General features: G+C 42.8%; 1 protein-coding gene across 2 annotated transcripts; it reads right to left on the reverse strand.

The window, feature by feature from the left end:
* Positions 1-18,496: 18,496 nt before the first annotated feature.
* Positions 18,497-120,277, reverse strand: ZNF608 (zinc finger protein 608; the record flags this gene model as incomplete). Of its 2 annotated transcripts, none has more annotated exons than XM_084252871.1 (8): positions 18,497-18,582; positions 20,412-20,565; positions 21,829-22,001; positions 22,577-22,994; positions 24,517-26,971; positions 27,483-27,570; positions 73,278-73,533; positions 120,236-120,277. In XM_084252871.1, the coding sequence occupies 8 exons, from the start codon at positions 120,275-120,277 to the stop codon at positions 18,497-18,499; spliced, it is 3,672 nt and encodes a 1,223-aa protein (XP_084108997.1). The 2 variants fall into 2 exon arrangements, with proteins under 2 accessions (XP_084108997.1, XP_084108996.1); XM_084252870.1 differs by lacking the exon at positions 120,236-120,277 and adding an exon at positions 115,710-116,615.
* Between the last annotated feature and the right edge of the window lie 8,818 nt (positions 120,278-129,095).

The raw sequence follows: 129,095 nt of genomic DNA on the forward strand, positions 1-129,095 counted from the left end.
TTATGTTTCTGAACTACAAATATTTCTAAACTAAAAGATAGTTTTTTAGAAATATCTGCCTCTTCATCCCACAACCAAGTACAACAATTTTAGGTTTACTTTTGTTTATTTCTATTTTTTCCCAAGCAATTCTTTCTGTGAATGTCTCCCCTATGTTATTTGTTATCCTTGTTGTGGGCGAATAAACCCTGAAGGGGCACCAGGGCGGCCACAGAGCCCAGCCAGCATATGCCTACATCACTTAGAATGAGAGGATTCACTACGAAATGAAAGACTAAGATGGGTGTTGCTCTGACATGACTATTTTAAGAGCTCAGATTGGGCTACTAGTTTCAGAGAAGAAACAGAAGCCTGACTGGGTAGCACAGAGATACCATATTGAAGCAAATGTCTCTCAGGCAGCAAAGGAAAGAATCTGGAGCTACAATGCATAGGATTTCATCTTGCCCTAGACCTCAGTCTTCACCAAATATACTATTAATACATGATCCAGGAAATTCAATCAATCATGTAGAACACAGCACAATGTTGTAATAAAAAAATAGAAACAGAAACAATACTATAGCAATTTTTTTAAAACCACTCAGAAAACTATTGCCATGAAGCAGATAAAAAAAATTTTATCACAAGTTTCACTGTGATTTTATATAATAATGATAAAAATATCTCTACAAAGGAAAACTGCAAAATGAAAATATGAAAATGGAAAGCAAAGCCCAAATATGGAGGCAAGGGTAAAAGACATGCTGACAGAATGGAGGAAAGAAATTGCTTTCAAAAACCCAAATTAGGGCCTCCCCGGTGGCGCAGCAGTTGAGCGCTGGGCTGAGAAGTTGCCCTCAGCCTCTGCAGCACCGGTTCGATCCCCGGCCACAGGGCGAGGGTCCCACATAGCACACAGACCTCTCCTGCCACCCGCGGCTCCCCTCAGCAGTGTACTTCGTCAGTCTGCCTGCTCTGCTCCCCGTGCTGGCTCTGGTGAATTCTCTCACCCTCCCAAGCTTCTGACTGTACCCAGTGCTTGCATAAATAAATAAATAAATCTTTTTAAAAAAAAGATAAATTTTATCTAATAGTTACAAACGCCAAAGGCTATATAACAGGTATATAATTGAAATTGCCAAGAAGGAAAGATAGAGTATCTTCAAATGATGAGTAATAAAACTTTCCCAAAGTAAATGAAGACAGTATCTAGCTATTCAAAAGGCAAGTCACTTGTCATGGAAAGTCAGCCACAACCACCACCACTGAGCACAACCTAATACAGAGAATGATCAAGAAACAACCGTTTGGATAGCTAGCAGAGAAGATCAAATTATTTCCTATAGTATTGTTTCTGTTAAAGTATGGAAAAGGTGTTTTATAGCATGTTTAACAATAATTTAAAAACAGTGAAGGCAGGAGGCAGAAAATAGGTGAGAAAGAATGTTAGTTGATATAGACAAACAGGTTGTGGAAGTAAAAACATAATTAGCACTACAAAGGTGACAGTAAAAAAGACAGTACATGGAGAAAGAAGAAAATATAAGCTAATTTTATCATTGTTAATAGCAAGAGAGACAGAATCAGGGTTATTCTGTATAAAGGAAACCTCTGTACGGAATAGCCATTTTGTGAGGTAATTACATCTTTATATAAACAAAAGAGTTATATGAAATAGTCATAGAAAGCAAAATCTTTATACAAAAATACAAACCTCCCCTGAAGTTTTAAGATGTAAAATTAAGCAAAAAGAAAACATAATATGTCAGACAGAAATAAACCCATCTTTCATAGCTACAAATAAGAATAGGCAAAATGTAACTGAAAAAAATTTCAGATTGACTTTCATAGAGAAACTAATCTTGATTCCACACATAGAAACCACATCTAAAACAAATGATTCAGAAATCTTGAAAGGACAGGCCAATTCTAAGTAAATGCAAAATTTTACAAATGCCCATTTGCCTCCATTGACACAGAAATACCCGTATGAGTACAGGAAGTGGAAATAGAATTGTTTTTACTTTAATCACAAGCCTAAATGGGTTGATAGTTCCTGGTCCCTAAATGCTAAGTCAGAAAAAAGACAAATGCCCTTTGGTTACTCCAGGCACTTGCTGATCCCAACACCTCACTGAACTCAGTTCTTGCGAAACCTCTATGCCACTTCCTGCTCTGTGTCTCTAAGGGTTGTTAACTACCTTTATCAAAATGGCAGCCATCATGTGCACGAGTTCGCTGCTCACTCCAACATGCCCATCATAAATAGTATCTAAAAACGATGAAGCTATTGTTTTTAAAATGAGATAAAGCCTGTTAAAAGAATTATATACACATTCATTCACAACTGCCATGCTGTATTTTTAACCCTTAGATACTAAGTACCAAAAGAGGGTACTTAACCAATTATTAATATAGACATTTATTTGTTTGCTACTCCATTTGAACACTTTCCTCATTAAGCTTTTAAGAGTATGCATATGATGTGGTGCTAAAATAAGATATTACCCACAAATAGCCAAGAACAAACTTTGTGTAATAAATTTCCAAGCACTTAACGTCACTGTAAAAGATTCTATAACTAGCTAATAAACATTTTCCCTTAATCTAATACGTATAGTAAAGAATTAAATAGACATGAATTAAGAGACAGTGAAGAGAGAGCAACAGAAACAGAGATAAGGTAGAAACAGACAGATATCATGCCCCGTAGTCTTGGTAAGAGAAACGCGTTTTTACAGTGATTCCTGGGCCTCCCCGGTGGCGCAGCGGTTGACCGCTGGGTTTCGAAGCTGCCCACAGCCTCTGCGGCGCCGGTTCGATCCCCGGCTGCTCCCCGGCCACCAGAGGAGGGTCCCACATGGCGCGCAGACCTCTCCTGCCACCCGCTGCTCCCCTCAGCGGTGTACTTCGGTCCTTCTGCCTGCTCTGCTCCCCACTCTGGCTCGGTGAATTCTCTCACCCTCCCGCGCTTCTGACTGTACCCAGTGCATGTATTAAAAAAAAAAAAAAAGGCAATGCATAAAGTGATTCCTGTCCATCATTTGGGGGAAAAAAAGGGGCGGGGAAGGAGTTGCAATTATGTAAATTACAAATAAACACCCCTTCCTCCTCCAGGTCACTTCTCCCCAGTGCCCATTTACTGTAGGTAAATATGGTTAAAAATTGGAGAGGCTTGTTTTCCAGGTTGTTTTTTTTTACCTAACCACAAACATACTGGACACGCACACACAACACATGCACACATTTATATATAAATATGTACTTGCTTGAAATGACATTAAATGATACTCCTATACCCCAATATAATATCCATCAAATTCACTTGCTGACAGTATCTTGTGGCCGCCTTGTCATGTGAACACACAGACAGTTCGGACACCCCTTTCCGGGCAGCCCAGGGAGGCCCTGTCATGGCTAGCTCAGATTGATGGACGTCCACATAGTTTTCAGTTGTTGGAAATGATGCAGCGAACATTTTTGTACAGTGTTTCTGTGCAATTGAGTGAGAATGGCTGTGGGCTAAATTCTTAAAAAGGAAATTACTATGTGCGTTTCTATTTGTGACAAACTGCAGAATTTGCCTCTAACATATTTCTCACTAACAATGTGGGAACTTTGAAACATCGTTTCGCCAACATTTCACATGTGTTGTACTAATAGGTGAAGAGGATCCGCTAGCCTTCTAATTCACCATACGACCATCATTTCAAATTTCTCTGAATCGTTGTGTTCCTTTTCTGGTATCTAGTTGTTATATCCTTTGTCCATCTTCTTTATGAGACTGCTGGCTCAATGCTTTTTAAAAACAGTATCAGCACAAAAATTGGCCTTTTGCCTGAGGTGTACTTTGCAAATATTTCCCCAGTTTCTTGTCTGTATTTTGACTTTATTTATGCTCCCATTCTGCAAATGCAACTTTAAAATTTTAGCATAACCAAATTATTATTGATCCTTTCCTTCACAGTTTCTCAATTTGATGTTATGTACAGAGGTTTCACCGCCACTCCAAGAATATAAATAAACTAGCCATTTTTTTTTTCTAGTACTATGATACTTTCACAAAATAATTTGATTCCTCAGGAATTTGTTTTGTACTCAGGAGTTATGTTGGGTTCCAGGCTCTTTTGTATTTTTTTCCATATGGCTAACCAGTGTATATTCATGGCAATAACATACCACATTTGCAAGTCAAGCAATGTTTCATTACAAATAAAGATAAGATTACTTGTGCTAATTTTATGTTTCAGGCATATTAATAGTACATTGCAGCCATTTTTAGGCTTTTTAAAAAAAGATTTATTTATTCATGCATACAAGAACTGGGGTACAGGCCTGATGTGCAGGAGGTGAGAGGATTCACCAGAGACAGAGCGGGGAACAGAACAAGCAGACTGACTAAAATGCACTGCTGAGGGGAGCAGCGGGTGAGACAGGAGAGGTCTGCTGTGCCACGTGGGTATCTCACTGGCCACTGGGATTGAACCCGTGCTGCAGGGGCTGCAGACAGCTTCACAGCACTGTGCCCAACCGCCTGCACCACCAGGGAGGCCCTGTTTTTAGGTTTCATGCTATATCTTTCAGAGAAACATTCTGTAATTTTAATTTTAACATGCAGTTGTGACTTTTGTGTTAGAGGAACAAGAGAAAGAAATACCCCCAAATTCTTTTTAACAAGAGAGATTCTTTAAAAAGTGTAGGCAAGCAGCCCTCTCCTGTCTCGCCCACTGCTCCCCTCAGCAGTGTATTTCGTCAGTCTGCCTGTTCTGTTCCCCACTCTGTCTCTGGTGAATCCTCTCACCCTACCGCGCACTTGGCCTGTACCCTGGTTCTCGTATAAATAAAATAAATCTTAAAAAAAAAAAGTGTAGCCAATTATATTCCATAAAAACATTTAAGCCGTAGGGCTTAAATGGGATATATATGAGTTGAAATCACTATAAACTTTTGCTTTATGAATAAACACTACATTTTGATTGAAGCAGTAAATGTTAGTATTATGCCCCAGCTAAGCAAGATCACAGAAATGGTGTAACTGAGGTGTAAATATTGCATCATCCAAGCGCTATTCAAAAGGGCAGGAGGAAATATTTAAAGAATAAATGGAGTAGGACATCTTAAGGAGGTGAATCAAGTTTATTACAAAGATTAAAAGATGACAGACAGTTGTGCCTCCCAATTTGAGGGGTACTACGTATGACCTCTTGCCTTACAAACTTCCCCCATTAAACCTCTGCCCAGTGCGGGCTTTATCTGTTCTCCCGCTGACCCCTGTCCACTCTGTACCCTGCCCCTCCCTGGGGTGGTTGGCTCATGCTGCATGTACTTGTCACCTCAAGATAGGTGGTAGTCAAACAAGTGAAATTAAGACCTATTAACTCCCCAAACCTCCATCCTCATCACCTTTGACCACACTTTCTAGAAGGAATGCTGGCACCCTGCTCCTATCATTGTTTGACCCGCCTGCCTTTCTTAAAAATCTTCCAAGCAGGTGATGAAGTTTCAGGCGCATGCAAGCAGACAGCTCTTTCATTCCCTTCAGACTAAACACAAAGTCCTTACAAAAGCTTACAAGACCCTAATAATATGCCACCTCCCCCCGCCCAAACACACACATCCATCTCCTGGACGTCATGCAATGTGCATTCGCTGCCTTGAGAATATTCAATCTTGCTGGAGCAGACAAGGAAACAAATGAGATTGATGCAAATCATTAGATGTGTTAAGCACAGATAATTAAATTATTTACCTGGGAGATAGGTTCGACATCAAGCAAGTAGAGCATGTGTGCGTGAACTTGGACAGGAAGGAAAGGAAGAAGCAAGCAAATACTACATATTCATGATACACTACATACACATGAGACACGTGAAGCACTGAATATTCATTGTACCCTAAATATCCACACAAAGCACTCCATTTCCACGAGGCCGGCTTCAGCCACCGTTTGGTGACACCGTGGAAAGCCCCATCTGGCCCAGCAAACACAGCCCCTAGCTGCTCATCACCGTCCTGGCCAGGCTCTCCAATACAGCCTGCTGTGCCGACTCAGGCGTCTACCATCTTCTTCCTCCTCATCTCCCGGTCCCTGCAACCCCACCCGAACATTGTGCCATCAAGTCAGGCGGTGGGGGGGCCTTGCCATTTGTTTGCACAGAAGCCCGACTGTGTCCATCCACCCTATTCGCCATTCCTCTCTGCTTGCTTCTAAGTTTATCTTTAGTTCAAATGCTTCAATACATGGTGTGATTTGTGCATCTTAACTCTGTGAACTTTCCATCTTGACTACGGGCCACTTGCCTGACTGCAGGTAGGGGTGACCATTGTGAGGCTCTGTCCACAGATATTCTGCTCCTCTGTTGTGCTCCAGTGACCTTCTCCTTGCTCTCCCCTAAAGAGCCCAAGCACATTCTTACCTCGGGGCCTTTGCACTTGCTCTCCCCTCTCTCTGACACCACTCCTCCAGACACCTACATGACTTGCTTGTTTCCTTCATTTTCCAATGATGCTCTAATTCTCTGGCCAACAGGGTGTCCTGATTTAATTCAGTTCTGAGAGCACCCAAAGTCAGTGCAGACCCCAAAGCTTACAGGTTCAGGTCCACAGGGAATCATCCTCCTGTCCCCACTTCAGATGCCCCCCACAAATTGGGGTCCCCAGGACAGCTGCACTTCTGTCTAAGCAACTACCAATATGAGCATTCCCACAACACCCCTCAGGTTCGGAAATTTGCTAGAATTTAGGAAAGTGTTATATTCGGAATTAGTTTTATTCTAAGGATGTAACTCAGGAACAGCCTAATGGGAGCGATGCAGAGGACAAAGGATGAGGGGAGAAGGTGGTCAAGAGTGTCCAGGCCCTCTCCAGGCCACCCAGCACACCGATACTTCCCAACCAGAAAGTCCCCAAGGTTCATCCCAAAGATTTGCTATTAAAATTTCATGATATAGTCATGATTTATTAGATCATTAGCCATTGGTGACTGAACTCAAGTCCTACCTTCTCCCAACCTTCTAATCACATGATTGGTTCCACTGTCTCCATCCTACAGCTATCTAGAGTCCTGCCAAAAGTCACCTCATTCCCATAAATGTAGATATGGTCAAAAGGGGCTCATAATGAATAACAAATATCATTCTATGATGTAATAAATTCCAAGGATTTTAGCCTCTCTGTGTCAGGACTTAGGACAAAGGCCTCATGTAAGTATTTATACCACAGGAAAAGAAATTTCCTTCTCCACTAAGTTCTGTACACCTCTGAGCCCCACTTTATTTCTCTCTCTATTGCTGACCAGCACCGCACAAGTTAAATGTTTGTCGTGTCCCTGTGTATGGTCATACCCTCTCTGTAGAACATAAGCTCCTTGAGGACAGGGTTTGATGTCTTTTCTCTACTGTTCTAGCTCCAGCATCTAAAAGAGCTTTTTACCTAAAGCAGGCAGTTGACCATGTATTTGTCAAAGGAGTGGCTGTCATGTGAGGATGCAGTAGAGCTGGGCCCTCTTTTGCACGCTTCTGGGAAGGCAGGCCCTGGGTTCTGCATGATTCTGCCCCACCTCTCCCAAGTCTGAGCAGCCACACTCGGTGTGCACAGGGACAGCAATCCACCGTACCTGGCACAGGACTTTGAAATGGGAACTGAAAGGCTGAGTCATTTAAATGACCGTGGAAAATGGGCCAGAGAGAGCTCCCCAGCAATCCCAAGCCACATTCAATAACAGGATCAGGGAGCCAAGGAGAGGTGGAAACAGAAAGCTTGTCAACAGGAGCTGGAGAGGGGGGACTTGCACCAAGAGAAGCAGGGGTAAGAGATTATGTGACACTCAGGAGATTTAGGGGTTTACCAGACACCGTCACTGTGGCCTGCCAATTCCCTTCCACTCCTTGGATATTATGAAATGGACTCATAAGCTTTCAATAAACCCTCTTTGTAACTAAGTTCGTTTGAATGGGCTTCTGTTCCTGGCCATAAAGTTTCCTTGCACACAGGGCTCGATGGTGGTGCTATAGGGCTGGCCAAGGAAGCCAAACCTAGCAGCCAGCTTAGTAATCTCTTCCCACCCCCATCCCCACCTCTGCTCCCGCGGCAAGGTGAGTTCATTGTAAACTGCAGCTCCTCCTTAACCCCAGGGCCCACGTGGGCCCTCCGTGGGCTTCTCTCCTGGCAATGTGGAGCTAGAAGTGTGATGCCAGAGAGCACTGCCAGCCCAGGCAGGCCATTTGTTTACAGAACCAGAGGGCCAGTGTGCAGAGAGAGGAGAAAGAGGCAGAAGAGACAGAGCAAAGAGAAGCAGCTGTGACGAGGCGAGTGTGTGTGCGTGTCCGTGGGGAAGGCACGTAGGGCAGTGGAGAGGCGCGAGAGGCTGCCCAGACCTCAGAGCCAGCCCCCTGGGAACTTGTACACATCCCCACTCTTGCTCCCATGAGACCCCTTTGGCCTCCATTAAAGCTGCCAATTTTACTTAATTTTGAACAGACTTCTGCTTTCTACAACGTAAAGTCCTCGACGAAGGGATGGTGATAGTGAATGGACAGGAGCAGGAGTACACAGGTGAACCCCACTAAGCACCTAAGCCTCAGAGCCCCACAGAGCAGCTACATCTAGCAGGAGGCGGTGAGACCTGCTCAGCCTTCCGGGAGAACAGCGCAGTGTGGTTTGGTATAAACTCACCCACGCAGATGAGGAGCAGGACACTCCCTGAGCCAACTTTGGGGAGGAAGGCTGCTTGGCCCCATGTGTGGCACAGGCCCGCAGAACCCCTCAGCCACGAGAGTCAGTCGCAGGGATGTTCCTGGGCTTCCCCGATGACATCTGGTTCCAGAAGCTGCAGGGCCAGCTTGAGGACTCTCCAGAGGGAAACAATCTGTAGGCTGGCCGGCAGACGCGGGGCTTTCGGGGCCGTGTGGCACGGCCTCTGACTCTGCTGCTCACGCACAAGGGTGACGGCACCTGGCAGAACCCAGGCGAGGAGCGGAAATGCGTCACCTATGCTTTCCAACTCGGGCACATCTGCCAGCCCACCCCTCTGGGGCCCAGCTCCCAATGCCAACCCGGCCCCAGGGCCTCACGGAGCTGCCTGCTGGGGCCTCTCATGACTCATTTGCTTCCACCCCTGCCTAGAGGCAGCCCCGACCCACACACAGTCTGGTCATCAAAGTGGTGCCGTGAAATCCATCTTTTATTTTCTGTGTCCGTGTATCTTATCGCTGAGGCGTGGGGGCAGGCGCTGGGAGGTGCAGACACACAGGCCCAGGAGGGTTTCTGAGGCTGAACTTGGCTGCTCGGTTTATGAGCTTTGGTCGCAGAATCGCCAGAGCAGCACAGCCTTCACATCAGCGCCTGCCCGTCGACAAAAGGTCTGCAGACTTGGCTGGCTCATGCCTAAGAGACTTCGGACCAGTCCAAGAGCGCAGGGCTGGCCCGCCCTGTCTGGAAGGGCTGTGAGCGAGCACAGGGCCAGGCCCTCCTGGAAACACCGGGCCCTTACTTAGTAGGCACTGGGGAAATGATTTCTAGACAAATTCCGTCTCCTACCTTGAGCACTCACTTCCGAGATCACTTTTTTGGAAGGGAGTTCATCCCACTGGAAGCGGTTCCAGTCCCTAGGCCTGTGAGATTGGGCTTGAGCGCCCCTACAGCCCCCTGCCTCCCCACCAAGCCAGGGCCCGCCACAGGGCACCACGGAGTCTTCACCCTCCACTGACAAGCATGTTAGTCCTGCACTAGCTGGCACCCGGGGAAGGCTGACGGAGGGGCAGAGATGGAGGCCGTTCCTCTATCTTCTTCCCTGGCTAAGGCCCCACCCTCTGAGAGAGGAACTGAGGGCAAAGGCAAAAGACAACTCTGTCCCACCCACACGGAACTGCTCAGGAGTCACCACCTACTCTTCTTATGCCGAGACTGCAGAGAACATCTCCCTCAATTTAAAACCCTTAAAAGCTGTAAGTCGATGACCTCAAGGCTCCCTCTCCAAGGCCTCCTGCTGAAAGGCCACCGCCTAGAAGCTGGGATTGTCTGTCTTCTCCTCACCAGCCAACCACCACCTAAATAATTTCTGGAAATAATTCTTTCTGGGATGCCAGGAGAAGGGGTGGAGGGGTGGACGTCTTCCATGGAGGGTGGTGGGGAGACGGAACCACCTGGCCTTTCTAGCCACCGTTTAATATCGCCCAGGATGCCTGCTGCCCTTACGAAGAAGAATTTTTTAATCAGTTAGCATATCCTGGCCCCAGCACATGCCATCTGGAACAAAATCCTCTCTCTCAAAGGCCATAAAAATGTAAGTCATTTGTTTTGGGAGGGTTTCTACCATATTAAAAAAAAAAAAGGAGCAATTCTAAGACAAAGTTACAGAAATTACAGTCTGAATGCTTATGTTTTGAAAATAATGGTTTGCAAAGCCCCGCCTCCCTACTTCCTGAGAGCACACACCATGCAGGGAAAAACGCTTCTGGGAAATGAGCTTAAGGTTGTGGTTGGAATGTCATTCTTTCCTAATCTGTTCAGTTGTCCTCTGGGAGAATAAGCAGAACATCATTTGGAGATAATTAGAAGCCCAATTTTGAAATGCTTTTTAGAATATAGGAAAGACCTTGCGTTGGCCGCCAAGATAGTCTCTTCTAGAGCCAGAGAATCAATTTTCGCCATTAGCCCCTGACACTCAAGCATCAGTTGCCACCAAGCCCAACTCTTGTATTCCGAGTTTCTAGTTATCAAATACGTGTCGTGAAGTATTAAAGGTGGCAAAGGCCACCAAGACAACCAGTAAAAAGGGTAAAACTTCCAGCAACTTCAACAGGAATGTGATGAGAAACTTCCTGCTGACTGGGTGCTGGGTCTGGAAGGTGGGGTACAAGAAATTGATGCCCGGCTTCAGGAGAGGCTGCACTGGGGTTTGTCTAGAAGAAAACTACCTACTGATTACATTTCCCTCCTTTGCCCCTCTCAAAGTGCTGAACACTGGGGGTGCAAAGGAAAGTAGCCAGGTCTTGTTACTTACTTAGGAAATTTCATGATCCTTTTTCTGAAGCAGAATTACTCCCTCAAAGAGAGCCATTTCCTAGTCCCCATAACCTGGAAATATGTTAGATCACATGGCAAAGGGAAATTAAGATTGCAGATGAAATTAAGATTGTTAACTGGCTGACAGGGAGAAGAGACTATCCTGGATTGTTTGGGTGAACCCAGTTTCATCACGAATCCTTAGAAGACAAGAGGCAGGACAGTAAAAGGGACTGTGGTAAATTCAAAGAAAACTCCTCCGTACATCAGTAGGAAGACAAGTGAATAAGTAACAATTCTGGCTCACTAACTCTTCTGAGTAAAGGACTGTGTTGCTTTAAACCACTGAAGGTAAATACATTCCAAATTTCCCTAATGCCATGTTAACGCTCCTGGCTTGAAAATGCAGGGAAGGGGAAACCGATACCCTTGGAAGACACAAGGTCATAATTCCACTCCTCAAGGACTCCATTTCGTAGAGGAATGCCAAACAGGCATCACTCTGCAGGTCAACTCAGCTATTCTCAGTAGTGTCTGCAGAGATGGGCTGCGAAGGCTGTGAGGTCTCTCCACGCCTAGTTGGAGAGATCTGCAAGAACAGCTGTTTCTGTTCTGCACTCAGGTGATGAGCTTTGCTCCACCTGCTCCTAAGTGGCCTTGCATGTGGAGAAGAGGACAAGAGGCGGCCCAGGGCCTGGTCAGTCCCAGCAGACCGTAAAGCTAAACTCAGCACCGGCAGACGCCTGTGGGCACAGTCACCGTCATACTCTTGAGGGCCCGGAGATCTTTATTTTCTTCCTATCTCCAAAATTAACATGTTTCCTTTCATTTTATTTTCAAATGTATAAGAGGAAAAAAAAGTCAGTGAAATGTAGAGCACATTTAAGAAGCACTCGAAGTTATTCCTGTATATGAATGGGAAGGAAATCTGAGGTCACTCCCGGCAGTGAGGAACTTTAAAGCCTTCCAACTTGAAAACCTTCATTCTGGGGGATAAATAGTACGTATTTTAGAAATACTGCAGAGACTTTAAACAACATATAAAGAACATATGTTGCTAGTTGACGTGCTAGGAGTTGAATCCAGCCTTCAGGCATGGTTTATATATTTAATTCATTTTCGATCTATAAAGACTCTTAATTAGGATGGTAAACGATGGATCATCTAATTCTCTTTAAAAAGCTGGAAGAACTACTCCAGCTTTTCCCCTGATGTCATGGTGTCACCAAGAGCCACTGATGGCTTTTATAAATTCTTAAGCAGCTACAAACAAGAGAACTCAGCAGTCTATGTCTGGGGCGGGGCAAGGGACGAGGTCTAAATGACCTGTCACAACTTGGGGGTGCTGGTGGTTACAACTTGCTACTCGGTGTCTAGTGGGTGGGAGTCAGTTAAAACATCTCACAGGGCACAGAACAGCCTCCAAAGGCACCCAAGAATGTCTAGTTCAAAATGTCCCTAGCGCTGACATGAGACACCCCTGCTTTAGAGAGTGATTTCTGTTAGAAAAATAAAAAAGAATCCATGACAGAGGTACTGCTGCTAACAGTGGGCTTCATGTGTCGTCTCTCCTAAAGTCAACCGAAAGTAAACGACATTTATGACTCAGGATTGTGCAGGGAGCAGGGAATGTATGACTGTGGCTAGTGACAAAATGATAATAAATGGCTTCGCCTGTCTTGTCTCTTTTTCAGAGTCAGAGAGGGAATGAAATGACCAGTAATGATCATCTAGACTGCTGTTTTATCCTGTATCAATCAGAGCTATTCATTCTGGTTACTCACAGACCCTTGGGCTGAAACCACACTGAAATCAGTGTCACGGCCAGCACGGATATGTAAGGCCAGTCTTTCTACTCAGAAAGTGTTAATGACTGGCTGAACATCAATGGCAAGTTTCCATGAAAAAGCCATCTGAGATCCTAATCTAGGAACAAATAGTTCTATATGGAGCCTACTGCCTTGTTTTTAATATTCTGTATTCAATGGGACCGCAGCTGTAAACAACTCTTCACTCTTCATTTTCTCCAGGAAGTTAATTTGCACTGTGTCAGCACTGCAGGCTTTTTGCATATGTTCAGGACAAGCTGATATGAGCAGGCCTGGAATGAATAATGTTTAGTAAAATCAATAAACCCTATTATTAGTCACTAAGGGGACTGATTTTATGTCTATAAAAGTAAAACAATTAGAGCCGTATTAATGGCAGATTCATCATAGTAATATAATGGAGCCAAGTATGCTTGTCTTTTGGGAATCTTTAATTTACCATTCAGTACCGACTATGTACTCAGCTAGAGAAATGGCACACGTAACATAAACAAGCTCTGGCCTTTGGCAATTCGTACTGTCATCAGCAAAGACAACACTGTAAGAGTAAGGAGGAAGCACCAGAACTTCATTTAGTGAGAAATGGAAACCAGTCATGAATAATGTGCCAGTAAAAACCGAGGGGGAGAAACTATACAAGTCACATTGTGCGTTTGGTCACCCATCTCTCTATCAGCAATCCTGCTTGTGACACTGACAGAGTTAACCTGGTCTGCTGCAGCCCTTCATACCCTACCTATTTAGACACCTGACTAGAAGTGATGAAAAATCTGGTATGCAATAAGCATACGCCCAGCATTTAGCAGCAGAAAGACAAGAGTGGCTTTGTATGCCTTTAAAAATACTCTGTACAAGCAGGAAAACTATCAGGATTCCAGAGTATCACTTAGCCACCAAGAGAAACATGAGAATTCAGGTGAAGATTAAGCTGATCCCAGTCAGGGCCCTGTGTTTCAACAAATGAAGTGTTGGGTCAGTTCCAGAACTGCAGCAGCATGTAGGCAACCAGTAGACATACTTGAAAACACATTCTGAACAGAGCAAATATATACGATTAACTCGTAAAAGCCAAATTACATCAGGTACTGAAGGATGCATGGAGACGTGTTGTAAGAACTGGAAAAATTTTGACTCACACAACAACATAACCTGATTAAAAAAAGGCCAGAGGATCTGAACAGACATTTGTCCAAGGAGGACATACAGATGGCCAGCAGATCCATGTTCATCGTCACTAATGATCAGTGAAATGCAAACCACATCACAACCAGGTATCAGCTCACACCAGTTAGAAAAAGTCAAGAAATCCCCACTGTTGGTGAGGCTGTAGAGAAAAGGGGCTTTCTGAACATTGTTGGTGGAAATGTAAATTGGTACAGCCACTATGAAAAACGGTACGAAGATTCGTCAAATAATGAAGAATTTTTTGAAATTCTACATGCTCATGTAGATGGAACAATAGATAATGGAGATGTGGTGTATATATGTGTATATATGAGAGACTGAATCTTACTGATAAAAAAGAATAAATATTGCAAATTGTGACAACATGGATAGACCTAGAGATTATGCTAAATGAAATAAATCAGATGGAGAAAGACAACACTATATGACTTCACTCATATGTGGACGATACAGAAGCAAAGTAAATGAACAAAAAAAAAAAAAAACCCACTTAGATACAGAAAATAGATTGAAAGGTGGGTGAAAAGGGTAAAGGGAGTCAACTGCATGACGGTAAATGGAAATTAAGACTTTCGGTGGTGATATTTTTAAGTGTTTACAATACTGTACATAGAAATCCCATGTAATTGCAACAAAATTGTACTTAAAAAATAACTGAAAAAAATTGGATAAGAAAACATTTTTAAAAACATGTGAAATATTTTCCTAGGTATAAGACACCAACATGCAATGTTACTAGAAATGACGACCTGGATGAAATTCAAAAGAAAAACTGAATTGGGACAAAAATATTCTACTGAGGGGCTTTCCTGGTGGCGCAGGGGTTAAAGACAGCTCTGTCAAGCAATCACCATCCACTGCAGCACGAGTTGGATCCCCAGACAGCCAGGAAGCTAACCACATGGCGCAGCAGACCTCTCCTGACTCGCCAGGTGCTCCCCTCAGCAGTGTATTTCATCAGTCTGCCTGTTCTGTTCCACACTCTGTCTCTGGTGAATCGTCTCACCGACCCCCCCCCTAATCTCTGGCCTGTACCCCAGTTCTTGTATGCATAAATATATAAATCTTAAAAAGTATATATAGCCAACTGAGCTCTTTAAAGACCATGTACTAAATTTGCAAGGCCCACTGCCAATGCTACACCTTAAGATGTTTCTGCAAAAGTGGAGGAATCATTTTTTTTTCTTTTGCAAAAACCTATTCATTGGTGAAGTAAAGGCTTCTGAGTAGGACACAGCAAATGACACTACGACAAAAACTGTCAACTTAGAGGGCTTTTTAGTGAACTGAGTGGTGGAACTGGCGTCTGCCGTCTTGTTTGGCCTGTTCCCTGCAAGCGGAGCGTGCCGGCCGGCGGCATAAAGGGAAGACGCCATGACCACGAACTTAGAGGGAAAACATTCCATATACTTCCCAGAGCCCCCCCCCCCCCCAAAACCTTCCAAATCATTATCAACTAACTCGAGGATGCTGCGAAACACACACCTGGAGGAAGCAGGTCCTGGGACGGAGTCCGCGGGCGCGCCGGCAGCTCGGGCGATGCGGCTTCTTTGCGGCTCTGCAAAGCCGACGCGCAGACGCTGGTCTCGCCTTGTGGCTTTTGCCGTAAAAGCGAAAAAAACCCTTTTTGGATGTGCGCAAACTGGCGCTTACCTATGTCTGTCTTCCAGTTAAATGGAGTAACGCAGAGGCTTGAAAAGAGGGGGTTATGTGTATGTTAAAATCATAAAAACGGGCAGCTGGAATGAATCAGTAAGACCAACCAGTCCAAACAGCACAAGCGGCCTCCTCCAGCGGGCCTCCACCCGGGCCTCCACCTGGGCTCGCCCTCAGCATCTCGCTAAGAACGAGGCTTCCCCGCCCCCTCCCACTCCCGCCAGGGCTCCGCCCACACAGTGCACCTGGACGCTTCCTCCCCTCCTGAGTACACTTACATCTCTGCATCTGTTGACCGTTACAATGTCCCAGGCTTTATTTTTTTCCCCAAACTGTCGGTGTTTGTTTTTATTTATTTTTTTAAAAAAAATTATTTATTTATGCATACAAGAGCCAGAGGTGTGGAGGGTGGGGTGAGAGGATTCACCAGAGACAGAGTGGGGAGCAGAACAGGCAGGTGGACCAAAGTACACCGCTGAGGGGAGCAGCGGGCGAGTCAGGAGAGGTCTGCTGCGCCATGGGGGTTGCTCCCTGGCCGGCCAAGGATCGAACTCGTGCTGCAGAGGCTGTGGATAGCTTCATAGTGTGTTGCTTAACCCCTTGCGCCACCAGGGAGGCCCGGTATTTATTTTTATTGCCATTTATTTATGTTGTACTTATTTACCACGTATCATACTATTTATCTAGTGTGCTCAGAGTATTACTTACATATTTTATTATGTTTACCCCACTTACTAGAAAATGCAAACTATTTTTCACAAACAGGCATTTCGGTCTGTTTTGCTCACTGCCATATCTCTGCACCTTACAATACAGGCACTATTAATACAATAGTAGTTTGAAGACAGGGAGGAATGGAGGAAGGAAGTGAGGAAGGAAATAATTTTGTACATTTGGCAAAGAACACACTACGACTTAATGACAAGCCACATCAATGGCTAGCTGATCAACTTTTTACACATTTTCATACATTTAAGTACTGTCCCTATGTCATGAAACTGACGTCTCTGGGGTATCATTCCGTATCATAGAAACTTGTATCTACCAAATATTACATTGCACGTCCGAGGTAACTTATCTAGTAAATACGCCTCTACTCACTACCTTAAATATGCTATCTGGTTGTGATACCAGTATATCCTATAAGAAAAGTTAGTATCTGTATACGCTCTCTCTTAGGCACGGGACATTCGTAACATTAAGAAATCTTTCTTTGAAAATTAAAATTGCTATCATCAGCTAGAAATAACATGAGACAGACAAGAAGCCATTATAAAAAAAAAAACCTTTTTAATTCTGATTGCCAAATTATTTAAGGCAGGTATAAAAAAGGAAAGCATTCAATATACATTTTACATAAAATAAACTAGATTACAGCATAAAACAAGTAACCAGGCAATGGCGTTAAAGTCTCTCTTCTAAAACTGGGTAATTGTAAACATTAAAAAAAAAAAAGAAAGAAAGAAAGAAAGAAAAGAAAAGGACTGCGGGACTATTCAAGTAATAGAACAATCACAGATGTCTCTGGTATGCAGGCTATTGGGTTATTTGCCATTCAAGATTATCAAAAAATGACACTTCATTATTCACAGATGCTCATTATTTCCCCGTTTTAATCTTTACATTATATACAACACAGTTTTTGTGGTACTGGCAACCCCATGCCTTCGAAAAGTAATTTTTCCACAATACACAAGTACAAACAGTGACTACAGGAACATTTTACACTGATGCGTCTTTAACAGGAGCCACCAAATAGACATCTAATTGTACCAAAGTGTCATCATCACAGTTAGCCTTTCTGAGGGGCTTTTGGGAAATATATGAAGGATATGCAAGGTTCAGGCACACTGATACATAACATTATTTATTTACAATTTAAAAGGAAAAGGAAAAGAAAGTAAGCAGCCTTTTGTGGCTAACACTTTTCAACATGACAAATACGTTTCTTATTTCCTTTACTGAGTGGTTTGCGACTTGGCAGCAGACCCTGTGTGTGCGAGCCTGGTTACTGATACAAAAAGTAAAGAATATATATATATGTATATATACATATATGTATACGTATATATATATAAAACAGAAGTTTAATTACAGCAACATTTGTTACTCTGTGATAAAATCTGTAATTTACAAAAATGAAATGACTGGTTTTTGCCTGCCATTAAGGCATTTCAAATTAACACCATGGAACTGATGTCTGTATAAAGCGCTTCCCCATGTGATCCAGTCACATGACAACGTACACTTCCAATCTTGTTATTCTCTGCAAAAGAAAAGAAAACCTTAGCCCAGGGTTCTAGCCACATCTGGCCGTGAAAACATGAAAACCATTCGCGTGATGAGCTTATTTTAATTCAATTCAACTCCTGGAATTCAATTCCACAGAAAGTGAACAAACACAAAGGTAATGATAAATGTGGTGAAAAATAAATTACGTAAGGGATAATTAAATACATCAAAGGACAAACATTACCTTTAGTGCCATGAAAGTAAGTTTCTCCATTTGCAAGTTTATTTTTTAAACATAATAAAGAAAGGGAGTCATGGTGAGTCCATTAATTTAACAAAGCTGAAAGGACATCCTAGGGAACTTTCAACTGTTTCAAAAATGGATCAGTTCATGACTAATCTATGTTACAGCTAAGGAGTGAGGTTCACAGAAAAGAAGTTGCATGTGAAGCACTGTGGCGTAATAGGCACATTCAATAAAACATAAAACGCTGAGGAGCTAAGTTTTTGGTCTAACAAGTCTAATCTTGCTTCACCCCGCATATGAAGCTCTCTCTCTCTCTCTCTCTCTCTCTATGCAGAAAACTAATTCAAAATGCAGAAGCTACTTACCTTCTTTGTGCAGGAAACATTCCTGATGCAGATGCCTGGGCAGCCACCTGCTGAGAGGCAACTAGGGCAGCAGAGGTCAGGCCTAATGGGGGAGAAAGGCAAGGCTTCCGTGACATTTAGAAAGATAAGAGTAGACACAGCCAGTGGTGAAGGGCTGCAGAGCCAGGAGCAGCAATCTGTTGTTTCCCAAACACTCACACGAACTGTTTCGTGCGGCAAGGAGACAGTACAAACCACTTGGACTGAGCAACAGCTACCTCTTTACCGAGTAGCTGCGGTCATCTTACTAGGTATTCAAAGAGAGTATATCATTCCATCTCTCCGTTCTGCTCTGCGTGGTACCAAGTGGTTTGCATGCATTCCTGAGTTGGAAGCCCAGGAGAAATAATAGGTCCCAGGTAGCAACAGCAATCAAGTCACAGGGAATTACAGAGGTGACATGCTATTTGCTTGGAATACAATACTTTCATAACTTTTATCACTTCAACGTTTTCCCCTGAGACAGAACACAGTGTAGCCTAAAAAACACATGGAACTTTCGAATCAAACTTAGAAAGAGCCTTAAATTTTACCCTACAAGGGAAAGGTAGCAGTGAGAGAAAGGAATAGCTCTAAATGAGATGGAGTCGCCTCATAAGTTATTTTTAATTCTATAGGAATCCTGGAAATAAGAGAGGAAACAAATGCAAGCATAGGGAAGATTGATCTTTCCTCCTATGTCCCTTATTGCTGTCTTTCAATACACTAGTTGACACCAGGTTACATGACTAAACCAAGGATGCTTCCCTCTTCACATTAGTACGGCTCCCCCACTTTGGGAAGTACCCAAACACAGTGTCTTACATTTAGAGTAGGAAATAACTTGGCAAGCACTATGGACCAACCTGTGTCCCTGTAACATTACTATGTGACAGCCCCAACTCCCAATGTGAGTATATTAAGAGACAAAGCCTGTAAGGAAGTAATTAAGGTTAAATGAGGTCATATGGGTAAGGCCTGCATCCAATAGGATTAGCGTCTTCCTAAGGAGAGCAGGTTCTCTTCTCCCCATGGCCCCTGGCCCGGCCCTGGGCACACCAAGAAGAGGACATGTGAGGACACAGCAAGATGGTGGCCCACATGTGGAGCAGAGCGTTCTCACCAGAAACTGACCAGTCTGGCACCCTCACCTCAGACTCCCAGCCTCCCAGACTGTCAGAAATAAATTTCTGTTGTTGACAGCCATACAGTCTGGGACTTTGCTAGGGCTCCCCTAGCTGACAAAGACAGCAAGTTCCTAGCAAGGGGATCTGTAAAGTGACAAGAGTTGGGACAAACGGCACATGTCCCACGAAAATGCCACAAATCGAAGGCTCCCTCGTGTCAACTCTCTAACTCTTTAAAAATGTTCCCGCGTGTTTAGTGACAGAGTAAGAGCAGTGAAAAGCTAGGAAGAGCCCCTGAAAAGTCTCGAAGCACATCATGTTAGCCCGTTATTCCCATCCCATCCCTGGGAAAGAAACAAATCAAAAGGCCCGTGGAAATCAGGATGAGGATTTTCACCGCAGCTTTCCACCATCCCTCCATTTCCCCCCGTGTCCCTGAGGGAGCTATCAGATGATCTGATTGTTATATTCAGCGGCCCAGACAGGGGCCACCACCCTCTGTCTGTGAGATAGCAGTGAGCCACCGATAACATCAACCAGTGACAATTATAAAGCGGTAGCCACTTCACGTCTCTATAGAATACAAAAATGCAGGGAAAAAAGCCTTAGTTGTGTCACTAGGAAAGACGAGACAGAAGGTGTTACAGACCCTCTGCAGAGTTAACGTGAACTCCAAACTCAACTCTTGTTAAGACCCGGGAGGCTATTTTGGCCACCACTTTCCAAAGCAGAATGAACAAAAGCGGAGTGAGGAGGAGCTGCTGACCTTGGAAAGGGTCATATTGACCAGGGATGAGCGGGTAGCCCATGCCAACGTGGGTGTGGTGGTGCGTATGCAGGTGCCGCTGGCCGAAGGGGGAGTGACGGTCTCTTTCCCTTTCCGCTTCCCGCTCCCGCTCAGCTGTAGCCTTCTCCACAGGCTGCAACAGAAAAGAGAGAACTCCCTTCATCCTCGGAAAACCAGCTCTCACGAGTTCTGGACCACCGGTGTCTCTTAACAGAAGGTGTTAGGTACTTTAAATTCTTTACTAATTAACGATAATTTCAAGAGGCAAGCAACAGCTTCAGTTCACACGAAGTCCACACGAGAGAACTCTCCACCCAAAGGAAACTGAGAGGCATCGAGGTTTTCCTCAACTGGCTGCAACAGGAGAACTTTTCTCCATAGCCTGTACTGGCAGGTTTAGACTCTTTCCAGAAGCTGTACTCTGGAAAATAACTTTTACAAATAGATCGAGGGAAAAAATTTTTTTTCTAGTTACCATTTTATTTACACTCTGTGGGGAGGGCCTTTCTATCTCATAATTTCAAGCAAATCTTTACCTGAAAACACACCCTAATATTATACGGAAACATCAAATACAGGCCCTCGTTGCCCTGACTCTGGAAGCACTGCAGAGTCGCTGAAGAGCTGAACACTCATAGAGAAGCTCTCTTCTCCCAAATCATAATTTGGCTAAGGAGCACGTATTCTCTTGTTCACATGATCAAGGATCTGAAGTTTTCCTTTTTTTTTTTTAACTTGGGGGAAAAAAAAAAACACCTTTGTACCACAGAGTTCTCACAGGAAAAGACAACGAAATCACCTGTTCTACTTTCTGTATAGGGTGTCTGGTGGACTCATTCACATCACAGAGCCTACATTTTAATGTATTCCAGGTTTTTCAGCAAGCACTGCCACATTCTCTTGCGTCTCTCCTCACTGCCGCCTCCAAGACAATCAGTTGCCCCCTTTTCGGGTGGAGGAGCCATCCTTGTGTTGTTTCAGGAGTTATAAGGACAGAACAACGACTCAAGGCCAATGCGGCCATCCCTCCTCGACCAAGGGACTCACGCTGGCACAGGAGAACATACTACCTCTTGCATCAAAAATACCTCGCATCAAATTGGTTCCTGTGAGTTTAAATGTCCACTCAGCAAGCATCCGCCCTAGGCAGGCAAGGAGTGCCGGACTCAGCAACAGAAAAGCTTGCTTGCACCATACATGCTTTAACAACTTCCCCCCTGACATGTGAAAGCATCTTAAGTTTTCAATTTTCCATTATTTATGCATTCGGATAAAATAGCATCCTGAAATCACAGCTGGGTTCCAAAACCATTTCTCCATCAAGAGTGTTCTGCAGCTTATCCCCTTTTCTCCCCCAAAACATGGTACTTTTAAGCAACAACAAAAGGAGGCTTACAGCAGGAGACTTGCTTCGGTATTGGTTGGCATGCTGCTGGAGCAAATCCAGTGCTTTAGATTCAGTGGTTGTTTTCGTGTTGATGCTAGGGCTGGTATTGACTTTCTCTGCCTCTTCTCTCCCTGACATCTTCCCATAAACAGGATAATGAAATCCGGGAGAGAGATAGGCCCCTGTAGATAAACAACAAATGCCACATCAAGTTATAGGCTACATCTTAAAAAAAAAAAAAATCATATGGATTACATGAATTTGGGATTAGAGTCAGAGATCTTAAAATAGGGGATTACATTAAGAATGGGCTACATCATCATTCAACCATATTTAGGTTCTCTCATTTTCTTCTCCCAGTTAATTCATCCTGATGAACAGAGGTTATAAACAGAATTGAGCTTACAGCCATTTCATACATTTATGTGTCTGCTTAAGTGAAAGGAATAGTAACTGTTATGATTATGACAGTAAGTGCTTAGAATATTTTCATCGGCAATAAAGTATCTGTCAGTCTAACAGCTACAATAAGAACATCAGTGACTATGGAGACTACAGCTGAGGACCCTTGACATTCCACCCCCGAAAAAATCCCTTATATGAAATCAGTTTCATCTCGGAGACTTTCAGCAGCTGGGAAACAAGCCAAACAAATGACACCCCTGAAGCATCTAATCAAATCTAACCTAAATTTTTAATAGCTAATATTTCCACACAGCCTCTCCCCTCCAAAACAGTGAGAACCCACAACACGTACCAGGGTAACTGTGCATTAGGACAGGAGAGACAGCCCGGTATGCAGGGTGGCTGGGGTCATACATCTGTGGGTAAGGATAAGCATGCAAGTACTGTATGTAGGACTGATGCTGACTCATGGGCGAGGACACAGCCACTCTCGTCCCCCGAGAGTCCTTCCAGTTCACAGGAGTCTTGCGATCATCGTTTTTCAGCTTGTTCTCCTCCATGGACTGAGAATCGGGGCGCTTAGCCTCTTTGGGCTCCTCTTTAATGCTTGTTAGTGACACAGGGAGGCTGGGCACACCACTCTCTTTATTGGGAGTTTTCCTGGGACTATCCTCTTTTAATTTCTTTTCTCTATCAAGTTCTTCTGCCTTTTGCTGATCCAGGTATTTGGGCTGATATACATAATGATGCCATGTCCTTGCATCTGGATCCTGATTTAAGAAAAAAGATTTTTAAAATTTCAATTTTTAAGAAAAACCCATGAATCGATGTGACACCGTGTTACTTTGAATACCAAATTAACACTTGCTAATGTGCTAAGAGCTGCATCTCCTTCTCTTACAAAGTAATAACGTCTGAGGAAGACATTATTGTCAGTCCCTTTTCAAGAAGACAAAACTAAAGCTTTTGTCTTCACGTAACATCAAGGTCACACTTGTCCACTGCAGGACTGGACTTCAAACTTTGGTCTACTGGGATTCAGGGCTGGGCCTCTGAAGTCATTTCTCAACATTAAATAACATCCTCAGACATATTTCATCTCACCCTCATTTCTGTTTTAGTATCACACACAGGTAAAAAGCAATTTCTAGAATTCCAACTCAACGATAATAAATTTAAGTATTAAATCAATTAACATCATTTGGGGGAAAAGAGTCTGCTTCCTAATACATTTTCCTCATCAACTGCTGCTGAGGTTGAATTGATTGACTCGTGTCTCATTACGCTAAAATCGTTATTAAGACAAAACTTCAAATTAACAGCACACACTGTAGCTTTTCTAGTAAGAAAACAAAGGCATCTGCAATAAACCCTCCCATTCTGTATCGTTTTAATGGGACCCTGTGAAGCCACAGCCTGATTCCAGGGGTCGGGGAGTAACCTCCCTAAATGACCTTTGGGGCCTCCGTCCTGTTCGTAACATAAGCCACTGGACGCTTAGGTGCTGAGTCAAAATTCAGAAATGGGTATGAAGAAAGGATTCTATCGTGATGACTCATCAGCGCCATCAGCACAGTAGGAGGATGAGGTGGACGGTGTCAGGAATACCCGGATGAACACTCTAAGGGCTGAAGTGAGTCAGGATGTCTCAACGGTGACAGCGCCGGCACTCATGTGGTTTCATGGTGACCGACTTTCTATGCTGGCACACGTAACCTCAGGCTGGCTGACCGCGGGGCTCGACTGTTTGAGGCCCATCCTCCCAGAACAGCTTTTAACGTAGAGGGCAAAACAAATCTCGTGGTCTGGCTCAGAGACTGTGAGAAAGACATCTGAGATGACTGGGGAATGTGAAGGTAGGGGCCCAGTTTTATCATTCCTAAGAGATGGCAGCTGAAATCTGGGAACATAAAAGAACAAACACTGTAGAGCTCAGACTCAGAATCTCAGCGCTAGGGGGAAACTCGGCGGCCACGTGATCCAATGCCCTCACTTTGGACTCTCAGAAAAGCAGGAACCAGAGCTAGCTCATGACCAGGAACGGGGAGTCTGCGAAACGGGTGTCCATGGTTCGGTTTTACGCTACGACATGACAGGGGAAATTATTACACATTTTTAGAGGGACGCCATCACTCCTGAGAGAATCTTTTAAAATATTTCCCAAGAGGAGAGGAATCAACCCTAATGCACCCTGGGTTTCCTGCCTGCGGAGAAGTCTAACCAGCTCAAGCCCAGACATGTACAGGTCTCAGACTGCTCTGTCCCTGCGGGGGCCACGCTCCACAATCTTACTTGTTTAAATCTCGAGGTTGGGTCTACACCTGTCTGCTTCATAGAGTCCATGACAGATTTCATTTCTACAGCCTCTTTAATAAGCTGGTGGTTTTCCATCTGCTTAGCTTTGAAGCTGTCGGCCTGAAGCTGTTGCTGGTGATTGGAGAGAAGCTGCGATTTACCTGTCTCCTCAGTTTTATTAGGCACTGACGGCCCTAGTTTAGAATGGTTTTTGTTAGGCTCCGGAGTAGAGGGAGCTTTTGAGATTGTGGCCGATGGCACGTTTTTCTGTTTACTGTCATCCTTGCCCAGCTCTTTCAAGGGGAGCTCATTTTTCCTGTCACAGTCTGCTCTCCCAGCCTGGGCCATTTTCTGCTCTGCCAGCCTCTGGTCTTCGTAGTACTTCTCGTACTGCTGCCTGTAGGCAGGGCTAGTGGCCATCAGCGACTTCTGGTCCATGTAGAGCCCGTAGGCATACTGGCCGTAGTACAGCGACTGGGCCAGCGCGGGGTGTCTCTGCGTGATCACCGACTGGTGCTGCGGCTGCAAGGGGGCCGAGTTGTGCTCCACTTTTTTGGCCTCTAACTGCTCGGCCTTGTCTTTCTTTTCCGTGTCGTCTTCGGACTCCTTCTTGATCTTCATCCCCTGCGCGCTGCCCCCGTTCCCAGCCACAGGGGCACCGACCTGGCCGGGGTGCATGTAACTTGGAGAATAGTAAGGCTCGTAGCCGTGGTAATAGGGCGAGTGGGCCTCTTTCATCTGTGATGATTGTGCTGTTGTCAGAGAATGCCCTTTCACGACGCCGTCCTTCCCAGACAAGACATCTGAGGGCGAACTGGCCTTCGACCGCATGCCCTCCGACCTGCTGTCAGACCCGCCATCGTCGGCAGCGTCCGAGATGTCCGAGTAGGCAGGGCTGCTGGTCTTGCCCGCAGAGCCCTCGGCCCCGTTCTGGGTCAGCACGTGCAGGGGCGCCATGGGCGCCTGCCCGTTCACCAGAGGGCTGCACTCCATCCTCGAGGCGCTGCCGATGGACGGGCTGGGCGCGTTGTCCGTGAACGTGTACACCTTATCGGCCTCGGCTTTGATACTGGCCATGCGGCTCTCCTGGGACTCCGACAGCCCGTTGGCCAGCCCTTCGTTCTTGTTCAGATGATCCTTTAAAAAATGCCCCGACAAATCTTTGCCGGCCCCCTTGGCCTCCTCCAGTTTCCCCAGCTTGGCGTCCATCTTCGGGCTGCCTGTCTCCTTCCCCTCTTTGTCCTTCAGCTTTCGCTTCTCCTTTTTCTTCTTGTCTTTGAGCGACACGAGAGCTGGGTTCACGGTGATGGGCTCCCCCATAATCGTGGGCTTTGGTTGAATGGGTTTTAACGGAGGGCTCTTTGGTGTGGCCTGGACCACGGTCGTGGTGAGGGAGGGCAGCCCGGGGATGGTGCCCGTGGTGGTGCTGGTGAAGGCGGCCGTGGGGATGGCGATCAGCTGCGGGGGCGTGGGGGCGGGGGCCGGCGCGATGGGCCGCGCGGTTTTCAGCTTGGACAGGTTTTTGTCCATTTTGCAGTTGTTGGCCTTCTTGCCCTTTTCTTTCTCGCCCAGGCTTTTCTTGTCGATTAATCCTTCTGCCTCCAGTTTGGGCATTTCGGCAGCCAAACTGCCGTCCGCCGCCGAGCAGCCGTCTAGCGTGGCCGTCATGTTGGAGATGACCGGGAGGTTGCTCAGCTCACTGGCCAGGCCCTTCTTTTTGCCGGAATTCTTGCCGGCTTTGGAACCGATCGCGGAACCGGGGCCGTTGCTGATCAGCTCTCGCTTTCCTTTGGGGGTCCCGGGAGGGTTTGCGGGGCCGGGCGAGGCCGGGGTCTTCACCGGGTCATAGGTTGAAACACTTGTGCTTGGCTCGCCGCAGTCAAGCGCCACGTTGCTCAGCGCCTCCTCGCAGTCTGAGATCTTGTCCTCGCTGTCGGGCTCGAACTCCAGCTTGTTTTCTGGGTCCAGGTGTGCGTGAGCCTGGTGGTAGCGCAGGCCGTTAATGTGCTTGTACTTTTTGTTGCAGTTCGGGTGGGGACAATCGATTAACACCGGAGAAGAGCAGCCTTGGTCCAAAAAAGGAGTCTCTGGTTTCCCTTGCGGGGTGGTGGGAGTGCTTCTAGAATTTGTGCGGACGCGCTTCCCGGGCTTATTGTCCTCAGAGCTGGAGTTGAGGTCCAGCTCCATGGGAGGCTTGTTTTTCCTTTTGTTGGTGGAAGAGGGGCTGGCTTTAATGTCCTCGGCGGCACAATTTGGGGGTGTCCTTCGCCCACTGGCGTTGAGGCTGCCCCTCCTCCCTTTTCCATTGGCTCCCCCTCTGTTCTTGTTCTGCAGCCCTCTGGATTCTGTGAAGCTGGCCTCCGAGCCGGGGGCCGCCGCGGTTGACCTTGCTCGCTTTCCTCTGCCCCGGCCCCCTCGCATCTCCAGGTCGCTGGTGGGTGACTCACAGAACCTAGGAAAGCAAGCGACACACATCAAAATGAGGAGCCCCAGAAGGGCCCGGTGGAATCACAAGGCACACCACGCAGCCGAGAGCAGTCAACACCCAGCAGCTTGAGGACTGGGGGCCAGATCAGTAAAGAAGCCTGTTCTACTGGCAACGGCCACACCTGCAAAGGGAACAGGCTACCCAAGGCTGACGTTTTTCCTAAGAAAACAGCTCAGATAGCTGGGCTTCAGATTCCCTTCAAATTCCCATTTGAGAAAAGAAGAAAACAAAGGAGACAAAGGGTAGTGAGAAGAGATTTCCTGATAGAAAAGAAACCCAGCATCTGCATTTTGCTGTGTTCAATCCTGAATTGCTCATTTCTCTTCTGCCTGGTTTCAATTACAAGCAGACTTTTATGTATTATTAATCTCTCGGTGCAGTTTCCTTGCCAAGAGCGGGGGGGCGGGGGTGAGGACAGAGCAAGAAGAGAAAGAGGAGAGAAAACAGAGACTGAAATGAAAGGCCCCATGCATACCTGGGAGGGGCCCAGTCGTGCTTGGTGCAGTCCAGTAGGGTCCCCACGTAAGTTTTGTTCCTCCACGTGACATTGACCACTAGGACACCTGCGAAAAGCGGGGAATGCAATTGGTTAGCACCGATTACACTATTTCCAGTTCATTTATTGTTATTATTATTATTTTTACCAGCAAAGTTCTATTCTCATGTGCTTTCAAAAGCTGTGGTTTACGTTCTTCCTCTTTTTGGTTTCAGTGACCTCAAGTGAAAACCCACAGGAAACTCTGTGTGAGAGAGTGTGTGTGAGTGTGTGAGTGTGTGTGCCCATGAGCATGCATGTGTGGTACAAAAGGGTAAGACTGCGTGAGAGTGTAATCAAGATACTGCTGACAGAAGGAAATGGTTTTTGCCATGTCCTGCTGTAAAACAGCAACACTCACCTCTTAATTTTTCTATTATTACACATAATTGCTTTCGTTTGGCAAGCAGCCAACATAAACTAAGCGCCCGTTACCAGTGCTTAAACCAGAAGGTGACTGAAAGGAGTCGGCTTTGTTTCTAATTCAACAGTATAATAGAATCGTATTTTTTATTTAGGGAAAAAATGATTTGGGGGCACAAAAATACATGTAGTGAGGAAAGCAGGGTCCTAGAGCCCAGATAGCAGACAATCAGCTAATCCCCCCCCCCCCCCCTGCGTTTCTACGACAAGAATCAGCCTTGGTACCATATCTGTTTCACTATTTGGTCTTGTTTCATGTTAAGGACTCCTAAAATAGCCCTCTCAAGAAAATAAATGTGCACAATAGGTTTGCTCTTGGGGTTATCTTTAGAATCAACTTTAGTAAGCATTTGCCACAGAGGATTAGAAAAAAAATCTCAAAACCAACACACTTGTTTCCTGCAAGTCATTCTGCTTTTCCCAACTGCTTTGCAGACAGACAATTTAATTTAACACAGCATCTGTGAATTACTAAACTTAAGTGCACTTAGTATACTGAATGTCACCGTGAAACAAAATATAACATCCTCTTATTTCTCCAGAGGACAACTGCCGTGTGTGTGTGTGTGTGTGTGTGTGTATAAATTTTTAAATTACTCCTTTAAAGCCCATATTAAATAGGCCTAGATTTTGAGGTTACAGAAATTACAAATGAAATATTTAAGTGTACCTTTGTTTTCTTCTCTGTGCTTACTCCCTCCCCTCCCCCAAACCCCCCAATTCTTCCTCGAAACAGCAAGGGACATTACCCAATGTCTATTTCTAGCTGGTCTGCTCACTTGCTCACTGCCATTTTGACTGTTAGGGAAAACTTGTTTTGAACTCCTTTATGGCAAGGGACGGCTCACCAGGCAAGACATCTCCTAGAGAATATTCTAGTGGCAGGTAAAATATATTTGAATGGTTGGAACTGCAGTCGTGGGGGAGGAAAATTTTCTTTCAGAAGTCTCATAAAGAGATTTAAACATTTTCCCCCACATGGTCTAGTGACCATTACTCAGGTGCCATCTGAACTTACTCACTGTCGCAGCCGTGGAGGGGAGGGGCCTAGCAGGGAGCAAAGCAAAAGCATTTCCTCAAATCACTAGTGATTCATCTGTAATTCCCTCAGAATTTTTTTTTAAGCCAGTGAGCATAAAAATTCATAAGAGATGAGAACCAATGATAATCAGGCGTTTGGTGAAAATTTGCACAAGGCAGAACAACTGGTGAAAAGGATTCTTCCCCAGCACATGCCTTCAGGAAAAGGGAAAAGAGGTGAAGGGGAAGGCTGAGCTGGGTTTCTCATCAACTCCTCTCTGGGGCACCGTGGATGGTGTCAAAGACCTTTGCAGCTGCTTAAAATTCCTGAGCGTGTCGGCTGTATTTACAGCGCAGACATCTATCCGCACTGCCTGGAGGTGGCTGGCATTTCAGCTCTAGATGCAATGGACGGAGTCGCCGCGTTGCCGAGCGCCCCGATGTAGCGCCAATGTATAATTAAAATTGCTTGAAAGGAAACATGAAAGAAACAACAAACCCTCCATTCTTGCAGTAATAAAATTAAAAACAGGAAAAGTCTGCGCAGACACTTAACATTTGTCTGCAGTGAAAGCCTTTTGTTATTGCTCTTCCCCCAGGGGCTCGCGCGGCTGGCGCACGCCGGCTGCTGATTGGCCGGCGCCTGCGGGGACGCTCGCGCCTGATTGGCTGGGCCGAGGGCGGCCCCGGAGCCGCGAGGCGCGGCCGGGGATAAAGGGCTGCGCGGGGCGCGGGGCTGCGTCCCGGCGGCTGCGAGGCGGGGCCGGCAGCCGCCCGGTTCTCCCTGCGGGAAGGCTGCCCGCCCTGCACGGTTCGGCTCCGTACATCAACGCGGGCCTGTCCACATGGTGCAAGGCTGCATTCAGCTCTCGCCCGCCGCGAGCCACGCTGCACCGCGCGGCTCCACGTAGCACGCCAGCTGCTCAGACCCAAAATTGGGGTCTCGAATGGGGGCAGGGTGCGCCCCCCCCCAGGTGTGCCCCACCCTCCCCAGGAGGCCCCAGACAAGCAACTTAGCATTGGTTACTGGTCACCAAGGCTCAACTCAGGTTGCACCTTTCACACTGTAAAACTATTCACATTGCCTGGTGCTATTTCTAGAAGGCAGACAAGCAGACCTCTTATCTCAGTGAGAGTGATATTTATCATTATTATTAGCACTCAGTGGGAATAAAATCCTGTGAAGAAAAGTACATTTTCAACTTGAAAGCGCCTCAATAAGTCAGTCTTATTTTTCCAGAAGCCCACGCATTTCAAACGCTCAAAATAAAAGCTCTACTCCCGGGGAGATTTTGAACGGTCTCCATCAAGCAGTGCTAATTAAATACGTGTGCTTGTGTCTATTTTTCTTTATGTACAAGCCGCTTCACAATGCCGCAGAGTATTTCTATCTGCCTAGAATTCACTATCTGCCTGGAATATACACAAGCACATGTTTACACAGCCAAGCCTGCCGCTCTACATTGCAAAGAAGGCTTAGAGGAATGCGACTCATATAAACTACAAAGTATATTGTTTCTTTGAAAGGAAGTCTGTGTTTAGACAACATCCTATTGTGAGGGGCCAAGTGGAGGGAGGTGTGTTAGTCTGAAAACGGTGAATGGTTTATCATTCTGCGGAAGACATCTTGAACAATTTGTAACCCATAGTCATACAAGAGAGGCTGGTTTTCAAAGGCATTTAAGTGACCAAAATGAAAACCAATCTTTTACACGTACAAATGTGAATTTCATAAATCTGGACCTAGTTACGTTTCTCACATTAGGTGGAAATAAATCTACATTTGCCCCACCTCGAAGATTTGCAGTTTCTTTTTCCAAAGTTTAACCTATGAGCTAAGCACCGAGCATACGCTATACAAATCCTTTTCCTCTTCATGTTCTCAACCATCCCATTGCTTTGTGATCCTCTCTCTCTACCCATGGCCTGACCATGGTTTTCCTCCGAGAGCTGATGCCTGCCTGTAACATTTCACATTTGAAAAATATCAGAAGAGTATCACCAATGAAGTAAGAACACAGCAGAAGACTGCAAGAGATGGTCTGGCATGTACTCAGCGGGCAGAGTTTTCGTATTTGTGTTAAGGCTTTGTTTTAAATACTGACATACCATCAATCTAAGATACCACCCCCAAAAGGTATATTACGTATGGGACGTTTAATAATACATGGACTGCATTCTAGAACTTGTGCCCCTATGTCTACAAGACACAGGAGCCCTGATCTCATAAGAGTCTTTCAGTCATGGTGTTCTATTATTTCTTGTAGCAACTTAACAATTAAGTGGCCCCAGAGAGACCAGCAGGCCCAGTAGGCATTTATCATGCTTCTATAGGTTATACACAGAGAATCGATTCGGTGCTATGGAATCAACCACATTTTGACTGAGACTTGGTTCAAATTCTGTACTTCAATAGTCTGCAAACTAGTAGTGAAAGCAACACAGGCAAAACCTGTAACCCAGAACTGTAAGTAGAGCTTGAGTATTATTATTTCTACTTAGAGTAGACTCCTTATTCCACTGTATCAGCCTGGACCCTCAATGTATGACTTTCATTGCAGTCCCTGCACCACCAACACCACAAATTTTGCCTCAGAGATATACACAAGCACAGAGATAGCTTCAGGTGACCAGTTCCCTGGATCAGTACCCCTAACCCTCATCTCATCTTGCAACAGGGTGGTCCCAAGGAAAGGGGGAGGTTCCCTGCCCCACCCAAGGGAGGGTGGAGCTGAGCAGGGAGAAGAAAAGCAACAGAAGAGACTGAGGAAGGAAGCAGGATGGAGCCGGGAGACCTAGAGGAGGCGCATGGAGCCTAGGGACACGTGAAGAAACTGCGCTTGTCTTTTGGTCGTGGACGGGGTGACACAGATGTGGGTGAGACCCATGGGGAGGTGACAATGGCAGCTTTTATCTTGATGTTGATTTTGCTCTTTTCCTTCTGGGCTTGTCTGATTGTTTCTGACCCTTTGCTGTGGGTCCCCACTGGAAGGTGCTTTAGACTCATGGCAGGCTTTGGGGCCTTGCTCTGGGCCAATCCCATTTGGATGGACTTTTACCCACGAGGGGACGGGTAACTTTGGGTGCTTCATTTAGAAACTAGACTCTTTGCCTTTCCTGTATTGTTTCCTAGTTTTATTAAAGTTCCTTCCCATTAAAGTCTCATATGTTTTGTGTTGATGCGGCGGATGGCAGAACCCATTTAGAATAGGCAGGTTTGCAGGGTCGGGGCTGCCCCTCTCCCTGTCCTATAACAATCTCTCTGCTCCAGTGATGGGGCCCTAAAAAGCAAAAGCAACCCAACAGGGATGAAGGTGGGAACGTGAATTAACAAGACAAAAGGGAAATCAGAGTAGAAGCCTAGAGGTCACAGGGGGGCTGAGGGGAGGGGACTATGGTGGACCAAAGCCCCAAGGACGCTTGAGTGCTGTGACAGGAGGAAGTCAGGCGGTGGGGCAAGCGCCTTGCACCTGTGTGTGTGTCTCCCTCTTTCTTCCTGCTTCTTTACCGAGAGCCACCTTCACACCCCAGGTTGCCCAATGTTTTCTGGCCACCTTATTAAAGAGTTGTTCCTGGTGCTGCAGTAAAATGTCCTTGCATACTTTGGTTCTGGTTCTGCCTTCTGATCCCCTGTTGCTTTGCCCTGCAGGCAAGGACAATGACCAGGCTGACATTCTCCTGGTCTCCAGTTCACTCACTTCCTCCCCCTCGAGCCTAAACAAGTTTCTTCAACCCATTCTTTGTGTCACTTCTCTAATTCCCCTGAAAGAATCTCTACAGATTCTTTCTTAACTGTCCAAATTCCCAAGGACAGTTAAGATTCCTAATGGTTTAGGACCAAACGGGGATGTCACGAGTGATCTAGGAATCCTCCCCAGTCACATGCCACGCACGCCACCCCCACACAGCCACTGCCCCGGGGGGCCCAGTGCACATTCCTCCTACCAGTGGAAACATACCAGAGACCATCCTTTCTTTTCCTTCCATAGTCCACAGCTAGACACTCCCCAAGCCTCCCTGCCAATAAGATGTGGCCCAGGGCCTGAGTTCGGTGAAAGGAAAGTGAGTGAACTGATGTGTGCCACTTTCAGGCCTGGCCTGGAAGATCCCCGAGTGCCTCCCCCTTCTGACTGGCAGCCATGGAGACGACAAGAGGCACCTGGAAGGCCACAAATAAAAGATGGCAGTGCTGTTCATCCGGGATCTGACAAGGAGTGAACAGGAATGCAGAACTCTATCGGGCAAGCAACAAAGAATGGCTTACTGTGACTGAATACTGTGGAGATCATTTGTGTTACCCCAATACACGGCCCCTTTAACCTTTTACTCCACACGTGTATATGGTGACCAGACTACAGCCCCGGAGAACAGGAGCTGCGGCTACACTACTGCACCTATGGGCATACTGCCCGTAGGTTCATCCTACACCGAGAAACTACTAGAAGGTGACTAGAAGAGAATCACGATTTGAATCTTACCCCATTGACTTCACTATTATCATACTTTTTCAATAAGCATCATCTCCCCCTAGCTTGTAGTTGATAGAAATTCTCTGTGGAGAGATTTTGCTCTGAAGATGTTATAAATATGGTTTATGAATTACTGTTTCTGGTATTCGTGAAGATGTTTCCTCAAGAACTGGGCAAATGTCTGATTTCCCAGGAGATCGGCATAACTCTGTTTGTATTACAGTTTAAAGGCTGTTCCAGAGCCTTTAAAGTGCCTCATTGCTGGGACAGAAGTCTCTGCCAAGCATTGCAAATGCTGAATTTGGAATCAGGCATCGTTTTTTTTTTTTTAAACTCATATTCAGACTACCACATCTGGATGGACTTGGTGTGCTCTCATGCAGAAAAGAGAAACCTCACTCTAATGGCACTGAAATGTAACCCATTTATGCCACAACCCCCTTTTTTTAAGTTTACACATTTCTTTCCTTTTAAATGTTTTCCAGTAGAAACATTAGTGACAATAAAAATGCCACCATATGCTGGTTTCATGAGTAGGGGATCAAGTTCATATATTATAGGTGTCCTATTACCCTATATTTTTATACAATGTGACTGCTGTACAAGGTATGAGGTATCAACAGTCCTTTGTACCTAGCTCTCCCTGAAATACATGGTGGTTGCTATTTTGTTGTATCGGTACTGCCCCTTTTTTTGAAAAGCTGAGGCTTGAATATGTTTATTCATCATTCTGGGTTCTGAGTTTCTAACTTTGAGGTAGACCTTTTTTTTCAAAGGATAAAGTTGTGTTTATAATTAGTTGGGGAAATTTTGTATTTACAACTCAGGTTGCCAATAAAATACCTGCCAGACAAAAAGCCGAGGGACTTTCCTATGACCTATGCCAAGTATACAGGGGGCAGCAGGACAAGAAAAGTGTTTTCACGTGATCAGAAAATGCAGTATTCTTTTTTTTTAAGAGCCCTACTGCTGGGCTGAATGTTTGAAGAGTCACTTTAACCACATCCTGTAATCAAACCATCTGGAACACAGTTCTGCGATTAGTCACCCCGAACACTGGGCTTTATCTGAACAAATAGTGTACGGCCATGGCGCTCGGGAGACAGGGCATCTGAACAAAGGGAAGTGTAATGAAACACTTTATGCCCTAGTGTGCCCCCACCCGAGTCATAAACCCCAGAGACACAATGCTCTGGTGTTAATGTACTACTTTATGAAAGCACAGTGAGCTCAAAGATTAAAGGACTGAAGGGCAAAAAATTGCTGGTTTGGATACATCTTCTCTGTTGGTGGCTGGACTGTGTGTTGGCACCGTGCTCTCTACATTAATTATAACCTCTCGGATGACAGTTCAGCGTTCCCATTAGGGTTTGGTGTTATTTTCAGGACACTGGGAACAAGGTTCATCTATGGGAGGAGAGTCAGGATTCTTTATTTGCCAGAGGTTAATCTGAACACAGAGACCTTTCTTTTTGGTTCATCGAAACCCTCTCCATAAATAACGGGGGGGGGGGGGGGGGGGAGGCGAGGAGAGGCCCTAATCCAAATAAATATGCTAAACCAAAACCAAAAAGCTAAAAAAAAAAAAAAAAAAGCTGCTGTTCTCATCTCCATTTTAAAGGATGGCTTGCTTTCTTATTTGACAGTGCTTATCTCTTTCAAAAGTACATTTCATCATTGGTATACAGTCTATGAAAATCTTTTTTAAAAATCTAAAAGAATCCCCTGCCCCCAAGTACACTGACCCCACCCCACCCCACCAGCTCCAAAAACCACAGCTAAAGAAATCTTGTTTCCCCATGGGCCTTATGGTTTAATACACAAAAGAACACAGAGCCACTTCCATCACTGTCACCTCCCCTGCAGCCTTTGTTCTGAGGCCTGATGAGCTGTATTGATTTGGGAAAATCATTGAGCTTCTTGGAAAACTAGACTCTCGCTTATTCACCGCCATCTATTTCTTTCCCATGAAGACAGGTGGTCAATATCCAGTTGACTGGTCAGCTAAAAGAAGCTCTCTGCTTTTCTTTTCTTGCTTCCCTAGTAACATTATCCTTTCCCACTTCTAGAAAATACAATGGCCTGTTAAGAAGTCTTCTGGGTAAGAAAAGGGAGCAGAAATAAGGCTTTTTGTAAGCCCCCCCTCCCCCCCGTGACTCTGACATGCTGTCCCTTGCATTTGCATGGGAGCCTGCACTGCACATGTGGATGCTGACAATATTCCCCCCGACCAAGTGTTACCCAAATGCAACCATTTGTGAAAACTTTGATAGCCTAAGATACATGTTAATAAAAAAAAGTCAAATGAAAACAGATCGATTAATGTTGACTGCAGAAAGAGATGTTTTAATTCTTTTAAAGGATCAGTACATAGGTTATCTGAGTTTGCCAGTGATGAAATGTCATGGGTGACATTATAGACATTGTGGGGGGCGGGGAGGCACATGGAGATCTTTAGAAAGCAATTTTAAACATGATCAATGATTAAAACAAACAACAACAACAAAACCACTTGCTTTTAAGTTGGGCACACACAGACACATCCAAAAGCAATATTGTCCTTGATAGCTTGAGGCTAGCTTAAACACACGCACATATTACACAGCAAACACCACAACATGCAGCCCATATTGCTTATGCAGTTCCTCTAGTGGTTTCTTCTAAGGTTCCCAGAATCTGCACTTGGGGATGGGCAGGATGACAGGTTTCAGGTGATGGGCATTTGGGGGGGAGAGGACAGTGCATCCCTTGTACCGCTAAAAGGGATGCTTTTCAAACTGTGACCACCCAAGGCATAATCAACCAGCAGGAGAAGGTGATCTACACAAGTATGGGAGCGGGGCGGGGGGGGGTGTGTGGGGGTGTGGGGGTGTGGGGGGGAGATGAAAGAGAAGGAAGGAATGAAGCAGAGAAGGAAAAGAGAAAAATACAAAGTCTTCTGAGATAAAACTGCCGATCAATTTAAGTGCACAGACTGAATATGTCCACGTATGCAGAGGATGTGTATGCATGGGAACACATCCTGTATTTTGTCCGTCATTAAACTTTTCAGCAAGTAATAACTGCCTTCCTTTGAGGTTGGTGGCATGCAGACCAGCAACGGCACCATTCTGATGTGCAGGACCAAGTCCTAGAGCTGACTGTTGTCTCATCCCTTTGCAGGCGCCCTGAGTTTATCTGAAATCGGATGGCTTTAGGCGGATGCTGGCTAGTGCTGCCAGCTTCCTCAAGTCTTCTGCTTTTTTAAGCCACAATTTCCTCATTAGAGTTGTAGAATGATTCTCATTTCCCTCCTTTCTTTCTGGGAAAACGAAGGTTCAATGCCAGCTGCCCCCATTCAGTCCCATAAGCTTTTATTAGTTCATGAGGACATCATCTTTTCTTCCTCTAAAATATTTGATAAATACATATTGAACCAGGCTTTCTATGAGCCAGAATGTTATTTTATCACCTCCTAGCACAAGTTACTTTCTTTCTTTTTTTTTTTTAAGTTTGGAATTTTTTCAACATTTTATTTTTTTAAATATTTTATATAATTCTTATATCATTTTTCATTTTTGCACAATGTATGCATTTTCATTTTGGTTATATTCCCCATACAATTGCACCCCCTCTTATTTTGACCCTTATCCTTCCTCTCCCTGTGCCTCCCCCCCACTGGGGGTAGTAGACTGGATCAAGAAGATGCGGTACATATACACCATGGAATATTACTCAGCAATCAAAAAAGGTAAACACATGCAATCTGCAGCAACATGGATGGCGCTGGAAGGGATCATGCTCAGCGAAATAAGCCAGAAAGAAAAAAAAAAAAAAAAAACCAATGGTCTCACTCATAGCAGGAATTTAGAAAACCTAAACAAGGGACTAGGAAAAAGACTAATTATAATAAAGTAAAAATCAAAATCAACAAGCAACTATAAACCAGAGACAAGTTACTTTCTCAAGACTGTTATTTTGGAGGACTGCTATATATAGGGGACCCCAGGCACAGAGCACATGGCCGGGATCCCCCAGAATGAGACGGAAACAGCCTCTACTCACTCCCACTTCCAGAATCACATGCCACTGAAGATAAGCAACTGAAAGAATGCAGGCCTTTCAAGTCATCAGGCCCGGTTTCCTGCACTCAATATTAATTACAGGATCTTTTCAGCCAACAACTTCTACTGCCAGGCTCTCCACAAAGCCATTACTTCAACTTGAAAAATAGGTTCAGCAGCCAACAAACAAAGAGAAACCACCCTTAAGGTAAAAACTCCCCCAAGAAGATAGTATTCTAGAATTAAACGGGAGGAAAATGTTATGAATTTGAAAAGCGAATGAACAGGTAGCTGCCACTTTCCTATTTCCTGGTGCAGGCAGCAGTCTGTTGCTTGCCAAAAGCTCACCTCATGGCAGGAGCAGGCAGGGCAGCAAAGTAATGATTGACATGAATGAAACTTAAAGATGCAGAGGATATAAAATGTAAGAATGAAAAACCTTCTATGCCTTGGGGAGGGGCGTAGGCAGAGAAAAAGAATATGAAGGCATGAATCCTCCTAAACTCTAAAAACCTGTTCTTGCTCACAAACCTGTAGATCAATCTAGGTCATGGGTGATTAGCACAGTTTCCGTGCTAGTGGACTGCTTGCCAAAATAGGTGTAAAACAACTATAGATTATAGAACTGGGTTTTAAAGTAATTTCTTAGCATCACCAGTCCTTGAGATACAAGGAGACAGTGGGAACCAAATGACAATTATGCTCCACATCAAAAAGCTGCTACTGATGCGTGTATCTCCCTGGGACTGAAGAGCCGGGCTTCGTGTAAATTATGATGCTTTATTTAAAGTCAGAGCGCTTATTTGCTTTTGTGCCAGCTCTGGGCCCTTTTCATCTCTAGCTCCACCGGGGCCCAGGAGAGCACACATTCCTGCAGCTCTGCTGGCCACCAGCTGTGTCCCCAGAAATCATAAAACCTCTGAACAAGCCATTCTTTACAAAGGCCAACAGCATTTACTGGAAATGATCACTCTGCTATTATTCCACTTGCTGAAATTTAAAATAGCAATTTACAAGGGCAGCTGAAAAGCAGGGAGCTGCCTCTCAACTCTGTGTGTGTGTGTGTGCCTGCACACACGGCATAAGGGAAGGCTCTGCATGTACATAGCACACAAAGGGGTATTTTTTGTGTCACCAAAAAGTCACCATTTTTGCAAATCTAAAGAGGTAAATAAGGTATTTGGATGCCTAAGTAACTGCAGTCAGCACCCCATAATTAAAAGCAATGGGGAGAGTGAGGCTGGTGAACTCGTTACACCCCCTGTCCTCAGCTGGAGGTGCAGTGCCTGCAAGCAGTGTGGCGGGGAGTTCACACACTCTGGCAGTGCAACCATGTGAACAGCTCAGAATGCATTAAGGAAAGCTGAAGGGAACACCTAACTCTAATCAAGCTCAGTCTGCAGTCAACTTTACTTTGAGGACTAGAGAGGAAGAAGGACTGAAAGCCACTGGTGATCAAATGGAGCACCACAAAGCCTGCCTGTAGCTGCTTCTATCTTGAACTAAATTCCACCTGAGCCTCAGTTTCCTCCTCTATAAAACAGATGTTATGACTATCAGACAAGGTGTGCAATGGCACAAAACAGTCATTCAGCAAAGAGGGCTTCCCCCTCTTTGAAAGTCCCCTGCGTCCCAGGTCACAAGCTGAAGCATACCAGTAATTCCACACTCAGAAACAGCCAGCAGCAAGCTCTCCTGCATTCCTTCCAGGTAAAAACCCTCAGGTAGGGGCAATTGAACAATTATTCCATATTCCTGGAGACCAGGCTTACTGTACATGTGACATACCTGCCGTCTAGAATCTTAAGGGCTATCAATCCCAACATTAGCATCTTCTGTCTATACACACCACTAATTTCAACCAGCAGAAAGCTCTCTTTCTAACCAGATCTGTTGCTTAAAGCAAGCATTTCCTCATGTCATCCCTCAACAGTCACCCAGGTCACTGAAGTGCTCTCTGCCTCTGGGAAACCTGTGTCCAGTTTTCAGGAACAGCTATAGGAACTGAACACCTGGTATCAGTCTAAATGATACAAGACGCAAAATTAAAGGGTCCGCCATTCCTTGACCGCAGACGTGAGACTCTGCCACCAAGGCTCTGGGGATGCAGATGGAGGTTAAATGCAAATTCATCTTTTCAATTCCCATCTGAAGGGACCCGTTTTCTTGACAACGGTCAGACACTGCCTTCTCACCCTCCCCCAACCCACATTCCAAAGTTCTTATCTTTCAGGGAAGAAAAAAGCCCAGCAGAGTTACAAGTATTTCAATAACGTGCTTAGAGACCAGCTCTTTTCTGTAAACAAGCCTAATGAAACGTGACTAATAGAGCTCTCCTAGAGCAGAGCGAGGGAAAAGGGCCTTTGTTAGCACGGACTGGAGCAAGCCATCCTTTTGCTGGAGCAGAACAAAACTTTGCTGGTTATTGATTGACCAGCTTGGCTTGGTGTCATTGCTTTGCTGTCTATTTCTATCTACTGTGTGTATAAATATGTGTGTTTATGCAGACGCTGAGATGTTCCATACGCACACTCACCCTCCCACATGGCCAGCAGAGCTAACTTTTGGTTAGGTTTCTCTGCAAACTGAATGAAGTATTCAAGCATCTAACTGAAGTCTAATTCTACTCTGATCCCTGCAGTCATTTCATCTTCCATATAACTAACATTTCTCTCCATGTGGTCAGTGCCAAGAACCTCAGTTTACGAGCCCGTAAACAACGCTGCATGCAGGGACACTCAATAGTTTCCAAAGGTACTATGACTTCACCTGATCTGGTTATTACATTCTTAAGGCAATTTGCTTTCATGCTATAATAAATTTTTAACAATGCTGGCATTTTCTTTCTCCTTTTCACCTATAGATTTGGAAACTCCTGACATTCGGTTCCACATGATAACTGCTAAATAAATATTCCATGATAATAATTCTTCAATTAAACTTTATCTTATGTGTTATGAATATACATGATGATGATGCTGGCGGAATGATGGTGCTGACTTCTCCTTTTGGACAGACAGGAATTCGAGTCAAAACTTGCTTTGCTTGGGACTCTAAGCACAAATTTCCGTATAAATTATTGACTGCACTTTGGCCTCATCTGAAACATTAGCCCGGCAGGCTGATAAGTTCTGACCCCAGGTGGCACATCAACCCTCTCAGAAGAGGCTGGAACATTAGTGCTTTGCACTGGGGACTAAGGCGTGAGAGCCAATCAATCAAGCGCTCTGACAGCTTTTATAGCCTCTGAGCATTAGGCCCAAGTCAACCTCCAAGACTCCTATTGTTTCCATTATTCTCTTCTTCTCTGGTCTGATGAAGTTAGGGTTAAGTCCAAGGCTTCGGCAAGAGAGAAAGGCTATTGTTAGTAACTCAGTCTTTATTGACTCTGACCTGCGGGGCAGCCAGCTTGAAGTCTTTTCCAGCAAGTAATGCACTGTTAATTGTTGCTCATCATCAGGGTGTGTTTTACACTCCGCTTTTCACTGAAACAGGACCTGACTAAACATTTCAACATCTTTCCAGGTTGCCTTGAAATTCTCAAGAGTTCTCTCTCTCTCTCTCTCTCTCTCTCTCTCTCTCTGATTTGTACCCACCACAGTCCCTGAATGACTACATTTCGTACCAATACAAAATCGGAGTATTTGGCTAGACAACGCTAACACTTGGGAGTTGGCACGTGGAGTATCATATAAAGATATATTTTTATTCCCCATGGCAAATATCTGTGAGAATTAGTACATGGGGCAGAAGAAAGGAGGTAGAAACCTGTTCTTTCCTTCTGAAGTCTCTTGTTTAAAATATCCAAAGATCTTTTTCAGTTTGAAACTGGTAGCTGTGTTTATGAGCAGCCAGCAATAGACTGGATGGCCTCAGGGTGAAGAGTACAAAATTCCATTCAGGCTTCCTTTGAAGAATTCAGCACTCTAAAAGGAGTTGCAGAATTATTGGTCCAAAGGCTTTCTGGTTTTCTTTCAAAGAAAAACCAGGCAAACCACAATCTCTTCAAACCTAAACAGGCCCGGGGCGCGGTGGGGGTGGGGGTGGGGATGGGGGTGGTTGGGTGGGCACCGGTGGAAGGTGGGCACTGGCCAACCACACAAGGGTACAAGAAGAGCTTTTTGAAAAATGCCAAACGACAGGCAAGAATCTGAATGTTTTCAAGAGAAATCACCATGTTGACACTTTGGAAATCAAAATTTCTTGGAATACAGAAAAAATGTACAACACCCACATGGTTTGGTTTTCTTTCAGCTTTGGAAATAGAAATTTTCAGCCACAAAGTCCTACGACACACAAGACATTATGCTATTTAGCACACCCTGGTAGATGAATTAATATATGTGAATCAGTGCACACTTTTCCAAAATGTAACTAGAAAATCATGCTTCAATTACAGTGTGTGCCATTTGTGTTTTGATGGTATACTGACTCCAAGATACATGCAAGTAATACTAGATTTGATAAGTATTATGAAAAGGTGGGGGTTGAAAGGGTGCATTGTGCTTTCAGTCCTGATAGTCTCCTGGTGCAGAGAATTACACTTTCTGGTGCGATTCAGTCCAAATGACTTTAATATTAAAGAAAATTTCAATTTTCTAGCTGAACCAAGAATGCATGCACTGTAAATTCATAAATACCATGGACGACCCAGGCCAAAGCATTTTGTAAAGTATTCAAAATGAAACCTAATATGTAGCCTGTTTTTATGTGAAAGGACTTCCTTGCTTAATCCTAAATTAGGAAGAGATTCTAAAATAGTAAAGTAGCTACTGGGCATGGAAACAGACCACAGATGATACATTTTAAATCAATAAAGATGAAAGCTGTGAGGGAACAAAATAGCTATCACTAAAATTTTTAAGGCTTTGGGCAAAGTGAACTCAAGACTTCTACTGACTCTTGGTACAATGAATTTGGATTCTCCTCCAAAGTTTCAAAGAAGACAATTCAAAACTAACAAAATAAGCATTATTTTACATGGCCAGCAGTTGATATTTGTGTTAAGAGTTCCCAGCGGTAAAGACAGAAAATAAATACAAGGAATACTGAGTACCTTACTGTGTGTAGATCACTACAATAAGTGTTTTTATCATTTATCTCATTTATCTCATTTATTTCTTGCAGCCTGTATTCTTTCATTATCACAAGTTTAATGAGGAACCAATTAGGAATGCTAAAGCTGTCTGACTTGTCTCAGTTAAATAGTCAACATGGGCAGCATGACTTCTACCATGTTACTAAATGCACTGGGTGAGTTTATGACTAAGGCATGTTCATGAAGGAACCACAGGAGCGGGGATGGGGTGCCCCAACAGTGAGCAAAGCCATTTGAGTGATAACCAGTGGCGTGCTCCCAGCATGCACTGCAAATGGCATGTCCCAACTCCACATTCAGTGATATCACACTGGAAGCTTGAACTTAACCATGGTGAGGATACAGACATCACAGAAAACCCAAACACTACAAATCAAGGTTTCTCTCTTCTCTGCCCCTTCAATTCCCACTCTAGAGCCAGTTGTTGATAATTTACCAGCACACCAATGGTTATACCCCTTAATTTGCTGAACTGTTACTCTTCTCTCTCATAATGTGCCTTGTTAGAGAATACAGTGTTCTGGGACATGCATGAAACTTACAAACCCTCCTAATCTGTAGTATAAAACAACCAATTATGGTTCTAGAATTCACTATGGACCACAATTGTTATAACTGCTTAAGATTTTAGTTGCTTCAAAGGGGTTACAATGTGCAATCCAGACTTCCAGGCAGGCTTACCTCATACTAATTAGCAAGTGTATCCCCTCCTTTTCATCCATATCAACGGCCAAAGTTATGGTATGGTTAGTTCTGCTGTTACCACTTACTGGTCACATTCCAAGTGCCTCTAAGGGCCTCCCTGGTGGCGCAAGGGGTTAAGCTGCAGCACTATGAATCTATCTGCAGCCACTGCAGCACCAGTTCGAAGCCCTGCCAAGGAGGTGACCTGCATGGTGCAGCAGACCTCGCCTGCCTCACCCCCTGCTCCCCTCATCAGTGAATTTCAGTATATCTGCCTGTTCTGCTTCCCACTCTGTCTCTGTGAATCCTCTCACCCTTCCCCCCACACACCTCTGGCCTGTACCCCTGTTCTTGTATGCATAAATAAATAAATCTTAAAAAAAAAAAAAAGTGCCTCTAAGTATCCCTAGCTGATAATGGATTACTTCATGTCCTACTCCTGCCTTTTGCCTGGAGAACCCTGGCCTGTCCTAGTGTTTTGAGTCTGAGTACAGGAGTGCCCCAAGACAGCCTGACTGCCCCGGGGTTATTTCCACCACTGGACTTACCACGAGCTTCAGGATGCCTGATTTCTTACCTACCAATCTCTCCCAGTAAACAAAGAACCAGCACAGAGCAGATGCTTAGTTAACAGGATTTTTATAAGGCAAATAAAAAATTAAATAAACAAAAGTATAAAGGAGCCACAGGAGGGCCTCCCCGGTGGCACAGCTGTTGAGCACTGGGTTGCGAAACTGCCCGCAGCCTCTGCAGTGCCGGTTCGATCCCCGGTCACCGGCGAGGGTCCCACATGGCGCACAGACCTCTCCTGCCGTGCCCGCTGCTCCCCTCAGCAGTGTACTTTATTGGTCTGCCTGCTCTGCTCCCCGCTCTGGCTCTGGTGAATTCTCTCACCCTCCCACGCTTCTGACTGTACCCAGTGCTTGTATAAATAAATAAATAAATCCTTAAAAAAAAAAAAAGGGAACCACAGTATTTATAATTATGTGCACAAATCAAAATAAAAAAAAATGGAAAGTGCAAAGCTGAGAATTATTTGTCACCTGATTCTGCTACCTCCTAAGTGAAGGAGTCCCTTTCAGTTGATTCTTTGCACTTTTAAAATAATTTTTTAATGAGATAGATGCAAACAATTTGCTTTTCGGTAGCTTCTTTTTTTATTAGAATTTTTTTGTGAGACATAAGTCCTCTTACAAGTTAAAGAGACCAGGAAGCGTCCCCTGGGATTTCAGAAGCCATCCACTTTTATTGAACTATTACAAAAGCAATTGATGAGGTACATTTGTCACTCACCTGATGCAGAAGCTCTAAACACAGACCATAACCTGCCCAGCCACGGCAGATCCAGTCTGCTGGCCTCTCCCACTACTTGCAACTTAATGAACAGTCATACCCAACAAATCTCCTCCCAATAGCCTGCCAGTGGTTATTCTCCCAGAGTCTGGGCCCCAAAGAGAGATTTGTCTTTGCTTAAATAAATTTTACAGATGTAACAGATAAAGGTAATAAAGGAAACAGAGCTTTTATAAAACAAAGTTGACAGAGCAGAAAGCTATCTCTTCGTAATGAGCACGTTCGTTTGCACGTCCTGGGCTGCTTGTGTGTACCAAAGGGAAACAGACAATGAAGGTTAGGAAGCATGAAATGACAGCCTTCTTTGCCTTTCAGGGAACGTAAATTTTATTTGCTGAATGTAAATCTTAAAGCTATGGTTTTCAATCTGCATGTGTGATCACCAGAAATTGATTTCAAGGAGAATAATATGAAATTATTTTAACTTATTACTCAGCAATACAAATTCCAGGTTACACATGAGGGGTTATTAACAGTGGGAAACTCAGGTGATGTTTTGAGGGATGTTTTCCTCTTGCGATCTTTGTTGGGTGGCACAGATTATTTCACCTGCCTTTTGGTTAAACGCTATAGGAACTGCTGCCGGAACTGGAGCTGATGATGATACTGGCTAGGGGAACCCTTAAGGGGAAGTGTGTGCATGCAACACTTGTCCTCAAAAAGTAGCCTGTGACTTCTGATAGGGGCTTTCTAATAAGATCTTGCAGAAAGATCCTTTTCTTTCTCTATGCTTTCAAGTATCTCATCCTCCCCCAGGAACACAAACCAATTAGTTTGTTATAAAATGACAGTCTCTGGGGTAGCAGGAATCAAGTATCTGGCTCCTAATAAGAGAGGAACATAGGTCATCACCTGAATATCCTTGCCTTCACAATATAAGAAAAGGCACTTTCACCTGTCCCAGCACCCCCCCCCCAAAGTTGCTAACTTATTTTGACTAGTCCTTCACAACTCAATGGATCAAACATACGAGTGGGATTTGCTATATATTTGGGTTTTCTATATATTTTAATCCATTCAGTAAACTGTGGCATTAAATACTTATTAATTTTAGGCCTGATTTTATGTTAAAGCATATTTTTAAAGAGATACTACATATGTATAAATCACAGTTTGCAGACATTCTACAAAATAAAACCCAAAAAATGCTAGAATTTTTTTTGCTACAGATTGCAGTTCTAAAAAAACATGACCATAATAGCAACAATGTAAATGGGGTAATCAACACACCAGTAAACACTGATGATACAGATGCAGAGGGCATCCTCTGGAGCAGATTATAGTGATGTAAATTTTCATTTCCTTAATATAAATTAGCAATTCAATGGCTGAACCCAGAATGGATGAGGGTTTTCCTTAGAATGGATCTTTTAGGATAACTTCTAGTTAGACTGCTTCCATAATCCCATTCAAAAGAAGGAGAAGAAAGAAATTTACTGGTATGGGTTTGGGGGCTGGAGATGGGGCATGGGGCAATAAATATTTCTTTACAACGCATTTACACAAGAAGCAATGTTTCCAACTACACCTGAGACTGACCTTTCCATTCCGGGACACCCCAGAGGAAAGCTGCTTTCTAATAAGCAGCGAAACTGGGTTCTGGGGAGAGGACCTTCCTTCACTGCAGACCCTGTGAAGCTTTTGGTTTTTGTTCCCTGACCACAACATTCCTTCCCCCGGGGGTCACCTTTGTCAGAAGGACTTGTATCAAGACAAGTCCTGCTGGCCTGACGTGACTGTTAGGAAGAACATGCACAGCAACATTAACAACACTGTGAATAACTATACGAATATCTACAAGTATGAGGGCCTGCCTAGCTTCTAGGCTGGAATCCCAAGTGATAGCGAACACACTGGCAGGTTGACAGAAAACATGGAGGACAAAAAGCTCAGCACCGGGAATTGTACTTTGGTTTGTTAATTTAACAAGTACATTTAGTGCTGACTCTGTCAGGTTCTAGTCACAATGTCTTACAAATTTCAACTCATTTCATCTTCTATCAACCCAACGAGGGGGGAGAGCATATTAACTCCATTTTATAAATGATGGAAGAAACAAAAAGCAGGCAGTAAATTATTGCCCAAGGTCACATAGGAAGCACGCTGTGGAACTAGTAACTGGAACCCAGAGACACACTTTGTGACAATTACCCACGATTCCCATGAAGAAGACACTGGGGCACAGAGGGTAAACACAGCTAGCTGTCAAATCAAGGAGTTTTGCTTCTGACCCTAATTTGTTAGGGCATATGACTACATAGCAAAATACAGTTTTCACACTAAAGTTTCTTTATCAGATCATGTCCAGAAACCTCATAAAATAAACACCTCCCTCCCCAATCATGCAATTTTCAAGCACAAAAGAATCTTGGAGGTTACTTATTCCAAACTCTCTCTCTCTTATCAAGAAGGAAATGAAGGTCCAGAGAGAATTAAGTGGCCCGTCCCAAGTGTCAAGAGAACAGAGCCAAAACTAAACTGTCTCCACTTTCTTCCAACGATCCTTTGCACCCACACAGCAGCAGTCACAGGGTTGGGGGGAGGGGGTGGTGACAATGAGGACACTAGTCAACAGTTCCTGGTGCTTCTCCAAAGAGCAAGTGGATCCTTTAAAGCCCATCACACAGCTAGGATGCCTCCCAATAACTGCCAGGAACCATAGCATTATTTTGCCCCAATGAGAATAACACATATTCAAGTGATTAGAGAGGTTGCTTTGGAGGTAAGGAGATCAAGAAGCAGTGTCTTGAAGGCCTGGCTAAAGAAGGAGTCAGAGCACTAAGAAAATAGCCAAAGTCCTGTGGCAAGTGACACAGGAACCAGTGATTCCTCTTTTCACTCAATCAGTATGAAATTTCTTGGCCCCATTAGGAAGGCAACTGAACACAAATGTCTCAAATGTATGGCAAATAAATGATTTTTTAAAACAAACCAGAAGACTACCTGTTGCAAAGGGCATACTACTAAAATACAATTTATTTATTGCACTGAAAAGAGCAACAAATAATTGTTGCACGAAGCAGTACCACTGGTGGCTTTTGGTGAATATGTTCAGAGACTTCTTGGAATAAGTGGTGGGGAATGGACTTGGAGATTCACACCACACACACACACACACACACACACACACACACACAGAGGCAAATGCACACACATAAACACATGCAAACATGCACACACACACTGTCTGCCAATGAGCTGACGCTCTGCCCTGTCAGAGATCATAGTACCAAATAGCTCATCTAAATTTGCACTGAGAGTCTCTTGTTTAAGGCTCAAAAAGTTTTCACAGCCTTTCTGTTGGAATAGGGGATATTTTCAGAATCCGTCACTGATCACACTCTCCTGGACTAGTAGAGATGGTACATGGCCAAGGGACCTGGCAGGAATGGTGGGCAATACATGCTATTCAAACCAAATATTGCAAGACTGGTAGCGAACTCCACAGGCTTCAAAGGCCGGGGCTTATCTAAATGTAAAGAATCAGGGCTCATATGTTGAAGGAAATATAGGGCAGGCTTCCAAGTCTAGGTTCCCATATAGACTACAAAGAAATCTGTGAATCTCTTCTGTCCAATAACCTCCACCCTGCAACACACACCTAAACAGAACATAGGTAGGTTTGAAACCCAGGCTTATCAGACTCTAAGTTTTCCCACACTTGCTGGAAAAGAAAAATCCTCTTGAGTATTTACAAAAAAATACTGATTCTTAGCTCTACTCCAAGCATCTAAGCTAACTCTTATGAAAGCAATTTAAGGATAACAAGCTTTAAGAACAATATATACCATATATAAGAAAACGTAGTTTTTCCAGGAAAGAAATGGGGAACGAAGACTTTGATTAATCACCTTCCAACATTCTGGGGTGTGGGGCTGCAGGTGGTGGTAGAGGTATTACCCTTTGTGGAAAGTCACCAAGAAGTCTGGAATGAGGCTGAGAACTTTTTATCTACCAGGGTTCTCTGACAGGAGTATTAACACAACAGCTTAACTCGGTTTAAATAAAGAATTATTTCGCCATCCACACTAATCTCTTCTGGTAAGAAGCAGGATTCTGTTATGGCTACTCACAAAAGATGGTCGAGCTCAGCAAGCCTTTTTTCACAGAGGGGAATTTAGGGTTTCTCAAAATATGAATATAAGCTCACTTATTAAGATAAAATGATGTTCTACCACACTGGAAATTTTCATACTAGAGTAGCCAACTATTTCCTTCCACTTTTTTGAATGCAAAAGATCTACAAATAAGAATGTCCGTTTTTGCATTGTAGCCTAAAATATTAACATTTTCACACATTATGTAACTGTGTGTGCTTATATCAGAAGTCAAATAACTAGACCAGTCAATGCACAAGGTAAAATAAATTGTAGCTTAAAGGCAAGACTGATAGCAAGGCTGCCCACCTTGATAGTGGCATGATTCCTCTGCCAAGGACATTTGCTTGCTGGTGGGTGATGAATGTGCTCTGGGTAACTTCTAACTCCACTTAATCACCCTACCTTGGAATTAGTTAATCAGTACCCTTTTCATTAAGTTTATCAAAAGCCTATTCTTTAAAAAGGTTGCAAGAAAGGGAAGGAAGTAAAGAGAAAGAAAAGAAAGAAAAAGAAAAAGAGAGAAAAAGAGAGAAAAAGAAAGAAAGAAAGAAAGAAAGAAAGAAAGAAAGAAAGAAAGAAAGAAAGAAAGAAAGAAAGAAAGAAAGAAAGAAAGAAAGAAAGAAAGAAAGAAAGAAAGAAAGAAAGAAAGAAAGAAAGAAAGAGAAAGAGAGAAAGAAGCAAACAAGCTTGTATTTTCTATATGCTTCCCCACAAAAACCTCTTGTGAGGTCTTCAAAAATAACAATTCAGCAAAAAGTGACAGCAGAGCAACCACTGAGTCAGCCCTTATAAGTCCTTTTCAAAAAGCTGCTTTGAGTGAATCAATTTTCAATGTTGTTTCAGTTATTCTTAGATAGAAAACTTTCTACCCCTCCCCGTCTCCTTTGGAAATTTGGTAACCATAGTTTCTGTATCCTGCTGAGACTTGATATGTAGAGCTGTATTCTACCTGCTATTAAGCTGCTGATAGCAGTGTTTCTGTTGCAATTTATGAGCAATGTCAGTTGAAGGCAGAGAGTATTGTACACACTATATTTTCCCAGCTGGAGATCTCCGTGAATGGAAAGCAAAAACATGAATACACATGCACTGTGAGCTGGAGGGAATAAAAAGCCAGAGAAAAAAAGTCAGCAGGCTAAAAATCAGGTGGGTGGTCCTGATTATAAACCAAGCAGATAATAAAATATTCAAAGGAAGCTCTAACTAAGCGGTCAGAAAAGAAGGATGCACAATATAAAGGGAAGCTCAGGAAAGTCTTTTTCTGCACGTCTGTCTCCTGCCCAAATCTTAGACTGGTGATGTGCCAAGACTCACCTTACCACTGGGGTTTGAAATAATTTGCCATAAACAAAAGGTCACTTGAAACCACAAAAACAAACCCCAGTCCACGCTGTGTCTCTAATAATGAGCACAGGACATAGTGAGGACCACAGATCCAACTTGCAGCTTTCTCTTCTGTCTGCCTCTACCCACACAATCCCTCAAGAGACAAATTTATCTCTTTCTCCTTAACCACAAGTATTTTATATGGAGACAGAAATTGGGTTTTATTTTTATGGCTAAGAAGTAGACTCATCGTATTGTCCTTGGGCATCTCTCTCCCAGAGCACACAGAAAAGGTAGTAACGGTCCCCATAGAAACCAAATTCCAGGGAGAAAGGATCCAATAATGAGTCAAGAAATTACCCAGCAAAATTATTAAAAAGCTAAAAGGCTCTTTCTTTCCTTAAAAACTCTACTGAGAAATACAACATAAAATATTAATAAGCACCTCGTTAAATAAACTTGATTTAATTCTTCCTTGCCTAAATAAAATGTGGAGTACGTTTGTATGTGTCAACTCATGCCAGCCTGCTGCACAGCTGAATCATGGGGGGACCGTGGTGTGTGTGTGCTTTTTGCAAAAAATAACCATACCATGCCCTGACCCTGAAGGCCAGTGATTAAGTTTAATCTGGGCTCCAGGTTTAGCACTTTTTGAAAAAACATGATGCTGTTAACTCTTCCCGCGTGGAATCAATGTGTCTTTAAGACCCAGCCCAACAATTAGGCTATACTGACAGGCAAAACAGGAAAACTATCTCCAGGTAGGAAAGTGTCAAATGGATCATTACAAAAAGTAAAAGGATCATTTATTTTCACTGTATAAGGTATTTCCCAAGGAACAGGTTCTCAATCTAGGTGTTCAACTGTCTTCCTGACAGGACGGTGGTGTTTTTGCTTCAGACACGCATCTCATAGTACCAACAATATAACATAAAACTATCAAGCCTGTTCAATTTTCCAAGCCCAGAGCTAAACCAGGAGAAAAGTAATTACCATTTAAATAGCAACATGAAGTTCTTTGAAGGAACAGCCTTTTGATGTTAGCATCTCAAATGCTAAAAGGCAAAAATCTCAGATCTTAACATTGCTCAGAGGAAACCCAGAGAAAACAAATAAGTCTCCCAAAAATTCTTTCATCAAAAAGAAGTATGAACCTGAGTCGTTTATCATACGCTTGTCATCAATATTGGTGCCAACAGTGAGGTCCTACTAAATGAAGGTGAGCGTCTAAGAAAAAACCAGCAATCGACTTGACTAGCTTCTCAGATGGCAGAAAACATACAACCTGGAGAGACTGGGCACAGGCAATGAACACATTTCTGGAGCCCCAGAGATCCAAGGAGGGGAACTACTGTGTTTTCTATAAGTTCCCACACATCCACCCCCCACCGTCAATGAGAAGTCAGCACAGCCTTTCAAATGGACTCAGCACTGGGCTGCAAAAGCTTGTCAAAACTCAGACTCTAAGTTCACATGGAGGAGAGGGAGAATCTTTCTCCACCAGATGACGGAACACTTACAAAATGATTAGTAACAACAGATAAATGTATTATTTATAAATATATAAATATAGCTATCTCTATCTCCCACTCTTAATTAGCATGCAATTGCTTAACCACTTGGTAGATTAAACAGGTTGTACATTATTCAGATACTGTAAAGTGTTCATATTCATCTTCCAACCACAAGACAATCTTTCCATTCCTAGTGGTTCACACCATGCTAGGTACAAAACAGAATTCCATGAATTCTACTCAACACATTGGTGTTATGCTTTGGTTGTTTAACATAGTATATTTATGTATTCCAAAAGGCCAAAAGGAAGTAAAGGGATGTACAAACCACACTGCAATCTCCATTTTAAAAAAAGGCAGGGAGCAGTGGAGGGCAAAGAAATCTGTCAGGTGCTGTAAGACTTTTCATCAGTTTTGCCTTGTAGTTATTGGTGGCATCCCTATTCATTAAAATAAACAGCTGAAAATTCGCAACATTCCTGTGATCAATATTTATCTCTGACTAGGCCTTTTACCTCATTCAAGGGTTTATGCAGCGTGCAGTTTCTGTTCACTTAGGTACAGAAAAGAAGCAATTATAATTGCTTGCCGATATGACTTAATTGATATCTTTTGCTGCTCATAAATATTTTCCTAAATCTGAAAGACTTCTATGTTAATTTTTCATAAGACAGTAGAAGTCTGCAAGCCACTGTTCTCTCATTAGCAAACCATGCAAACGTCTAAGAAAATGCACTCACGACCATAAAAAAATAATAAGTGGAATATTTACAGGATGAGGGCCTTGTCCTCCCAATTTGCTTGATCATAAAAACCATCTGTGGAGCTTAGGGTTCCCCAACCATTGCTCTGGAGATTCTAGAGTCGGGTCCAGGAATCTGCCCATTTGTAAGTATACCCTAGAAATAGTATTGTCAGGCAGAGCTGTGCAGAACTCTCTATGGGTCTAGCACTGCACTCAAGGAGCCCACAGTTGAGTACAGTGGGTCAAAACCTGCTGCATATTAGAAGTGCCCGCGTGGTCTTTAAAAAATCCCAGCGCCTAGGGCCTCCCTAGTGGTACAAGGGATTAAGCACTGCACTATGAAGCAATTCGCAGCCTCTACAGCATGAGTTCGATCCCCGGCCAGCCAGGGAGCTAGCCACATGGTGCAGCAGACCTCTCCTGACTCACTGCTGCTCCCCTCAGCAGTGTATTTCAGTTAGTCTGCCTGGTCTATTCCCCACTCTATCTCTGGTGACACCTCTCTCTCTCTCTCTCTCTCTCTCTCTCTCTCTCTCTCTCTCACACACACACACACACACACACACACACACACACACCCGCCACATCTCTGGCCTGTACCCCAGCTCTTGTATGCATAGATAAATAAATCTTTAAAAAAAAAAATCCCAGCGCCCATTCCAATTCAAAGTAGAGACTGGGGTAGGGGGCAGGGAGGAGAGGAGAGAAGAAGTTGAAGCATCCGAATTGGTGTGACTTTCTCAGCTGACTGGAGTAAACAGCCAGGTTGGTGAAGTAACCATGAGTTCTAGTTTCCAGGTTCTCAGCCCTGACTGCTGGTCAGAATAACCTGCAGGAAATTACAGCTAACAAAAAGCAGAATGCTTAGACTTCCCCTAGGGACCTGAGACTGGAGCCGTGGCACGTTTCCAAAGTTCCCAAGATGATTTTAATGTGTAGTCTGGATTGAGAAGATGAGGTCTGCCAGGTTCTAAGTCATAAGAACTATTTAAACAATTTAATGTGCTTTTATCCAAACACCCTCTCTCTGCCAAAGACATGACTATTTCTTAAACAGAATAACAAAAACAGAGTCTCCTTTGAAGTAGACTGCAACTTAGCTGGTCAGATAAATAATACACCTACAGGAAAGGACCCTGATTTCCTAAGTGTTGAGAGCAAAATAAAAACGTTCTTAGTAAGTTTCCAGCTAGTGTCAACTTAGCACCTATCATTCAAAAGTGTACAGATTCTTTTTTTAAAAAGATTTATTTATTTATGCATGCATGCAAGAACTGAGGTACAGGCCAGAGATGCGGGGGACAGGATTCACCAGAGACAGAGCGGGGAGCAGAACAGGCAGACTGACTGAAATACACTGCGGAGGGGAGCAGCGGGCAAGACAGGAGAGGTCTGCTGCACCATGTGGGCAGCCACCTGGCCAGCCAAACTTGAGCTTCAGAGGCTGTGAACAGTTTCACAGTGCTGCGTTCAACCCCCTGCGCCACCAGGGAGGCCCAAAAGTGTACAGATTCTTGATTAAAACTGGTGAAGCTAACTTGTGATGGGTTTGAGAGAAAGTTTTCTGGGGACTTCCAACCTGCCTGTTTTTTTGTGGCATGAGAGGGGCGGGGAAGAGAGGGGGAGAGAAGGGGAGAGAGAGTGCTTAATCTTTCAAGACTGTTTCCTATAAGAAAAAAACAACTGCAATGCCAAGTTCCCTTCGACAACCTTCAGGCCTAGTGTGTTCAGCGCCAGTGTATTTAGTGTCACCAACACATTTAATGATACATCTTTTCTACTTTTAAAAAGGCAATTTTATATCTACCAATGGTTTTATACTTACTATATCCATAACCCCATTTCACAGATAAGAAAAAATAAGACCTAATGAGTCTGATAATTTGTTACAAGTCTCTTGTCTCTAGTAGGCTTTATGCTATGAGACTACAGCTCTCCTTTACCTAGAAATACCCTTTCGCTGTCACTTAAGGAAAATTCACACACTGAACCCATGTTTTATGCCCCCTTCCCATGTGCTAAGCACATGTGCTTGATAATAGTAGTGAACTAGGCAGACTCCATGCCTACATGCCACATGAGATGGACAAACAGGTTCTCACCAAGTAACTATACCTTTAGGTTCTGAAAAGAGCTTGAAGAAAATTAATCAGGATGGCTGTTTAGGACTTGACTGGAAAGAAACTAGTTTGGGGATGGGAGTCAAAGTATGTCTTTCTGGGGAGGGTATAGCTGAGCCAAGACCTGAGGCAGATGAACGGGAAGACAAATAAGGTTTATCTGGGCAAAGAGATTAGGCAAAAGCTGCAGGCAGTCAGAGGAGGCTGCAGAGAAATGTTGAGTTCTTTTTATTCAACATCGTAACTCTCAGAAGACATACTTTAAGAGTGGCTCATATTTATGGAGAACTTAGTGTGTTCTTGTCTTCAAAGAAATTGAAGAGATGCCATCGAAGGCCTTAGAGAACGCCCCTGGAGAATGGTAACCAGAACACGTAGTTCAAGTGCAGACAAAGGTAGTCTCTGAGCCAGGAAAGAGAAGGGACTGTTGTACAGGTAAATGAGGCAGTCACTTCTGGTTGGAGTATTTCTTTTCCTGATAATTATCTTTTTGATCTTAAAATTCCATTTGACTCTTCAAGCTGTAGTTTTAACAAACATTAATAAAGTACATTTTGCAGTAGCAAAGACTTTTATCTGGATCAGAATTAAGAGCAGAGACGCAAAGCAACTGATCCTTTATACTGTTATGTAAATATGGGCCTTTCTTTGAAGTGTGTAATTAATGGTCACTTAATAATCTATAGTACCTGAAATATTTTGTGGCATACCCTCTTAGCAAAACAAATCTGAAAGAAAAAAAAAAAATACCAGCATACTGTTTAAAGTAGATTGCTTTGTTTAGAAACTGGCTTAGATACCAGGAGACACATTCAAGAATGTTCAAAGAACGATGTTTGAAATATCAATGAAAAGGCCACAACCCCAAAATCCATGGGCACCAGAAAGGATAATGATGATGAAGTCAACCAACCTGATGCAGCAGTGAAACGAACTAGCACTTAATGTTGAGTGAGAAAAGTTAAGAAAATATACCGTATATGATTTCATTTATATAAAGTTCAAAAACACGCAAAACAGAGTATTTAGGAGTTCAGGGGGAGAAGGTAAAACATGGGGATAAAAACAGGCAATGCAGAGAGGGTTTCGCAGAGTGATGAGCAGGATGTGATGAAGTCGGAGTCACAACCCCGGGTTTTCAAAGGTCCTGCAACAGAGATTTTCAATTTCTTCATCGAGGTGGTAGAAAATATATTTAACTGCCATGTTATTCTTTCTACCTTCCTTATTTATGAAATACTATTTTGTGTCTACTTAACAAATCACATTTGATAGACTCCTTTCCGAAGAATTCCTATCTTCACTCAAACGCCTCTCTGCCTTATTTCACATTTGTATATAAATGTCTTTTTTTTTTTTAAAGCTTAACACCCTTCCTTCCATTTATTCAATATGTTGGCGAACATGCCTGAAGAAAAGGAAAACACCTTAAAACACAGGCACATTGTAGCTGAAAGCAATTTTCCCTAAAAAGCCATGACGTTTTCCTCTACGACAGCACCCGGACTGTAGGTCTCCTGACCTCACTCACACCACACACGGCTCACCACGGTGCACTTTACAGGAAGCCAAGGATTAATTTCCCCAAGCTTCATAGGCAAGAACTTCCAAAATAGGGAAAAATAAAACTATTTCATATCCGTGCAAATCAAAATTCATCGAACAGTGGCAGGCAGCCAACCCAACTATTTCAGGTCTGCTCTCCCATCTGCTTGGCCTGTTAACTGTCGGAAAATACAAGCAAATCACTTCTTCTGCAACTAATTCTCAATAGGGCTCCTAAAAACCAGACTCCATGATGCAACTTTAATAAGACAGAACAGCTTATTATGATCAATAAAGCAAAGCCTTCCAGCAATCGCAGAGCCAAGGCTGGCTCAGATGCCTCTTCGATGGACACAGAGCGTGAACACCATCCTTCCCCAGGACGGCGGGAGGCCCCGGGCCAGGAAAAGCTCAGATAGCAGGAAGCGGCTCTGTCTTGATCCCTTCTACAGATGAACCCAAAGGCTTTCTCATTTTGCTAGATTTTATTAGTCCCAATATATGGTAACTAATTTAGTGCAGGCTCTTAATTCATAAGTGGATCAAATAAAGCCTTACATGGCTTTTGGCAGCTAACACTTACTAAATTATGGTGACTAGAAGTTTGTCCAAATACTGCCCATAAGTCAGTCCCTTCAGCTTGTAAAGTTCAATTAGAGAGTTCTTAGCTTATTGTGTGCCTTTAAAGCTTCAAAGAAGGCATTATTTGTGCACTTTCCACTGCCAAAAAAACGAAGCAGTTCCTAGAATGATGATCCAGGCATTCATTACCAAGAAATTCGAAAACTTCAGCTCTGAGTACCTGAGGGCCTCCATTTTGGAACAAAATCTAAGTGAACTGTGCACGACCTAAATGGATCTAATTAATATGGAAATCTACATAATAATGGAAGTTCTGACCAAGAACACACAAACATAACCACGAACCAGGGTTTCTTTTTCTAAATTCCCCTTGCAAGTACCACTGATAGGTTCCTGTAAATTCAGCTGAAGCAGCATGGGGCTTAACCAGGCACCAGAAAGGACTTTGGGGACCACCAGGCCGACCACCACAGTTGTCCTCTCAGCTCCTATCTGAAACAGGAAGGCAAAAGGAGGGGTAGGCCCCGCCATAGGTCTGAATCTGACCGGCGACTTCTGTGGCTCCACACTAGTTATCTGCTTTCTTTGTTCACTGTCTACTTCAGGCGGGACTAGTGACACCTTGGCCCACACAAAAGGGCATGTACTTTCATTCTGACACCTCCCTTCCTGGCAGGTAAATGACTGGACTGGAGTTCACCTTCCCACGGGAGGTTCTGTGGTTGCCCTCAGATACAAAAACAGATGGGTGTATTTTCCCAAGAGCACCCCATGAAGTCCAAAAAGTCCCCGACAACAAATCTCCATGTCTGTCGGCAGAAGAAGAATCTGGTGCTGCCAGTTCTGTAAACAGCCAGTCTATCCCACCGCCGGGCAGGAGACTTAGATGAAGGAGCAGGAAAACAATTCCACCGTGAGCTACTGCCAGGGAGGCCAAGGCTTTAAATCTCTTGGAAGCTGAAAACAAATTAGCAGCTTTGCCTGCATCAAACCGGCCATCTGAAAAGAGGCTTCTTCTCACTCCAGCATTACAAACTGTGCTCCTGGAAGATAACACTTTCAAGGATATAAAAACGTTTCCTTGAGCTTACTGCCTGTCACCTTATTGACTCGACTGACAGAACAGTGAGAATCCGGCGCCACAAGCTCCCTGTAGTGCTGTGGGGCAGGCAGGAGGCTGGGTAGTTTTTAATGTCCTGGGTTAACCTCGCCTGCTTTTTCTTCACCACCTATCCACCCACCAATCCATCCACCCATCCATTCATTCCTTTATTCATTCATCCAGGTACCATACTCACTGGCAGCCGCCCATATGGTTGGCACTGGGGATACATGTGTGAACCAAATAGAAATCTCTGCCTCAGAATAAGATAACACCTTTTACAGTCTTATCTTCAAGAAGGAAGATAGTTGTCCTTTGTTATTCTAAAGTAGGTGTGTGGGGAGAAAGGGCATCTTTGCAAGCTGACAAGGAAACTTGAAAATACAAGAAACTGTAAGTGCTTCAGTGAAGTGAGCAGAGTACTTCCCTGCCCGGGGTAGGTTCTGCCGCTGTCGGTAACAGGTTTGGGTTGACTGAGGTGTCTTCAATGCACCTGTCCTTTGTATAAGGAGAGTGCTTAGGAGACCTGTCTCAACTTCAGCAGCTTAGTGTGGGTGTTAAAGGGTTGGCCAGCAATCAACGAGTTGAGAGCAGTACTACAAATGCTGAAAGGGATTTGTGGAAAACTTGGTGAACAACTCATATTTAAGTAAAGATCAAAAGAGCAGAATGCAAACCCAGCATAATGATCTGGCCAAGCTGCAGAAGGAAAATAGGTTGCGCTGGGGTTGGGGAGAGCCTATCCATTCCAAAACTATTAAATTTCTTTTGTTTAGATAATCAGTAGCCAAACAATAAAGGCCTTTTGTTGTTTGACTTACAGACCAGTGTTTTCAGTTGCCAAACTTAGAGTGTGTCTGAAAGCCAAGCATAACTAAGCCACATTTGGGAAAAATAGGCCATATAAGCCACGACCTAACAAAATGCACAGATCGAGGAAACTAGGGGAGGGAGGGTGTCAAACCTACGAGGAAAATAGACTCTTTAAGATGGTGTACAAGGGAGAGCCCAGGTTCTTATAGCTCTGCATAAAGCCTGCACTTTCCGCCCAGGATGGGGACAGAACAGAAGACTGCAGAGAGACTGCTTCAAAAGATAAAATATAGAATACTTCATGTATTTCAACAAAGTGAGAAGCAATTTCTAATGCTGGTGTGATAGCTCATAGTCAATGAGTGATGGGTACATAGAATACTAAGCAAACAAAAAACAAGACAATAATTAACTCCAGGGAGAGAGCTGAACGAGAAAGGCAATCACAGCGCATGGCTGTGCTGTGAGCAGCAGATACACAGTCACAACAACATAAATACTGAATAATGATCTTGCCTAACCTTTGTGGTAGGCAGTCTCTAAGCTGACCCCTAAGGACCTTGCTTCAGGTACTCCATACCCTGCATAATGCCCTCCCCCCTTCCAGAGTTAGGGCGGGACTTACTATTAATGAATAGAATAAATGGCATGCGTAATGGGACCTCCTTGCTGACAATGAGTTTCAGAAAGATTGCAGTTCATCTTGGGCTCGCTGGCTCTTAAGAGCTTTCAGGGAATCAAGAGGCCACGTTATGGGCCCTATGGATATGTCATGTGGGACAGCAAAGAATGAAGGCCCTCAGTCCAACAGCCTGTGAGGAATAAAGTCAGCCAACCACCACTTAAGCGAGCTCAGAAGTGGATCTGTAGCCCCAGTCAAGCGTTCAGTTAACTGTGGTTCTGGCTGTACCCTGAGGGCAACCTCATGAGACAACTCGAGGCGGGAGCACCCAGGTAAGCTGCTCCCAGAGGATCCTAGACCCACAGAAACAGAGATGACAAATATTTGCTGTTCTGAGGTACTACATTTGGGAATCATCTGTTACACAACAATAGAGAACTTATAACCACATTGGGAGAATGGGTGGCGGTAAAATATATTTAGGTTGGAGGAGGGGAATAAGAGAGTCAAATCATCACCATCTGTAAGAAGGTAACAGAAAAGACCTAACAATGAAAACAGTACACCAAGAAGTAATCATCTAAACTTATGTTTTTGAAATATGTAGAAAAAGAGCAGCTAAAGAAGTTTAAAGTAATTGCCTCAGGTGAGTAGGAACTGGGTGAAGGGAAAGATGGAGGTAGAAACTGTTATGTTTCTCAGCCTTGTAGAACAACAACAACAAAGGACAAGAAAACTACATCTATGCGTGAACTCTGGTGCATACGGTAAATACACTATTTCGGTTATCATATTGGCATTTTAAGGAGACCATACAGGGTAGAGATAGAGTAGCACTAAAAGTAGTTGGAACTTCTGCTAGTATATTAGAACAAAGGTTTGAAACCTGCTAATCAAACTCTTAGTACTCCACATTTTAGGAATTTTATGAGATAAATTCTTCAATGTGCTCATTTTTCCTTGGAGGGTTATCAGAGGGTAAGAATAAACATCAACCTACTCAAATCAGACTCCACTTTACCTGCATAACCATTAATCATTCAGTAAATGATTCAAATAAATAAAGAGTTCCAGAAATAGATCCATTTTTAGAGGCTGAAGTCATGCATACCTGTTCAACAGAATTTGGCACTAACCCAAAGGGTTATTTAAGGCTCTGTTTGCTAGGAATTTGGCTCAGAATCCTTTAAGTCTGAAATGATTCTGGAAAGAACATTCTAAGATCTTTACACTCCCTGGCAACCCAAATTTCGGGTATCTTCAAGAGATTATGTGCTCCTAACCCTCCCATTAAACACGGGAGGGAAGCCCAGAGCCAAGGAAATACAGCTAGAGAGTAATAAGAAAGTGACAACATTTTACTGCTGATGGCTGGTCTAGTGCTTTTTTCTGCCTCCATTGCACCATATTATCAAGCTTCCCCACAAGTCCAAAGGCATTCTGAACTACAAATATATTCAGTTTCTGCCAAATTTTCAGTGAGCAAGATAATGTCGGCAAAAGCAGAGCAAGCAACAGGAACATGCTAAACAAACTTCATCAGGTTGCTATGTACACACATACATCTTTATGACAAAAGGGGATGGTGGCAAGTGGGAGTTACCATCATTGGTTCACTGGTCACACAGTCTTCCTTTTGCTTTCAACTAGTCTCCCTTTCCTCTTGTAAGACCCATGCACGACAGACAAAGCAAAGTCACAGCAATCACTTCTTGTTTTAATGTGATTTTTCTCTTGGTTTGGCCATCCGTCTTCACTCAAAACAGTTTGTGTTCCAACAGTAACAACTGTAACACCAACAATCCTTGAGGGGGCCTGCCTGGTGGTGCAAGAGGTTAAGACGCAACCTATGAAGCTGTCTGCAGCCACTGCAGCACAAGTTTGCTCCCCTGCCCAGGGAGCTACCCACATGGTGCAGCAGACCTCTCCTGCCTCTCCCGCTGCTCCCCTCAGCAGTGTATTTCAGTCAACCTGCCTGTTCTGTTCCCCACTCTGTCTCAGGTGAATCCTCTCACATGCACCCCATACCTCTGGCCTGTACCCCAGTTCTTGTATGCATAAATAAATCTCAAAAAAAAAAAAAGAATCCTTGAGGATTCTGCAACAATACATTTTTTAAAAACTGTCAAATGGATAGATAATAGGATACTGTAGCCAAAAGGATAAAGGAATACTTTTAATAAAAATATTGGTATTTCTTGATTTGTGCAATCATCTTTCCAGAAGACCTTAATAAACACCATGTTTTGCACGAAACAGAAAACGTCCTTTTGCTAAGTTATCATAGGGGATTATAAAGGCACATAACTTCACGTATGTTTTTTTAGTCAGGTACTGTCTCTCAAGATCGTTTTGACAACCAAATCAAGTACCCCCAAAACAAAAAGAAGTTAATGTGCAATGAAACAAAGACTTTGGCTTCCTTCAAGTAGTTTAAATGTTTTCATTTGGGGTTTATAATCAATCTGATTATGCTCACTGATGGGCCTGGGGCGCCTGATAGCCCTTTGTCATTTTTCATTAATGATCGAATGAAATAAATGGGGGCAATACCACCAAACATTCAACCCTAACAAGCTGAAGCTGCCAAAATTCACAGTATAAAGGAACAACACAAATTTAGGTTCCCTGAAAATACCTTAGTATTTCCCTGCAAACACCAGACCACTCTTTCTGCTTCCCAAGACATGTAAACAATTTACCCTGAGTATCTAGAAGTTAGATAGGAGTGGTCAGGGTGGGAGTCAAACCTAGAAAAAAGAAACTTATCCAAGAGCTGGATCCAACTGTCACCTGTCCTGCCCGCCCCATACCCTCTCCCCCCTCCCTGCATGTGACCTAGCTGCCAGATCTCATTCCCCAGAGGAGGAGCCCAGCATGACCCAGCTCACCTTCCCTTAGAACCTTGAGGTGGCCAGATGCAGGTGAGACACCTACATTCCTCCACCAAGCCATCCCTGAGGCAATGGGAACTCTGGCATCTGATTCTCCTGCAGCCCTCTCTTCATTTCTACCCACCTCATAAATTCCCCACATCTCATTTTCTTCACTTTGAGAAAAGGAGGCTGGTGATGCTAGCCACAGCCTCGAATTCTTAACAATCACACTCAACCTATGTCATGCTTCGTTGAAATTCCTGACTTGGAAATGTGCTACTGCAAGAAATGCAAGCTCAGGAAGACTGGGATGGCTGATATTTATTTTAAGAAGACATTTAACTCCAAATCCAGATATACAGTGAGATGCCCTAGGGGGTGTACACTTCAGGGATTCTCTGGTAACTGACCGCGGATTTTGAGGTAATGCTCTCCTTCTGAATCACTGAAGATTAATGTGCAGTCAATAAAATTTTAAGTAGCTCACTGCCTTCTGCCTCTTTGAACACTGATCCTCTGTTTTCCTAATCCCATTGGGTCATTGGTTCCGCTATCAATTTAGAACTAAACATGGTTTTAGAACTCCTGTGAATGCAATACAGTCTTGTAGTCACCCAACCAAGCAGAGAGCTAATGGAAAAGACAAATTCAACATGGCACCTGTAATTTGCGGAAAAGACAGTCATGTTCCAGTCTATGACCTCCTAAACTTGTTTGCCCTGGAGTATTCAAGGACTTATTTATTTGGACTCAAAGTGTACCTCCCACACTAGCCACTGCAGCCAGCTCAGTTCTAGGTTCAGAGAGTGCCAAGCCAAGGCCCTCAATTCCAATGGTGTTTCTTCCATGATTCCAGCTGCCACCCCCTGTGTGCGTGGCTGGACAAGAAGAACCCTCTCTGTGTACCCTGGAGGTGCGGCTAAGAAACTGCTCACTATGAGCACTGTCTGGAACTGGCTGGCTTTCCATATTTGGAACAGCTACCAGGTCTTCTCATGGAACTGAGGAAAGTGGTAGAAAGCAGCCTTTGTTGGCTCTCTTTAAACAAGTTGGCCCACGCTGCTGCTGCAGTGAAATAAGACACATTAAATGTTCTCAGTCAGCTCTTTCAACTTGACTTACTTCAAAAGTTGTCTGTCAATGTGGGTATCAAGAAGACATCGACATGACAACATACAAACTGTGCAGATGTACGTGTGAGTCCCTGAAGAGCAGGCTGGATGCAAGCTGCCCACTGAGCCAGAAGAACTGCAGCGCTGCCTCTCCGGCACCGGAAGTGGTTGGCCATTTTTTTCTCTTGCGATGAAATATGTAATCAAATATGACATTTGGGGTATTTTTATAAAAATATTTGGTGAATATTAAATTTAAAAAACATTTCACTCTATAAGTTGAATTAAGTTCCCACATTTCAGTCAAAACCTCAAACTGACAAGCAAATGTTTATTTGCCTTTCAGCATATTTTTTAAATAATTGGTTATATTCAGACACACATACATAAATAAACACAGGCTTAAGACTAGGAAAGGCTGATCATTCTAGGTAGAATCTAAGGATTCAGAAAGGAGACACAATAATTTTATTTAGATAATCCAGAATAATCTGTTTCACCACCAGAATAAAAGGGCTAATTATATATATTTTTTAAGATTTATTTATTTATTTATACAAACACTGGGTACAGTCAGAAGCATGGGAGGGTGAGAGAATTCACCAGAGCCAGAGCGGGGAACAGAACAGGCAGACTGACGAAATACACTGGAGGGGAGCAGCGGGCACAGCAGGAGAGGTCTGCACACCATGTGGGACCCTTGCCGGCGGCTGAGGATCGAACTGGTGCTGCGGAGGCTGTGGACAGCTTCGCAGCCCAGCACTCAACAGCTGCGCCACCAGAGGAGGCCCAGGGCTAATTATTGGTGCCCCCCACATCAATGAGAAGTTGATAATGAGACGGTGGTAGCAGAGCAATGTTAAGTTCCTGAGTCAAGTGTTAAATGACAAATGTGTCACGTGTCATGTAAAGCAAAGAGCCACATTTTTAATGCCCAACAACAGAGATACCATGAAAGAGTCTCAAATACATACTGAGTCAGACGGCTAAATTATGAAATGAAATGGATGAGTGTGTATATAATTGCTCAATTTACTATTGAGTTATAAGCAATTATCAAACGAGCAATAAGGGTCTCGCCTACCTCATACCACTTTTTCTCTATCCCCTCTTGGGTCTTCCGACTGTGTTACATCAGACTTTGCGAGATACTCTGTGATTGTGCCCAGGAGCCTAATTCCCCCAACTTTCTTTGCTGAGAATGGCTTTTTGCAACCTGTGATATGCTTTCTCCCATATTATAGCCTATTCTCCTCTTGCCAGGGAAATATCAGCCAAACTTATTGGAGAACAGAAGGGCTGGGGAAGGGTTCATATGGGAATGCTTTGGGAGATATTGCTTTTGAAAACTACCTGGATAGTTCTTCCTCCTGCAGTAGTTACACACAGAGGCAGCCAAGGGAAGAAGCCATGGGAGAAAAGAAATGTTGAAAGCAGGGGGAGGCAGGGCAGGGCTGGGGTGTTCCAGGAAAGAAATCTGCAAACTCCTAGAGTACATCAAGTGGCAAATTACATATTATCAACAAATCATGAGGCACAAAGGTTTTCTATAAAAATCCTGTCCTTCATCCTTCCTAATCCTGAAGGAGCAGAACTCAAAAGAAAGATGTTTGCAGAGACAGAAACACGAGTGGCTTCAATTCCTCCCAGTTCAGAATGGATGCTTGACAGACTAATTTTCTCCCCTGGGTATTTGAATTCCTCATATCTAAAAGTCTTTTTTAACTTCTTTCTCTAGGGGGGAAAAAAAAAACTGTAAGATGTCATTCTAGACACAAGCAGAAGTGAAATCTAAACCTTTCTATCATCCAGAGCAAAGCCCTCGGCCAGGGCAGAGCTGGCCACCTGCTCTTCAGGGAACAGAGCCCACACACTGCTTTCCCTGGCCAAACCATTGTGGGCTTTCACTACAAGGAGAGAGGCTCATTCCTGTGCTAGGGGAGGGCTCTGGGTAGGGGCGTGGCAAGCCATGCACTAGCTTAGGCCTCATCCCTTTTGTCATCAACATCTCATTGAGTCCAAAGCCGGGATGGGTAAGTGAGCCTGCTATGCTCAGCCAGGGCAATGTAAACTGCATGACATTTGGGAAAGCAGTTAAACAGTATGGTTCCAGTGAATTAAAAATGTGATGTCCTTCGACTCAGCAACTCTGTTTCTTGGAAATTAATTCTAGCACAGTAACTTCAAATGCATAAAAGGAGACCAAAAAATCCTCACACACAAAATATTCTCTACAGTGCTTATATTTATATAAGAATGTGAAGGCAATGTAAATGCCCCTCAACAGACAAATTTATATTAAAAGAGATTTTGGTATGTCCATTCCATAGAATATTTTACGCATCAGTGAAAAATGTGTCTTAGAAAGTGTTTTACTAACATCAGAAGTGCTTAAATTATAATGCAAACTTAGAGAAAGCAATAGTCAGTATGCACTGAATCTCAACCATGTTTTTTTACAAAAAAATGAAAGAGGTTAAAAAAAAAAAAAGAAAACCAACAGCTACAGTGGTTGCCTGAATCATATTATTATTATGCCTGATTATTTTTAACCGTTTACTTTATGAGGGTTCTCCCCCACACACACACACACCCATTCTAAAATGGTCATGTATTCATTTTCTCTAACCTGAAAGCTCAAATCTATATTGAGGATATGAAATTATTGAAGAGAAAAGGCACACTAAATATTTTGTTTTTCCTTTCTCTGTGGATATTGGCCCAATAATACCAAGATTGGAAGCTGGAATATAAAAATAGTCAGGAAAAAAACAAGACTGGAAGCTGAAATATAAAAATAGTCAGAAAAAAATCAGTGACAGAGTAGATTTCTGGACCGCCTAGGTGAAATTTAATTTTAAATCAACAGACTCCTGACTGGAATGGGACACCACTCAAACTTAAACATGTATCAAGACCACGAATCTATTTAACATTTCACAAATACGTATGGCACACTTGGTCTGCACCAGGCCCTGGGGATCCAACAGCGAACAAAATCAATGGGTCTGTGCACGTAAGAAGTTTGCAGCACAGTGGGACTGAAAGGAAGGGTTACAGCACATCAACCCAGATGAAGCTACCAAAATCAGAGGCTAGAGCTCAAAAGAATTTCCTATCATTCCTGCTTAAAAATGAAAGCTCCAGTTGTCAAGTCACATGTTATTCCCTCTTTCCAAAGAGCACTTTGTGAAATGAGCAGGAACTTTTTGAGCAGAGCTAGAGAACACCCAGAAGTTAGTGTGAAGGACAAGGGCTTGGGAGTCCAGCTGTGAGTTCAAACCCACACACTAGGTGTGCTTCCTAGCACAGGTGAATACTTTTGTTTAAGTCTCCTTGACTGGAATAGAGAGAATGTTCTGAGGGTTCAAGGAAATCTACCTGGCAGGCACAGCCAACGTAACTTCGGGCACTGAGTAAGTACTCAAGAAATCGATCCTTTTGCTTATCCATGCAAAGGACATGTTTACACATCAAAGCAACAAAGAATAAGGGGAGGACAAAGATGTTAATATGTACAGGGATTCATTTGAGGCAACGAAAAAGATCTAAAATTAATTGTGATAATGGTTGCAGAACTTTGAATAACTAAAAGAAAAACAATGCTGAAATGTACACTTAAAATTGTATCTTTTAAATGGGTGGATTTTATATTATGGGACTCGTATCTCAATAAAGTTTAAAAAATCACATTAAAAAAAAGGTCCAGGGGCCTCCCTGATGGCACAAGGGGTTAAGACGCAACCTGTGAAGCTATCTGCAGCCACTGCAGCACGAGTTCAATGCCCGGCCAGGGAGCTACCCACATAGCGCAGCAGACCTCTCCTGACTCGCCCGCTGCTCCCCTCAGCAGTGTATTTCAGTCAGTCTGCCTGTTCTGTTCCCCGCTCTGTCTCTGGTGAGTCCTCTCACCACCACCACCACCTCCAACCTCTGGCCTGTATCACAGTTCTTATGTGCATAAATAAATAAAATAAATCTTTAAAAAAAAAAAAAGGTCAGTACATTATGCCCAGGTGGGACAACTGCTTTTCTCCATGGCCAACGAGATCACCTGCATCTTGTAATTAAGAAAGTTTTGTTTTAAATGTCTTATACTCTGTATTCATAGAAGAATATGCTTAATTACAATAGCAGCCAACCAAGAGAGAAAACAAAACACCTTTGCACAGTGTTTAAAACTTATTGTTTCATTATTTAACACCTAATGTCACCACTAAAAAATATACATACAAATGACAGGAAAGAACAAATATTTGGTTAAAAATATTAAGCCGAATCCTACCTAACAGCAGCTTATTATTCACACTGACCACAAGTGACGAGAGTATATTATCGTTTTCCCACAAAATATACAATCACTCACCATATCCAAATTTTTGGCTGCATTAACAGGAAAGTCTAAAACAGTCAAGTCCAAGAGTACAATCAGCCCCAGGAAAAAGGCACAGATAAACCTTCCTCTGCTCCCTTCCTTCCTCTCTCTACTCAACCAATTTTATTTCGCGTCCTCCATGTGATGACCCAGCCTCTATTTTCATTTCCTATATTTTTCTGTGAACCTGGAAGCATTGGTTTCATTAATCTTAACAAATCCTGATTTGAGTTTTATAATAAATATCCTTAAAACAATTTAATTATTATTTTTAAAAAATTGCCTACCCTAGTACTCAGAAAAATCAGAAGTAACTAGGATGGTGTAAGGTCCAGCAAACAAATGGAACTGATTTTCTAATTGGGTTCCCTTTTGCCTGTAGACATAGGCAGGACTTGGGTACTCTGGAAGGTGCATCCATTGAGCTGCTACGCCACCGAGAGCGATAAAACTCAATCACCCACACTTTCTGCTGGCGACCACCACTGCAAGATGCCAGGAGAGTGATGATGGGCGAGTGTGCCGCCAATGTGAGTGGCACCAACAGCTCCTTGCAATTTCCGTGGGGTTCATGTTGAGGATGAAGACTGAATCCTTTTTTCTCCATTATCACAGTGATTAAACAGCCATGCTCTCTTGCCAAACTGACATACTACGGCTAATTTATCACCATTTAGCACAGAACTGATGGGAAACATGTACTTTAGACACCTTAAAGCTCCCCATTACAGTGAGGGTCCAATCATCACTGGTTTACCAGGTAGTGGAATGCAGAAGTGAAAGGGGTATCTTACTCCCCTTGTGAGTCAGAGTGTAATTTATAAAATCACTGGGAAATACCTCAATAAATAGTAATATTTCACTTAGGAAAGTATTGTACCAACTGTGTGTTGCGTTACAGAAAATAAAAAAATGAGCCTGTATTAATATTTAATTTCTTCTCCAATCAAAACTTAAAAAGGAAATGTTCTGTGTTTAGTAATAAGATTGATAAATGAATACCACAGAAAAGGAACAACACTACCATATGTGAGATCCATCAGCAATTATGTAGGATCATTTGCCTTTCCATGAATTAGCTTGAAACGCCTTATATTGCAAATTTAAACAGTATCCTCTTTATGACTTTGGAGATGCAGGAGAAGCAGAAGAATATCTCTGGAGGTTTAAAAGAGAATCATTTACTTTTCCAATTAATTACCTTTAAGAATTAAATCCCCAGGATGACTTTTCCTTCCTCGGAAAACACACAGAACATCAGAGGAAGGAACCTATATAAACAAACATTCTTCATCTCACACTAGACATTAAGTTTCTCAATAAAACCATGCTTACTCACGATCATAAGCAGTCACATGAATTACCAGTGACCCTCTGCCAACTCACAATGACTTTCTGAGTACAATCCTTTATTTGCTGCTCTACTAACTTTCTTTAATACTCCATGTTTCTGAACTACATAAAAACACAGAAATGAACTATTGTGTCTGGCTCACCAGAGATACACACAGTAAGGACCACCCCACCATATAAATAAATTAAGAAAAGTGGTGCCCATTAGTGGTTCATTAGGGTTTCAATACTTCTGTGGAATTCATGTTCAGGGTCAAAGTTGGACCCTTATTCTACGACAGGGATTAAACAGCTGCTCACCAGCCACACCACAGCACCTTGAGAGACCAAGTGACTCTGTGAGGTAAACAGGGCCTTTGTCCATTTGTACCTGAGGAAATGAGGCCCTAATATATGTGATTCCTTAAAGGCAGAAGGTCAAGTAGCTTCCAAAGAGTAGGAAAGCTCCTCTTTGCCCTGAAGGCAGTTGGTCTCACCCTTCTTTCCAGGTTAGAAGCTCCTGAAGAGCTTTTTATAAAAGACCAATGTCAGGAGATCTACAAGACCAAGTCAATCCCTGGGAATAGTACCTGGGTATCAGTACGCTTTAAAAGCTCTGCAGGTGATTCAAAGGCACTGAGAACAGTCAGTCAGTTTTCTTTTTCTCACTTCCTTTTCTCTCACTTTGCTTTGCCAATAGGAGTGGAGGGGACAAGACTGACAGAATGGCAGAGGTGTGGTAAATAACACACACACACACACACACACACACACAGCTCAGTAAGACACATGATTAAAAAAAAATTGAAAGGAAAATACTTCTCAAGGGCTAAAAAGCTAAGTTCAACACATATGTATTTATACACACTGCTGTATATGCCTTTTTTTTTTTTATTTTCCCCCCTCCCAAAAAGAGCAAATTTTCAAACAAGTGGCTATACATATGCATGTGTGTCCCAAATGTCAGGAGTGAAATGCTATGGAAATTCTTTCTAACATCTGCCAGTTATTATGCCCCCACATCACTGTTGCTAGGCATTCACCTTGAAGAAGAAAGAGCAGAGCAGAACCACGAAACATCCAAATGCAGTAATAGTTTTTCTCTCCCATTAAGCATGATCTGAAACCCACTAATTATTCCCAGAGGGATGTCTCTCATAATCCTCTGTTCCTGTGCACAATTTGGTTCTTAGGCAACCAGGACTTCAAGTACTGGCAGAAACTGAGGGGCAGGTCTGTGACCAAAAGAACTCTCCTCAAATGAGGAATTCCAAGTCCAAGAAACAATTAAGTATTAAGTGGGGATTTCATAATCCAATCTTGCTGTTCCCCACCTCCATCCAAAGAAATCACATGGACATTTAATACTCTCCAAAGACTGCAGAGAGAAGCTTTTAAATATCCTAGGATCTTACACACACACACACACACACACACACACACACACACACACGAACACATATAATAAATTAGGTTGGTGAAAAACCCTATCAGTTAAACAATACCTTCAAAATGAAAATACCAAGGAAAAGATCTTATTCAACTCAATCTACAGGACATTATTCGAAGGCAACTGATAGTTTGATAAAGTGCTAGATTTGAAGCTCTTTATTAGTGAGACTACACTCGAGAAAACTACTGTGACTCACTTGATCCCTCCTCTGTGCTTAAACCCACCTCTTTCAGCTCTGCCAAACAGCTAGCTCCAAATGCATCTGTTCTGTTTCTCTCTGTTTTTCCCAAAAGGGAAAAAAATTAATGGTCAAATGGGTTTAATTTTTAAATTGGTACAAGGGCTTCAAACATAGTGTGCTGAGGAAAAAAAAAAATGCCAAAGGAACGCTCTTGAAAATGGTTGCACATTAAACACACATCTTGTGACCCAGGCCTGCACAAAGACAAGTTCTTAAATTCTAGGGAGGTCAGAAGTTTAGTTTATTCAGCAAAAATAACTCTATTAACAGCTCCAGCTCCTTCTTGTCACCACAATAAACATCCACACATTCCAAATCCAGGAAAATGTGAGGCAGTAAAAAGAAGGTTGGATTTGCCCAAGGCCCCACTACTTTGCCTGAAAAGCTTCTAAAGCTAATCAGTCCACCATATGAACATCTAGGCACACCCACAGGGATGGGGGAATCACAGCATAAAAGAGCAGGTTGTCAGAGTCAGGAGAACAATTTATTTTTTCAAAGAATGAGGTTGAACTGGTGAGGCTTTCTATATATCACTACCAAACAATCATAATAATGAATAATAGTATGCACTACAAAATACCACTACCACTGTAAAGCCCTTTAAGCATATGCTCAGGCGATCAAAATTCCTTATCAATTCATGTACAGCTACAGTTTCTAAGCACACATTTTCTTCCCCTAAATAATCTCAGATTTTATTAGTGGAGAAAGGTCAAGTCAAAACCCAGTAGATTTCTAAGTGAAAAACAACCCAAGTCTTACAGCTGCTCCAGAACATTTATGGCTAATTTTACAACATCTACCACCCAGTGAGGTCACACTGCAGGAACTAAAGTCTTATCCCATGTTGGAATAAATAAAATTATGACAAGCAATAAACGGATGGGCGCTACTACATAGCTGAGAAATGGAAGGCAGTGCATCACCCAAGCAAGTAAATTATCCACGTCCAAGAAAGTCTTACATTCAAGTTCATGGAAATGAACCTTACTCCTTCCAAGCTTTTTTCAATTCCTGAAAATTGGCACCCAAACCGGTTAAGTGTAACCTTATTGAGATCGATTCGTTTTTCACACCAAGATACCAGTGTGAGACCTTCCTACATCACTTCTCTAGGAAAAAGGGAAGAGAAGGCAAATTGAACATGACCCCCCTAAGAGAGGCATGAGGAAGCCTGCTCCCCACAGTGGACCCCGTGCCTGGAGGGTGTCGGAGCTGGCAAGCTACATGGGAACAGTTTAATTTCTGCTCCTCTCACATCAATGCTCCCCAGTCTGCTGGTGGAGTATTGTTCTGAATGGCTCCCCAGTTAGAAGAACAAAGGGGAGTGGCTCCAAAACCCAGAAAATTCTAAAGTCAAAAGTAAATTTTTACTCTCATTTCTATTTCAGCAAACAAGATCACTCACCACATCTACAGCCTTCATTCCCTTTCTCATGGTCCTTCTTAACACCATTTTTTTTCTTACTGATGCTATTCACACACATTTTTTTTCTCATCTTATAGAAGATATCTTGCAAGAGTATATTTAATGCAATATGCAGAATTCAAAGATTTTTCTAAGAATTTTTACTTTTCTATCTTCAAACAGCTCAATTATATTTTACACCTGTCACCTAATTTTCATCCTCCATGTCTATTCTCTCCTTTCATTCCTCCATTTGTCACTATGCTAAATATTTTCTCGCAATTACTTGCTTGCTACCGATTACTCTAATGCATCACCCTTTCCCATCCACTCAATCTTCTTTGCATGTAATTCACTTTCTCCCTAGGAGCTGCAGTTCTTGCGGTAGCCCTCGGTATGAATGTTGACTGTGAGTCTCAGACCTGCTTGTTAGTTACCCTCATCCTTGCCCTTACTCCCCTGCAAAAAGACCATGATGTCAGCAACTGGCATCTACTTTATCCTTTACCAAGCTAAACTTAAGGGGAAAAACTTTCCCGTTTTCTTCATTTTCTTTTGTTCTACTCTACCCATTCCTCATGGAGCAACACAGCTTTCTCTTTGCTCATTTAATGTAGATTATGTGTTGACCTCGATTAGTGACATTGGCCACCTGAAACACCTGATGATCATGTGCCACAAGATGGGGCCAACCATGGTTTGGGTTGACTATTGATATGGCCTAAGTTCTGCTTTGTATTTCCAATAGCAATGATAGATTGATCCTGATCTCTTTTTCCTGACTAATGGATTGCAAGGACTGCACTTGCCAGATGGCCTGTGGGTTAAGGCGCTAAGAAGGTGCCATATCTCCAAGGGCCACGAAGAGAACCGAGTAACTCGGTGGGGCTCAAGCCTTTGACCTTGCCTTCGTTAGCTCTGAGCACCAACCACTCACAGCCACATCATGGCATTGGCCCTCATGAAATTCAAGAACATTTGCTCAAGTCCGAAGGTAGATATAAATCTCAACAACGCAAAAAACAACCACTTCAAGACATATAGATCGGCTGGGACACCGTGAAGGATCTCTGCCTTCCTAATTTCCACGATGCCTCTTTGGGGAAAAGCTAACCCTCACCCTGGTTCTCACAGGCCTTCCAGGATAGCACTTATAGTGGAAAAACCACTTTTAGGGACACCTGATGTAGCCTGAACGCCAAAGCAACCATGAACAACAGGTCAAACATGGTTCTTGAGTCAACAAAAATCCAGAATGCATACAAACCTCTCTTCTTTCCTTTCTGAAGACCATACAACATATTCCCCTTTCAGGGAGACATAAATACACCAGGGGAGGACAACATGGGGAAATAGATAAAATAAATTGTATTTACCTTCTTCTGTTTCATGCCACACGATCCCTTCCAAATTCACACTGGTCCCGGGTTCACAGGGCCCAAGACACTCTGGCTCTGTCACTACTCCAACTTCACATGTATTGACACCCACGGAACGAGTCCGAACCAAAAGCTGTTCAACCGGTGCTGCAATATTGGATGAAGATGGGGAAAAGTAGGAGGGTAGAATCTGAGGCGTGAGACTGCTGGAAATCGGCGGTGGCGGTGCTGGCACTGTAAACAGGGGGTCAACCTGAAAGACAGACAGGCTTACTGCAGTGGTGCTGCATTCTGTGAGTGCTTTTTAATGCAATCTGTTTACATCACTTCTAGAATATATCCCCATTCCAAATTCCATTTGCAATTATAATATGCTTTGAGGGCTTTAATGGTGCCAAAATATAAAGCAGAATAGAAATGAGCATTTTATTTTTTCATGCCAAACAAGGTAAACACTGGAGCTCCGGCTTCCTGAATTATAGGCAAGGCTTCGATGCCCTTCTAAATTCACTAATGGACAACCATTAGCTTCAGTAGCTGTGAATGAAATGTGCTTGGCAAAATCAAGACTATCTCCCTCTTGGAATGAAATCTTATTTTCAAAATTACAACATTTTCCAAAGAGAAACTCTAACAAACACCACATATGCATCATTGGACACTGAAGCACAGGAGATGGACTAAAATTGTTTTCAAAGTACTTTATAAACCATAATGAATTAAATCACCACTAAAATGTATTAATTTACTCTGCTGAATATATAAAATACATAAACTTGATTACACACACTGAAACACAGAAACTGGATATTATTAGCATGTATTAAACATCAACTCCTAATTAAGTGTTCTGCAAAGTTTAGCAGAATTCATATAAAATGGGGAAATAAACGTGTGCCCAACATTAATAGAACTCAAGTTTTTCCAATGCGCATGACCTTTCAGTGGTTCAAGATCCCTGTGGCGTGTGACCAGGCTTAGCAGTCCTCTTTCTAAATCCAAGAAACAGAAATACAAGATCTTGTACTGCAATTATCTCCTCTGCACCCCTATCCTGAGAAGAGCAGCAAAGGAGTTCTTCACCATGAAAAGTTTAGGAGTCCAGCCACAAGGAAGCTGGTCTCGGCATGGACTAAAGAGGTAAGCCACCAACCAACTCATTCATTCATTCATTCATTCATTCATTCATATGGCCCATTTTAATAACTGTTAAGAATGCTACAGAGGGCCTCCCCGGTGGCGCAGCGGTTGGGCGCTGGGTTGCGAAGCTGCCCGCAGCCTCTGCGGCGCCGGTTCGATCCCTGGCTGCTCCCCGGCCACCGGAGGAGGGTCCCACATGGCGCGCAGACCTCTCCTGCCGCCCGCTGCTCCCCTCAGCAGTGTACTTCGGTCCTTCTGCCTGCTCTGCTCCCCGCTCTGGCTCTGGTGAATTCTCTCACCCTCCCGTGCTTCTGACTGTACCCAGTGCTTGTATAAACAAAAACGAACAAACAAATAAATAAATAAAACATGCCTCTATAAAAAAAAAAAAAAAGAAACCGTAATAAAAAAAAAAAAAAAAAAAAAAAAAAAGAATGCTACAGAATAGCTTTGGCCCTGCTGACGAGTTGTCAAACACGAAAGAGCACAAAGTTCATGAATACCAGGACTCCAAATTACCTATGTCTTCATCTTGAACAATGACACCATCTGAGAATAAGGGACAACACCCAGCATGTTTCATCAGCTGGACTAACAAATCGTGTACATGAAAAGGACACATAGAAGGTGTTCTGCTAAAATGCTACCTCAGTCTATTCACATATTTCCAGTTAACTCTCAGAAGAAATCAACACTTGGCTACAAATGTAATACTCCATAATCTTTCTTGTTTAAAAAAAAAAAAATCACACACCAAGCACGTATTTCAAGATAAGTCATATGAGGAAGTGCCTAGTAAAACAGCTGAAGCAGTCATCTGTGTGGGCTCCTTGTTCATATAACTGGAGGAACTATTTCTACAGTTTGCATTTCACCAAAATGATAAACTGACGTTCACTTGCCTGAGTGATCCAAGATGCACTAGAACAGCCCTTCATCCATCTGCATGTTAAAGAAACTTAATTTCCTGCCCTCAAAGCTGTCATAAAACTTCTTTTGCTCCATACTTTGTTTTTTTCTTTTTATTGTTCTGCATTCCTGATCACAGGGTCCAAGAAAGAAAAGAATTTAATAGCCCCAAACCCCAGGTCTGGTGATTTATGCTTTCGTGTAAATGCACCTTAATGTGGATCAAAGTTCACACTGATAGTTCCTATTTTAAAACTGAACTGACAAATGAAGAAATGGGTTCCGAGGGAGAAATTTAAGGTGTATGGCTGGGGGGATGTCTAAATCTGCCTTGTAGTTTTTATTGCAATTAAAAAAATGGTGTGAGACTACAATCACTTTCCAGAAATTAAAAAAAAAAAAAAAAGCCCAAGGAAAATTATAAACCACCTACTGCACTTTTTTTTTTTTTCATGTTTCCCAACAACCTTTTAATTTGTATAGTTAGTTGTAAATTGGCTGTTTTATGGTGCTCCACATATAAACTGAAAAGACTGATGGGACAATATTCTCAAAATATTCTTTAACCACTTGATCAAAAGCCAACACTAATTCTGAGAGAATAAATATAGCTTCAACAGCGTAAACAAGAAAATGGAATAACACTTAAAAGGTGAGGAGTCTCAGAGGGCATCTGTTCTCTGATTTAAGTGATCAGGACACAATGGGGTGATGTGCACACGAAAACTTAAAGGAAGTCAAAGGGACATAGCATGTAGTTACCAGGATATTGGCCCCAACTCTGACAACTAATTAGCTTGTGAGTTTTGGAGAATCATTTAATCTCAATGATGCTCATTTTCCTCCACAGGAAAATGTATTCTTGGACCTTCTAATATTGATAATAATCCCTATTATAACTCAATCCCTATTTCAACCTCGCTTATGATGATATTATGCATACAGATACACATATACTATTTGGGTTGTTGGTGTAACTCTAAAGATCAAACTTCTAAAGAATTTACATTTGGAGAAATGAAGAACTGGGGGGTGGGGGAAGATGGTATCCTGGGCCTGGGCCTACAAGCAAGCTGACTGTATTTATTTCCCTGACCCAATCCAAATGCAATGGAAAAGTTAGTTGATATTTATAAAAGGGACTTGAGAACCCGATCCCCACAGAGTCTGACTATAAATACAAACATAATCAAAAACAGTTCACCAATATGGTAATAATCTAAAACCCTTAAAGTCAACAGGTAAAAACAATAGGTGATAAAGTTATAAAAGTGGCTCAATCCTTGGACTCAACACGAGTCAATTTCTCTTTTATTTTTTTCCACTACCGCATGGTAGCTCAAAACTGCCATCCCCATAGGCTCAGGGATCATCACTACCAGTGAGAGGAGGAAAAGGAGAGATTTCAGGATTTGGAGTGCAGAACAAGAGCAAAATCCACCCGTGTGGTATTATTGGGAGTCGCTCCCTCCCCCAGAGGTCACCAAACAGAGATTGAGGTGGAGGATTATAGCGACTCGCAGCCATCTTTCATTTGTCGGCTAAAGCTACTTTTAAAGACCTTCCAATTTCTGACCAACACAGAAGAGTCTGGGAAAAGTCTGAATTCCACAATATCTTAAAATAATAATTGGATTCATGATATCAATGGACAGAAATGACCGTCCCTTCAGCCTTTTGCTCAAAACACAGGCAGCTAAGTTCACACTTCCAGGATTTCCCTGAGACAATCACAGAATGTTTAAGCTACAATGTCAAGGTCACCTAGTCCAAGCTACTCATTCTGGAGAAAACCATGGCTCGTATTTATGCAAGGGCAATAAGCTATCTTCAGTCGCAACTCAGGTGAGCATAAAAAAAGCAGAATCCAGGGCCTCCCCGGTGGCGCAGCGGTTGAGCGCTGGGTTGCGAAGCTGCCCGTGGCCGGTTCGATCCCCGGCTGCTCCCCGGCCACCGGAGGAGGGTCCCGTATGGCGCGCAGACCTCTCCTGCCGCCCGCAGCTCCCCTCAGCAGTGTACTTCGGTCCTTCTGCCTGCTCTGCTCCCCGCTCTGGCTCTGGTGAATTCTCTCACCCTCCCGCGCTTCTGACTGTACCCAGTGCATGTATAAACAAAACAAACAAACAAACCAGCAAAACAAATAAATAAAGCATGCCTCTATTAAAAAAAAAAAAAAAAAAAGTTAAAAAAAAAAAAAAAAAAGCAGAATCCCACAAGCAGAAAATTTTAGCTAGAGGTCAGTACACTAGGACACAAAAGAGGGGGAAGAAGAGAAATAAATCAGCATGGTTAGTTCCTTCTGTCAGTGAATGCTCCCAGTGAGAACCAATTCTCCCTCCCTGCCCCCCAAAAAAGGTTTCAGTTCAATTGTGTGCTGATGCCTACTACAAAGCCACAGGTATCTATATGAAAAGTAGAATTTTTAAGGATTTTTTTTTTTCAATGATATTTGCCTTAAACAAAAGATGAGCTCCACTACATCCTGATTTCTCAGGTCACTGAACCATAGACTGAATCATAACTTCTTCAACCCAGGAAGCTTGTTAAGTCAGAGGGTTGCAACAGTTCCCGCAATTTCTGCCCCAGCGGGCAGAAAGCATGCACTAGGATGTGGTAGCATGGGCCTGTGGGTGCTCTGGGTTCAAATCCTAGCCTATGGGCACTTGCTGGGTGCTAAATGGGGCTCTGAGCAAGTTATTGTGCTGTCCTGAGGCTCAGTGCCAGGGTCAAAGAAATGGGAGGAAGAATAGTTACCATGGGATGAAGAGTCAATGAGGTAATTCCTGCAAAGTGAATGCTCAGCAGAGTGCCAGCTCAGTAAACGGTGGCTTTGGAAAAAGGAGGGGAAAAAACGTCCCTGGCCTGATATAACAGTTGCCTAACCCTGCATGCAACCTTACAAAGCTCCTTTTTATTTCCTTCTATATTTAACGTAAATCTATAATCCCTTCCAAATGCATGGTTAAGTGCGATTACAGTATGTTAAAAGTACAAGAAAAAGGGCTTAACCCTAAGAAGCTCAGCCTGGGGAAGCGCTGCTCTTTCACACGCTGGCATCTGGCCGCAATCAGTCATCCTCATCCGCCTCCAGATCATAGCAGATCTAATGAGTCCCTGCATCTACAAAGTCTCCTCCCACAAATCTCTCCATGCATCTTTTTCACACACTGTACCCCCAAAGTCTCCTTTTATTCGTCTAAACTCAATCACTTGTCTACCCAATAAAAAATATAACTACACCAAGCTGTGTGTCAGGCGTTGTGCAGCCCAATAGCAACACGACAGTGGGTCAGAGCCTGCCTTAGTGGGCAAGACTACAGCAGGAATCAAATAATCATATAGCAAAAGTACAACTGTAACTATAGGACCACATCTGAGGAGCTGCTCACGGTGGCCTAAATGCAAAAAGGCAGGTATTGGAAGTGGGTGCAGTGTGTGTGGGGGGTCAAGCTTCCAGGCTGGAATTCCCCACTCTCCCTTGAGCTACCTAACCTTAGGCTGGTTGCCTCATCTCTCGGGACCAGTGGCTACATCTGGAAAATGTAAATAATACCTGGCTGTAAAGTGACTATTGCATGAGATTGAATAAATAACCTTAAATTAGGGCCCAGTACAGAGTAACCCTCAATAAGGAAGAGCTGCTGCCATTGTCAACACTATCATTATTACAAATAGCCTTGAGGCCTGAACGATAAAGAATTCAACAGCAGATTTGGCTCTGGAAGGCCAAATGCTAGGACTCACTACATCCCAAGGTAATGAATTAAAGAGAGGTGACTGGCATGAATATCTTTCTGGAGGGGAAGTACCCTAAAATTGTACTGATCAGATCTTCCAATTAGGAAAAAAAAAAAAAAATCGGTAGAGAACTGTGAGTTTAGGAATACTGCTAACTAACTGGAATGAAAGATCAACACAGAAACTGGCCAGCCTTTGCAAGAAGAGTTCCTTTGTCAAAATTCTTTTCTGTCATCTTGATGGGATGCTGATGTAACCTATTACAGCCCAAAAGAGGGAAGCAGGAAAGCAGCCATCTCCAGTGGAAAAAAAAGACCCATAAGTCTAACAGCTGGTGGTGGCAGCCTGTCAAACTGAGGAAAGTTAATGTCAAGAACAGACGCGCGGCAGTCTCTCACTGTTATTTTTGCATGATTATTCCCAGGTGTTGGTGCACGCTGAGCAGTAGCCTGGCTATTTATCACTCCAGAGAGCCTAAGAGCATGGGAGTGGGGGAGCAGGGAGGGTAGAGGGAGGCAGGGAAGAAAAGGTTATTTACACAGATAGCAGCACTTAGTGTGTATAATCAGAGGGCTGGGGAAAAAACATCTGCAGAGTTATTCGGGCAATATTTTCTCTGTTCACCTTCTTTCAAGGGTTTCCTGAGTGCTGATGAGCAAGGGAGGCTCCAAAGCTGAAGTGTTAGTGCAAACGCAGCTTTGCATCATTTTGCACTGACGGTGTCAGCCAGGGATGGGTTTCATCCAGTAGCTGGAAACTGACAGCGAATGAAAAAAGGTGGCCAGGGCAGGGCTGGAGGCTCCAACAGGCACTCTGCTCCACTCAGACCCAACAAAGAGACAGACAGGGGCTGTGCCAGGGGACAGCTAGTGCTGCCAGGCAGGGGGAGAAGGGAAAGCCCAGAGACAGGAGAATCTCAATGACAGATTCCCTCCCACACCCCGGGGCACGTCTGAACCCTGACAGGGCAGCTGGCCCCCAGTTTCTTCCAGCTGTTACCACAAATCTCCCTACTCATCCCTTTATTAACCCTTCAATCCTGGGATTCTCAGATCACTAACAACCCGGGTGGGAAGGGGGTTTTATCTTGCTCACAGTCAGTATGTCTACAGTCTACAAGAGCACAGTGGGACACGATTACTTAATGCTCATGTTTCCTCCATATCTTGGTATTTGGCTCTTTGAAGAGATTGCTCACAGGAACCTCTATTTTAAAGAGCATTAGACAGATTGCACTGAAATCATAGCTCTTTAGAGGTGACCACTGCTACTGTCTCTTACTTTGCATTTTGGCCAACCTTTCCACTTGACATCACCACTTCATTAGCAAAGCAAAGGAAGCTGGAGAAGAAAAAAAACAAAACAAAACCGTTTTCCTTAAGCATTGATCTTTTCTCCCAAAAGAATCCTCAAGGATGAATCTCAGGCCTAATGGACAAACCTGGGACAAATACATTTCATATTCCTAATTCTATCTTTCCTAGATGAGCTGGAGACTTCTCCTTTTAGAACCGTGATGAAAGCAGTGGATACTTTGCAGCTCGCTGAGGTCAATGTGGACAAATTCTCATGAATAATCTACTGTGGACCAGGCAGGAGACAACTTCTATCTCATGCAACTCTCACAACATCCACATTTTAGAAAGGGAGAAACTGAAGATCTCAGAGAATGGGAATCTTATCGAGGCCAAATCCCTCTGAGTTCAAAGCGCACAGGCTTTCTAGGAAAAAGCAGATACATCAGCAGCCACGGTTTCACAGAAGAGCACAGAAGGTTTATATTGTGTGTCCTCTCATTCAATCCTCACACCAAGGCTGGGAAGGCAAGGACTTGACAGATGAGAAAAAAGGAAACTTGGGGAAAGGAAGTTTAAAGGACCACTTAGGGTAGGTGGTGGAGCCAGAAGTTGAACCTACTTTGGTCTACCAAAAGCAAACATCTAAATTTAAAGTAGAACACAAGACAGAAAGAAACCTTCCTTCCAAGGTAATTTCTGAACCTTTGCTGCTTGTTAGAGGCCACACACCTGAATCACTTTTAACTGCATTTATGCACATTGTTCAAAACAGTGTATCCTGCCATGCCTTCACATACCTCACTCAAAAACCTCACTGAAACCAAAGCTCAGGTGTGTGGTTTTGTTGTTTGAAATCATTGCAGTGCAAAAGCCACATCTATGTACAATGACTGGGAATTATACTGTTATTTTCATTTTCTCATTCCCAGGTGTGAAAAACCAGTATTTATTTGCTTGCCTGCCTGCCAGAGGTTTAACTGCTGCAGTGCTATCAAAGGTTGGGCCACTGACCAGCTAGGACTCAGGCCCCTAGATCAGTGGAGCCCAAACAGGTGCCTGCACCCCCAGCCAGGATCCCAGCCACAGAGAAATGGCAGTATGGCACAGCTGGGGTGGAGCAGGCCGCTGTCAGCGCATCAGTCCAGAAGTGGTGCTATGTGCAGGTCTCAAGGCAGAGGCACACAGAGATCAGCCACATGTGTAAAATAAACCTCCAACAACAGTGACTATTTTTAACTTCATTCTCTAGTCATTTTCAAATCAAAACAGAAGATACCAAGTGAGTCAAGAAAAAGAGTATAGGGGCCTCCCCGGTGGCGCAGCGGTTGAGCGCTGGGTTGCGAAGCTGCCCGCAGCCTCTGCAGCGCCGGTTCGATCCCCGGCTGCTCCCCGGCCACCGGAGGAGGGTCCCACATGGCGCGCAGACCTCTCCTGCCGCCCGCTGCTCCCCTCCAGCAGTGTACTTGGGTCTTTCTGCCTGCTCTGCTCCCCGCTCTGGCTCTGGTGAATTCTCTCACCCTCCTGCGCTTCTGACTGTACCCAGTGCTTGTATAAATAAATAAATAAATCTTTAAAAAAAAAATGACTTCTGTTTAAAAAAAAAAAAGAAAAAGAGTATAATTAAAGCACTCAACCCAAAGGTTTACCATGGGGGAGGGGATTGTTTTGAAAGCCAAACCAAATTGTGCCCTAGAAGGCCCTCAATTGCACAGAATTCCAGAATCCAGTGACCCTGCTGGTGGTGGAGGGGGGCACAGGGACTCTGGCCCTGAGGAGTCTCCACCAGATCACATCAGTTGGCGCCTGCTTTGGGCCTCATTTGTGTTCTTTAACAACAACAACAACAAAAAAAAAAAAACAAACCCAAACTGTCCTACTGCTAAGCCTCAGATACTCAGTCATTTTAAAAGTGTCACTGACATCATCCACAGCTCAGAAAGCTGGACGGGCTGCAAATAGTAGCTGTAAATGATCAGGATTTTCCTGTCTTCTTCCTAAGGGTTCTCTGATTTCCCTGAATGCTGCCTTCTCCCAAAGACTCCCAAAGCACAAAAGGAGCCACAGAGAAATGAGGCCACGGGAGGGGCCCAAAGGTCTATGGTGAAGGGATATGGATGCCCCGGAGTGAGTGGGGGGCACTGATGTATAGAACCTATTTCTTTAAATCACACTGTTGTAAACCAACGTCACCTCAATAATAAAATAAAATAAAATGAGACCATAAAAAGGTACTAGAGAGTCTGTCTGCTTGGACGGATCCTTTCAAGAGTCCCTTTCCTCTTTGCAAAGCTGAATTCCAGAAAAGTTTCACTCAAATCCCATTTCCATCAATTAGATCTGTTCCCATTTAAGAGCGAAACTTTTTAAAAAGCTCAGTAATAAAAATCTGGGTTTATGACTCTGGATTTTGCTTAACAAGGAAGCATCTATATTAGCAAATCAACTTACCTCAAAACAGTGGAGCAACGAGTATCTTAGTAATACTGGCCATGAATACATGACCTATCTATGCGTGGCCCTAATTTCTCCTCGAAATGAGGTTGAAGTCAGGGAAGATTGGAGGCTCTCACCCTCACCTGGCTGATCACAGGTATGAGGTTTTAAGAAGGGAGAAAGCTTGGGGTCTCCCTGGTGGCGCAAGGGGTTAAGAGGCAACCTATGGAGCTGTCTGTAGCCACTGCAGCACAAGTTCAATCCCCCACCAGGGAGCAACCCACATAGCACAGCAGACCTCTCCTGACTCGCCCGCTGCTCCCCTTAGCAGTGTATTTCAGTCAGTCTGCCTGTTCTGTTCCCCGCTCTGTCTCTGATGAATCCTCTCACCCTCCCACACCTCAGGCCTGTACCCCAGTTCCTTGTATACATAAATAAATCCTTAAAAAAAAAAAAAAAAAAAGGGAGAAAGCAGGGAAGCAAAAAAGGAAAGAAAAACTGGGTTAGGAGAAATCACCTGACTCCTATTCCTCTCAACTAAGCGCAGTTCTTTTCTCTACCATATAGGAGGGAATATCACTTTGATACAGATAAAGGGAATATTTTCAACTAAAACTTTAGACATTTGGATTATAAACACAACAGAATCTGGTCATAATAAATGAATTAACAAAAGGTGCCTGAATCACTCCACATTTCAGGAACTGAGGTGGTGCCTGCCTTTCCGAAGCATGGGTTGGTCAGCCGCAGAGCAGACAACCGAGACTGGCTGCCCAGGATACCATTCACCTTCCTCCGTGTAAAATCTAAATACTGCTCATGAAAATTCAGCACCAACATTGTGTCCCTCTTCTCATCACACCTTCCAAATGCTGTTCCAGAACACGGATCAATTCCAGTAGATTAATGCAAGTTTTGAAATTTTAACTTCATATTAAATCAAGCCACTCAGTAAGGCTCTCCAAGGTTTATCATCAAAATAGAATGATCACAGAGAATCGCCTGGCTCCAATGGCCTTCCACACACCCCTACCTCCAAAGACACCTTGGACACACATTCATCATTCAGGTGAAAGCTTTACCCAAAGGCCAGGGTGCGTTTTCTCATTTGATTTTGTAAACTGAAGAAACTAGAATCTGAAGACATGTTATTATCTCTAAGGTTCGGAGGCAAAACCAAGAGGGCATAGGTGACCCCATGAGGGCTACAAAATTCTGCATCACAACTCAAACCTATGAAAGGTTCATCTCACGGAGCCCCACACAAAAGAGCTGCTCACTGGCCCAAAAGGCTGTTATGCCTCCGGAGAACAGAGAGAGAACCTGTCTTCTGACCATTTCTTATGCTGTCGTCCAAATATTTTATGCATATAAAAACCTGCAGAGAGGCAGAGATCACTGTTCATTCTATAGCCTTCTGCATGGCATGAATACTAACACGTAGTATTTTTAATAAAAACACGCCATGCCATCTCACTTTGGAACGAAAGTACATACAACAAATGCAGAAGGAGGGTCGTGATTAAGATGGCCATTTTTCAACTGCTCCTGTAGAGGTCCTGATATAAATATCAAGTCAAAGGAGATACATATGACCCCATGGCCCTGACTTTGTATAGGTTGCTGCTTAAAACTGCCTCATAGCTGGGCAGGCCATTCCCTCACCCAACAAATTTTTGCCAGGTGCAACTATGTGTCAAGCATTACTGCAGGAGCCCGCAGCTGCAGAAGAGACCAGCAGTGGCTGCAGAGCAGACTGTGGTCAGAACTGAGCTGGTCAGTTAGGCCCAGGGCATTGTGGGAGTGCCACGGGGAGGGGCTGGGAGTATATGGGGGTGTTAAAGAAATGCATCCTGGGGCCTGGGCTAAGGATGTAAGCAACAGGCAGGGCTGGGCCACATCTGACACCAACATTCAGTTAAGGGGCCGGGCGTTGAAGGGGCAAGGAAGGAGAGTTAAGGCTAGAGAATCGGACAGCTCACAAAAGACCCAGGTCAGGCTACGCACTGTGGGGAGAGTGGGTTACTGAAGAAACTAGAATCTGAAGACATGTTATCTCTGAGGTTCGGGAGCAAAACCAAGAGGGCACAGGTGATCCCAGTGAGGGCTACCAAATTGTGCATCACAACTGCAAAGTGAGAAGACTGAGGATTTTAAAGCAGACTGTGGGAGCATGGGACTGTTGGGTGGAAAGCACACAGGAAGCTGTGTGGGGGAGGAAGAGAGGGCATGAAACTTAGGAAGCCACCATAGTGGGCTGGAATGCAGGTAAAAAGATGGTGGCTGTGATGGGGATCAGGAGCAGAGACCGGTTCAGCAAACAGAGAAAGAGGGTAAACTTAGTAAGTCCCAGGTTTCTGCTTCAGTGGCTAAGGGTGCCCTTCCCTGTAATGGGGAGGATGAACGCAGGACAGTCTGGGGGACACTGGGCAGCGGGCATATGGATAGAAATGTGGGTCTGCTAGACTTAAGCGGCTGCTAGACTTAAGCGGCCTGTTCAGCCACCATTATGGTTCCCTGCAGTTCTGCATTCCTATACAAAGGTCAGAACCGTCCAGTCACAGTCATATGAGCCAGACCTTACAAGATGCCTTTCACATCAATCAAGAGCAGAAAGCTTGATCACTCTGGAAAGGCTGTGCATCAAGAGCTATGACCGGGAATGCCCGGGGGGGTGAGGATAGATGCATAAACTTACTCCCGACTCATACATCATGAGGTATGACCGGGAATGCCCACAGGACTGAGGCCCAATGTATGACAAGGGACCCCAGAAGCTGATCAATGGAATGCCTTGTTGATAAGATTAGGACCATGGCCGGGGTCTGGGGTCTAGTTTTGATGACAACACTTGGTCATCAAGCTGATACCATGGTCAGCAGACTCTTGTCCCCCCCAAGCCCTGAATGACATTCCTGAGTTTCACCATCCTTTTCTCCTCGTCCTCCTAATGCACGTAGCTGATGCTCTATGAATATTCTATCAATAAAAACAGCCAGGATCTTGCTCTCGGCAGCATCCTGCCTTGTGCAGCCTGCTCCATGACTCCCATGTCTTTATCAGTGTGGTGTTGCACGGCCCAACAAGAAATGTGTGAAAATTAGGAGTCACTGGCACAGAGAAAGTGAAGCCAGCGGAGTAGATGAGATGGCTTGTGTACCACAAGATGAGTCTAAAGAGAAGGATGCCGTCCCTTAGGCCCCAAAATTGGCATGCCAGAGGACAGGTGGCTGCTGGGGTCAGGGCAAACCAGCAGGGAGTCAAGTGGCCAAAACCAAAGGAGAAGCTTCAAGATGGGAGTGATGTGAGAAGGGTGTGTGCCAAAGAGGTGATGCCCACCCTTGAGCTGTTTCTGGCTGCTCCCGATGCCCTGCCCACCAGAAGAGCAAGACTGCCAGCTTCCTAAAGGCTAGTTATTCCTAATGTCACCACCCTTAAGTTCACCCTCCCAGCCACCGGCCATCCCAGAGTGTATCCCCTACACCTGGAACCTTCCGATTCAATCCAGGTGAAAAAAACAAGCAGTCGGAGCCACACTGCAGTCACCTCTTCACCAGAAGACTCCTGATCTTGAGAACCCAGACTCCACCCTGAAATGTCAGCTCCTATGATCTTCATGTGTCCCTGGCAGGCAAGCAAGGAAGCAGCAATAAAGTTAGGAGGCTGTATCACAAAACCGATGGGGATCCTTCCATGCACTTCCAAACCACTCCCACCTGCTCGGGCTGCTCCCAGAAAGAGCCCTAGACAGAAATGAACTCTGTGCATTGGATATTCCTCCTACTCTTACACCTTCAAAAGTATGTTCCCTCACTCCCTGTGTTTCTGTCCCCTTCCATCTCTCCCTCTATGAACACCTTCCCTTCCCAGCCAGTTGACATTGCTTGGGGCTTCTCTTAGCCCACGGTCTACTTGAAGGGTCAGCAAACAAAGGCCGAATATGATCATTGCCAGCTTTTTGGCACAAATGATTTTAATAACGGCAGCCACTAACTTTGAGCCCATATTATGTGAATAAGATAAGATAAAACCAAGTTATTTTATCTTGATCTCCACAAAAAATGAATGAATTAGATGAAACAATTATTGGTCCCAGAAACCTGAAGTACCTTCACCCTGAAGTCTAGTCATGGATGGGAAAACTAAGCTGGTCACTCCCAGGGGCTACCTTTATGGAAAATAATGACAGACAGGCCAATGTCATGCCAACTTTCCCACTATCTGAGTGATAGAATGTAACAAATCAGAGCACTGCAGTCTCTGAACCTCAGAATTCAATTGATTGAGCTCAATTCAAACTCAGAGTTCAACCTCACAACTGAATCATTTACTTACATTTTTTTTAAAGATTTATTTATTTATGCATACAAGAACTGGGGCACAGGCCAGAAGTGTGGGGGAGAGAGGATTCACCAGAGACAGAGCGGGAAACAGAACAGGCAGACTGACGAAATACACTGCTGAGAGGAGCAGCACCACAAGGGGAGGCCCCATTTACTTACATTTTTAACTTAACTTTTCTGAGGCTCATTTCCTTACCTCTAAAATGGAGATCACATTATTATGGACTTGAATTGAATGTAAAGGAAACATTAAATGAGACTAACCAGAGATAAAGTCCCATCACATAAATGTTCAACGAATGTTTGCTGTGATCCCCTTCACCAGCATGCACCGCTTCCCCAACCTCAATGGCTCAAGTTTCTAGGCCTTGTTTAATCTGTCACAGGCTAAGCCAACACATGACAAACATCTGTGATCAGTAAGTGGTTTTCAAGTGGAATGAAAACTGGAAACTTCAAAAAACCTGGGGATGGCGCTGTAACCAAACATTTTTAGTTATTTAGACTCAGGTACATAGTAAGATTTTATTGTGGAAACAAAGATTATTGTTCCCTCTTCCCAAAGCTAGTGTCCTGGAAGAAATCCTAGCCAGAGGAAAAGATTGGGATCTTCTAATGTCAGTCCCCCTAAAATGGCATTAAGAATGGCTGCCTTGGGTCTCCCCTGGTGGCGCAGGTGGTTGAACACTGGGCTGTGAAGACATCCGCAGTCTCTGCAGTGCCGGTTCGATCCCGACTGGCTGGCGAGAGTCCCACATGGCGCAGCAGACCTCTCCTGTCGCGCCCACTGCTCCCCTCAGCAGTATATTTCGTCAGTCTGCCTGTTCTGTTCCCCACTCTGTCTCTGGTGAATCCTCTCACCCTCCCGCGCATCTGGCCTGTACCCCGGTTCTTGTGTGTGTGAATGAATCTTTAAAAAAAAAAAAAAAAAAAGAATGGCTGCCTTAGCTTTTTCATAAGGGCCCTTTAAGAATCAAAATAAACTGTGAAAATGGCCTCGAAAGTATGCACAAATGTAAATAAAAATGAATGCTCGTGTCACTGATGCATTTTAGTTATTTACTCTTTATAGAGTTGAAAAGAATGAGGGCAAGTGGGGGGTAGGGTGGGAAGACAGGGTCACACTATCTCAGCCTCTGTTCCCACAATATTAATTTTATCATGTATCTTATTTCAGAACAGGTTTCAGATGGCTTTATTATCATTAAGACCAATTTTTAGGCATAATTCACCCAATCTCATACCTACCAAATCTGCTCTAAATCTGCTCTAAATCTTAGTTACACAGATCTGTAAGAGATCAACTCTCCAAAATGAATGGGTGGTCACAGCTTTTAAAGTGGATGCTACTATCTTAAACCTGTTTAAGACTTCCTAACCAATCAATAAAATGCTTTATATGATGTGACCCCTCAAAAAAATAAGTAAATAGATGGTGGGGAATATATTCCACATTCTAATATGAAACAATAAGTAATCTCTGGGTGAGGAGGCATCCCATAATAAAATGTGTATTTTTGTTATGGCCTCCCTTAGTATTACATTAATTTCCAGTTAGCTGCCAGACACCTGCAAATAGTGTTAGCAGTAGTCTAAGCGACATTTAAATTAAGCTAATTTGAATCATGATTTAAAGAATCAGTCAAGAAGAACTGATATCTTTTTAAAGGAAAGAACATATACTCATTTTTGCCATAGTGGTAACATACCCTATAACGTATGTTTTATTTATTATATATATATATATATATATATATATATATGCACTACTTAAAAAAAAACATGATTTAAGGATTGGGAAAAATATCTTTTAAAACACTGCAATTACTTTTATTATTTTAATATTACCATCCAGTCCTTACACAAACACACACACTTTATATAATCAACCGTACTCAATACCTTTTAACAGATTTTTTTTTCATATTTTACAGCTACATTAGAAATTTTAATGTCATAGAGTTGCTCTAGGTATCAAAGCTAAATGAAGCATCCATTTATATCACTGAAAGACTATCTTCTCTAAAGTAATCATGATTATTTTCCCACAGTGCATTAAAATCTAATAACCATAACCAAAACAACTTACATTTAAATTGTTTCATTTAATGGGGAAAAAAAGGATTATTTCCTTCAATCACAAATCATTTTAAGATGAGCAGCTTAGTTAAGTACCTTTATTCTTCAATGCTAATACTTATCAAAAAACATTTATTCCTTAGATATAGTGCTTATTTTAATTAAAGCCCTAAAATTTACCAGGACAAATGGAGTGTTCATGCCCACACCTAAAGGAATAAATCTGGCATCTAGAAGTAAGGACACAAGAAAGGAGCTACACAGATGAACATACATAGCTTAAGAGTATGTAAAATACCAAATGCTACCCAAAAAAGTACATCTACCATGTATTTGTTTGAAGCAAAAATTTTAAATATCTTTAATAATAACACTGAAGCACCTGTGTCTTTTTTCTTTTGGAGGGTTGAAATGGAGAAAGGAAAACTTGTACCCATAGCTTCGTGTTAAGTACATTATTCTCTTGCATTCTTGTATTTTGAAGTAGCTGTAACTCTTTGGAAATGATTCACAAAATGCCTGCTCCCTATCTTTGCTGCATAAGTTTATTCTGAATAAAAGTAGTACATTTTGATAAAATATTTAACCTGACACATTTTAAAGAGATATCAATCTCTCCTAAAAGCAATGTGATTTTTATAATCTCAGTCCAAAAATCTCCATTTCTTAAAAACACAGTTATGATATAACCACTTCTTTCAAATCTAGTATTTGATCTCAAAAATAACATGAAGATTAATTAATGACAGCAAAAAGACTTGGAGAGGCTCTAGAATAATACAACCCAAGGATACTGAAAAGGACGGCAGGGAACAGTCAAATGATCTCAGGAATTAGTATTTTTTTCTCTTTTTTTTTTTAGTTTTATTCATGAAGAAAGATAGCTCAAGAAAACAGGAGTTTACAGTAGGATAAAAGTCCAAGACTCAGCACAGGTTCCCAATGAAATCCTACCACGTGCACGCCATGTGCAACCCGGGTTCAACTCTGCAGGACACAGGGTTCTGGGCCACTGGAGGCCTCTGGGAATGTCTGTGACCAGTGAAGTGTCTCCCTATGGGCCGTGAAGGAAAACAACAGATGGGATTGCTGAGGCTGTTACCTCCTCCTTTTGTAAAACCTTCTTGCTTTCTCTGGCCCTTCTAGAAGCATGGTTATACCTTGGTCACATGGGCTCAGCACTCAGCGAGTGCAAGCTCGCAATTCTAGATTGCCTACCCTGCCACGTCACGATGGGAGTGCAGGCCCACATTCTGAGAACGTCCTCTTCGCCTCTTCTTTCAAAGTGGCAAGGCCCCTCTCCAACCATTTCTGAGTGAGTAGCAAAGGCAAAAATATGACCTGCCACCCCAACCTGTATGTCTTCCCACTCAGAGCAGGTAATCTGTCTTTGCCTATCATTCTCCAAGTGCCTTGTTAGAGGAACAAAAACTTCTCCTTCACATGTGTTAGGAAGTCTAATATTTTGTCAAACAGAAATGAAAAATAAACCTAATCTAAGCTGTCATAGAATCACGAAATGCCTCTGGCAGTTCTATCAAAGTGCGTAGACATGTATGGACTCTTTGAAGAAATGAAACTGCAGTTTATCAAGTGTGATTTATAAGCAACACCGATGTAGCTGGTAGATAACACTGCTGTCTAATCATTAGTAGTCAGACAACAGCCATGTGAGCACATCAATTATGGGCCACTGCCAAAAGCCCTCGAGATCTTGGAGATTAACAGCCAATCCTCTGTTTTACAAGCTCACATCAAAAAGAATATTAATAAGAGGAGGGGCAATGTGAAAGCTTGTCAGAGGAATTCAGCCACTAACACAAGGCAGTTCCCCCCTCTCCTCGCCGTTGAATTGGCCCAAGGAAGAAGCTGGCACCAGCTACCAAGGGCAGTGCTGCCAATTTCTTGGAAAATGTTTTTCACGAACATATGGGAACTTGTAAGGGTCTGCAAAACTGCTATTTGGTAAGAAAGGCAAGCCTTCTTTATGCCCTTTTTTAATGCTGGAATGAAACAAACACAGCAATTATTGAATTATTTTTAAATGAATGTGCAGGGTGGAAATATCCAATGGCTTTTTCATCTACCCTCAAAATCAGGAATTTTGTCAAGCCTCACCTATTTCTTATACCTTCACCATCTACCAAAATTTAATTAAGAGAAATTACCCTGCACATGAATGAGTTTCTTCACATCAACGCAGTTCTCAATGTGGAATAAAAATCAAAATACGTGGTCTCTAACTTTAAGGAATTAAATCCATTCTTTCCAGCTATCTCAGGAAGACAGATATAAATCCCACTGATACTTCTGCAATTAGAATTAAACCAGCAACCATATATATAAAGCATTTGCAAAAATATATGCCACAGGCACAGCATTTATTTCAGTTATATCAGTATTTAACAAACACACCACTGAGGACTGCTGTATTTTTGTTAATGATCAGATTAAACCAAACAGCTGGCACCAGAATGGTTTAGTGGGGGTTCCAGCAGGCTCCCTCCTGTATGAACATAAACCACACTTCAAAATGCGTGGCCCAGGTTTCTCCTGCCACTTAGAGATTTGTTTGCAATTTATTTGTCAGGACACTCTATATTTACAGTGGTACTCCTAATATTTCATTTTTTAGTCACCCCTTCAAAATTGGCATGGGGTAATGGAGAAAACACTAAGGGGGTGGAAAAGAAGCATGAGGTTTGGTTCCTCTTGTTTCTCAACAGTGAAGCAGTTGGGTCCCCAAGTCAGTCACTTAACTCAAAGGCCTGCTGACTGACAAGCAATTGTTAAATCAAAGGTTCTTTCCCCAGGCTTCAAAGATGTTGTCAGTCTGAGGAGCCCGATTATATATGCAAAGGTTTATGTGTGTATATAAGTACACTTTGTTGTTTTGTTTTGTTCTGTCCCTGAAAGAGTCTACAGGTGCTCAACACAATCCACCGAGAAGAGATTTAGAAGCCGGGACTTGGTAGTAAACTCAAGGGCAAGAGACGTGTTTCTCCATTTCAGCGCAAATCAACATATGTTCATAAAGTAAAGGCTCTGCATTCGTTCTAGGCCTTGGTTTCCTGCACCTGTAAAACCAGAGCAATACTCTGACGACCTTTGAAGGCTGTCATAAAAACCAACAGGATATGACTTCAGAAGTACTTACACATAATTTAAGGTGTTATTAAATTCAACAAAGATCCCTTGGGTAGCTAGACGCTAGGTGTTGTACAAAGATTAAGAATTACTGATTGCACTTTTGATATTAGAAAGGAAATGGCCTTCTGAGTAAATAATTCATCTGGGAAACTTACTTGGGTGGGGCGGGGTGTCTCAAAAGAAAACTCTTGCAAACTTTGTTTATACTATTCTAGAACTCACTCCTAAAGATGTTAGCATTCTCGTTAATAGGTAGCAGCAGCAGAATCATCATCATCTTCGTCACCAACCTCACCACCACCACCACCACCACCATCTTCTTCTTTTATAATACATCTGATTATGATAGTTCTTTTCATTACCACTTTTCCAGCTAAAGCTGTCCATGTCAGAAAAGCACAGAACTTTAAATAGAGATTCTAGAAGAATCAAAATCATACTGTAGCTATCTAACAGAACCACAACTCTATAATAAACACATATAGTTTCAGCCCATTAAATATATAATGGCAAATATACTATTTTAGAAAATATATTTTAATGACATACTGAGTTTAATGGGCAACTTCAAGGTGAAAATCAAAGCTGTTCTAGTTAACAAGTTAAAACCATTAATGATCTATGATTGTTATCAATGATTATATACCAAAGTTGTGAGAACACTTGCTCCCAGTTCTTATATAAACCTCACCAAACTCATGACTGAATTCCTAAGATTTTATATTCCCTGCTCCTTGTCACTTTTTTTGTGAATTAGATTGTTAATTTGGTTTAAATAACTCCCAAGGTCATATCCAAGTTGTAATACACACTCCTCTCTTACTTGAATAATAGCTTTAAAAAAAAAAAAAGTGGTCTTCTATTTTAACCCTGAGGGTTTTGTGGGTGACAAAGAAATCATCAGACAAAAATCTGCCAGCAAACAGGATGCCAGTGCAATCTGTTATTCTGACACAACAGAACCCTCTGGGTACAGCAACTTTATCTCTATTCTTTAAAATTCAACAGACACACTCCACAGGACCCAGGAAAGCAGGTGCAATGTAACTGATTATACACATGACAGTGCTTTAAAGAATTAAAAATGCCACATAAATGCAAGATATAAGAAAACCCAGATAATTCCCAGTAATGTTTTTGCCTATCAGCTCTACATGGAAGAAAAACAAAGAAGGTGAACTTAGTAGAGGCAGCCTTGAGTTCCTCCTCTCTCTCTGCAACCCTACTCAATTAGAATATTTTCTGGGCAAATATTATTTACTGAACATCCCCTACCAAACTGCTAGGTGCTGGGAAGATAAAAATAAGTAAGATGGCATTCATGCCCTCCTATCTCAAAGACCAGGAAACAGGAATTCACAGATTATAAGATCCAAATGGGTCAAGTGTAGATTATCACACACTTGTCTCCAGGACAAGAACCAGGAGTGGGGGAAATTACACTCTTTTCGGAACTGGAAGGACAGTGAGAAAAGTCCAAAAAGAAAATGAGACTCAGGGACCTCCCCGGTGGCCTAGGGGTTAAGTCTCAGCCCTATCGCCTTTGCGGCCTGAGTTCAATCTCCGGCCAGGGAGGTGACCCACATGGCGCAGCAGACCTCTCTTGTTTCGCCAGCTTCTCCCCTCAGCAGTGTATTTCAGCTGATCTGCCTGTTCTGCTCTCCACTTTGTCTCTGGTCAATCCTGTCAGCCCCCAACACCCCAGTTCTTTTTTGCAAAAAATAAAGAAACTGAGACCCAGAGACCGTGGGTTTTACCCAGGGTCATAAAAGAAGTCAAAGCCAAACCTTCAAATGGGAACCAGTGTCCTAATTCCCTGTTCCAGAGCATATTTCCCTCATGGTGACCTAGGCAGGGAGAGAGCACAGGAATAAAGTACTGGAAGGCTGAGTGTCGCCAACCTCAGCAGGACCTATTGACTATGCTCTGCTGACTAAGAGGACATGATAAAAAAATAAAACAAACCTGGCAATTTTCTGAAGCCCAGCTGATGAGGAGAGATGACCTCGATAGATCAGACCTGCAGCAATAACACAACTGCAGACTATACACTCCCCAAACGTTTCCTCCTGCCTCCATGGCAATTATCTATATACTACTAAACCATAATGGCCAACTAAGCAAAGCCAAGGCTCATCATACGACTTAAGCAGTTCACTGTGCAGGGATAGCTCTGCCCTAGGATGGGAAGAAACACTAGAGAGAACACATACCTGCTGTAAATGTTCCTAGGGCCAGAGCTACAAATCATTAGTCCTTCCTGCCCCACCTCCCATATGACCAAGGACACTCACTAATTAACCACCTGTAAAGCAGTTAATGGACTCAGATTTAAAGCAATACCATGGCTATTTTTCCCATAAAGCACCTTAAGAATAAAAAAAACCAGGAGATTCTACAAATCATTCCTAACATCTGACTTTGAGACAGAGAAGAAAACTCCAAATGAGGTTTCTGAAGCGTTTTCTCAATGTACACAAAGCTGCCAGCCCCTGTGTAGAGCTGGAGAATATGTGTGAGTACTTTCTACATGCAGGAGTAGGGGATGGGTATTTGGGAAAAGCAAAAAATAAGCATCCTTCAGGTGAATCCATGAATAGCCCTGGTTAAGAAACAATGTTTTAAATTAAGGTTCAGGGATTTTGGGTATTGGGTCAAAAAGTATTTATACTTAAATGTAATCTTTTTTAAGATTTATTTTTTTATTTATGTATACAAGAAAGGGCTATAAGTCAGAGGTGCAAGGGGTGAGAGGATTCACCAGAGACAAAATGGGGAGCAGAATAGGTGAAATCTCTAACTCCTGCGCCCACCAGGGAGGCCCCTATACACAAATGTAACCCCCAAAATCAGTAAGGTGAAAAATCATACTCACCTTCCGCTCGAAGAGTACAGCAGATAAAATAATTATCTTGGAGAAGACAACATCCTTCTATACTAATACCAAACCCAGAAGCCATAAAAGGAAGTGGATTATAAACCTGACTGTACAATTTAAAATACAAACACAGAAAAAACACCAGCCTGAACAAAATCAAAAGACTAAGGAAAATAAGGGGAGATAACTGCAAGCATGTGAAAATGTATTTACAATACATGAAAAAGCAGTGTACTTAGTAAACACTGAAATATTCTGAAATCGATAATGACCAACAACTGACTAAAAACGCAGTCAGAGATTATAAATTATAAGGATGTAGGGAAATCAAGAGATACAATGGCCTGTAAACATGAAAAAAACAAGTTCAAATACTGGCTTACTGTCAGCCTAGCACAAATGAAAGCCAAAAAAAAAATATGATTGACAGTACCAGTTAAACTGGAAAAACATACCCATTTCATATTCAATTGTTGGTGGGAATGCAAACTGAGGCCATCGAGTTGGGGCGTGGGCAATTAAATTTTGATATGCATGTGTACCAAGGTGTTGTTCACAAGAGCATTTTTATAACTGAAAGACACTGGAAACATCTAAATATCACTAATTGAGGATCAGTACAACAAATTATGGACTCAGAATAGAAAAGGGAACATATGATATCTAAGACAGACAGTTATATGGAAAGAGCAAAGTGGAGATCTGTTTCTTTATTACGCTCTGATCTCTGTAAAGAGAGAAGAAATATAAATATATATATACACATATATGCTTGAACATATGGAGACTATTTCAGGAAAGACATACAAAAACTGTTAAAAGTACTTGGCTCTGGGGAGCAGGTCTAAGGAGAAGTAAAACCTACTTTCCATTATATAATATTTTAGTACAGTTTAAACCTTGCTAGAAACATGTGCCACTTTTTTAATTTTAAGGAAGTCAATTAAAAAGTGTTTTAATAAATGGAACTAGTTTCTCAGAGCTCTAGACCATTCTCTAAAGTCAGAAGCATGATAAATCCGCAGGGAGACTGAATGGGGTACAAGAAAAAAAAAAAAGACTGGAATTTCTATACTCTTACCTCATGTTTTTAAACTTCTGTTGTTCGTAAGTTTAGCAATGATCGACTACATCAATACAACAGCACGTAGATACAGTGGCAGGCAGGGGATGTCTGTGTGTGCACAGCTAAAGACACCTAGAAAAACTTTGCTCTGGGGCTAGGAATGCTCTTTGCAAAGTCTTCTAAGGAAGTATCATTTTGTTTACGCTGGGAAAAAACCTAGTATTTATGATTTGCACCTGAAACCAACACATATAATTCACACAAGGTAACAAGTCCATCTCCCTTACACGTAGAAGCTAGAAGGAAGTCCTAAAACCTGAAAAAGAGTCAGGAATGAAGTTTCAGGCGGGTTCCCACACACAGACCTTCTACATCATACGTCAGAGCCTGGCTCCTCTCTGCTCGGAACCCCCCGGGGCTCCCTCCCATCTCTGAGTCTTCTGTGGTTCTCCACAGCTCCCGAGAACCTGGCCTCATATTCTCTGAACTTCAACTCCTCACCCTCCCTCCTTTCATTTATTCGGCTCCAGTCACTTGGGAGTCTCAAACATACTCCCTCTTCCAGGGCGTGTACAAAGGCTGTTCCCAAGGTCTAGAAAGTTCTCTCCCCAGGTGATAAAATGGCTCCTCCCCTGTTTATCAGATTCCTAGTCAAACAAACACACGTAATCTCTCCTTTTTCACATTCCTCTTCTACCTCCTCCTCTTACTTGTGTCTTACTTACAGGACTTAACAGCAGCCAAAACATATTGATTTATTCAGGAAAAAACCCTAGAATATGAACTTCAGGAAAGCAGTGACTTTGTTTATTTACTACTATATATGCAGGACCCAGTCTGTGTCTGGCACACAATGGGCATTCAGAAACAATTTGCTGAGTAAAGGAATGAAAAAATTGAGACTTGTGTTCACACCTTCCCCTTTCTGTTATTTCCACTGTCAGAAAACAAAATTGCTAAAGCTTTCCAAACCGTTGGAGGAGGCAGGGGGAAAAATAAAGAAATGAATATTTAATTGTTGTCTACAATGTCTGTATTAAATATAATCTCTTAATGTAGAGACAAAAATCCCCCATAAACCCTCCAGAAATGATAAAAAAGGGATTTTCTCACTGCAAAACCTACTTTCCTCACAGCATCTGTGTTTTCTGATTTTCCTCCTGTCACATTGGAGGACCTTTTCCCCAGCTCCTGAGGCCCACCGAGGCACCCATCCTCCAGCTCTTCCCCAACCTCACCCCAAGCCTACCCTGAAGGTGCCTTTTATCCCTTTTGTCTATCTCTAGTACTTTGAGCCTTTCTACCACCCCTGTATCATTCCCATCAGCATAGAAACAGGCTACTTATTAGAATGCTCGATTTAAAAAAACACCCCAACCAGACATTTGCTCCCCACCCTTACCCCTGACGCTCAGGACCACTTGTTTTAAGATCACCAGTAACAGCTGTCCTTCCAAAGACAACACGCAATTCTCAGTCTCATCTTAACCTGCCCTCCTGACAGCATTTGACAGATCTAATTATACCCTCTTCACTAGAATTTTCAGGCTTATTTTCAAAAACATTAGACTGGCTGCATAAGGTTTATCCTAATGGTTCAGCCTCACACTCAGTCTTCTCCAGCTACCTAGTCCCTAGGTGACCTCTTCAGTTCCACAACTTTAAAGCCCATCTACTTTAACTTACATCTCCAGCCTTACCTGCACATCCATGGGTACATCAAACATATGAAACTCTATTTCACCTGCTCCAAAGATTCTAGATGTTATCCTTATGGAGACATCCTCTCATGTCTCCATAGTCAACTCCTATCCTCATTTCATTTGACCTGTGGGTAATACTCAGCCAGAAGTTTAACTTCTTTCTCCAGGACTAATGAAAAAGCCCTGGAAGTGATTTTCCATATTCTTTCTCCCGCCCCCCCTCCCCGCCCCATATTCCTTCTTGACTAACAATTCTCTACACAACAGCCAAGAGCAAATTTTGATAAACAAACCATGTCACTCCCTTTGCTCAAAATTCTGTAAATATTTCTCATTCTATTGGGGTAAAAACTCTTGATCACGGCCTACAAGACCCTGAATGAACTGTCCTGGTCCAACTCCCAATACAAGCTGGACCATCACCTTTCCAGAACATTCCATGTGTGTTATATGGGTAAACTGAACAGCATGTGTAGTCAGTGAGGAGACTAGAAAGTACATCCAGAAAAAAAAGTGTACATATCCAATTACCCAGGAATCCAGACTTTGATTCCCACACATTAGGGGCAGTTGCCACATCTGTTCTTCCTCTCCCATCTCAACTTTATACTTGACCCATCTCCCTGCTCTTGTTGTTGGTGGAATGGAACAGCAAGAAAAACAAAAAGTTAGTCACACCAAAGATTTAATTGGGCTTCCAAAACCACAGTTACATCATACCTTTCCTCAACCTCATCTCTTATACCCAGTTCCTACAGTCAAAGATCTTAAAGGTAAACAGAAGAAGGTCTTTACAACTAGACAAAACTAATTCTCCACTGTGTCCTAGGATGTGCTAGGATTTCCAAGGGAAAAATATACAATCATGTGCTCTGTCAGCCCTAAACATTTTTTGTCTGGTGAAGAAATGAGGAAAAGAAAATGAAATGAAAAGGGCCTCCCTGGTGGTGCAGGCGGTTGAGTACAGTGCTGTGAAGCTGTCCACAGCCTCTGCAGCACGGGTTCTATCCCCACCAGCCGTGGAGAAACCCACATGGTGCAGCAGACCTCTCCTGTCTCACCCCCCTCAGCAGTGTATTTCTGTCGGTCTGCCTGTTCTGTTTCCCGCTGTCTCTAGTGAATCCTCTCACCCTCCCAAGCATCTGGCTTACACCCCGGGTTCTTGCATAAAAATGAATAAATCTTTAAAAAAAAAATAAAGAAAAGAAAGGAAAAACAAAAAGAAGAAGGGGTTAGATGAACTATGGGTAACAACCTGAACTGGAGTCTCGGGGTATGGGCTCTGCCCACCCACCTACCACCAATGTTTGGACACGGACAGACACATCCACAGCTGAGAACAAACAACTATGGTAAGCCAAGCCTGGGGTTAAAATCTAACCAATCGCCACTTGACAAGTTTTCTACCAATCAGAATGGCACTGACAGAAAACATCTGCATGAAGTTGGCCTGCCCTGCACCCCTCCTTCTGCCTAGATAAACAGGTTGTATTGGGAGTTGGAGAGATCGTTCAGAGCCTTATTGGCCATGATCAAGAATTTTCATCCCAAATAGAATGAGAAACATTTACACAATTCTGAGTAAAGGGAGTGACATGATTTGTTTCTCCCATGCCACCAATGACAATAGCCTCAACGATCTACACTTTTTTGGGAGATTCCCTAGAAGACTAAAAATGGATCTATAACTTTACCCTGCAATTCCACTCCTAGGAATCTACCCAAAGAACACAAAACCACTAAATCGAAAGGAAACCTGCACTCCCATGTTTTCAGCAGCACTATTTACAATAGCCAAGATATGGAAACAACCTAAATGTCCCAGGACAGATGACTGGATCAAGAAGATGTGGTATACATACACAACGGAATACTACTCAGAGATCAAAAAAGATAATCACAAGCCATTTGTGGCAACATGGATGGAACTGGAAGGGATTATCCTAAGTGAAACAAGCCAGAAGGAGAAAGATAAATACCAGATGGCGTCACTTATATGTGGAATAGAGAGAAACCAAACAAAAGATCAGACAAAGACAAACTTTAAAACGTATGCCTGAATGTTGACCATAGGTCTGAAGCATCCAGGAGAGGACGAAGAGGGGTTGGAGGAGGGGACAGAAAAGGGGGGTGAACACTATGGCGAGCACTATGGGGGTGAGCACTATGGTGGAGGATTATGGGTGATTTGGTAGTGGGAAAATAATGGTGACCACACCTGAGGAAAATTCTTCACTGTGAAAAAAATGAACAAGGATGTAAAATAATGGTTGTTTAATGAAAGATACATTTAAAAAAAATAAAAATAAAAAAGGGCCTCCCCGGTAGCGCAGCAGCTGAGCGCTGGGTTGGGAAGCTGCCCGCAGCCTCTGCAGCACCGCTTCGATCCCCGGCTGCTCCAGGGCCACCGGAGGAGGGTCCCACATGGCGCGCAGACCTCTCCTGCCGCCCGCTGCTCCCCTCAGCAGTGTACTTCGGTCCTTCTGCCTGCTCTGCTCCCCGCTCTGGCTCTGGTGAATTCTCTCACCCTCCCGCGCTTCTGACTGTACCCAGTGCTTATATAAATAAATAAATAAATATATCTTTAAATAAATAAATAAACGATTTTTTAAAAGATCTACACTTTCTCCTCAGAAAGCACCTCCCCTTGGCCTACATTACAGTTTTTTTCATAATCTGAAAATCACCATGCCAACACAGAGGCCTTAGGTTTATCTTTCCATAGGGGAAGACAAACAAGTTCATTCTTTGCGCCACTTTAAAATGCTGAGGGTTCACTCCAATACTAAAACAACATATATGAAAACAGAACACACATAGATTTAATTCATTTTTCTTCCTTTTCTGAATATTATGAGGTGTGCTTATCTATAAGTATTTGGGCATATTTCCATACCTAGGAAAGAAATATGTCCATGAGCTTGCCTTATAGATGACCAGGCCATGAACCCCAGTCATTCTACTTGAACGAAGCAGATCTTATTAATAACCCCATAGCTGAACCTTCTTCTGTGATACATAATTCTTCTCTCTACCCTTCCTTATAATTCCAAAGAACACAAAGTTCAACAGAGAGCCCTCTTAGCCTACCCATTTCAAAGCTAATTTACTGGCCTAAGATTTAGGTCAGCCATCACCCAAGTACAACAGAGGAGGGAGACCAGTTTCTGTCCTTCAAGCTCTCTCTGTAGAAGCAACCAGAAGAAAGAGGTCTTGAGCGGTTTTTAAAGCATCAGCTCAGATTACTGTACTCTTTCTGGCATGGCCATCAAATGCAGGATCTGTGAGAAATAAACAGATGCCTCCATGGCAGGCACCACCATCTAACTACCCCTCTCTGTAAAGCTAACTCCCTCTTTGAGCTTCACATCTGCAGTTTCAAAAAAGCTGGCAGGCTGAGGCCTCGGAGTACACCACGGCCATGGGACACCCACCCAGGCCTGGGCAAAAACTTTATTTCCCTAAGGCTTGAGGAGGTGACTGCCAACACTCTTGAACCAAGAATAACAGGTGACAGGAAAGTGGGGTCTTCTTATTACACCAGAGAGGAAACCTATTTTGAGCCCAGGAGAGGCCACACACACGTACTAAGCAACACTTGAAACAGGACATATTAAACATTCAAACATGAAACACTTCTCTCCTTGATCTTATCTGTTCATGTCGACTGGCATAATAAATTCTTTCAGCTTTTCCTCAACTGTATATACCTGCGTGTCTGTGTATTTATAAATATATGATATAAGTAGATGCTCTACTTAGGGATGTATAGTTACTTTTCATTCCTTTTTTTGTTGTTTAGATGTTTTCCCCACATCTCCCTCCCACCCCACACCCCCACCAAGGGTACTTTGAAATCTTTCCAGTTTTTACAATTAAACCCAACCATCTGGACTAAAATCTTCACATTCACTAAATTAGTCACAGATTTTGTGGGTAAGCTGAGAAAGTAAATGCTATGCTCAGTATTAGGATTTAAACCACATCTACCACAGCACAACTCTCTCTCTCTCCAATAATCTCTCCAATTATGCACGCACATTCAGGCTCAAATAACACAGAGGCAAGTATATCTCATTGCACAGACTCTCTGCACATTTAGTATTCCTCTTTAGGTACTACAGTGAGCTATAACAGAGCCAAAATGAAATTTTTCAAAACTCTTTCAGAATATAACTTATGGACGAAAGCTAAGACCGAAACTATTTTTTCATCCACCATTTAACCTCCACCTTATATTCACGTGCACTGCCAAGCTTCTCACCAAATTCAGAGGCAACCTGAAGTGATCTGTATCTATGTGTTGCACACCAGTAAAAATGTGATTGGAACACACTGGGAATGCTCTACATTTTCCAAGTATGGAAGTCTTAGAACCTCTTCAGATTTCACTTAAGTATCAGAAAAGGCAAATTCAAGGTATTTAGGATTCAATATACTTAGCAGAAATCCAACAAGGGCAAATGATTGCAGGTTGTCATGCAATCGCTGGTAAATAGCTATGAGAGCTGTAGATATTACAGAACGTCCTTTAGTCTGAAACTGGACAGGATTATCTGCCGGCACTGACCCCACAGCTGTACCAAGTAAGTGGAAAGCACTGGTTTTCACAATGAAGTAATGTACATGAATTTATAGCAGGCTTATGGAATTTCGATGCTAGCCTTTCAAAGGGGACTTTACCTAAGCCTTTAATGTGAGCTAAGATAGAAAGCATTAGACTTTGGTGTAAGCAGGTTTATAAAAATCATTTTTCAGAGCATCTTAAAAAGGCTATCATTTTTTCTTTCACATTTCACATAAGTAACAAAGAGCATTCACTTACATAGTATACAGAACAGGTTGGAGAGAAGGGACAAGACAGTCGGGAACATTTATTTAACACTTTGAGGTGTAGGAAGTTTAGCATCAACTCCCCATTCTTTTATATATGTGTGAACATGGACTAAATGCACTGAAAGGGATTAGATATATTTAGATGATTTTTATAAACCCTCAGAAGCATTCACATTGTGTAGGCACAACTTGGTTGAAACCTTTCTTTCCAGAAGGGATTAAAAAAGAGAGACATGTCAAGCTCCTAAAGCCTTTAGGCTGTCAGAAATGTTAATATGAGTTGTGTTTTTTTAATCTTTGCACCTTTGGTTTGCTTTGCTAAGTAAACCTAGGCTAAGCACATATTAACATTCAAATAACACCCCCAAAAACCAAATTTCGGTATAGTTTTTACCTCTGGTTAAAAACACAGCTTTTAAAATTGTCCTTATACAAATGTAGTCTAGAGTTAGTGACTCTCAGAGTGCTAAATTTTGAGATTTAAAAATCTGAAGTTTTAAAAATTGTGCTAGATGCTCACAGAAGTAATATTCAACTTCCTCCTTCGCTAATACATATAAAATATTAATAGAAAAGAATCCAAAATGAATCTAATAGCACATTAAAAAGACCCCAGTTTAACAAGAATGAAACCATTTAGATCAAAAGCTTAAATTTCTACACCCTTTTTGCTCCCTATATAATCCTCATCTTGCTCACGACCCCCACAAAAGAAATAGATCTGTAAAGTAAAACTATCAGTCATGACTTTAACTCAAGCCATTTCAAAACTCAAGCCATTTCAAAAGGATCAAGACACCCACATAACAATAACCAGACCTCAGTATGGAGAAAAACAAAACAAGGCCGTAATATGTCAAGTGAACTTAAAAGTTCAATTTACCAAATATGGATCAAGTTGCAAACAAATGTACAGCAGAAATGGGCTTTTTCAAGAGCAAACAGAATACAAAGACATTATGTAGAAACAATACTAGTAAGTGTCCTGAGTTCTCATTAAGGTGACAGTTTATGCACAAAAGAACAGCTTGAGATAAAGGGCTTCATTCCCAAGAAGACTAATGCAAAATAAAAACAGTGAATTGAGGAGCGTTCAGAATGATACACCTAGAAAATACCACTTTACCAGTGATTTCCTTAAGCTTGTTTATTGAGAAAAGATTACAAGGACAACTACAAATGCAAAGGGAACAAATTGCTGGTCTTGTACTGTTAAATATAAGCTGCTTCTAAAAAATAAAGGGGGGGGGCACATTCTGAAATTCTGGCTGCCAGGCAACAGTTCTTCCCCACCCCCAACTCCCCCCCAACTGCTATACTATATGTCACTGCCACTGCTGGAGAGTTCCTCTCTATTCAGTGGCAGGGCCACTAACTAATGAAATTGTGAGGCGCTTCTGCATATGGCCCTAAGCGGTGGAGAGAATGCATTGCCTGTGGCTGTCTTAACAAAGGCTCTCCACCAACCACCACCTTTCCCACGCACACCTTCTTTCTGTTTTTACTCACCACCACCACCACCACCACCACCACCACCACCACCACCACCACCACCGGCCCCCAAACATTCCTGAACCAAGGGAAAAATTCAGCCATAGCCAATGTACCACCGCTCTCAACTAGAAAAACCTTCCATTTTTTAGCTTCCTGACCAGATAGCAAAGAAATGACAACCTGCCTCCAGTTTAATCCCCTCTCTTCTTAACAGTGTAAGAAAGTACACTAGGTTGGGCAGTTCTCACCATGAAACAATTCATTATTCTTTTGCCTTGCTTGTGGAAAAGGGAGTCAAAACAGCTAAGCATGGTCACAAAATATATAAACATGGAGCATTCAATTGCTATACCTTACAGCCTTATTCCTTCACCTCCTCGTCCATAAGATTTGGTGAGCGAATAAATCTTAATCTGTAAACAAATGGTTTGGTCTACAATCAAACCATTCATTCATTCTCTCCTTTTTTCAAACTGCTTGGCGGCTACCCAACCTAGAGACTTCTAGGTTCTTCCATTATTTAGTGCTCCCAATGGTTAAAAGGCAATAAGCTCATTTAGAGTTTATAAAACTATGCACCATCAACAAAAGCATGTAATGCTTCCAAGATGCACAGCGGCTTCGACAAGCACAATGGGGAGCTGTGTGTAGTCTCCCCCAAAACAAAAATGTCCAGTCCCAATTAAGCGCCCTAGGGGCCTTCAAAGCAGTTATGCTAAGTTGCAAATACAGCAAGACCCACTTGAACTCCAACTGTCTTGTGTGCTTTTCCTCCCAAGGTAGGGAAAAAGCCGGCCGACTGACCTCATTAAAGGGTAATTAGTGAACCCCGGGACTTGAGGGGCTGACACAATCGTGCCTATTGTGAGCATTTCACCATGGGGTCACTATTTTCTTTTCTTCCTCTTTTTTTTTTTAAAAAAAAACCCAGGAGGTCCCTACAACCTGAAAGGCTCACATTTAAAATTTTTAAGGATTTCAATCTGGCTATTTTTTTCAACTACAAGTCACAGAGTAGAGAAGAAAGGAATCAACACAAAAAGCACTTCTTTTGTGGAAATCTGGCATAGTTAAAAGTTTTTAAGTAAAATACTTTAAACAATTTATATTGTATATATAACATCTCAAGTTTTGGCTTAAACCTGGGGAAATAAAATGCTCCGTCTCCTGGTTACAGAGACTGAAGATAATACATTTAAAAAAGGACACTATAAATCAATCAATATAGGGCTTTCGTGATTATATGTGACAACGATATTGAGAAAAAAAACAACCAACACATCCATTTACCTGTGACGGTGTTATTTAGAAACTAATACAAGGTAACGTGATCAACACAACCACTTTACCATCAATAAAAAATTTCACACCTCTTTAAAGCCCATTATTACCATTGATATCAATCTGCCAAGATGCTGAGGATTGAACTCTTATATAAAATGCACCACTAAATTTGGCTGTTTACATTCTTTCAGAGCACCATCTTTTTGCAAAGCCTAATCCAGAACCCGGTACCAAATGGTACCAAATGTCTAGGACATGAAAAAAGTGGACTTTGAGGCAAGTAATAAATGAAGTTTATTTAACCTGACTTCCTTGGCCACCAAGATTTACACAGTTCTAACATTTACATATAATCAGGTGGATCAATGTCTTTGTTTCAAAAAAGAAAAATCACTGAGCAGTCGGAAATAAGAGTTGGTGCAGTGATGACTCTCAAAGTAGGATCACCCCAAAACCCAAAGTCCAGCATTTACCCAGTAATAGGTTATAGAGAGAGGAAAGTGTAAACCAAAGACACAAAAAGCCACAGACTACCACCACAGCTGCCTGAAAGTTCCAACAGCTTCCAGGAGGCATAGGCAGGGAGTGTGTGCTCAGGAACCTGGGCACTCAGTATTAGTGCCCACACCACCGTAGTTAATGAACCCTTTCTATTTGGTAGGCCAACTACTCACCCAATTCATTTACAGGTCTAGAACAGCAAATGGACGAATTTTAAAGTGTGACACGTCTTCTGTGTTTTGGGCAAATATACTTAAGACATATTTAGAAGTAAATTTGCGCTTTATTAAAACAGGACAGGGAACCCTCCACTCAACTTGGGCAAACATGCTAGTTTTGTTTATTTTACAAATATGACAAAACTCACTCGGTCACTTCAACGCACGCACTGCATCTGGCGAAAACTTGAAAAGACAGAGACTTATTAAGAGATGGGGGACCCCACCAGAGGTGGTGCCTACAGAAAAAAAAAAAAACGCCCACTGGAGGAGACCTTGAGGAGAGAAAAGGCAAATCCTGGAAGTCACTCCACACAGTTGGAAACTCTTCCTCTTAAAGTAAATCCAAGGGCTCAAAAAATAAATATTCAAGAGCATTAATTTGTTTCTAGATGTGTGCGTGCAAGTAAAACAGCAGTCATAATGTGGAAATTTCAGTCACATTTTGCAACTAATTGGAAGCAGATTAGAATTCCGCCTCAGGGGAACGTTGTCAAACTAGAAGCTGGAGCAAATGAAGAAAGAGGTGAAGGCGTCCTGAAGAGCTGACAGATTTACAGCGCTCGGGGCTATAAACGGGTCCGGGCGGGGAGGAGGGCGTGTCCCCGGCTGCGCGCCCCCGCTGTACCCCCCCATCCCCCCCATCGGGAGCGCGCAGCCCGGGAGGCAGCGCGAGCGGCCACGCCCCCCACCCCCCAGGCCCAGAGTCCCCCATCTGCTCCCGCCACAATCAACCGGCCTCCCCCACAAACCACTGGTGGTGATAAGATATAAAACCTGCAGACTGATAAGCGGGCCCCCCCCCCCCCCCCCGCCAAAGTCAGAGGAAGAGAAGGTTTCTTTATTTTCGAAGGGTGGGGGGGAGGGAGAGAAAAAAAGCAGATTGTGGAGGATAATACAGCAATGGAGTAATGGAAACAGCTGCTCGCTTTCTACTTCAGTGTCTGGCATCTGCTGCGGCATCATGGGAAAGGGTGGTGAAGGATTTGGGCAAGGAATGTAAATGTAGACAATTGGCCAAATGGAGTTTGATGCGGAAAAGCTCAATTGCTCTGTTTTAAGACCATGCTGTTCCCTTTGGGGAGCAGCAGCAAACAATATTACTTAACTCAGATTCCACCTTCAAAGCAGTTTAAAGGTTGGGGAATGTGAATCGCTTTTCAATCAGTTACTTAAGACGTGAAACAACACGAGCGGATACAGTTCTGTGGTAGAAGCAGCCTCCAGAGTGTTCCTTCAGCCCGTCTTCCTCAGCTCTTCGCCAGAAAGTTTCATGGAAGTGCTTGTCTTTGTATTTCCCTTACTTTGGAAAAAAAAATTTTTTTTTTTTTTTTTAATCACCACTGCTTACTTCTGAACTGGCTCAAGGGGCAATTTCTATTTGTTGTGCCTATTTTCCCCTTGGCTGCAAAGATTCAGTTCTAATTTCATTTCCATCACAAAAGAATTGGCAAGGAACTCAAAAGCAGAAACACATAACTAAAGTGCTGCTGTGCTAGTCATAAGCCTATAATAAAGCGCAGATTTGATAGCATTATCCATGTACTGTGGTGAACCACACACAAATAAACAGTTCTCCATGAAGAATGAAAACCCAAGGCTTCAGCCCTTCCAATTCAAACATTATTGTTGCTTTTAACATGAGCCATCCATAAAATAGGCCAAGGAGGTGACAGGAAATCCAAAAGTAATCTGGTCTGGCTATGCACACTTTGCAAAAAAAAAAAAAAAAAAGTTGGGAGATGCTTTCCAACTCATCCTGATGATGTTCAGAGTGAAGAACGGGTAAAGACTATGAAACCTAGGCATGCAAACAAATGGGACTTTTCATGCCAAGTGAATTCAAACACGTGGTGGGTGGAGCAACCAAAAACACAGCCCTCCAGGAAGGGGAAAGCTTGCTAACCTAACTAGGAACAATTTAAGATTAGGACCCTGAAGACTCTGTGACTAATTGGAAAGACAAAAAGGTGTGTCTAAAACAGCCCCAGAGCCAGATGGGCTTTCCTAAGAAACCAAACCAGTTTTCTTTAATCAAAAGGACCAAGAGTAACTTCTAGGAGTTTATGAAAGTGTGACCAATTGAAACTTTGTCGTCTGTTGCTAATTGAAGCATATAAAAGAGTCCATTTCTTAAAACATACTACAAACACTTTTTTTTTTTTTTTAATTCACTGCCACATGACAAAAACCAGAATCAAGCTGACTGGTAGAAGATCAGTGCAACCAAAGACCAAGCTATTATTTCAAACTGTCAGGGGAAGGCAGTAAAATTGCTACCAGGTCTCCTTAAGTTACCCTTCAATAAAAAGAAGCCATCAGGGAAATAAGAGGAAAAGAAAACACATCAAAACCTTAAAAGTCCCTTTAAGTAAAATTATACGTCTGTGGCACCATGCCATCTGCTCTCTGGTTAACATAATAAGCCAATTCCACAACCTAAATATCTGCTTTCTAAAATCATTATGTACAACACAAAATATAATCAATATATTTTTAAACTGGGAAGGCTGCATTCACATAGCATTATTGAATCTGCCTAAATGTCCCTGTAGGCAGATTTTTTTCTTAAGGTGCTAGTTGACAATGAGATTCCCAGGAGGCAGAAAGCTCAATGGTTGAGCTAGAAGAGTCCGGATGAATAACAAGGAGGTGGGGATGAAAAAGGGAGGCGCTTTGAAAAGTCAGCAGTCGTATTTATTCATCACTTCAAACCCATTTGTTCTAACTGAAACACCCTGGCCTTTGAGTTCTCTATTACAGGGAAAATATATCCTTTTAAATTTTCATTTAATTTCACATGGGGGTGGGGGGGCGGGGAGAGCCTCCTGAACACATGAGATGCAGGTGGTTCAACGCCCACTGACCTATGAAAACAGACGAAGTATTTGCTTTGTGATCACTTAAATTCTTCAGGCAAACCCCATAATCTCGTTTAACACATTCCCAAAGGTATTTCTGACCAAAACTTAGCAGCTATGCAGAATTCAGCTTCAGGAGTAAAGTGCCAATCTCACCCTCCTCAATATCCCTTAAGCTTCCAAAATAACATTACAAACAGCCCAACTGCTGGTCAATCTACTATGAATGGTTTAACAACCTTTCATTGAGTTGCAAAGACTTTTGTTCCAATTGCCAAAACCTTTGGCTTAAAATTAAAAAGAACTTGCAACAGAGAGCAAGTAGTCACCAGTGCAACTTCAGCGGGGAGAGAAAATTGGACACAGAGGAGCCCATTTACTCTGCAGCAGAGTGGAACATAAAACCAACGGTGACACTTTCTTTGACGAACACAGCCCATACGAACAAAACTCCCAACCCACAGTTATACATGCAGTCACAGCATTCATGGACACACACGGATGAAATACTGCTTCCAGGGCATCAGCCGGATCCCTCCGAATCTAAAACAATGACCTAGGTCAGCCCTGTGGCAGAGATTTCACCTGTTGTCTCTCTGTGACCTGAAAGGCACAGCCCGAGAGGGTGGTGTGACTTCCTCACAACAATCCTAGTGAAGAAGGGTTATTGCCACTATGTGGCTGCTAGGAAGGACAGCCTGGTATTTCACTCCTTCTGGCTTCCAGATTAGACAAGGAAGCTATACACGCAACTCAGAAATAAACTGTTTAGTATTCAAGCAAAACCCTTGATGTTCAGATCACTGGCAAGTTCAGAGTGCTGGCAATCAAAACTATGTTGTGCTACAGTAATTACTATGAAAAACTTCCAGTGCTTAATATTAAAGAATAGAATAACATGATCCTTCCACCTCTTCTACACCTCTAGAGTGTGTTCAACATGGCAATTATCTTCGTTCAAGAAGCAGAGAGTTTAAACTGCATTGAAACGCAATTATACCCATGACTTTTTAAACATACACTTCAAAAGGCAGGTTTCATCACATTCACATCACTGAGCGAGATCTTTTCCCCAACTTATAAAAAAATAGATTTCATCCCTCTCCCAGGAGACATCTTTGAGGACAAAAATGAATTTGTTTTAGCTTTTGGGCCCACTTTTTCGCTTGATTCAAGCAGAGTGGCGACTGAGAGATGACAGAAGACAAAGAGATATCCCATCTGATAAAAGCAGGGTGCCCGCCCAGCTCTCCCAAAGGTCATTACCACGCAGCCTAGAACTGCCACCATTTCCACAAGCCAGATCACACACTTGTTAACAAAAAACACATTACTTTGCTACTTTGGAGAATGCAAAGGAGCCAGGAGTAGTAGATTTATGATTTAAGTGCTTGTGGCTAAAATAGCTTTCCAATTATCAAGGGCCTCTTAGGAAGAGCAAGAATGCATTATGTGTTAATGACCACAACCAGGGGTCCCTTCCCAACTCTTTTGTCAGAACCCGAGCAGATCCTCCCCGCAGCTTCACCATTAACATGTCTGTTTCCTGTCAGCCCACTCAGAGATAATGTCATTTATCTCAGGGAGGCACAAGCCTAGTCATTAGCTTCCATAAAAGACCTCAAACAAAGGCGGGATAATGTTTTACCCAGTACTCTAAGAACCAGAACCAGGAATCTCAGCGCTTAAAAGTCAAGGCCTCTAAAGTTGTCCTTCAAAGAATATTTGCATCCGTTATTCCCGATCCTCAGCTACAGCTCTGAACAAGAGCAATGTCTCTGTCTAGTAACCACCAGTCTGCCGCACTATCACATACAATTAGATTACCCGATAAACGCGGAGCAGAGTTAGCCTGTGAGAGAGCCTTTGCCCACCCACCCCCCCACCTCGCCTCCAGGGGGGAAATTGACAGAATAATTCAGGTACTGACTAAATAGTTAGATCTTTGAAGAACTGACCCCTCATTGTGATTGCCTGCAGGAACTGAATAACCATTATAAAGTGCTCAATGGCTGGGCTTCTGGAAATCTTTTAAATAAAAGTGGAACTGGTTAAAATAAATGTCGGAACATGTGTTTTCACAGTGTTGCTCATATTACAATTTCGAGTTTCTATGAAGTACCAGGTGAACTTTTTTTAAATTAGAAAAAACACACACAGACACAGTCAAAATTGGACAAATCTCAGCCATTCAATCCTTGTTTTTCATGCTGGAAACGAAGAACAGATGGTACTTTCCATGTTGTTTGAATCTGGTTATTGAACACCTCTGTGGTTAGGGAGACTTCTGCTTAGCACGTTCAGCATACATTTCATTTATGAACTATAAAATGCTGCTTAGGAAAAATAAGTCTTTATAACACTCTAATTAAAACCATCTTGCAGCCAGGTAATTTCACTTGAAAAGCATTCTTAACCTCATGACATTTGGACAATCAATCCCTTCCCCTCCCCACCTTTTTTTTTTTTTTTACAGACTATTTGCAAAGTTATTAAAAGTTGCTAAACATTATTTATCTCCTTTACACAATCTTAATCAGTTGTACTTTTTTTTTTAATCTCTCTAGCAAATCCAGATTTCAAACACTAGTCTCAGAACTCAGGGATATGCCTGTTCACACAAATACTCCAAGTTTTATGGGTTCTCACAGAAAACTTCCTTGAGTAAAGGGCACCCTCTACATCACCCCCCCCCCAAAAAAAAAGCCCTGTTACCCTCAGAGGAAGCCTACAGAAAACTAAGGCGCTGGATCAATGCTGATTGGGAACCACCCTTAGTTACCAACGTTTTTAACTGCTAAAGCCCTTATGCAGCTTTCAAAACAGTTTGCTGTCCAACAACAATGGACTTTGTCCTTTAATTATAGCAAGTGACCTTTCTGTCTTTTTTTACTTCGCAGTAGCTAAACTGCACTGTCTAAGCAGAATTTGTAGGGGGCACTGTATTTGACGGGAGTGGGGAGGCATATCGTCCACAAAACTCATTAACCAAAATATGTTCTTAAATTGCTCACACTCACTTTGAAAATGTGCCAGAATTCCCTAGTGAGGTGTAAAAAGGCTTCTACAAAAGAATAAAATAAAATGAATGACATCCTTTATAGAGAGGTCCACTTGCAGATACCACCTTTGGGCTGCTGAGGACCAGCTTAATGAAAGCAGTATGATATTAGAGAAATAACTCTTTTCTGAGCATGTACTGAATAGTCAGAAGTCTAAGACACAACTCTAAGATCTCCTATGCCTTTCATATTTATGTGAATATCAGCGGTTTTTAAGACCTTTTCTGTGCATTTCTGACTTTTCCAACCATCAAGTCAACCCATGTACCCTATTTATTTAGCCCACCCAAATGCCTGTGTCTGATAAGGCAAAACTCTAAGGCACTAAGGAAGATACAAGCAGAGCCTCAATACAGGCTATTATGCTTCAAAAAGAAAGGCGGGGGAAGGTAGGGAAGCAGGTTTTAACAACCAAAAGCCAAGCCGTCAAATCTACTTATTCAGACATGTCATTGGTGGCTTAACCACAAAATGGGCTATGGAAATACAGCTCAAACATCTTAGAATTATGGCATGTTTTGATTTTGTTCACGTATTAAGGGAGTGGCGACTTTTACAACATACTTGTGGTTTCCACATAAAGGAGTAGAACACTCATTGATTTAATTAGGTTTCATAAGGTCCAATTTATCATGTTTTACATGACTTTGTGTAGTGAAGAAACAGAATAAACAGCCCAAAAATAGACATTTAAGCATGCTGTGAAAATTAACCGGTGACAGCAAGTCTTATGAATCTCCTGTGAACCTTCCAACCAGGGGGAAAAAAATAAAAAGCAGACACACATACACCCCCCTCGGTTTTCACATGTTGCCCCTCAGGAGCTACATCTGATTGCTGGAAATTAATCGTTTACACTTTTGGGGGCACTCACTGTTCACTAGTCCAAATAACAAGGCAAGGATGAAATGAAAACATTGCACAAAACAGCAAAAAAAACCTTCCTCAAAGATGCCGCGGTGTTGAAATATTGGGTCAGGTGAAGCCTTGTCCTATTAAACCTTTACGTCCTGAATGGGTATCCTTCTTTATCATAAAGGCAGCATTTCCTAAATTGCAGTTTGATTTTTACACCCCCGCGAGTTTTAATGGAATTAAGAGTAACTTCCCCGGGTGGCATCTGTGCAAGGGAACGCCATCTCTGTGTGCCAAGGACGAAAGCACTCTTAAGAGAAGTCCTTCTGGGGTGGGGTGGGGGTGGAGAGGAAAGCCTGAAGGAGCAGCGTTCCAGATCCTGAGCCAACACCCCTGCTTGTCAGAGAATGGCCAGCGCTGCAGGATGCGAGCCCCCGGAGCCTACCCAGAAGGATGCCAGCACCGGTCGATCTGGCTGGCATTGGGAGTGAATCCAAATGCACTGAGCTTCCTCCCCTCCTCCACCCCAGACCCCTCAGGACTTGTTTGCTCTTCATTTATAGAATTTCATATGATCACGTTTCTACTGCTTTGACTGAAGATGAGGTACATGTCTATGAATCACTGAATTCTTCCGTTCTTCCTCCAGTCCCCTCTGTGACTGGGAAGTGAAAAGAACACAAAAACTGGAGAACCGACACCACGCTCTAATCTCAGTTGCCATGACAGCAGCCTTTGAGATACAGAAATGTTCCGATTGCCAGCTAAACAAAATTGTTGAATGTGAACATTTGGCTGGAAGATTAAAAGGCTAAGGGGAATGCAAAAGGGCAGTACCTCCCACATTCCAGGCAGCAGTGAATCCAATCAAATGGCTCTGACTCCTTAACCACAGCCATTGTGAGCACTGGATTAGGGCAATTCATCTAGATAGTTAGAGCAGATTAGAACTGCAATTTGAAGACTATTGGCAACAAAAGTAAATGCCCTACTGTACTCAGTAATGAGAAGATTTCAGAACGCCTTTTAGCAGAAATGATGTGAAACTACACATTTAAACATAATCGAAACCTGGGATTTTTAAAAACTCACTACAACTCATCCGTGTGAAATGCTGTCTGACCAGGGGGAAATGAATCAAAAGCGTTCAGAGGCTTTTTTGCGACTCTGGCATGATCAACCCCTTCATGTACCTTCACCAACCTCTAAAGTCATAAAATAAAACTTCATCCCTGTACTCCACCTTAACACTTGAACACACGAAAACAAAAAAGCAGATGTTTTTAAGAGAGAGCAGCGAATAACCGTGCACCAAAATAATCACCCGAAGATATCTCACAATACCGAGTCCAAGTTAGAAATCGCAAAAATCACATGATTTCATAAGTATATTGCCAAATAACCATGCCACGAACCACATGAAAGGAATTTTGCTTCTGCAGGGCACACCCTGTAAAATTAACCTAAGGAATCACTGGAGAGAAACATCACTCACACTCCCAGCTCGCTGGCAACCTGCGCGGTGGGACAGAGCACCTTTCGCTCCTAGGACCTGACTCGGTGCACAGCGAACCGCCCGACCAGTGAGTCACAGGCCTCCAGCACCAAGCCACAGGCACAACGCTGGGGGCAGTTTTTCAAAGGCAGTGCTTAACTAGACTGCAGATAATGCCCAAGATGGAAGGATCCAAATGACCTAGATCAGCCGTCCCATTGCTCAAAGCCAACCCAGAATGCCGGTATCACCTCTTGGCTGCGTTTTCACAGGTCAGGCACGCCAATTCACCAAGCCTGAGTCACTTTTCTTACCAACCTCTCAGCTCCGTCCTCGAGCTAGAAATGCAAGCGATAACCCTCTTAAATTTCCAGCTAAGAGCTGGACCAGGGAACAAGAGTAGAGTCAGGGCAGTCACCCACGCCCTTCTCGGCTTTCTGTACATTCACAAAGCCAACGACCCAGGGGCATCGGGTGGGGGGTGAATTCAGGACCAGTCACGGGAACCCATTCAAGGAGGGGACCGTTTGCCAGAACTATTTTGGAGAAAGTAACAAAGAACACGTAAATGGCTTGAGGGTGGAGAGTGTAAATTAGAATCCTCGACACACCTCTCCCGGGAGGGCACGTGAACCCAGCGCCTAAGGACACATTACCAGAAATACCAGGATGTGCAAATTAAAACAGAAGACACTTTTCCTTAGGGGAGAAACCAGGACAAGAGTCAAGTGGGTGCGTGAACAGCTTTTCTATTAAAAGCACACCCGCCCGGGGCTGACTGGCCAGGGGCCCCAGCAGAGCAAAAGTGCTTAGGACACTCAGGCCCTCCCGCCTGGGGTCCCAGACGCGAGCACCGCAAGCAGCAGCAGCAGCAGCAGCAGCAGCAGCAGCAAGAGCTAAACACTGCACCCAAGTCGGCAAGCCCACACCAGTCATCACGTAAAGGCTGCAGATAACAGCAATCTCACAAAGACCCAGAAAGCACGTTAGAGGGGAAGGCACACAGAGGCACACCCCCCCACACCCACACAGAGAGATGCACACAGGGAGGAAAGTGGGAGATCTAGGAAGGCGACTTGATCCTACCTTCTCCGTTTTCAGTTTCTTGATTCGCCTGTGGCTCTCCTCCTCCTCCTCTTCCTTCTTTACCAACATAGAGTTTCCCATGAGCCCTGAATCCGGGGCACTTTTGCTAACTTCCCCTGCAGCCGCCACGCTGCCACTCCCAGCGCCCCCACAGTGGAAGGGGCTGGCGCCACCTCCATTGCTCTTGGCCCCAAAGCCATAGAGGTGCCCCCCGGGAGGGGCCTGGCCGCCACTGCCATTCTGGTGGCCCTGAAGCAGGTCGTGCTTGTCCTTCCTGGATTTCCCCGCATCCTTATCCCGCTTGGCGCCGCGGCTGCTCTGGCTTTTACCTGGCTTCTCCTCCTTGCTTTTCCCACAGGAGGCCGCCCCCGCGGCGGCGGCGGAGGTGCTGGTGCCGGTACTGTTGCTGTTTGGGTTCCCGCCGCCGCCGCTGCTCACACTTTGACCCAGCGCTGAATTCATGCCAGTTGCCTCTCCAGGGCGCCCTTGGACTTCCTGCCTCTTGCCAGTGCTGCTGATCTCGGGAATCCCATACAAGGCAGCCGAAGGCAGAGATTTATTAGCATCCTTAGAAGTTTTACTCCTTTTCACTTTTGATTTGCTGGTCTCTTTGTGTGAATTCCCCTGGGGAGCAGAGGGCTGAACAGAAGCAAATTTTAGGCCATCAGCTAAGGCTGCGGTAGCACCGGCCCCACTGGAGGCCAGACCTCCACAATCCTTAGAGTTGCTGCTGCTAGTGGTGTTGGTGGAATTATTCATCTCAAATTTCTGTCTGTCCTTCTCCAAATCAGCGTCCAAATCAATTATTAAATTTCCAACCCCGATTTCCCAATCATCGCCACTGTCATAAGTATCAACCGTATTTGGATCCACACCTTTTCCTGCCGTAGAAATGTTCACTGACATCCTGAAGATGAGCTCTCTAGAATAAAAATCCGATGAACTTTCCTTTGGAGATGAGGGGACATTCGTTTAGCTCCGCTGGGCTTTCTCTTAAAAAAAAAAAAAAAATCTTCTAATCTTCCTCTTCTTTTTCCTGCCCCAGGAATGTGTCCAGGGATTTTACACCCTTCAGTCCAGGTCCACCTTTTCCTGTGAAGGGGGGAAAAGTCGAATATTTCTTGTCTGGGTGTTACCAGAATAAAAAACTATTATTATTGGGGAGTCAGTAAGGGGTACAGGGAAGGATGGAGAGTAAGGTGGCTCATGTATTGTCTCCACAGTCCAATATCAGTTTTAAAGGAAAATAACCAACCCCCCAAAACATACCTACAACAGTAAGCATCTTACAGTAGCTAAAAAAGAAAATCCCTTTATCAACAATACAAGGATAATCACTTTTTTAAAGGCATTAAAATATCTTAAGGATCTGAGTCAAGTCCAGAAAGGTTAAAAAAAAAGAGAGAGAGAGAGAGTTTAGGATTTTTTCTAGTCTATACATGTAGATACTATATCAACCCCAGAACACACAGCCTGAACACTCAGACAAGAGGGAGACACACGGCTTTCAACATCCCTAAACATTTCCTAGATCTTGCAATTTAAAAGACCAGACTCTGGAAGTTGTCTGAAGCTAGTTTCAGAAAGATGCTGCTAAATTTTCCTTATTTCTAATTTTACGAACTTCTTTTTACAAATTGTCTGGGCGATCTGGTTTTTGTTCCTAGTAAGGAACAGGGGGAAAAAAAAAAAAACACAAAAACCACCACCAATAACATCCCCCCCATACATTGAACCCCCCCCCACATCCTCTCTTTCTGAACAGTTTGTACAGTTGCTTTAAATATACACACACATGTCTTTAAGAGCATTTCTCTACAGAAAAGACAGTGTTAAATAAAAGGTTAAATAGCTGCCTTTGGAAAAAAAAAAATTACACCTAAACAATTCTACCGTATCCCTAGGTCACAGACTTGCTCAATCTGTTAAATATGGTGCTACTGACTGTACGGGAAACTGATTAAGACATACACTTTAAGTGATCTGCGCCAAGGTGGCCTCAATGACCGCAAATGAGTGTGTGTTTGACAAAGATCAGTTAAAACGGTTTTTAAAGGGATCAGCCCCTTTTTAACAGTTGATTGTCAAGAAAAATAAATAAATATACATACACACACACACACACAGACATTGCTTACCTTTAATCCTTTATCATTTTTTAATTAGGCCAGCAAATCAAAATGCCTTTCCCACTCCACTCGGCAAACAAGCCTGTGCCTCATTTTACTTAAACACCAAATGATCAAGAAGGAAGAAACCAAATAACACATCTCAGCCAGAATAATCACTCGATAACATTATTCTACTCCCCACCCCCCTTTTGGCAAACGGATCAGGAGTCCTTTTTCCTTAAAAAAAAAAAATGTGTCACTGTACAGCTGGAAGATAATGTTTCACATTCACAACAGAAGTACCAAAGGTTTTTTTTTCCTCTTAACAAGCATCGAGAATAATAGGGTTTTTTTTTTTTTAAAAAAAAAAAAAAGAGTTTAGAGAAAAAAGTTTTCCCAACTTCTCATTCCGCCTTCAGTTCCAGACTTGAGAGTCACCGTGAGCAGTAAGTAATGATCCCATGTAGCAAACCTACAGGCGTCCGCTAGTAACAAGACAGAATGTGCTAACATCGGGATAAATTAGTGAAAGGGAAGAAAGAATAAGAAGAAAGGACTGAAAATCTGGGCTGGATTCCGCCTGTTAGTCGGGAAGTGGCATTTTTCCGCCCGTCCTGACAGATTTGATTTCTTGAACTAACTTAAGAGGAAAGGCGGGGGGAGGCACAGGGTGGGGAGAGGAGCCGAGCTCGCGGGGAGAAAGGAAGGTGCGCGGGGGAGGGGAGCAGGGGCTGGGGGCGCGGGGCCGCCGCTCCTAACAGCTCTCGCTCGGGGCGGGGGGCGGGGCGGCAGGGTGGGGAAAATAACGGCGTTTAAACTGGGTTCAGTCTTCGAAACCTCGAGGATGTGCTGTTTTCCTGTTGGTTTTTATTTATTTATTTCTTTTTTTTTTTTTTTTTTTAAGAAAAAGGATTCGACTTCCTAGTCTAGTCCCCGAGGGGGAAAAATCCGCTGTCGCTGAAGCCAATCAGTCATGTGGTAATTCGATAATTAGAGGCAAAAAAAAAAAAAAAATCTTTTTTTTTTTCCCCCTAAAGGCGACCTTTTTCCAGGACAGTTTTCCCCATGTATAGGCGCAGCAGCAAACGGTGCGTCTCCCTTTTATTTATTTTTTCTCGCCTCCTCTCCGGCCTACCCCCCCTCCTGTGTTTAGTCAGATGGCCCCGGAGCTTGGCTTAGTATTTTTAATTAGCTGGCGTTTGGAAGCTAAAAGCAGTAATGAATTGTTGATGGATTGGAAGTGGAGAGTCGCTTTGCTGGAAATGTCGGGGCTGGGAGGGGGGAAGGGCGAGTTAGCAACAACCAACCATCTAAAAGGAGCGATTTTGTTACAGTGCAAGCCTTTCACATCACGTGAGGATCAAGGGCTCAATTGGTTGTCGTGAGAACAAAAATGGTGACAAGCGTATCAAGAAAATACTGATCTGGTCTTTAAAAAAAAAAAAAAAAAAAAAGCTGAAGGTCTCTCCCCTCCCCCTGCACACACTCCCCCCGCCCGCGCCCCCGGCTCACCCCCCACCCCACCCGGCGGGGGGCGCAGCCACAAGTTATGAATGTGAAACATTTCTCGCAGATCTAGGATCTCGGAAGTTCGCAAGGAGTGAAATGTAATGAGCACAAGAGCAAAGCAGATGTTTTAAAGAAACACCTTATAAACCTTTCCTCAACTTATCTCCAATTTGTCGGCTTTCCCAAGGGGCCAGGGACGGGGGCACCTTGGGGACGAGGAGGGCACCTCCGCTGCTTGGGTTTTAGGGACCCCCTCATGTCTTAAACAAAGAAAAACATTTTGTTAGTTCCCAAGCCAGGTCCTGTAATAAACACACCATTGTTACTATTTGTGGGTTTGTTTGGGTTGGGTGGGGCTTCCCCCCCACACACACCCCTTCTCTTAATGGTGTTTTTGCTGCTTGCTTTTTTCAGGAGGTGGAAAAGGGTCATTATAACCATTACATGTAATGGGTGACTATCCCCCTGTTCAGTATTAAATTGGTGGGCGCTAGCATGTGACAAGAGCCAGGAATCGGCTTGCTCTGCTCTTGCCCCATTTTCCTGGCTCGGTTTGGAAAAGGGTCTTGCCCAGCTAGGATAGGAAAGGGAGGAAGTGAGGTGAGTAGAGCATGGAACAGATCAGGATATGTAACTGTGTCACTTTTATTCTCCTTGGGTTAGAGCCCAAAAGGTAATTTATTCTAAGTTACCCCGAGTGCCCAGTCAAGCTTAATTTGTGTGAAGAAGTTACAAATGCTTCACCCTCCACTGAATAAAATTCACCCTTCTTGGGTTGTTGTTCTCAATGCAAAAGCCAAACCCTGTAGAACTAGTTCCTCATTTCAATGCATAAAAGTCGCACATTCCCCTGCATGAAGTCCCCGCTAAGTGCTATATAGAGACACACCACGCAACCGTACTTACGGTCTGTATTGGATCGAGTTGACCTTTTCCTTCTAACTGCATTGAATGTGTTTGGTTGCAGCCGCTTTATTTTGGAAATTACAGTCTCTTCAACCAATTTATTATTAAAGAAGATGGACCATCAAATGTCACAGACCGTCCTGTGTATTTTTTATAAAAGCAAAAATTAAAATAAAAAAAAAAACAACAAACAAAAATCCCCCTGGTGCACACACACAACAAGCTTGTTCTGCAACACTGAAATCAGGACTGAAACACAACACACACACAGGGGGAGTGGAGCAAAAGGAGCTCTCAGCCTCTATACCTGAAAGGGACTTTTCTTTGTTCCCAGTGCCCTTTCGCATCGGGCCAATCAGAGAGCAGCTTTTATGAAACCGGGCGCTCTCATTGGCCAGCTGCTTTCTCTTGGCTACTGTAGGGGGTTGAGATACACACACGTATAAAACACACACTGAGATCGGGTGGGGGTGCGGCGGGGGGTGGTTCTGGAGACAAAGCGTTTTATTTTCCAACCAGATTGGGGTTGGGGAACCTCCCGCAGTAAGCAGGGGGGAGAGAAAAAAAATGGTGCGCCCGTTCCAATTACTACATCATTCACATAAAACACTTATTTATTAAAACAGATCTCAAACAGGCTACGAGGAGAGGATGTCAGTAAATACGAGTTTGATTGTGTTATCTTGGGGGAAATAATGTCTGTGATCGCTCGGTGGCAGAGGAAGCCAAATGAGCCACTAGCGCGGAGCGCGGAGAAAAGGGAGGCTGGCGGGGTGGAAATGACTGCGAGTCTTTTGCTGGCTCGCCTTCCTCGTTGCAGGAACTCGACAGCGCGAACTCCCAAGACTGATTTTCTGTATTGCAGCCTCTGGCTCTCTCGGCCCTCCCCCACCACTTTGCCCTTCTTCCAATTTTTTTTTTTTTTTCTCCCCTTCCCTGTGTCTCTCTTTTTACTCGCTGATTAAATAAGAAAAATCGATCTGGGGGTAAAGGCGGTGGTGGGGAAACAAGTAACCCTTTTGTTTCCAGGCTCCTGGTCTACAAGCACTGAAGTGTGAACGCTGGCAACCATTTAACCACCACTCCGCGAACGCTTCTTCCCTGGAATTAGTAACAAATCTTTTCCACCTGGTGCTAGGCGGCTCCAAAAAAATAAAAAATAAAATATGGTCCTAGCCAAGCATATTAACACCTCGGACCAGCCTCATCTGGAAAAAAAAAAAAAAAAGAAGAAGAAGAAGAAAATCGATTTGTGGGAGACAGATATACTGGGACAATTAACCCATTAAACAGTCCCGATCCGCGTTTTTAAACCGAGAGTTTATGAAATTCTCCTCCCTCAGATCTTTAGCCCTATTTTGGAGAGAGGGGCTGTCCAAGTCTTCTGAACATACACCTCAAAATCCACCAAGAATACAGGAATATTTTAGAACTGATTGTAGGAAAAAAGCCAACAACCAAATTAATGGGACCCTGAGGTCACAGGATAAGAGAGGTTAATATGAAATAACAAGTTCTGTAACAGCCAGTATATTTGAACTAATGTATTTAGATGCACTAAGCATTTGCAGTACTTATCTTTAATTTTTCACTGTTATTTTCCTTTTTTAGGAGCTATAATATAGAGAATTTAAAGCCACAGAATACACTGAAAATTTTACACTGAACTAAGGATCCAGAATTACATGTGAATTGTAATTTCCACAGGCCAGCTGCAATTTAAGAAAATATCTTTACTGAGTCCAATGGACATGTAAAGTGAATCAGAGCTAGAAGATAGTTGATGACGCAGAGAGTCAGTGATGATTACGTTGATCAATAAAAATCTTTAAGTCACATGTTTTAAGTAATGGCTATTGACTCATATTTGAGCTTTCAATATGTTTGGTTCATTTTAAAGACCTGCCAATTAGTTGTTCTACTAGTCTAGGTGGACTAGGTATGATGCTGCAAATAGTAATCAACAACCGTTTCTATCCTTCCCTTTCCTGGGATATAAACACTGAGGAATTTGATCTTTGATAGTCCTTTTATCTTCCAAAGTCAATGTGTATTCAAATTAAAGCTGCACATTAACAAGTAAAATGAATCAAGTCACCACTTAACCTCCATTTTAATTTCGGTGTTTGTTTCATGTTTTTGATGTACAGATTTCACAATCTGGCTATGTCCCATTGATTAAAAAAAAAAGAACAGCATAAATTTATAAATTTATAAACAACAGGATTTCAAAAGGCAAAGACAATAAGACCTGGTAAAGTTGGAGAAGGATAGAGGCACTCCTCCAAGACACTCCTTTGCAAAAGCAAATCACAGGGTGTGCAGCACAGATTGAGGGTAACTAAGTTTAGGGTTCCCAATACTCAAATAAAATGCTCCAATCCCTACCTTCAATACTAACCCTCTAAAAGCTTTTTGATAAACCCTACTGGTGAATGATAAAAGGCTTATGCTGAACTCAATCACATATTTAACTCAAACCCTAACCTAATGCTTTCTCATAGATTAAAATATTTCCTCTTTCTTTCCAACATTTCCACACTCCATTTACACCCTCCCCCCATCTCTAGCCCTCCCAGTTCTTCCAGAAGACTTGAATAAACCAGAGTTGTTATGCTGGCTTTGCGAGTGTTTGTTTTGTTTTGTTTAACAAAGGGGCCAATCAAGAGACATCACAGGGCTATCAGCTAATTGATGACTGAAACTAAGATAATTAACTAACAGCTTAGAGAATCAGAGCTACTCTTCTCACAAAATTTGGAAGTGCTACTATGTTGTAGAGAAGAAAATTTTATCTTTCTCTCTTATTAAGCTAACCGATCTTGTATGCATTTGAGAATACCACTACATGTCTGCATAATATGTGCACTTTGAAATTTTATAGTTTAGTGCATGTGTCATGAGAAGTGCAGTAGAAAGGAGGCTATGTGGGAAGTGAGTCTAAGAAGAATAGCAGGGTGGGAGGAGCTTGAGGAGAGTATGAAGGAACAATTAAAGAATATCATCGCATCTCCAATAACCACCAGCAGCAGCTCTGCCCCTGCAAGGTCTGCAAGCACCGCAAGGTGACCAGAAGGTCCTGGCACAGGACTTTTTCTGCTTTTTAAGTGTAGGAGAGCTTGATGCTGAGGCAGGCAGGAGCATTAAGCTGTGTAACACAGGAAAACACAGTGACCTTTCTTCACTGCCTAGTCGCTCTGATCTGTGCTATATTTTTAAGAATCAGAATTTCCCGGGCTTTTGTTTTTTTGGAATGGAGACTACACCTGGGCCAAGTTGATCTACGTCTATGCCAAATATTAACACTTGATAGCTACCAAGAGAAGGCCAAGACCAAGAGAAAGACGGGGAAAGCAAAGTTGTAAAAAAAATAAAACCACCTGGAAATGGGTTTGATTTGTGGGAAAAGGAACTTAATTTAGACATAATGAGAAACTTCCTGGCCATCCAAGAAGACTGGAGAATGATTGTTGTCTGGGATTGCTTATGAGCAGACCTGCCTCAAGGCAGTGGGCAGGTGACCTGCCCTGGTTTCTAGGGAATGCAGAGTTGGTGATTTATTAAACACCTACACAAACACTAAAAGGTTGTTTAACTACAGGGACCATCCTAACTTCCTACATATAGAAGGTCTTCTGGAGAAAACACTCTGTTCTGGCTTGCCACACATATTAATTCAAGTTTCGGTGGAGTATTTTTAACAATATGCATCTCTAGACAACTGTTACAAGAACGACTGTTCTTGGTTAAACATTGGATATGTTTGCATATCCTGAAATATCATTGGACCAAACCAGGAAGCAGGTGTCCCATGGTATAAAGAGAGGAACTTGCACATTGAAACATTCCAGGTCCTTCCCAGCAGGGAGGTAGTAGGGAAGAAAAGATAAATTTTTAAAAATGAAAAAAATAAACAAAAATAGACTTAAGAGTATGACAAAGAAATCTTCCATGGGAAGCAGAATAATGGCTGTCTTGACAAATTTTCACTATATATTTTAGCTTAAACAAATTCAAATGACAAAGCAAATTTTTTCATGGTCTGATTTAAGACCACATTGTATTTTAATAATAAAGAAATATAAAGTTTAAGAATGAGGTGCTTGCCCTACATGTGTATGTATTTCCCCATTCCTTCTCCCAATTCTCAACCTAAAAATATCAAAAAGGAAAAAAAAAATTTAAATAATAAAAATAATCGCAAAGACAAAGTAGCAAATCTTGTCCCTTTTATGCCTTGCAGTTCTAGAGAACCTGGCAAGATATCGTAAAACAGCACGTTCTTCTAAAGAAAAACATTTGTATACTGCTCACATGGAGGGAACTGCAATGTAGGTCAGTGTTAAGTGTCTGAAATCTTACCTCTGCTTGGCCCGGGATCTTGTGGTGTGGTGTGCGCTACTATATCTGAACCAGTGCCCAAGTAAGGTCTGCAGATCTGTTAGCAAAGTAAGGCAATTTACATCAGATGTAAGGAAACCATTTCTGGAAAGGGGTTTTTCTTTTATGCCAGTGGAGACCCGGTGCATAAAGAAGATCAAAACACAAGCTACAATTTTTAAAAACTACTTATTGGAGATTGCTGTTGCTGGTTTTATTACAATATGTATTTTACAGATTTAGGTAATAGCCCTGATTTTTCAAATCGACCTCTGTTTAGACACGTTTCACTTTGGGCTGTTTCTTGTCTGCAAAATTACAGTCATTTGCACGTTATTACAGTGAGTAGGAGACAGATTGTATTTAGCGTTGGGTGGGGGGAAGGGTTATTATGGGAAGTGATCTGCTACGGTCAGCACATAATTTCAGCCTGAAGAAAATTGCTTCTGAATGGCTGGTCTGTTAGCTAGCCAAGGAATGGTCACTGAGAGAGACTGCAAAATACTTCTGCTTAATCTGCATTACAGAATTATTCTCATTTCCAGAAAAATGGTCTATGAAAAGAGTGATTGTAAAACTAAATGTAAAAACTTGTAAGTGAAATGTGTCACTGCTCCGTTGGAATCAAAAACAACTACTACAACAAAATACATTACTACCAAGCAGAAGAGGGCCAAAAGGCAGCAGGACGAAGCCATTAAATCCCACTCCATCTTTCTTCCTTGCCTCCTTTTCACGGATCCCCTTTTCTCATTTAAAACAATCTCTATGACTTAATGACAGAACATCTCATATTGCAAAGGACTGCAAAAATGTGTGAGAATAATACCAAACACACGGGTAAGTGCATCTCTATCTTTCACAATTATAGGAAAAAATAATGTCCTTCCTCGTATAGCTTCTTTTTGGAGAGCAGCAGACTCTCTTTAATTGTAAAATGATTTTATACACTTTTGGCACAAGAATCTAAGGATTTTCCCCCTACTTTCCACACACATCCTATATGTGCATAATTCACAAAGCTGAAAGAAGATTAATAGCTCATCAGAAATAGTAAACCCTGTCTAATTTATAATTTAAATCAAGCCTTTATGACTCCCCTAGGAAGCCTTAACATGTTCCGTTAGAAAAAAATCTGGAGGCTAAAGTTTATTTTAATGAAAAGTATAAGAGTACCATTATATTCAGCTCCTTTGGCTGCTGAATATCACTTTTGTTGTGAACAACTGTGCCTCTTTTGTTTTCAAAACAAGCTTTCCTAAAGGATGAATCACTACAATCATTTGGAGAATATGCAATAAACAACAGAAAGCCAGAAAGTTGTTTTGCTATTTTCTCAGCGGAGCATTTCCTCCCCAACCTCTCTCAGCTCAGCTGAGCCTCCAGTCCACCAGCCAATCATCATTATGGAAATGTGGTTCTCAGCTCCCGGATTGGCTGACTCCCGGGCCAGTATATTAAGGTTTCTACAGCCCCACACACTACATGCTAGCCTGCTCTGGGGACCTCATCATCCGAAAATATTTCCATCTTCTTTTATTCACCTTCCTTTTCCTTCCTTCCTTCCTTCTGTTTGTATGTTTTGCTTTTTTTTTTTTTTTCATACTTATAATCATCCGGGGAAGAAGCTTGTAATTTTTTTAAACACCTTTCGAAATATAATGCCCATGTTGGGAGTCTGGTAGGAATAGATTTTAATGTACAGGGACGTTTCTTCTAATCATACATGTGTTTTAAATATAATATAGATTTTTTAAATTGTATTTTTTATTGCGGTAACATTAGTTTACAACTCTGTAAATGCTTTTAGGAGTATAAGTTCACACCTCTTCAGATGGAGTTACCACACCCACCACCAAGGTGCCCACAGTCCTTCACCAGAGTCTACTGGCAACCTCCCCCCTTAACTGTGCTCTTTATCTTCTACACTCCCCCTCTGGTAGTCTCAATTCTGCAGTCAGATTTCTAGGTTTGTTTTGGTCTAACTATATTTTAATGTCTTCTTTTTATTTGGTCTCTTATGGTGTTTCCTTGGATTTGAGAGAATCCCACAAAAGTTAGAAAAACAAATATCATATGTTTTAATTTTCATATTGTAAACATTATCTGTCCCTGACCAGAACCTCTCCTCAGAGATATTTAAAACACATTTAGGTTAATATTGAAAAGTAGTCAAGGCGGACTATCAGGAGTAAAGGAAGAGAATGCATTTTTCTTCATAATTTAAACATTGTATCTATAATCTTAAAATTACTTTAAAATTTTCATTGTTATCCCCCAAAGATTCACATATGTCTTAAGGATGCACCACTCTTGCAAATTAAAGGAGGTTTGTATTTCAAAAAATCTTGTCATGTGACTTAATGTTCTGGACACTCATCTTCATTCTTCATATGCATTAATTCATTTAGCCTTCATACTAGTCCCGTGAGATAAATACTCTTGTTATGGGGGAGAAGGGGAGGATAAAAGCCAGAAAAGATAAGTAGCTTGTTTAAATATTGTAGTCAAATCTTGATTTCATGAAGGATGGTTATACTAGACCACTACACTAGAATGGCACCAAAACAGAGGCTTCTGACAATTCCACCCATTCTATTGAGCATGGAAAAGTCAATGAGTGATGCCATCTTCTGAGAGAATGAATTTAACTGCTATTCAAGCAAAAGCATTTTGAGTGTGGTCATTTTTTCCATCAGAAATCAATGCCATATCAGGCAAAAGTTGCAGCACCTAAGACTCCAGGTTTTTGTAAAAATCAGCTTCTTATTACTCAAATGAAAAATTTTAACCATTAAAAAACATTGCTAACCCTAACCCTAACCCTGGTGGCCTGGGGGTTAAATCTCAGCGCTATCACCTCTACTACCTCAGTTTGATCCCTGGCCAGAGAGGTGACTCACATATGATGCAGCAGACCTCTCCTGTCTTGCCTGCTGCTCCCCTCAGCAGTGTATTTCAGTAGATCTGCCTGTTCTGCTCCCTGCTCTTTCTCTGGTGAATCCTCTCACCCACTGCACGTCTGGCTACCCCTAAGTTCTATGTGGAAAAAAAGAAAAAGATTACCATAATAAGTCATAATGTGTGGCAGGATGAGGTTAAAAATGATACAACATGGACCAGTATTAATAAATACACACACATTTATATATATATATATATATGGAAATTTCCATATTAAAAACTGAAAAAAAAAGCTATTAGGTTTTAGAGAAGGAAGAATCTATTCAGAAAAACTATCGCTTTGTTTTGGAAGACTTTTAGCATTAACCCGATAGGGTAAAACTGTGCCCACTGACACTGTCATGTATAGGAATAAGGAGCAGACTAATTTGCTTTCTACCACTTGTTTTAACTCAAACTTACTTGCTAGACCATATAGGGTGAAAATCTGTAATGAGCTACTTATATTTTAAACATGCACTTCAGAGATTCAATCGAGAAATTCACAGCTTTCTTGGATAAACTGTATAAATTAGGAAGGAAAAATATCAAACCCACATAGATATACAATAAAAATGATGGAAAGAAGATTTGGTATTTCATTACAGGTATAGTATACATTGGAAGAAAGAAAAAATAGCAATTTCAATTTCTTCCGCACATATTTTCTGACTTATTCAAAGAAACAGACCTGAAGAAATAAAAGCAACAGTCCAGACATAGAGTTCTTTAAACAAAATAGCAACACACAGTGAACAGCAATAAATAATATAGGCAACACTGAACAGAATTAGACTAAATGAAGAGAAAAAATGTTTAACCTTGTCACAAAGAAGGCTGTGAACTTGAGATTAAAAAGAGCACTGAGGAAGATGAAATCATGGTAACAGTTACTATTCTGAACAAATAGGATATGATTTTGTGAAATAATGAGATTATAGCACAAGGAGTCACTGATAAAACTGTTATAGCAGAAAATGGATAAATCATTAAGTATAATGAGATTTAGCTATCATTGTGAGAGAAATGGTATTTAATTAGCGAAAGGAATAGAATATAAAAAGAAAGCAATGTTTCTATCCATGGTTCCACATTACTAAAAGTCTAGTGATAAAAGAGAAAAGTATCTCTGAGTCTATTAATAAATTATGGACACTATTATAATTCATTATCATAACAATAGTCTTCTCAAACCCAAACTCTTGTCCTATCAACCTCTCATTTAACAAACACCTGTATAGCACTTACTCTGTGAAAGGCACTATGCTAATGATTTTGCAAATATTAACTCATTTTCTGTGATTAAGTTTGAGATACTCATTCAGCAAACCTTTGTTGTGTTAAACAGTGGTTCTACCTTATCTGTGAGGGACAGGATTTAAGACCCCCTCAGATAGTACGAAATGGTATAATACTACATGTTTCCCTATACATACATGATATGATAAAGTTTAATTAACGAGACACAGATTACCAGCTAAAATAATAAAACAGTTATTGCAATACATTATAATAAAAGTTATGTGAATGTGATCTC

The sequence above is a fragment of the Talpa europaea genome, assembly GCF_964194135.1.
Source record: "Talpa europaea genome assembly, chromosome: 13".
NCBI classification, from domain to species: Eukaryota; Metazoa; Chordata; class Mammalia; order Eulipotyphla; family Talpidae; genus Talpa; species Talpa europaea.